This window comes from Tetrao urogallus (genome assembly GCF_951394365.1).
Source record: "Tetrao urogallus genome assembly, chromosome: 15".
In the NCBI taxonomy this organism is placed as follows: domain Eukaryota; kingdom Metazoa; phylum Chordata; class Aves; order Galliformes; family Phasianidae; genus Tetrao; species Tetrao urogallus.
This window is the reverse complement of record NC_136828.1, coordinates 5,971,211-6,115,389: the sequence shown is the minus strand read 5'-3', so window position 1 is coordinate 6,115,389 and position 144,179 is coordinate 5,971,211. Positions and strand designations below refer to the sequence as shown.

Below are 144,179 nucleotides of genomic sequence, written 5' to 3'. Positions count from 1 at the left end.
AAAAACCCTCTGTTTTATTGATTCAATATGATAAAAAGCCGCCAAAGATAGTATTGCTCTTCTCTGGGCTCTGCTCTGCTCTTCTCTGCTTTAGGCAGGCTGGTCTAGTGGTTGGTGACCCTGCCCATGGCAGGAGGGTTGAAACTAGATGATCGCTGTGGTCCTTTTCAACCCAGGCCATTTCATGATTCGTGTCATTTCCTGACAGGATACTTTGATGTTGCAATATGTTCCAAATGACAGGAATTGGCAATGGCTACAGACACAATCCACACCTTTGGAACACGTAACAAGGTCCAAAGGTGGCTAACATGATTATGAGTTAGTTGCAAATAGGAAGAAGGAAATATTTTGTTCATCATTAAAGGACAGAGAATTTCCTCCAAGATCTATTACCAGAAATACGCAGAAATTACTGTTGTCATGCTGTAGTGCTGAGCCCAGCACTTCTCACCTATTTTCGTTCCCTGCCTTGGACTATAGCTCACACACATCCATTCTGTCTGCCATGCAAGTTCTTCAGCCAGGTGGATATGCCCAGCAGCCATTCAGCTAAACCAGCAAGTGCATTGGCAAGATGTAGTGGGGATGCTGTGGGGTGTTATTCCTGTCTGATTGCTCATTCAGACTGGCCTTCACAAGCTTTGGGTTGCAGCTCCTGTTGACTACTGTTCTCCCAGTCAAACTCTCAATTCTTCCCAAGTCTTCCCCAGTATTACAACTATAAATAGCAAACCATGACCAGGACAGTGACGAGGTGGAGATTAAATAGAAGAGCAATAAAAAGAGAATTCAAAATCACCAAAGTTAAAAATAAAAATTAAGAACAACCAATCCAACCAACTGTGGTGCTGAGCTTAACTAGCTTGAGAAGACATCCCAGAGGAATGACACTTTGCTGGCAGTTAAAATTATTGAGGAAAAAAAGACAATCAAAGAAGCAAGTAGGAAACATTGCTGGAGGGAAGGGGAAATCCTGCTGCAATGCCATGGAGATGTTGAACATTGTGTCTCTTCACTCTAGGACAAAGGAAGCCAATGTGGTACTTGTGCCACTCGCTCCCATTGACTCTTATCTCCAGCTGCTATCAAGATTGTGTTCAGCAGAACACCTGCACAAAGTGTAACTCTGGTAAATCACCAACTGAAGTCACCTCTTCAGTAAATGGACCTATTCACAGCTTCCTGGGCATGTTTAATATAGATGGATATTTATACTCACATCTGATAGATCTGAATTTCTTAGCTTGTTTATACTTCCTTTGGAAAAAGCTATATTTATAGCAGCTTTTTATAGAACGTAGTCAATGAAAATAATATACAGTACTTTTATTAACTTATATCTAAAAGGACACAGCTTTAATATTTTAAGAGCAGAGGAAATGCACATAGGTCCAGAGAAGCAGAAAAGGGAGTGTTTGAAGAGACAATACAGAAAATGGAAGATCTGAGTTTGGAGTGTCTGCAGCGAACCGTGGAGCAAAAGGCTTGAGGGGACCAAAAGAGAACGTCATCCAGATGTGATCAAATAGGGATGAGAAGGAAATAAGAAAGAAGGTATGAAAAAAATTTAAAGTGCACAGATAAGGAAGAAGTGGCCTTGAGAATATAGCCATTAGAAAGCTATTATCCCTATTTTACTTTTTACTAAATATGATCTGCAGATGAAGAAAAAGCTGGAATTAATGTGAAAGTACTCAGCAAGATCTGCTGTCTGAGTCATAGGAGGACTCCCATTCTTCTGCATTTATTTTAGTATAATCGTTTTCTTGTTTTATTTTACTTTTTAATACCCACTCCTAAAACTGGGCTGAGTATTATGTAAGAAGCATTTAAAAGATGTTGGTGGGGAAAATATTACCGAATATCAGAATGTAAATACATTGATTTCTGGAATGCTGACACGTCCTATTAACACATGTTTCTAATTACCAGGGTTTGCAAAGGAGATATTCTGAGTGGTGAAGAAACTGTTGAAAGCCATATAGCGTGTCAGTTAACATAAGTGCTTATATGTATTTACGTAAGTAATACCCATGGAAGAGGAACAAGTTGGCTAAACCTTTACACTCCTGGTAAACCCCCTGGGAGCTGCACACTTGCTGCATGAGTTGATCTTTTAGGCAGACCTTTATTTTTGTCACTGTTGTAATGTGTTCAGTCTGAGCGGGACAAGATCAGAAGCTTAGATCTGAGCGAAGTGAGAAAACAGATTTGTTCCCTTCTTGGAATATGTTGTCTTGCTGTGAACTGTATCACAAGACAAAGTGCACAGAGCTAGCAGGTCTCAAGGCACTATTTTGTGCAGCAGCCTGCTGAGGTTATCTCAGGGACATCTGCTGAACATGATCTGCTGTTAAACAAGCAAAGAGTATGGAGTCAGCTCTCCTCTACGGGTGGAATTAACTGTTCTAGCCTAGGACACAGCCAGCTCTGTGCACTTCTCACCACCTGATGCTGCTGGATTCCTTTTGTTACAGCTCTGAATGTGTGAACAAGGACTTCTCCATTCAGGCAGACATCAGGCTTTTCTCTGGGACCAGATGTAAACACCAGAAAGTAACAGCTTCATGCTTGTCATGAAGACTTTCTCACACATAAGAATGTCTTCTGCTTGAAAACAGCTTTTTCCTTTTAAATTCTTGGTTCTCATTTATTGAAAGTAACAAAGGGAAGGCTTTATACATGCAGAATTAAAGTAGAGATATGATTTTTGGGAAAAAAAAAAAAAAATCCACTCATATTTTCCCTTATCCTAGGCAGCTGTAAGTCCTTAACACATTCACTCATTTTCTGCGCACTTCACATTCAGACTCAGTCATTCAGGAAAAGAACATCCTTCTCTTAATTAGCATGCATCAATGTGCACCCCATCTCAATGCCTTACTCATGTCCTATCTCTGACAGAGACTGCTGACATTTTCTAAACAGCCTACCAGGCTGCTTATCTGCATCAGATGAAACCAGGCTTTGTCTTAAAGGCTTTTGAACTGATTCAAAGAAGTTTGCATATCTACTTAAGACAACGTCCCGTGCATCCTTGCTCAGAGTGATCTGGAATATCCCAGAAAGTACAAAGTACCAGGCAGGCACCAGCTGTCCTAAGAGTCAGACATTCCGGTACGCGAGCACCTCTGTGGCACACGCAGCAGTCTGACCGACGGGAAGCACAGATTGTTCACAAATTACGGAGTGCTCAGCTGGCACTAACGAGAACTTCAGCCAGGACAGTACACTGCGTGCAATCAACAGCAGCTTACCAGATGTTACAGTACTCTATGTAAGAGATAAGGTTAAAGATAACACATGTGCTGCATGCTAAATGACTTAGTCAAACCCTTGCAGGAAACTGTTAATGCATCCTCTTCCAGGAATGTTTCCTGGGAAAAACAGCCAGCAATTCAGAGCAGAACCCTTCAATGCTGCCTCCATTTGCCAGCTGCAGCTTTGCTAGTGGCATGGAGAGTGGGAGTTAGTTTCCACTTAGTGTGTTTCCATGTTACAAAGGAATTCTATAGAAGAAAGGCATCTGCGAGTGGGAGCACGCTAAATTCTCCAAGCAGGGCTTATGGTTAGGAGTTAAAACTGAACTCACAAGCTCGAAAGGAATTTGAGAAAGCTCTGTAGCAGACATGGCCTGTCCTGATGCCCACTGCCAAGAGATATGAGGTTCTGAGGAAAGCTGTCCTCTCATAGCCCCAAAACAAGGCACAGAATGGCCAGGGTTGGAAGGGACCTCAAGGATCATGAATCTCCAACCTCCCTGCCACATGCAGGGCCACCAGCCTCCCCATTTAATACCAGACCAGGCTGCCCAGGGCCCCATCCAACCTGGCCTTGAACACCTCCAGGGATGGACGGGGCATCCACAATCTCTCTGGGCAGCTGTTCCAGCACCTCATCGCTCTCTGTAAAGAATTTCCCCTTGACATCCAACCTAAATCTCCTCTCCCGCAACTTAAACCATTTCCCTTTGTCCTGCTGTCATCTCCCCTTTCAAAGAGTCGATTCCCCTCCTGCCTGTAGGCTCCCTTTAGGTACTGAAAGGCTGCAATGAAGTCACCCTGCAGCCTTCTTTTCTCCAGGCTGAACAAGCCCAGCTCCCTCAGCCTGTCTTCATAGTGGAGGTGCTCCAGTGCCCTGATCATCTTTGTGGCTCTCCTCTGCACCCTCTCCAACAGCTCCCCGTCTTTCTTGTACTGGGGGCTCCAAACCTGGACACAGTACTCCAGATGGGGCCTCACAGGACTGCATGGCAAGATCACAATTTGATAGAGCTGCAAGATGGAGACATGAAGAATATAAATGTTGTTGAATACAAGTCAGCATGGATAAAAACAGCAGAACGGTTTCAATCTGCAGCTCATTAACTGCAAAAACAAGCATGGCTGTATATAATGACCTCAGGCTTGAGATGCAATTCGCAAATGGGATAAAGCCAGGGATAAGAGAAAAAACCACAGGGTGTCTTAGCACTTAAGAAAAACTGAGGAGACCATGCAGTGCTCCACATCTCTGAATCAGACCCTAGAAATTGATAGGATTTAATAAAATTTAGAAACTTTACAAATTTAGATCCTGCTGGCAAACAAATCTTTTGTACCAGAGTCTCATATGTAGGGGTTTGTATTTCTCCCCTTGATAATGTTTTTGCTTGGGGGCATTGCTTTGTTTGTTTTTAAGAGCAGACTGAGAATTTTCTGTCACCAAACATCATGAATCCATAGCGAATCTGAGCAACTCAGCAGCACTGCCAAGGTCACTGCATTAGGCAGGGTTTCTGCTGAGCATCCTGCTCAGCCCTTCACCCATGCCTTGTGGGTTGTCTAAGCACAGGTACTTGGGTCCAGCTGCAATGCTGGGTGCCACACGACCTGCTGGAGCCTCCGCATGGCCTGCCCTTGCCTTCCTTTGAGAGCAAAGCAGTAAAACCCAGCCAGCTCACTGCCTGTCACCTCTCCTACCTGCTGCATTGATGTGGCTGCTAGCAAGGAGAGGAAACTGCTGAGCAAGGAGGAAAGCACTCAATGTGGCCTGTAAAGAGAAGGGCCTCACACCCCCATTCTGATCACTGTGGCTGCAGATGTTGGGGTGACCGACCCTTGCTAATTAAAGAAATGATACAACTTCCTATTGCAAAAGTGTCAAAATGTTAAAAAAGGAGGCAAAACAACGTAGGAAGAGTGCAGCAGACTGTCAAATCTTGCAGCAGCCAAAGTAAAACTTAACTAAGTTCCAATTGCTAGCAAAATGACTACATTCTTCCACTTAGCAGGTTGGTAAACAACTTGCCCATGTCATCAGGTAGGTCAGTAGCAGACCAAAAGTGGGAGGTGTCAATTAAATAGTCGGGCCCTTGTGCACCAGGACACCAAACAATTTAGGCACATTTCATCTCACATGAAATCAATCAAAAACCCTTTGCAAAATTTGTGCCCTCAGGGTGCTCATTCCTTCCAATGGCCTACACAGGGAAGTTAAGGTGCATGGTGTTGGCAGCTGATGGCCAGGGACTGGAATCCCACCCCAGCTCTCCTGCATCCAAAAGCAGGCACTGTGTGAAGGTGCCAGCTGCTTTCAGCTGCACGTCTTGAGGAGGAAAGGAGAGAGGGGAAGAAGAAACACAGGAATAGGATGAGGGAGGCACTTTCTGAGAAGAACACAAAGAGTCTATTCAATCAAAGGAAAAAGCAAAGAAAAAGTAGCCCGAGGAAAAGTTAGCCTTTGAAAAACAATGGATCAAGCCAAAGAAGGAAAACACGAGTAGCAGAGGCATATGGTTCATTTCAGTCTTTGTGTTAGTACACGTAATTTATAGGATTTTGAATTTCCTTTCAAGGAAATCTGCTATTCCTATCAATGCCTTCTCTTCTGAGAAGATTTCCAAGCTTAGAGCAAAGAAGTGCCAGCATCCTGCTCCTTAGCTAGCCTCTCCAGATGTCATCGATCCCTTGTTTTCCTCAGAAAGCCACTCACAGGCACACACTGCCTGCTCTGTGCCAAGCACACATCCCTTCAGGTGATCTGATCAACTAGGCTCCTGGCTTTGAGTATTGACCCTCACCAACCAGCCCCTGCATTGAGGGGAGGAGGGGAGAATGCTTTGTTTCTGCAGGGATTAAAACTGAAGTTTGGAATAAGAAATTCAGTTCCTTTTTTTTTTTTTTTTTTTTTTTTTTTTTTTTTTTTCCAGCCTTGAGGTTTTAGTTGCGCATTAGTTATAATGACATTGGGTCCCAAGAGAAGGCTTAGCAATAAGCCACAAATGAGCAGGGAGCAGCATGACCAGTACGCCAGCAGAGCTTTCAGTGCTCTGCAAGGAAATCTTCCCTGGGTGCTGATGGAATGCACTCAGTAAAATATGGCATGAGCAACAGGGACCTCCCACCACTGGCATGCACTCAGCAAAGGACACCATTTTGGTAATTAGCTGAAAGCAATTTTATTAGTGTCCTGTAGCTTACTGCTGTGGGTGTCTGCATGGAGTCACAAGTTACCTTCACTGATCACGTGTACAGGCAGGGTTAAGTAAGACTGAGAGGATGTTGTAAATCTCCTATTTCTTGACGCCCTTCCAAGCTTGTTTGCTCTGACTGTCATATACTTCTGTGCTTCCCCAAGACACCTTCCTTCTGTCACCTGTATTGCTAAATTCTTGTTTGCAACATCCATTATCTCTTCATTTTTATTTCCTTTATCACTAAAAACAAATGAAAGGAGTGCAACACATGCAGACCTTGCAGCTGCTGTGCAGGAATTCAGCTTGTGAAGCTCTGTAGCTGTTCCAGCTCAGATGACCAGGATGCAAAAATTGTACCATGATGTGTCACACATCTCCATCTCACGCACACTCAAACCCTGTCTTAGCCTCTTCCTCTCCAGAAAAGGGCGAAGCCTTCGCAACTTCCAACACAACTAGTATGACATATGTACATGATTTTACAAACTTTATTTATAAAAGACTCAGAATCTCTCCATCCTTAAATTATGATTTAAGGGTGGGGATGTTATTTCACTAGAAAACAAATCACATGCCATAACTTGACAGCAGGCTTTAAAAAGAAACCACCCTGCAGCAGCTGGAGCAGCTGACTAGATGTTTTCCTCCTGAGCTTACAGGTTGGCCCCAGAAATGAAGCTGATGAACAGAGCTGGGCCGGTGCCAAGTCATTGTTACACCAGAACCGAGTCCTGCTCCTGACATAACACAGCCCTCCCACACAAGATAAAATCCAACAGCAGTTGGGATCTCTGTCACCACCAAGTCTATTTCATTCACGTGTCCAGAGATTTATGCCTGTGTTTTGGGGGGGAGGGGGAGAGAAAGAATGCTGTAGTCCCATTTTTTCTCTCAAGAAAGACTGATGTAGCTGATATGGTAAAGCATACTAAAAGATCCAAGCAGGCTGACAAGAATAAGGAAGAGGCTACAGTCTGCTGAGACCAAGTGCGGCAGAAGACCACCAGGGCAATGCTCCTATTGTTATTTGTGGTCAGTGGGTAAAATCATCATCTCAGCCTGAGTTCTTCATCTCCTGGGCTCAGATTCAGGAAAAATGGAGCTGGATTTATAATCTGAGAGGAAAAGGAAAGTTTTTGCTCTTCTCTGCATCTGCCATAAACGACTGGTTCCCCACGAAGTGCAGCCAGAGAGTGCTGAAGGCAGGATGGTTGCATGCAGGGCCACGTGCCTGGCAGCCAAGGCCAGGCCAGCTCTTTCCTTGGAAGAGATGCCAGCAGGGCCACAGCTTTGGGCCAGTGAGATAAGAACACCAGCAGCCATAGGGGAGATTGCTAAGTGCCTTAGGGTCAGGAGGAGGAGAAGCTGTGACTCACAACTGATCCTAGCAGTCCTTGACTCACTGGGCCTGGGAAGATCTGCCCAGTAAGATGGAGGAAAGATTCCATTGCGATCTTCCCTCCCCTTTTCCCCACACTTCCCTGCCCCCAGCCTCAAACCTGGTGCTCAGCTCCGACATTCATCCTCAAATAACTCCATAATGCTGTTCCTCAAATAACTCCAGTGAACTCATGCCGCTCGGAGCAGGCATAAACCCAATGCCCTGGAATAACAACGCAGCTCCAGGAGGTGTGCACAGATGAGGCCTGCAGACAGGAGCAGCATCTCCTCACAGACTGCCTCAGCTCCCAGGAGAGGGCTGAGCAGCGCTGGGCCCCGACATGCAGCCTCCAATAGCAAGTCAGATTTTGCTTGGAGCTTTGTTCTCAGCTCAGTTTTGGGAGAAGTGGCACAAAAGACAGCACTCCCACTGCCTGACTTCTGTTCAGCCTGGAGCTCATGCTCTGCAGCTTCCCTGAGATGCGACTGGTGCCGGGTTTCCTCTGCTGAGGCGCAGGCAACAGGGAGGTATCACTGTGCTGTTCCACAGTGCCCCAAGTTACCACTATGCAGCCACTCAGAGACACTTTGGGCCTGTCACTAACTTGGCCTGCGTTCCTCCAGACCCTTCATTCCAGCAAGCACAGAGGAAGCTCACAGTCAATGCCCTGGATTTGCCCTTGGTTCAGCATTCAGAGCCTCTGCTTGCCAATCCCAGGATTTCACCTCTACCAGTGTGTTTTGTTCCTTAATTAAGCTGTTAAATACCCCCAGCTTCTGGGGGCTGAAGGCTCAAAGGCCATCAGTAACACCAGACACAGACATCACAGCTCATCCTACACATACTGCAGTAAACCACTGGTCTCTGTGCAGACGCATCTGTGTGTCTCCAAGAAGTGTTGTATAAACACCAGCAAAAGCCAGATAAGTACTTTATGTTTTGAACTAGCATACCACTTTCCACCTGATGATAGGAAAGGATTTGGTAGCATTTCAGAAATGGGATTCTGGATTCCAGCCCCTGGAAAGGTCCCCACTGCCTACAACACCCAGCCTCACTCACTCCTGCTGTTGGCCTTGTCCTTCCCAGTATCAGCCACACACCCAGCACAGCATCTCCAAGATCAAGAGAATGTAAAGCAGATGTCCTTTCTCTGCCCACTGCCAGCATTGCTGCTCCCTCCAGAAGCCAGGGGAGGTCCTTCTTTTGCCGTTGTGCATGGAGGTGCACATGATAGCTTAATTTTGCTGTTTCACCAGTCCACTGCTTCAGATAACTGCTCGGTTTATACCTGAGCAGACTCTTCTAAAGATCAGCATTTCTGGCCAGATATGCAAGACACGAAATACAGAACAAAGGGATCCTTTGAAGAGCCAGCAGTGGTGATAGAGCTATAATAGGAACTTAAGTGTCCTGATATCCAGCCCCTTTAACTGGTTTTCTTCTGTTATCATTAGTACATGTTTGATCCCCAGACTTCTCTTAATTTGACCTCCCTCCAGTTTGCTTTCCCCAGGTCTTTGAAACCATGCTACTCCAATTTTCCAGTCTCAGCTGTAAGGCATGTACTTCTCAGGTGAAACCTTGCATGGAAGTATGGCATTATGGATATAGGATGGTTTTCACTGTACCATCAACTGCTGTGCTGAGATCCTGCTTCTCAGGTTGCTTTCAGTCAGAACTATTTATCTTGGGATAGCATTGCATCATCATACCTCTTTTTTTTTCTTAACATCTCTGCATTTTATCACACAGCCCTCTACCTCCCAAAAATTTCTTTACTACAGAAAGTTTAATTGATACAAGAAAAAAAATAAATCAGTGAGACATTTGGACTGCCATAAGGGAAACAATAGTACAGGCCTCTGTAAATGTGAGCAATTGTTTCATGTTATGCTGCTCAATCCATCAAGGTGCTCCAAGAGCTGTCCAGGGCCCTTCCATCCCTTCTACTCCTGCACATCTGTAACCCAAGGCATTTCTGTAACCCATTCTCATTTCCAAGAAGTGACCTGAATTTTCTATGTCTCCTTCAAGTACTTCATGAAAACCAACTATGTGCGTTATTACTAACACATGGTTAAGGCAGAAGATCTCTGACACGGTGAGGATGAGGCAGAGGGGAAAGAGGAAGCGGTAGATGAAGACACCAGAGTGAAGGAACTCACTGCGGCCATGCAGGTGGCACAGTGACAAGCACTCAGCTTGCCAGTGATTGCTAATCTAAAATAGCTAATGATTCAAAATAACTCTCTTATTAATCACTGGGAGCAGAAAAATGCTGCCTCCTGCAGGAAAGTAGATCAAGGGCTCCCTAATATAGGTGTGTAACTTTAAGAGTTTGTTTCCTCAGTCTAAGGATAGAGTCTTAAAATCTCTTTATCTCCTAGAGACTAGGTCCTTTCTGTCACTCAGTGCCAGCACAGGAAGCTGCAGAAGGCATGGTTTCAGAGGCTAGCTTGTGTTTAGTACAGAAAAGGTTACCATAGACATGACATAAATCGTGTGTAGAACCTATTTTACTCATGTATATAGATCAAGCCTTACACAAACACCTGAAAAATCCCTTTCAATAAATACAGCCTATCCAAAAATGCTTGCTTCCTGTAGGGTCCTGTCAGTCGGGATTAGAGTTCAAATTCCCTGGCAGAAAATGATCTGTTCCTGCTCTCCTTCTTCCAGCAGTAACATTGCAATAAATCTCACCAAGCCTTAAGAGCTGTTCAAAGAAATGCAGCGTGTAAAAATCCCTTTGGATTCGCAAAGGGTAATAATGCTTGACCAACTTTAAAAACTTCTACCATGAAATGGCTGGCCTGGTAGATGAGGGGAGAGCAATTGGATATTGTCTATCTGGCCTTCAGTAAGGCTTCTGGCACAGTCTCCTGTGAGGCCCATCCACATAGCTAAGCTGCTAATGTATGGGCTGGCTGGGTAGACTGGAAAGTGGCTCCATAGTCAAGGCCAGAGGCACAAAGCTTAGTTGGAGGCCAGTAACTAGCAGCATAATCCAGGGGTCAGTACTCTGACCAGTCCTCTTTAACATCACTAATGATCTGAATGATCATTAATGGCAGTGGTATTATATAAAGAATACTGTTTTGTTAGCTAGGAATCTTCTGACACTTGTTCTCAAACTAACATTGCTAGGCATCCTGAGAGCGGTTCCACGGTATCACCATTTTTCAGCAATGGTTATCATCCATTTTACATGCAAAAAGCTCACGTGTTCGCCTTCCTGTGCAGATTTTAGCTTTGAAAACTGCATCACACCCACTCTTCTTCACTGCTCTACTCAATAGCATTCATACAGGCAGACTGCTTGGTAGTATAACGCGCTCTGTAACGTACCAGGACAAATATGACATAACATTGCTAATTCCAAGAAAAAGCACCTTTACACATCCTTATCTGAGCTGTATTTAAACAGGACGACAACACCTACACGATGTAATCCCAGCAGATGTATGTAACTGTTGACACACATCATAATTACCAGACCACAAACTATTCTATATCCTGATTGTACAGTGCTGCCAAACTTTCTATCAAGCTTCTTAGGAAACTACTACTCCCAACAGTGGCTTAAAGAGCCAAGAAGTATAATCACTTAAAATACTTATGGGAGCTGCTCAGTCTGGGAAACCAAATTCTGTAAATAGAGATATCTGAAATACCTAGAAATGTTTGGGCAACAAGACTGCAACAGCTTCCAGGGGAATTTAAATCAACTATTAGTATTCTTACCACAAAAGCGTTCTTCGCAGCAAAAATAGTTCTTTAGGAAAGTAAAGGAAGGGAAACTTCACAGAGTGCTGGGTGGCCCAGGAAGCTGCGGAGTGGCAGCTGGCTGAGGATGCAACATTTTGTCTTATCAGGACACCTCATCCTGATCTTCATTAAAAGAGGCATTTTGCAGTTGTCTGAGCAGTATCCCAGGTTTTTTTAATCAAAAACTCAATAAAGGACTAAATGCAGAGGGATGGCCAGATACTGACTGGTTTTGAGGTGAGTAATAAGAATTAACAGACTAGTCATACTTTATGAGACAGCAGTCAGAGGACCACCAAGAGATTGCACAAGAGAAAAACATCCTCAGGAGCTGTATTAGCTCATGTTAACTTACTGTGCAACATGATGAACCCAAGAATCAACCTGGGCTCTACAGCCCAGTCTGCAGTCTGCACGGTGATGCGTTCAGGTGAGCACAGCTCACCCCAAGCAATACAAGCCTAAACTTTCAGTGACCCACACACAATTTGCACTGATTTCCTGACCAACATGCCAAAGCTCCCGCTCAGTCAGGAGGAAATAACTCCTTGAGATTTTGCAGGACTTCCCTCAGATATTATCATAGCATTCAGCATAACTGAGACTAAGCCCAGAAGGGGAATTTTCTGTGGACTTCTACAGAAGCATCAAGGTCTCTCCTTCACTCTGAAAGGCTGCCTTCCAACCAGGGGTCCAAGAAGGTAAAGGACACCAAGTTTACATCAAGACAGACTGTTCAGGAAGCCACCCACTGACTTTGGTTGGTGGTTTACATGTAACAATTTTATTCAAAAAGATTACCAAGATTAATTTTCCTTTTTCCCCCCCGAATAAATCCCCTGGAGAAATAAAAAGGTGAAACTCAGATAACTTTTGTCAGTTTGAGCTGTTTAAAAAAAAATTTAAAAAAAAATTAAAAAAAAAAAAAAAAAAAAAAAAAAAAAAAAAAAAAAAAAAGAGGAAAATGCACAAAATGCTCTTTTCTTTTGCTTCACTGCTTTTCTTTTCCCCAAAGACTCTCCACTCAGGAATACCCAACAGGCTGCACACACATTCACAAGTAAATGCTATTACACCTTTCATGGACTCTGGTTTTAGTGAGTATTTATCCCCCAAATACCAACCTGAGGGCATTCTTAGAGTTAAAATTCATTGAGACAGTATTTGGTCACTGTTTGCTCATCAGTGTTTCACTCCACAGCGCAGAGTTCAAGCCAGGCTGTGGTATGCTGGATGACATTATTTGAAAAGTTATGAGAAATCCCATTAAAGCTTTTCTCAGTAACTTTCTGAACTTCTTTTTTCCTGGTCATTTGCCACATCGTACTGCCCTCCAAACTCTTGCTGCCTTCTTTCAGAAATTTCCCTCTAATCTAGTGGAAACTAAAGTGCTTTTAAAGAGAAGTGACATAGATATACATACACGTGTGCGTATATCAAATTTATATAGGCTGAATTGGCTCATGCTTTCCACTCTCCAGCAGCTTTTCTGGCACAGTTTCTCTCTCTCTCTCTCTCTCTCTCTCTCTCTCCTATAAAGGTATCTGGGAAACATGGTTTGCCCTACTGCCTGTGATTTCTGTTGGCTTATTTCCAATATCAAAATAAAAGCAGAAATGGGAAAGAAAAATAGTTCACGTCCCAACATTCATTCCTCCTTTTGCCCTCACCTCCTCACCTGACCTACAACTAATGCACACGCTCAGAAGTGAAATTACACCTGGTGAATGGTTGTATCCCTTCTACAGAGCAGTCAGTACCCAGCCCTTTTTGTTCCCTTCCTTATCATAATCAAGTGCTGGCTTGAGCACTCAGGGCTCTATATTTCTGAAGCATAATTATGTCTCAGCATTGTTTTTGCAGCCTCACGCTTTGTTACAAAACCCTGAGCCATACCAGCTTTACCAAAGAAATCCATTTCCTTGTGACTCCAGGAAAAGATTGTCTAAAGCTCTAACTGTTCCCTGGCTTTGCGTTATTTTGCTTATCAGTGAGCAGGGACTTGGTCATAAAGGGTGCGCAGTCACATTTTATTGCCCAACACCAATTAAGAAAAGCAGATTTCACCACCTGATGAATCAGATACCGCTCCAATGTTACCACAGATGACCAAGAAATTGTGCACTCATTTAACAGAATGAAAACAATTAGCAGAAACAGACAGTGGATAGTCCCTCTTTTGGAAACAGTTCTTAGGGAATTTTGGTGATGATGTTAATCAGAAAGGAGGAAGCAGCAGCAATTTCAAAATAACTTTAAAAAAATCACGTTAGTGAAGTCTCTGCTGATCATAATCCTTACTGTCAAGGCCAATCCACACAACTCCATCTACATCAATGCCGTAAGTCTATTTAAATGACACTAGCAGTGTAAGTCTATAATCCAAACTACAGATGGTGGGCCAAGCCACTCCCTGCACAATTGTTTACCCTCTGTACTTCAGGATGAGCCAACTTTTTTTCACTCTCCTCTTATCTCCCCTGACTGTTATTCCCATCTTCTGGCTTCCCTAAATTCTGTTCCCCCTCCCATCCCAGGGCAACCAGAAGTGTATTGGGAAAACACAGGAACGAACATAGAATGGCTTGATTTCTTGATTTGGGAAGAACCTTAACAATCACCTGATTCCAACCCCCTGCCCTGGGCTGGCTGCACCAGCTTAGGCTGCCTAGGGCCCCATCGAGCCTTGAACACTCCCAGGATGGGACACCCACATCTCTCTGGATAGCACTGCCAGGGCCTCACCACCCTGAAGTCCGTTATGTAGAACTCACTGCTGCATTCAGGACATAGGCAGTGCTGGACAAATGGTGTTGGTACAGTACTGGTGAAAGAAAAGAATAGCAGCTCATACAGCACTGACTGGTCAGGATCCCATTCTAGACAACTGTAAATACAGCCATGCTGGACTCAGGTCTTTTGGTTATATGGGTCATATGGTCCTCTTGCTCCCCAGCAGCAGCTTTCATGTGCTGATTCTAATTACATGAGATCAGAAACCTGCTGCAATCAGAAAGCCTCCACAGCATGCTGGCCTTTGGCTGCATGGATCTGCAGCTGCCTTCATAATAAGGGCAAGAATACAGAGGAGGATTTAAACTCATTAAACGTTTGAACGTGCTGGGCCATAAATCATATTATAGACGCACTGATTTGATTTTAATATTAGCATTTACTGTCACCTAACCTGTGCTTCAGAGTCCTGAGTTCTAATACAAAGCACTAAATGAGGAGTTTGGGTTCAAACAGGGATTACTATCTGCCTATGTCCAAATCCAATTACAGCCTAATGACCCACTGCGTTTTGTGCTTGATTCTAAATCTGTTTCTTTTTTCAGTTTTCTCTTCTTTCTTGGAACATAGAAGTGATTATTTAAGCCTAAAGTGGGCTACATCCAAACTACAAAATTTAAGTTATTTCCAGGATGGGATTCAGCCTAAACGCTCTGTAGGTTTGTGCTATTTGCTCACGTCACATCTTCAAAGTAGTTAAAACACTAATAAACATATAGATATCTTAGTGTATCTATGGTATCACCTAATCTAAACTCAACTTATGTTAAGCATGCATATAACAGTGAGAAACCAAAGAAGGTATCAGACTCATTAACTTACACCTAGTCATGTTTATCTTATCTTACAGTCACATTTATCTCAGTTTAATCTTCTGTCCCGAGTAGCAGGTTGCCCAAGGAGGTTGTGGATGCCCCATCCCTGGAGGCATTCAAGGCCAGGCTGGATGTGGCTCTGGGCAGCCTGGTCTGGCGGTTGGCAACTCTGCACATAGCAGGGGGTTGAAACTTGATGATCACTGTGGCCCTTTTCAACCCAGGCCATTCTATGAGTCTACATATATACAAGCTATGGGTGCCTGAGTGCTAGTATCATTGCATTATACATGGGCAGAAAAAAAAAAAAAACAACCAGCAGAAATAATTAACTTCGGTACTCTAACAGTGAGAGAAGGCGGCTTTCACAAAGCCACTGTGATCATTACCCTCTCATTAAGAGTTTCTGAAGTTAAGAACCTTTAAAAATACTAGTGCTATGATTTAAAGTGTGCCAAAGTAACACTAAACAGATCAAACTCTTTCAGAGAGACAGCAAGAGTACAACCAGGGGAAAAAATGGGTCTACGTGTGGGAGAAGTAATCCTTAGCTGCCTCACTAGACAGAGCAGACAGCTTCAGTACCTATGTATGGGCAAGAGAAAGTAACTAGAAGCAGTGAGCAGAGTTTCCAGCTGTTAAATCAAAACTCACTTGTATTTTCTAGTCTACACATAGGCACATAAGAATTCTTCTGTATTGTTTTTTGAGCTCAAAGGCATTTACGATAGTATAAAAAAAATACATCCTATAGATAAACACCACAAAAAGCTCAGGCTTACCAGGCTGCTCACTTTCACTGCAGGCACAGCTCCAGCACACAGATCAAGGAAACCAGCAGATGCAGAAGAATCTCAGCACCCAGAGCTCTGCACACACACTTCTACAGCTTCTCTGATCACCCAGGTGCTGCTCTGCTCAGCTGTAGCCTATCTGCCAGCTGGTACCCATCCACAGCTTTTCCTAACCTCCAGTAATTAAAGCCAGAGAAAAGTGCTTTCAGCTGCAGCATTACAGCCTGCTTGTGCCTACTTACCCACAAGTTAAAACAGTCATTGTTCCTGGTCCTTTAAGTACTAAACACAAGACAGTGAGATTTTTTTTTTAATTATTATTATTATTATTACTATTTTTTTAAACTGATGTTAGCCTTTGCTTTTTTCTCAGGGAAGCTCAGGGCTGACTTACAGCCAATGGGCTGCACTGGGCAGCTGCCAGATGGCCATATCACCTCTCAGAAGAGGCTTCCCTTTCTAGCTGTCCTTGTTATTTATAGACAATAAGCAGTGCCTCAAAAAATAAAACAAAACAAAAACCAAACTGAAGGGAGTGAAGGGGAGGGGCAGCTTCAAGTTATTTGGGACTTCATTTAGCTGCTGCCTGATAAGTGTTTGCCAAGGTCTCTTTGAACAGCTTTTTAAAAAACTTCCTAGTATCTGTGTGTGTGTGTGTGTGGGGGGGGGGGGGGGGGAGGGGGGGGGGTGGAGAAGGGGGAAGATAATCAATTATTCATAGCTCAGGAAGTCTGGAGATAAGGGAGAGGCTTTAATTTCAAAATAAAAGAACACTTGGTCTGAGAACAGCCTGCAAAATAGCCAGCTTAGGAAACTGGAGAGGGAGCTGTTTTATTTGCTTGAGATGTTAACTTACTTTGGAATCCAGAGCATTTAGGGTGGAAAAGCAGCTGGAGGAGAAAACCAGTGCAGGCTTCTGCCTGTGTTTCCAAGCAATTCCACGGAATGTCAGGAGACGGTGGTGAAACTGATCCCTTGCTTTAAACTAGACAGCTGCTTGTGTACATTACGGAGCACTGCCAAAGCACATCATTTCCTTGTTTTGATTTTCTGATAATAAACTTCATTTTATTGTGCTGCTTTCCCCTCCTGCTGCTGCTGCCATGAAAGTTTCAGGTTAGCCCATGCCAACCTAGTTTGCTGCTGCCTCCTGTCCTTGGAAGGCAGCGGTTGTGAGGAGTGGGGAACTGCTCTGTTCTTCTCTACTCAGCCCATCTCAGAGAAATAAATCACAAACAGATGAATTTAGCTGTGTTTGAGCTGAGCCACCCAGCAGCCAGCATCTGATCAGCTGCTATCCAGCTGCAGGACGCGCTGCCAGCAGCTCAGAAGGGTAGGAGGTTGGTGTGGAGAGCTGAGGGTGTGTTTTGGGGTGAATTTTTCAGCATACGTGTGTATGCGTGGTGAGAGTAGCGGTTGGGCTGCTGAGACAAGAAGATACAGATGTGTCTGTAGGGTTCACAGAAGGCTGGAGGAGAAGCTGGGAAGTATAGGGCAAATCCATGGAAAATGAAATTTTGTATGGTGTGGTGTAAGCAGCACAGCTGCTCTCCCAGTACATTCATCAGCCACAAATAACAGAGCCACGTCTCTTTCTTAATTAGTCCTGAAAAAAATAATGATCTATCACTTGCTGTTATAATTTCTACTACTAAACAAAAGATTGACTACTCAGGGATTGGCAGCAGTAGCGATGACTTGCTTCAGTACTCAGAAAAAGATAAAAAATCCCAACAAAGACCCCCAGGCTGCAACTGAAAGTGAGAATCACCTGAACGTGCCCAGTGAAGGTGCCCAAGTGTTTCTCATTTGCCACCACAGACAGTCTCAAGCAGCAGAAAAATTTACTGCTCTTGTAGAAAGCTTAGGTCTGCTGACTTCTCTATAAGGATGGATTTATATTCCTGTGCTTTTATGACATTGTAAGACAGAAATGAAAAGCAAACTTTAGGAAGAAAGCTATGGAATAATCAGTGGCATTCCTAATAAAGACATACAAGTCCAACAAAAGTAAAATTTCAACATTCTGTCATTTGAATATATTCCATTTTGAGTTAGCCAGTTATCTGGTGAACAATTAGAAGTATTCCTTGTCATAAAAAATGGCCTTTTCACAGCAACCTGTAGCTCAGTTATCTTGTTTTGCAAGTATAGAGGAAAAATGGTGAGGCAATTAACGTCGGGTTTGCAGGTTAAAAACCCCCCAACTGCAGTAAACAAAGCCTGAAATTAGTTTTAATTCGAATGCTAAAGCCCTTTAAACTGCATTTATGCTAAGTAAACCACTGTAATATTAACTCTGGGGTTAAGCTAGGCAGCTTCTGAGTTCAGACAAGTCTGGAGTTCTTTGAATTGCAGACAGAAACAAAATCACCAGAACTCATCACACAGCTGCTTTACACCACCTGGAGCAAGCAGGAAGGAGCAGTGCTGTGCCCACCCCACATCACTCCCATTCCAGTGACTACCAGTTGTTCAGTGGGTGCTTTCCATAGAGACAAAATGGCCTCTACACAGGCTGCAATGGACAAGAGGCCAATTTTTGCTGCCAGATGAACAGAATAACACCATTTCCCAGCCAGCTCTTTGGCCAGTCGCATCCAGAGTCCTGATGACATCTTAAGTGTATTGAATTTAGATCTCGCTGAGAATTTTGTATATTATTTATGAGAATGGATTGATTTTTCTCTTCTGCGAGGGAATAATATAGTGTACAACTATGGGTTCCTCCCTTCTCTTCTGTGCTGCTGGTAAAATAATCCCTACACAAACACCAATGCATCGCTGTCAGGTTGAACAGACTGCCTCATTCTGTAGCTCCTGTCTACTGGTGATTCACTAGGAACTCAGAGAGAGAAAAAAGGAAATTTGCGCCTACCTCTCCTGTGAACACTGCATTACAAACGTATTTATTTTGTCTCATTCCAAAGCACATCAAAATCGAGAAGAAATGAAGCATGGGGAAACAGGAGTAAGTTTCTTCCTTCCTCTCACCATGTATTATGCATGTTTGCTTTTTGTTAGCTTACACCTGACATCCAAAAGACTGTTACACAATTTATGTTCGTGCTTTTTTCTGATGCAGTGAGGCTTCCCTTGTCCCTTTGTTTTTTAACAAATCATGGCGTATCATAAGACAGACAGACTTGCAAAGTGAGACTATGGCAGAATTTGTGTCCCTGCTTTCCAAATTGTGATGCAGATTACCTGTCCCAGCTGAATAACTACTTGGCTCAGGAGGTGCTCCAGCTCCAGCTGTCCCTTTTGGCTTTAATTCTACATTTTAAAGACAGTGTGATGGGTTCAGCATCCCTCCAGGCACCACTGGATCTGGATCTGAGTTAAAGGGGGGGATTATAGTGGATCCACTCCCCTGGAGCATCTGGTTCCTTACCATCTGTTGTTCATCAACCACTTCCCAAGAAGGAAGTTGATCTTCATTCAAAGAAGCCACTGTCCTTTAACCTACCTGACCCCTTCCACTTCATTATTTTACTGAAATTTTACTTATCTAGACTTTCTTTTAACGAGATGCTCTCTGCTTCTGTTTCGTCCCCACTTTCAGTGATGAAGACATGAGCATCACCCTTCTCTCCCTCCAGGAGAATGGCTCAGGCTATAGCAATAAGCCATAAGCAGTAAGGGAAAGAGAACAAAGAGGTGGGCTGAGGACAAAGCGAGGTTTGCCCTGAGCCTTCTGGGGAAATAAAAGCTGCAGAAGCTAGTTTGAATTGGGAGCCAAGTACAGAATGTCACAGAAATAATTTTTTCTAATTATTTTTTAAAGTACATTTTGAAATCAGAAGAGGCCCATTTTTTAAAATTCCATATTAATGTTTTTACTTATTTAAACCATTTGGAAAGATTGAATATCTTCCTTTCTGCTTCAGAACTCGAGAAGAGATAGTTATATTTAAACCAGTGCCCCACTGCTCCCAGCCTCAGGGAAATGCAGTGAGTCCAAGAACCTGAAAGTGAAACTCACTGCCCTGCAATAAGTTAAACTGTAGCTTTCAAGGAAGAGAAGCATTTACTAGAACAGCACAATTCTGGTTTTGAACAGCCAAGCATGTACAAAACAGCTGCAAAGAGCTCACATGCTTTTCCACTCCAAGGCTGCTCGGTGGCAACACAAAACAACACCTTGAATCAATCAGAGAAGGAGACAGTGGAAAAAACAACTCTCCGCTTTGGAAGAAGTTTCTGCATGGACACAGCATTACCTAGCGAAGGGAGAAGTGTGTTGGGATCTGAAAGGATGTAACTCCAGTGCTGAGATCAATTCAGCTGCACAAAAGCAGAATCCTGCTCGCATGCAGCAGTGTGCCAAGCAGCAGGCTGCATGGGAGGAGGTTGTTGGTGGCTGTTTTGCAGCCCCCCAGCATAGCTGCTGTTTACATCAGTTACAGCAGTGTAGATATGAGCTTGGCACGTACGATTGTGGCTGGTTTTCTGCTGGCTTAATCAGATGCAGGCTACAGCCCTGAATCCACAGTGCTGAAAATCTTCCCCTTCCCACATTCCAGGCATTTAGAAGAAACGATTTGTGTGAGCTGAGTCTTTGTTTTGAACAGGAAGGATACTGTCATCACGCTGGCAAGGAGTGCCTGTGAATGTGGTTGTGATTCCCTCCCCAGTGCAAATCCCTCAGATCTTCTCAGCCCCTTGCACAAGACTTCAGACTAAGAACAGAAGCCAAAGGGGCCTACAGCCCACAGTTGTGCTGCACATACCAAATGGTGAAGAGGACACAGGAGTAATATAACTGATGAAAAGAAGAGGAAGGGCTGGACAGAAGAGGCTGCCAGGACCCACAGCAGACGAGCTGCAGTTGGCCTGGCATGGTGCTGCTGGCATTTCATTCTGCTTTGTTCACAAAATGAAGCTGTTAAATTCTGTTGTCAATAAGAAAGTTCACAAAGTCCTTTCCCCAGTTCTTAGCTCTCTCCCGGAGAAAAATAATAATTAATAAAAAAATTAAATCAAGGATGTTACCAATCCCACATGGCTCACGGGGGGTGGTATTGCCCTTTATTGCCTCTGTCTTCAGACTTAGCAGGATGAGGGCAGAACAGTCTTTCTGCTGTTCTGTTGTCATCACAGCTGTATGGGTACCAAATGGATGGTGATGTGAGGGGAGGAGAATTTCTTCTATGGGAAGATGACATCTAGCCAGAGAATGACAAAAGCTTGGAAGCCAGTTCATAGGAAAAGGGCAGTGAGGCATGTAAGATGCCAAAGCAAGTTTGTCAAATGCATGCCAAGAAAGCAAAAAATATAACTTGGTTAACGGAAAAAGTCTGTCTTTATCTCTGAAGCCTGAAAGCAGAAAGTGTCTGCTGGCTGCTCTGCCACATCCTAGATCATCAGCCAAAACAAATGAAAAAAAGCTGAGGCTGGGTGGAAGTTTGCACAGCCACACCTGAAGGAAGCAAGATTCAGCCCTCTGTTTGCATGCACTGCCAAAAAGCAGGTCCTCCATGACAACAAACATCAAGATTATGACGTGTTCCCTGCTAAGTACATCTGCTATCAAACCAAGAAACTAACAAAAAAATCTACAACTGTTTGAAGAACAACAAATAACACACACAGGCACAGTGATGCCTGTAAAAGAGCTAAAGTAGGAGGAAAAAACAGCCTTCTCTAAAAGTCTTCAGGTACTGAGCATCAGACTCTGGCAAGAGCCAGGGCTGCTGTGAGATACCCTGCAGTAAAACAAAACCCCTCATGCTGACTCCTTCAATTTGGTAATCTTCATTCTCGTCTACATGGCATTATCAGCTGGAAACTGACATGCTCAATGGTTTCAGAGACCTCAGATTCCATTATTCTGCACTTACTAATTATAAACGCCTTGCCAAATATCTGATGTTTTCACTGGCTGAAAGCCCATGTTTAATGGGCTGATAAAGAACAATACTGTCAGAGAATGGCATGTGATTGGTTACATGGGGCAACTGAATCCGTGCCCTCAGGAGGTGCCTGCCCTGCCTGCGTGAACGCATAAATGAACATTCCTGGCTGAGAAACTGAATGGAAGAGAATTTCATATTTAACTATTCCAAGTGCTACTGAGCCTTCTCCTGCCATGCTGAAAGCTGAACATCAATGTGTGTTACTCCTCTGACCTGCAGTCAGTGGCTGGAAGGCAAAGTATCTAGCAGTCCAATCAGGTTGGGCCCCAAGGCAATCTAGTGTATGGCAAAGGTACTTCTTCCTTCCCTTAAAAAAAGGGAAGACAAACAGATCAACCTCAATGTGATGGCGTCCATGTGCTCTAAGTACTTTTTGGTTTTAGAACTAAATCCTTTCTGTGAAAGCATGTCAAAGTACGTTAACTAAACAAGGGATTGGAGTGAGAGAACAGAAGACCAAACACCTCCAACAAGATGGCGATCAGCAAGATAGCCTCAGAAAGCAGCTCAAGGATCTCAGAGGTATCGAGAGGCTCTTCTCCAAAACATTCCAGCAGCTGCACTGGCTTCAGATAGCTCTTGGCTTACTTCACTCTGTTTCATTTTTCAAAATGCCTTATGCTGGTGGAAAGGGGAAAATACCAAATGAGTGTTAGTACTTCTGGCTCCACGATGCCCTGGGCCTTTGTCCTCTGAACTCTTTTAACTGCTACAATGACTTTTTCTCAGCCTCTGGAGGTTGCACTGATGTAATGGTTTTAGTTTGACCTACAAGCTGAGTGGATGCTCATTCTGATGGCAGTCATATGCAGTAACATTTCCAGAAGAACTTTGTAATCCTTTTCCTTGAAGTCAAACACTCAGTCTAGTATGGAACAAAAAAAAAAAAGAAATCACTTATTTCTCAAACATTCTTCCATGAAGTCTTCAAGATGTTAATGCTGCAGAGATGGGGCAAGGGAAGAAGGCAAAAAACCTACACCTCTGAACTTAAGCATACCAGAGGCTTCTGGTAACCATGCGAGGAAACAGAAATGCAGCAGAAGCAATGGGTATGCAGAAAGCTCTGGAAATGAATAAATCCCAGAGCTGGTTTTCTAGCCACAGTCAGATCCTGACTTCTCCTGTTGCTGATTGTGTTCCTCACACCTTCCCAGTTATTTACCATTTATCTTACTTGTCACCTCACTCATCTTTTTTACACAGTGATGTCTTCTCAGAAATAAATGTCAGGGGTAAGAAAGGGAACAGAAGCTACCATCTCCCAGAGGCTCGTGATTACTCTCTTTAAGTCAGATTACAGATCTGGAGATTGGAGACATCTTTATAGGTCTTTGTATTAGATGAAATATCACGAGCCCAATTCTGTTCATAATACTTATTCCCTTAGTCTATGTTGCGAGAGTGTTTCATTGAGTATCACTACATCAGCATCAGCACATCAGGTGGAAGCACCATTAATATAACCTTTTCAGGCTAGCTAACCAAAAAAAAGGCATCCATTCAGTTTGTTTGGAATTCAAATACCACTTTAAAAAGGAACTAACACAAGTTTTAATACACATTTTCATGAATGCTTTAACAAAAAGAGCAACCACGAACTGAAATAACCTCTCACTGATGTACCTGTTGAAGTGGTGGGCATGTTACACCACTAGATGAGCAGTCTATTCATCTACTCATCATGGACCATTAGATGCAGATGAGCTTTTCCCAACCTGCTGCACCTGTGTTTTGAGCCATTAGCATTAGCAGAAAGATGAAGGGTGGATGAGCAGAATAACAAGCTGTAGTTGAGTCAGCTCTGGTTTCAAGCTCAGGCAATGCTTCAAAGTGCTCACTGCCAATGATCTCACTTGAATCACTGAAATGCCTTAGTTTCACTTTTCATTCTCCTGGTTCAGCTGCCGTGCTCATCACCTGGGGAGGAGCTCAGTTTCTATTTCTCAGTAGAGCCTCTGCACAGTTAGGTTTCCTGCACTCCTGCAAGGATTGTTTACAAAATAAAGGATTCTTACATTTCCACAAGCATTCCCAATCATTTCCAGAAAAGTAAGGACAGGACATAAAACTGTTAGAGAACATCCAAAGGAAGGCTGCAAAGATGGGGAAGGATCTAGAGAGTAGTAGCAGCCAAGTAGCAGCAGAGAGGAGCAGCCAAAGTCCATTGGTTTGTTCATCTCAGAGCAGAGGAGGCTGAAGGGAGGCTCCATGGCCCCACATGGCCAGAATTCAAGGTTTGGACAAGGATTTGAATATTGAGTTGTTCTGTATGGGGTTCTAGGTGAAGACAGGAGATGAGGTGAAGATCTTTGTGGGTCCCTTCTAATGATTCACTATCTTTGCCAACAATGTTGTTGAATGCAATGGATGAGTGGCTGCAAGGACATTCCTTCACAGCAGTTGTTCAGATCAGTGATTCAGTTTTAAATGCCTAAGCACACATTCTGCACTTTGCTAAAACAGCTCAAAACGTACACTTTGTGATGGGAAAACTGCAGTCTTCCGTGACATAAGCATTGTGTCCAAAGGTCAATGGCAGAGAATGCATAAAACAACTTTATTCTTTCCCGTCAAATGTATCCAGGCTACTTTAGATTGCAGAAATTTGGGTATTTTAGTTCTCAACACAGTTCCATCTATTTAAGATAAATTTGCATCTGGTGTTTCGTTTTTTCCTCAGTGAGGGACTGAGCATGACGAGAATGTCCGACCAACAACTGCAAAAATGACTTCTGCTTTTTTCTTTTCTCCTCTTCTGACCAGCTAGTTTCACTTTTCCACCCTTTCAAATCCATCTCATGTAATCAGAACTGGTTGCAACACTTCCTCACAAGGAGTTGCATCAGTATATAGAAGGATGTGAAAACTTGCAAGTTAAGGGCAGAAGCAAATGACTTCTTGAACATTTTTACAAAGAAAAACACATGAAACTAAGTACTCTTGAATGTAATTTAAATTTAAGCTTCTGCCTATCTTGCCATTAAAATCCATCTCTGGAACATGAACACTGAGAGTCACCCATAGAAGGAACATGCAATTGGTTGCACTGATAGACAGATGAAAAAGGATGGTTAGATACTTTTTCCATTAAAAGAAAATAAGGGCTGGGGTTTTCTTAACTAATTTATCTTGTCAGAACAAGAAGTCTGTAGTGGGCATTACTGTCTTTGCTTTAAACAGTACTGTTTTTCTCCCTGATTTCCACAGAAAATCATTTGAAAGATAAAAAAAAAAACCCTTTTCCTTTTTATATAACAAATGGATATGGCCTAAACCAATAAGCGAGCATAAAATGAGTGCATCTAATGTGACCACTGAGGCATTTCAGACTTAATTACATCTGAAGCAGACTTAACCACCCGTTTCTATCTCGTTTCACGCAAACAATAATTGCCTCGGTAGCCACACTGCAACACTATACAATTAACCACATCCTAGAGGAGCTGGAAAAGAAAAAAAGGGAAAGAAAACAGCCTCCAGAGCCATCTGCCTGTGCCCCTGGATTACTCCAGCAGCTCTCCCTGCTGCAGGAAGAACCAGGACCGTTCCTCTGGGCTCAGTGTTTCCCCATGCCAGTTGCCTGAAGCAGGTAGCACTCCATTGCCCTGCTTCCCACTTCAGCTCTTCTTGACTTACGCTAACAGAGGTCAGAGATGCAACAAGGACATTCCTCAGGCTGTGTGTACTGTGCACAGACAATCCTTATTAATCTTCTATTGAAATTGTATTTTCACGTTAAAATGCTGTGGGTTTCACTGCAAGCACCCAAATGACACTGCCCCAAGGGAAAAAAGGTGTTGTTAAAGTCAGTGCACTGTTATAAACACAAACAAATGGCACCAATGAATGAGAAGTATAAATGTTGAAGTTAACGTCCCCACATAAATCTTACCCTGCATCTTCTGTCAGAGACCATCCACATGTGGTTTTACAGCTCCAACGGTGCTCCATTGGGCCAGGGAACAAATCTGTTCTGAACACCATCAATTTCATCCTTTTTTGATCTTGGGGAATGGAAGAGACAAAAAACCTTTTGCTACATGCTAAGGTCCTGTCACCGGCAGGGTTATCTGCAGGCTTACCTGCAGTCACATAGCTGAGGTGCTCTGCAGACTCAAAGCCTGAGTGGTAGGAGAGGAGTTCGGGGTTCTCTTAGCCAGTGGGTAATGCATGTCAGGCTAGTACCTTGGTACAGTGCTACTCAGCACTCAGATGCTCTCACCTATGGACACCATTCCCTCTCATTTTACAAACCACTTCCACTGCATACCGTTCAAAAGACACAGCTCCCAGCCACCTTCACACCAGCACATCTCCCATGTGCTGCATGCCACTCTGTTTGCTCCAGGACTGTAGGAAGCCCATCAAGGGCCACACATTCACTTTATGCCTTGCAGATAGTGGTTTTTTTTTTTGTTTTGTTTTTTTTTTTGTTTTGTTTAAATCAAGCAGGTTGAATTACATATTTCCAGTTTGATCTGTTTCTTCTGTTGACTTTGGTACAAAGAACAGGATTTCATGCTGCATGCTGAGCTAAGGATCCATCCTACCTAGTCTCCTGACATGGAGGAGGGAAGCCAGCAAAGCATGGCGCAGCTGTTCCTTCTAGAGGAAAAGAGTTTCTAGGGATTCTCCTGGTTCACTGCACAAAAGTGATTATTGGATTTAACACCTAAAAATAACACTCAAATATTCTGCAGCAACACACTGCTGCAGATTTGAAATTGCTCCAAAACAAGCCCTCCACAGCCCGAACAGAGCATCAGATAGAATGGGTGCAGGTGTACTGACAGAGTGAATCCCAGTGCAAGTTACCTGCACAAGGGCCCAGCTCAGAGCTTGTGGGAACATGTCCCAGCCTTCCAGTATCAGGCTATTAATTTAACACTGAAATCAGAAAAAAATTAATAAAAGTACAACAGCCAGCTAATAACTGACCCCAACATGAGCATGAGTTACAGCTCCAACACAGATGGAGGCATGTTTTCTTGTTTGCACTGCAATGTCTGCAAATTGCCCATTTGAGGAACCAACCCTCCTTTAATTCTCAGAGTTGAGAAATACAGTGGTTTTTGTTCCTATTGTTTCCTTAATCTAGGAATCATTCTGAAATGACAGCTCTGTGTATAGACAACAATGTCAACACTGACGTGCCCTTAAGCCAGAAACAATCTGTCTCTATGTCTGGTTCTCATTTTTGAGCCACTTACAAGGCTCTTTAAAGAGTCATAGCAAACACCAAGTTGGAAGGACCACACAAAGATCGTCCCATCCAACTCCCAGCTCCACCCAGGACCACACAAAACCCAAACCCTATCTCTGAGAGCAGCGCCCCAATGCTCTGTGAGCTCTGGCAGCATGGAGCTGTGTTCACTGCCCTGGGTAGCCTGATCCACATCCACCGCCCTCTGGCACAGCACCTTTCTCTGACACAGCTCCATGCCGTTCCCTGAGGCTCTGTTGCTGTCCCCAGAGACCAGAGCTCAGCGCTGCCCTCTGCTCACTGTGCAGAGCTGCACAAGGCCTCCCCCCTCCTTGACCTCTGCTGCTCTGGGCCAAACAAACCCAGGAGCCCCAGCTGCTCCTCGCACCTGTCCTTCCAGACTCCTCACTGTCCTCACAGCACTCCTTGGAGCACTCTCTAACATCTCTCAGGTGCATACTTCCTTCAGTCAGGATAACATTTAAATAGTTGTTCGAAGAAGTAAAAAGCAAGTCCTGGTTGAGTCTCATCACCAGCAATGCCTTGCAGGGCCCAGGCTGCTGGCTGATTCTGATTCCTCCATTTTGAAGTATCTGAAAACAACTTCACAATAAATTCTCCTTACTTCTTTCTGAGGCTGGACTCTTCCCATTCCAGTTGTACCCAGTGGTTTACTAGGAAAGCTTCTTTCTAAAAGACAAAGCTGCACCAGCAAACTGCCCAGCAACCCAGCTTTCCATAGGCTTTGACAGATTTCAGTGCAGACCAACCTAAGGATTGTTCAGTCTTTCTATGGACACTTTGATACTGCATTTAAACTGTCTTATGGGTTTCTTAGGCTCAAGTTCAGAGGATGCATGGGCATTGTATTTTCAGCAGTCCCACTGATCAACCTCTGGCAGTTAAAGATTTTTTCATGTTTTCCTCCTTTGTCCCATTCGATCCCACCTCAGAGACAGGAAAATGTGAATACCTGGGAGTGACTCCCCAACCTTACATCTGCTCCATTAGCTGAAAATTCTGGGCAGACCTTTTTCCTCAATGTTTGGATTCAGAGCTGTGGCACAAATGAAGAAACAAAAGTTTTACAGTTAAGGCACTCACCAGGAACAGAATTACCTGCTACTGCACCAAGACCAGAATGATAATTTAGTTAATGTCCCTTTGTAGCAAACAAGCTAAAGCAATTCACATCAATGCACTCTGCAAATGTGAACTTCATAACCAGACCATTGACTATTAAGTTCGTCATCAGTATAGTTGTAAAAGGTGAGATAAGGATCAGACAGGCAAAGTAACCTGTCCAAAGCCTAGTCAAGCTGAAGGAAAGGTGAAGACTGCTGGTGCCAGAAAAACACACACATGTTGCATTATGTGAGAGCTCATCTAAATGCAGCTACAGAAAGTTAGCTCTGATTGTACAAATAACAGGTGTGATTTTCTTCTATGATACAGTGAAAAAACAGAGGAAGCCAAACTCCAGGCTCAAAGATACCTGTGGTTTTCAGGAATGCATCAAGTTCCCTTCCCCTACCATACATCTAATGCTATGATTTATTCAGAAAGTTGCAAAGAAGCTTGAAAGACCTATTTTTACTAAAATTTAGGCAGGCAAGACTACTTCCCCCCAAATCAGTTTGGCAACTACGTAAGAATTACAAGTTATCTAGCAGACAGCGGTTGCAAAGAACACTTTCGCAGGAAGAGCCTTGAAGCTGATAACTGTGATAAGCAAATTCAAGTGAACTGCACCATGAAGAAGCAGCGATGCAGAGCTGCTCACATCTTGTTCCCAAGAACTCTGGAATTAAGTCACACCTTCTCACATCAACAAATGAGTTCGCATAGGACAATATGCACACAGTATAGTAAGGCTTAGAGGTGTGGGTAAACCCAGTGCCCTCACAGATGACTTTTTATAGTACCAGTGAAATAACTGACATGCTGTGTAGAGAACAAGTATATTGAAGTATATGCAATTCGCAACACACACCATACTGTATTCCTGTAGATTAGCAGAGAAACAGCTGTCTCACCAGATCTGAAACATTCTGGTGGTAGATCAGCACAATTTGGAACCTACTTTGTAGTTTTACTCATTGATGTTTTCATTCTTACTCACTCCCAATTTCCCCTCAGCACAAGTGCAGTAACAACCATTTGTCCATCTCCCGGCCCACAAGGGAAATGCAGACAGACAAAGTTAACCTGCACCCACCAGCATGCACCTGAACAAGAGTTGCCTACATTTGTGTTGCTGCTCCTGCGGTGCCCAGAAGAAGAGGAGAAAGACCTTAAATAGAAGACAGTATCAGAAGAAAAAAAAAAAAATAGCCAGACCGTTTCTTCCTCTGAATCAACAGTGAGTCACAACTCTGACAAACAGACTGGAGTCTGAAGCAGCACTGCACAGAAAAATTCCTCCCTTCAGTCTAGCCAATAAGAACCACTAAGCTAAGAAATAACCATGGGCAATAGCAGCTTTTCTGCCCAAAGATCAATTGCATTGCTAATTTCTTTCTTATTGTCATTGCTTTTTCACCCTTGAGAAAAAGCACTCAAGTGCTACATAGAAATAAAGGATAAATATTCTCTTTATCAGATATTACCCAAACCTGTTTGAGTTCTCATCTTGACCACAATGTCCCAAATTAATATTTGTTAGTAAGGGGCCTCTACTACCGAGATAGGTACTAGACTCCAAACAAGGATACATTCCTTCCCACCTCCAGCTTATGGCAGAGCTATTAGAGTGACTTTTGGCCAACCAAAATGGCATGCCCACCTTCAGGATATAATCCTAAACAAGGCCAAACCACACAAATCCTGTCTGTTTAGTACGGCCCTGAAATCAGTGGGAAAATTTACGAAGTCACTTCTAGATACTAAAAACAAGACAAAAAACCCTTACTCCTGCAGAATGAAGAGTGTTGGCACACAGAAAGCAGCTCTTCCTGAATAGGAGGACTTAAAATTATGACAGAAAGTCCCTGCTACAGCTTATGTGTGAAATGTTTTAAATATCAGAGAATCAAGATGATTCTCTTCCTTTATGCGCCTACATGAAAGGATTCCCCTCTTCTGAGTTTCCTAAAGCCTTAACTCAAAAACATCCTTAAAAAAAAGTTAGGCAAAAGCAAAGAAGATGAAGGCAAGAGGAAATATAACCAACTCCCTCTAAGAAACAATGTAAAATCTGATAAAAGGTGCCGATTCAGAATGCTTCATTATTTCTATTTGGACCATGCTTCAGAGAATGCTGTCTCTTCTGCCAGGGAGCCATTATGGGAATGTCAGTTGTTGAATGAATGTACACAGCATCACCCAAGTCTAAAAGCAAGCCCAGACTCCAAAATGCACCATTTCTACCTGCTGCTTGGACATCTTGTCCAAGGCATGCCATCTCCCTGCTGCAGAATTCACCTCCAAAGCTGATTGTTTGCTACAAGCTACTGAACAGAATTTCCCATGCGGGTTATTACTCACCTCACCCTGACGTGTGACAAAACTCGCAAGAGGAACTGAGCTTTCCTGACTGTGTAAAATCTGTCGTAATGAAAGTCATATATGGTTGCATTCTTCCTACACCTAACCTACACCACGATGCAAAATAGTCAAAGAAGCAGGATATGCAGTCTTGTCAGTTCTTGGGACTTTATTACAAGCCTTTTAATTATGGAAAAGATCTCAAAATCTGGTGATAATGCATACTCACTTACAAGCAACTGGTCTCTGAACTATCAGAATTGTACTGAAGTACCTGTCATAATACACTGAGATAACTTTGGCATTTCTCTTCCCCTCCTATGCAATACATAATTACAAAGATCTTATCTAATAGTCTTAATAGTGTATTAGCAATATTATAGCATTATTTAATTAGTAGTCTAGCAGGATATGTCTGCAGTAAAGCCCACGGGATAAGTACTAGGACAGTTATTCCAATATGCAAGCAACAGCTGTGAGCAAGTTGCCCCATTACTGCTTGGTCTGCCTGCTTCTCTGCTTTGTTTGAGAGGACACAGGCAAGCAGTTACCCTCAGTGCTGGAGGCTGGGCAGTTGTGTTATTCAGGGCAGGAGAGTTGTGGGCACATTTTCATTACAGCCAGGATTTCTTAGGAAAAGAAAGTCTACTCGTGTACTTTGTAGGCCTTACCTCCCTTCTACAGCCCTGAGGTTCTTTTCTCTAGGACACAGAGTTCTGCCTATCTCCTTCAGAAACTCCTCCTGTTTCTGAGAGCACTGGTGGTTGGGGCAGAGCAAGCTCCGCAGTCTGACTGTGCCTCCTTAACTCACTCATCATTCACCATGCAGTTCCACGTAGCATCTGGAAACAAAGAGCATGTTATCTAGCGTAGCTGTGTAATCAGCCATTCCATAACCCTCAGTTTGGTGGCTTCCACCAGATCACCGTGCCACTTCCCAGCCCTTCACTAATAGGTCAAAGCTGATGTATTTGAAGCATTACTGCAACAATTTCAGCTTTCCGAGAAGATCCTGGGGAGGCTGATGCTGGTACATGCCCTAAGGGAGCTCCGGTTTCACTCAACTTCTTGCTTTTGTGCAGGCTGCTATTCTATTATTCCACCTTCACACAGAGGTCTCCCGAAGGCACTCATGTTGGCAGTCCACGTAAACCACTGACAACAGCAATACTGTTGAAGCAAAGAGCCAAATGCTTCCTGGGAATAAGTGACCCATTTTGGAAAAGCACATTTCATAGCAGCGGAGATAGGAAGCCTGGGGAAACACTCTGCTATTAACAACTGTACTAAAATAAGCCTCCTCTCTCAATTTTGTAACAATTGTTTTAATAAGTTTTTTGGCAAGAGGCTGGAATAAATGATCATCCCTTTGCTCTCGTGCCAATTGCATTAACTCCTACGCCCAGCGTCACTCAGACAATTGGGTCACAACAGCTGTTCTCACTTCACACACCCAAGTTTGAGCTGCAGTTGGAAATTTTAGACATTTTTCTAAGACAGCTTCTCAGCAGCCTGAAGTTGCTTCAAATAAATGATCCAGAAATGAGGACAAATTTATGCTAAGATGTCTTCCCCCAATTAACCTGAAGTCAAAATTTATTTCTGCAGTAAAATAACAGCTTGTTTTCCCATCCTGTATCACAATGTTTACTGCATACTAAGGCTGAGGAAAAACTGATGTATAACTGGGAAACAGCCTGAGGATTCATCTGTCCCAATTGGTCATCCAGACAGGGCAAATAAAAATAAACTGTGGCCCATGTGAAATATAAACCTTTATTTAGGGGCAAGAGAGTGAGGACAGAATGATGAGATCAGTTTTTTCCATCCCACAAGTACAACATTTTCCAGCTTGGGAGAATGAGCCTGAGGACAGGCAAGAGCTTTCAGCATATATATTTTGAAAATCCCAATCTTCAGTCTGATTAATAATGCACTTGCACTTGGCAGCCTGAAAATTTCACCTCTAAAAATCAGCTTTAGAGAACTGGCAGCCAAAAGCACTCACAATTTCAGCATCTAGCGATATTTGCAGATAAGCCTTTGGGAAAACACTCAAGCCAAACCCAGACACAACTGCACACTGTCCAGGCTGCCTTAGCTACTCCCTTTCAGTTCAGCTGCCTCAACTCCACGTGAACACTTGCCTGAATAAATTCTTCTCATTTTGCCAACAGTGAGTGATGATTTTGCCAGTTAACTCCCACCACCGCCACTTCCACCATCTCTTGTTATTTGAGAAAATAAAACTGCAGCAGCTCTTCGAAGACTTTTCAGGAAACACTCAGATAAACCAGACAGTGTTCCCAGTTTATACTCAAAGAGATCATTGGGAGCTGTCAGTCCAGTTCCTGCCTACACACCATCCCTACAGCTCTACTACAGCAGCACAAACACACAGTTAGGAAAGTGACTGCTCATAGCTAAAGAGCTAAGAAGTCCAGACCATCCCAGTGAACCTGTTTTTGATATGGAAACATTAACCAGCAGTTAAACTGACAAAGAATAAAGGCATCAGCCTCCAAATGCAGAATTTTAACTTGTTATTTGGATAAGGATGGAGTTACTATGATAAAGGCACGGATCATGCTTTGACACACTTTCACTTTCTTATTTATAACCGTTAGACTGAATTATGAAGACCTCATCAGAAACAGAGGAAATGCTACAAGACGAAAGGCTGCAGATGTCCTGAGCTATAAGAAGGTTACAGGAAGCCCCAAGCTGTTCCAGATGAAAGGGAGGCCATGAATTAGGAAGTACTATTGGCACATCAGAAGTCCAAATGCCAGTAGCAGATTTAAGCTCTTTTTTACCCCCCTACACCACATTTTAATATTTGCATCTTACAGTAAATCATAGTATTATCTCCTCTCTTATATCTAGCTTGCTTGTTTCATGGTACAATGGGATTTAATTTCTACTCAAGAAAGCTTCTGGAGCAATGCCTAGTTTGCAAAATAACATTTCACAAGGAACATATATTGACTGTAATTAATTCCCATAGATGGAGAGTCTAATTAACAAGATTTCAAGTAATAACTCAGTTGGATTTAATCCATGAAGTGAACTGGCAACACGCACCAGGAAAGAGGCAGAGGGTGCGAGGATATATGTGGGGAAGAAATCACGCACGACAGGCAAAAGGACACATTCAAAGTGGTTCCCAGCCACTCTCAGCCCTGGATCTTGTCTGTTTTCCATCACCCCGGTGGGTTTCATTTCTGCTCCCTTGTGCACGCTATTTCCTGCATACACAACACAAAATTACCTTGGCTATTTCAGTTTTCAGCTCGAAGATTAATATGCCCAACTCTCATGCACCATTCTTCTTAACAGGAGCACACTTCTGCAAGTTGTGCATTTCACTGCCATTGGACGTCCTTGCGCATCTAATCTAGCAACAGAACATGAAAGGGAAGAAGGTTCTCAGTAACACCATCTTTATTGCCAAGTTCCATTTACAAAGAAAGGTGTTTTGTTCACTCTTGTCCAGGTTTTCAATAGCCAGGACATGATTCAGTGCCAGCAAATACAGACTCAGCTTAGAAATCTGGATTTCAAAGATATACAGCAATACTTTCTAAGTTCAGTCCCCTCCCTCTTATATACATTTTTATTTAAATTAACATAAAATATCATCACACTTACTCCAAATGTATAACATAACTTACATTAAATAATTAATACTTATTGCCTGTAGAAAAGACATTTTGGAATCCCATTCACCTTGTGTTTAGACTTCTTTCCATTTAAATGTAGAAGTGCACATTCAGGACGTTTTTTTTAGTGAAGCACATTTCAGACATTTTTGAAATATATTTCATAGGAGGACAGACTTTCATGTTCATTAAATGCTTTAGTATACAAAGCCCAGATACAATCATTCTTCTAGAAAAATACATTTCCCTTTGCACCTGTAACAATCCAACTTGCAAAACAGCTCAAAAGGAAGCAAAGAGTTTGCAACAAAACATCAACACACATTCACAAGTGGAGATGCCTAAAGCCAGTCCCTAAAGCCGAAAATGCTCCCAGCAGGTCCCCTAGAGATGTAACCATCTGTTCTTCAGCGCTACCACAGGTAAAACAAAGCTCCTAGAAATCCTAACAGTCCATAAATGTAGAAGCTTGAAGCTATTCTCACTCCTCTTCAAAAACTATCCTTACGTTCACTGTAAGAACTGTGGCAGAAGTATTTAAATACATTCCCGCACACTCAGACTCTCATCTCATAGAGACCTGAGCATCAGATTGCTGTTACCACGTCTTAAGCCTATTTTACACCAGGTATGAGTGTCCATGGCCAAAAGATGACAAAAAAAAATCTTGATTATTTTAAGATCACAACATTAAAAAAATCCTGAGAACACCATATACTAAGCTGAGCTTTAACTCTAACCTTTGTCATCAACAAGTATTCCTTGTCATTACTTAGTTAAGCCCTTTTTAAATAAACACGCTCCACACATTCATTTATGCTCAAGAGACAGTCACAACAATGACTCAAGTTTCCTTCCATATTCATTAAGAAGCACTGACTTCAAGTTAGCCAAACAAAACACATACTGCCACAGTGCATGTTTATTAGACATGCAAAACTTAGCTTTACATTTGCAATACATTAGCAAACATAACACACAATTTAAAACATCCCGCAAAAGAAATCAAGTTTGAGCAATGTGCATATCCTTAAAAATTCTGGGAGACCAAAATAGGGAAAATTTTGTACAAATGTGATATAAAAATATTTTTCCATATGAAATAACCTTCTGTTTGAGACTCAGTCCAGAACTTCATGTCCCACATTTCTATTGCTGCTCAAAAATTCCAGAACAGCAGAAAAAAACCACAAGTATTCCCCCCCTCCCCACCTCCTTAGACAGCTCTACCCCAGCAGGCTCTGCTTAGATCACCATCTGCTTTGCTGGAGCTGAGAGGAGACAGACAGAGTTGTTACGTATGTTTGTAATTCATGATGCAGACGTGTAGGAAAGATCAGAGCACCAGAGCACAAACCACAGGAAATCACTCCAAAAACTCAGAGATAATGGAAGAGCAGTGCCCAGGAGAACGATGCCCTGCAGTCAGCAAAGAGCGACAGCAACAGTTCAGAACTTCCCAAATATATCAGGTGCCTATGGCCAGGATGCCTGAAAATGGGTAGGAACCTTCTTAAGGAGAGTTACCGCTTTTTAGGGAAAATGCCCAGATCTCTATGATGCCTTGATTTCATGCCTCTTCCTGAATCTCTCGCTCAACCCTAAGACTATAAGGTGAAGTTTTCCAGGTGACACCTGTCAGCACAGTGTTCTTTTACGAGCAAATCTCCATATAGCTCTACCTCTTAGTTGAGCTGGAGAGCAAGGACAGCGCCTGAATTCTTAACATGACTTTTTTTTTTTCTTTTGCAAGAGTGCTCATTAGGCTATTTTGTGTTTACCTCTAACACCTGTGCAGCAAAAGAGTGACCAATAACACCAGAGCACCAACAGCACCATGCGATTCAAGTCCTGTGTTCACTTTCACAAAGTGACTTCACATTTACACAAAGCTCAACCTGTTTGTCTTACAGCTTCCCCATGGCTTCAAGCAGAGAATTTTATGTTTCATTTACTTCAGGAGAAAAAGAAACCCATTTCCTGCTAGCAAAACGACCCTCAGCTGCATGGCAATTATTGAGCTCTGTAATCAGTAAGCATCTGAGGCTCCTTGCTGTAAGCGTGAAAATTACAGCTACTCATGTCTTACTGCTTAATAAGAAAAAAGTCACAGTAACTTCAAGCCTAACGATTGCTGATGCTGCCATAGACTATTTTAAGCATTGATTTTTAAAATTTTACACAGAAGAATCCTTCAAATCCACAGAAAAACATTATTTCCCCCTGTATTCTGTCAACATGGGACAAAGGGTTTCTATGAATAACTGGACATTGACTCAAACTCTGATTACCAACGAACGTGGAGTCCTAAATTCTAGAGAAGGAAGACGGGTTTTAAAGCGCTGTATGTCCATATTTCAGAAGAGTAAATCAATTCTGGAAGATATTACTGATTTTTTTTCTCAACAAATGACTTTACAGCACAGCTGCAAGTTTCTCTGCAGTAAAGAGCATTATGGAGTTTCTTTAACAGGTGTAATTTTATAAGGTCAGATTAATTTAAGGAACAGAAGTCAGAATTATAGTTCATCATGAATTCACAGAATCACTTTATGAGTGAGCTGTGAAGGATGAGCTCACTCTTTGCTGCATAATTCATGACTACGCACAAAATACAGCCTCCAGTATTAATACGTATGACTGTACTTCTAGTAAATTTGTTTTAACCCACATAGCTTGTGAAAAACAGGGCAGAAAGCTAAATGTTAGGTTTCTTCCTATATCCAAGAATTTCAGCAAGAAAGAAATTATTGTACACAGGTTTATACTACAACCATCACCCACTAGTAAAGGCAGACATTGGAACTGAGCACTCCTTCACCACACACATGCTGCCACTGTTCTGTTCACAAAGGAAATGCTGGAGCCCTGTCCATTGCTGCCCACCGTGCTACAGAACAGCAAAAGGACCTGCAAGAGGCTGTGACACTAAGCAACTGCTATCCTGGTAAAACTCAATACAGTGAGACACAGATCACAACACAGCAACATGCAGCAGGCCTTGGTGTTTTTGGTGTCTCTTCTCAAAAGGAAAGGACTATTAGAGATGTTTTATGGTATCAGAATATGGCTCAAGATAGGCACAGCCTCTACAAAACACACTGAGCATTTACCACCTCACAACATATCAGCATTTTTCTCATTTCTCCCCTTTGGCCTGCAGTATTGCACTGAAAGAGCAAGAACGGACAGTAGTTCAGCTGCTGCTCTCATTTGCAACTTGGTGTTTGGATTTGGTTAAACAGAGTGATGCTACACTGACTCACATCAACTTCTGTTTTAGAAGAAGGTGTATTTGTGGCTGATGTGCTAATGCTTTCTTGGTCGAGTTTCCTTTTTACAGTGAAACGAGGATAAGGAAATAGCCTTTGAGTTTTTCTGATAAGAGACAGATATGATACTCTTCAAGGAATTGTAGATTAGTAACAACACAGCTCACAGAGATAAGATTGCCACATGACGTACTGCAGCATCTCCAGAGCCTGTAATGCAGCATGAAGTGCAGTCAAACTGTACACACATAACAGTACCTCAGTTGCCTACTGAGAGCTGCACAGGAAACACCTGGTCGTGGGATTGAACCACCACTCCAAGGCAATGAAAAGCACAAAGTCACCTTTCTTTCATCACCATTTCTTGTACAGTGTGGCTCAAGGGTGAGATTATGCATGCCTGTTAAAAGTCCCTCTGTGAATGGCCCTAATCTTGCTAGACCTAAGTTTTAAATTAGATAAATAAAGATCAAGGTTTTCCTGTCTAGAATTAATACTATTTAGGGGAACTCAGCCCGCACAGTGGCATTTTCTGTAATCCAGGTCGAGAGTTAAGGTTAACAGCTAACATAAAATGCTTTCCAATTAAGGCATCATTTTTTATAATGATCTTTAGAGTATTACTGGGGCCACAGTGTAATGCTGCAACATGGTGGAGGAAGTCTAGACTGCAGGAAATTCAGCTAATAAAAATTTATTTATGTGGTCCTTCTGCCCAAATTGCTACTTGTTCAGATACATGTACATTAGCCACAACAGTGACTGCAGTATAAACTTACCCTAAGCACACGGAAAAAAGCTAAACCCAAAATCATGGCCTCTTACTCCAGCAGCAAGGCCAAATTCTCACCACCATACACCCATAACAGTGTTAAGAGCACCTAATTCTCTCATTTCATTTTAGATTTTGTGCCATTCTGGAATGGTCGGAATATTTGGTAACTCAATTTGAGACAAAATAGAAGCCACAGAAAATTAGAAATCAATAAAACTGCGTGCAAAAGCTAATAAGGGAGTTAAAAAGATGCTGTTTTTCAATAGCAGGCACCTTATATACATGTTTTACATGAAGGAAAAGATTGAAAAGCAAGTCAAGATACACTCGTGGATTATTAGATCTCATAAATGTAACACATAAATCAAGTGTTCTACCTGACAGCAAGGAAGAGATAAATTAAGATGGGAAAGTAGGCAAGAACTTTTCAGATTCACCTATTTGATAAGAAATCAATGTTAGTAGAGGCAGAACCAGGAAACTGATTGCACTGATGATGGAAATCACAACAGCAAGTTTACAGTAGACTTCAATGTTTGACAGCACTCAGTGTAATACACAGACCAACATGGACACTCTGCTCTTTTTTTTCTACCAGCTTAGTTTACTATGTATGGAAATTGATCAGAAAGCTTAAATTTACCATTCACAGTAAATTATGTATAAAAATCAGCAAAGAGCATTCCAAACTTTAATTCACATTTCTTCACTGCTTACTGTCAAATCAGATTAAAGATCTATGAGGCAAAGTAAGGCAAACAAACTCGATTGCTTTTGTGCTGTAATTTCTTTTGGTGATACTTTAAAACGGGAAAAAAAACAGCACCAACAATAGCTTTCTCTTTCATTTTCAGACTTGAAAAGAAATTACTAGAACTATTCCCATGGGAAGATGAGAAACAAACAGACAAATAATTAAAAAAAAAAACACAAAAAACCAACAAAACCCAAAGACACTAACAAAAAAGATCTCCAATAACAAAACCCCCCAAACCTTTTAAGAATAAAAGTGCCTCTGTCTGCTTCTAGCTGTTCTTCAGTAGAAGGGGTATCATCATACCATCATTCCTCAGAGGTGTAGCAATTTGACTGTCAGAAGTGAGCAAACAAGCAGTAGATATTAAAATATTTCTTATCTTTGTAGCTAGTTAAGCAAAGACTAAAAATGTTTCAAAAATGTCTTGCAATCATATGACTAAGCAATTCTCATATTAAGTTTCAGAGTTTTACCTTATGAAAAAAATATTTTTAGATGCATCTTGCTTTGAATCAGACTTTGAAATAAATATTACACATGGGAAACAAAGCACTGAACCTTGGAGTCCTGTGAACACAACACAGAAAGGGGACGAGCCTGCTGGTATCATAGAGGCCTCCAAAAGCTGAATGAGATCAGAATAAAAAACAATGAAACAAATGGAAATGGAATCTTTGTACTATAAAGTAAAGTACTTTATACTATTGTTCCTGGTGAACAATATGCCTCCAGTTTCAAAGAAGTAGCAATTCAACATCTTGAAGCCAGGTATCCAAAAATGTCTTCGCTTTGCCTTAGCACTGTAGGTCTTTGACTATAAGGCTACTGCAGCTGGATCTTTATCTGATAATAGGAAGAAAGTAGGTGCTCTTGTACAACAGAAATGGCTAGGGAAATGTCCAATCCAGTTTCTTTTCTTCCCCTGGTTTAAATATGCCAAACATCTGATGCTTATTCTAAAAGCTGCCCACACTCTTTCATCGCTGGGCCTCTTCTTGCAGACCAGATGTCTCTGATGCTGCAGGAAGTATCTTGTGCTCCCGAAGAAACAAAAATACAATGAAGAATTTGGTTAATTTGCATCACTGCTTATCACAGTCTGTGGGTAAACTTAGTCAGAACACTCATCTTCTATCTCTTTCACCTTGCAAACTTCAAGCTCAGACTGCAAAGGTGGCTGAGGAATGCAGCTGAACGTACGAATACTGTGCGAATCGACCGGTGGGACCAGTGTAAGTGACTCTACACTTAGTGCATCTGTATTGTCATCTGATATTAATGATATTGTGGGCTGCTGTGCAGGAATCAGGCTAGGGGACAGGTTTGCTGTTTCTATGTCACTGTTTTTTACAGCACTCTTGCTAGACTTTGAGACAGCTGAAAGAGTTTCATCAGTCAACGTCATCTGACCAGAAACAGTTGTGCGGGGCTGCTCGGGAGCTGGAGAGTCATCTATTAAAGAAAACATCAAGAAAGAATCAATATTAGATTCAACTTGCATGTACATCATTCATTAAGCCAAAGAGTGTACTGTACTTCATGAATATTTAAGAATACCTGGGTGGAAAATGTAGTGCTATGAAGCACTGTGCTTAAAATTTTGCTTTTTAGTAATTAGAAACAACATGTAAAATATGGCACAATATCAAATGCCAGCACTAAACTGTTCACATCAGAAACTAGAACATTCACACATCTTATACTATACAGCAATACTGCAAATATTCCTAAAGAGAGGAAACAGAGGGGAAGAGTAAGAAAGCCTCCCCAGACTTCAGCACAGTCTAAACAAAATTAAGTGCCCCATACCTGGAAGCTCTTCAGAATTAATAAGGAACCCCTGTATAACCAATTTGCCCAAGAGGACACCTATTTATTGCTTTAAAAACAAAGATTTGGAAGTTGTTAACTCATTCCATTCTCTAGATTCAGTTTAAAATGACATTTCAGTCATAGAAACTACAACTATGAAAGGACAAAAAGGAGAATTATGTGCTTATGGTAACGAAGGTGCCACAAAATAAGCCTGTTTTTATGTAGGCTTTTAAATGAAATTTTGTGCTCATAGCTGGAGCATGCAACAGGGATAAAACTGGGAATGAGCCATTACATACTACAGAAAACAGATATGCTGCTGGCACTTCCTTCACAATGAAATAAAACATTTACTTGTCTCATCCTGTTTCTTTTTTTTTTTTTTCCCCTTAAAATCCTGCTAACCAACAAGTAAGCTGCTCATTTGGCACAGGTGGACAGGGAATGTACCAGATCAGGGGGTACAGCCTTGTATGAGCAAGTATGCCCACAAATTTATCTTCTTTTCAGACTAGTAATAGATGCCATTAAAGTAACAGGTATCCAGCTTCAAGACAGACCATTTAGAGCTCGTGTTAAAAAACAGCATGTGTTCAAGTGTACAAGCATCTGCAGAAAAGGCTACAAGGCAGTGTAGTGTGAATACAGAGACCAGGAATTGAACTCTGGTTTTAATACACAGTAACCTTAAAATATTTCACTTTCAATATAATTCCAATTATTTCTGTAGAAATAAAACAGAAAATGTGAACATAAGAGAGAAAAAAATACAAACAAAAAACCACATCAACAAAGAAAAACAAAGCTTAGAATGGAATGAGCATCAGTAAGACATCAGTGAGACAGCAGTAAAAGACAGTTTTGTTGGTTGTTATTATTATTATGTTTATTATTTTACCTTTCCCCAAACAAAGGTGCACTCTCACTTCGAAAATCATTCAATTTTACTTTTTCCTGAATCTGTAGCTAAAGCTTCTTGCTTTAAGGAAAACAAAATTTAGATTTAAAAGGACAGTCTTTGAAACAAAAAGGCCATTACTACTTATTTTTAAAAGTAAGGAGAAATTCAAGTAACTCTGCAGATTATTCTTCTTAGGTGTCACGAAGCTTTAGACAAAACTTGGCAGCTGATAACAAGTGATGCAAGGCTTGCATGGAAAATGAATTGCTAAGAACTTTAAAATCAGGCAACAATTCATTCCTCTGAATTCAAAAATAAATGCTAACACTTCAATATTTAAAAAAATACAGTCTCTTTGCAGTGGTTTTATCTCCTAAGCTCACAAAACCTTAAAAAAAAATATTAAACACTTTGCCAAGACTTTTTTTTAATAGTAAGAATTCACCAAGATTCAAGCAGCAGCCTGAGAAATTCTGGTAAATAAAAATCGGGTACTGTCAGCCAGTGGTGTTCTGCTCAGGAATGGCATAATGTGTCAGGTCTCTACTGCTGCTATTTCACTCCTGGTTCTGGAGTTTCACTTCTTATAAATTCAGGCCCCCTCTCCCAGCAAAATATCAGTGCATTTCTGTATAACTTTAATTCACTGAAAAGCTGACATTTCATTACACTACACTGTCCCTAATCCTTTCACACAGGATCTAAATGACTGAAGTGAATCCCTTCTATATTTTTTTCTATAAGAAAAAAACATTTAGAAAAAACTTCATTAGAAAATAATCTGGAGTCAAAATCCACCATATTTTCTATTTGAAGGTCCTACAGTGCATTCAGAAAAAAGACAAAGAGATGGCATCAAGAAATGTAAGCAGAACAAACTCAGTGTCTAGCATCTCATAAGCAGAAAAGACAAAAGCAGAGCTCTTCCGTGCTTTCTGGGGAGGGTTTTATTTATTATTGATAGCAGTAAGTCTCTCCCCTCTACTTTCCATCTTCCATTAGTCGCTGTCAGAATGTCGCTCCTGTCACTGCACTGAAGGGCAGCAGTGAGAGCATCCCTGCCAGAATGCCCAGAGAGCAGCCAGCCACCACTTAGTCCTCACAGGCGCAGGGAGTAAATATCAGTGCAGAACGAGAGGGGGGAAAAAAAAAGAAAAAGAAAAAGAAGTTTTAACCTTCCGGAGAAGGCCAACAGCTCTGGGTGCTATTTTGCAACACATTATCTCTTCTGGAATGATTGGTATCTGAAAACCAACCCTTCAGTCACAGCTGTAACAGCCAGAGATCACTGCCTGCCAGACTGGTACCTGCATCCTCAGGACTGAGCACTCAGATCCACTGGGGCTTCAGGTGGGCACAGAGCTTTATGTTTCATCATCATTATTACAATCTCCCAAATGTTTTGGATGCAGGAATAGAAAAAAAAAATAAAATCAGAGTGTTGATGAAGTGCTAAATGGAGTAGGAAATGCAGCATCTTGGAATGAAAATTTGGAATATAAAGAGTATTACAATTAAAAAACAAAACAAAACAGCAACAGAGTGCTGTGTTGATGTAGGAGGTTTTCAAATGTACCTCCCAGTTAACTGCATGCATCACTTCAGGTCAATAATTCCAAGTAAGAAAACCTCGGAAGCTCGTAATTTTGGAGCTGTTTTGAACTCATGTACAATTCAGCAAAGGATCCAAATAAATATCCATGCATTTACGTATGATCTGAACTGTCTCTGAAATAGGGATAATTAATCAATTGGAAAAAAATATATCCTCCAACTGGAAAAAAATTATGAACAGATTATTATAAGAATGACTGTCTTTAAAAACTAGATAGTTAGCAAGCTATTGATTCAGGGGTATCAAGGCACCCAGTCTGCTATATGTATATATATCTGCTATATATCCCTACTCACTATCTGTAACTTACATCTTCACTGCATACAGTAATACTGAGTAGCTTTCAAAAAGACCCAACTTCTCAAATTTGGTTCCAGTTTACTTTTGACTTTCGGATAGAAAGAGCAAAAATAATGACAGTTGTCATTTTTACCTGAATAAAATCTGGTGTCTGAAACATACTCTTCAACGTGACAAAGTTACCACCCAATATGGGAAAAATGCCTATTTACCTCTCCCCAGCTCACGTGTTCAAACAGAAGTGTTCTGACAAAAAAATGTCAGATTGGAATTCAAGTACCAAACAAGATTCAAAACCATGGTGTAACTTTGCAAAGCATTGGGTAACACCAGCTGTCCACAGCTGTGAAGGATTCAGCACCCTCACCCTCAGATTTTGTGCAGCACTCTATAGTACTACCAAGGTTATCATTACAGAAACAAAACACTTTTGTTATATCATCTTATGCTATAATGGTTATTAGGGAAAAAAGATAGAAGAGAATAGAAAAAAGGTAAGAATGAATATAATCTACAGAAAAGCACCTTAAACTGTACAGCTATATACAATAAAAGGATAAACAAAAATAACAGTACATTAAGTAAAAAGACACAAAGCAAGTTTAATAAATGAAAAATGGTATTTCTATAATATTAACAGAGTAAAATATTTTCATGCCACGGTGGTGAAAAAAGAAATTAATTAGACTCAACACAGGTTACAGAACTGAGAACCAGTCTGAAGCCTACTTCCATCCTTTCCGTTTATGCTTCCCCTCCCCAATCCTTCAGGCAGACAAGCAGTCCATAAATCCATTTGCCTGAGTCTGATGATAAAAAGAAGCAAGTTTGTACCATCACAGTCTGAGGACAATCTTATTCTGAGTGTTGTCTCTGTTTTACCTGAGTTATAAATTTCTTGCTGCTAGCAAACCTGCGTTACTGTCCATTCTGGACCCTGTGCTAAATTCCACTACAGCCATGGCTGCCCCTGTGCAAATGAAGACATGGCTGCTTTGAAGCTGGAAGTTTGATAGATCATTTTGTGGTATGCAGAATTGCAGTTTCTGGGGAGAGAGCCATGAAATACAGGAGAAACTGTAGGTAAGACTTTCAGAAACAGCTGAAATCCAGAAATTGCGGCACAATTCTCCCCCAAATCAGTACAGTCAAATATTAATGATGCTTTCTTCAATTTCCTACCTCACTGCCACTACTGCAAGCATGGAAACCAAGCATGCTCTATTAACTTTATGGGCTTTTGAAATCTTATGGAGGAACCTGCCTGAATGGATATTGCGTGAGTTTCGGTTGCAGCTGCTGCTCGAAGACCTAAACCCAGTGTCCACCGTGACTGTCAGCCTCCGACAGACTAAACACCCGCCGTCGTCCTTTCCTGCCAGACCTTACTAGAGGAAAACACAGCGATATATCATACCAAGGCTGTAACAGTGAAACAAGAAAGGAAACTGGAATGAAGACAAAGGATAAATGTTAGAGCAGCAACAAGATTAAAAGTGACGAGGACGCATCCGTAACTGCTGGTATCTCCAACACAACTTGAGACCTCAACGAGTCTTTTTAAGTTTGGGAAACACTTCTGCAGCTAGAAGTAGTCATTCTTTAGAAATAATGAGTGAAGTTACTGTTTCCTTACCTATCTGGAAACATACATAATGCAGTTTGGACTACCTGAGGTCTGACAGCATTACACGGAGGCAATACCTGTAGGCTTTTTCATCACAAACTACATACGTGCTACAAAACCTTGAGAAAAGCTATCTATTACAAATTCTAGTAATATAGCATTATTTGGATTCCCACTGGCAATAAATTACATGAGGTGCCCTACAGCACAGATGATAATACTTCAGCCCACTCAGTGCTACTGTTCTAAGAAGTGACACTGAAGTATTATACTTGGATTAAAACAAAGGCAAATACAGCACTTTAAAAGATAGCAGCAGTTAAGATGATGGTGCTTGGTGCATAGAAAGCTTCTGAGTAAGAAACTTTCTAGAAACAAAAAACTAGTTACTTGCCTAATTAGAAAATTACTAGCATTGGAGAACAGATCATACCACGTTTACATTACTGATCATAAAAGAAATAGACAGGGATGGTTTCAGTAAGACAGCAGGCATTGCTCTCACAGGCTCTCCATCCTTGATCAAGCATCCTCTACTTGGAATACGTAAGTTTTATTTTACAGATGGTATCCAACATTCTCTGCAACAGGGGACATGATTTTCATACTTATTTTAGACCATTTACCATTAATATCTGCCAGAAGCATGAAATAAGACTTCAGTGGCATAGAAGATCATTGCCTCCTGGAGTCCTCAATAACCACTGCTCCAATGTAAACATTTTCTTAAGTGTTGAAGCCAAATGAATTTTAAAGCTTTAAGCAACTCAAAAAGTGATAAAATACAACACTCATGGCATTACATACCTATAACTCTAGAAGACTGCTAACTTACAGTAACAGCTTCTTTATCTTAATCCTTGGCTTGTATAAAAATAAGCACTTCAGAGAAGTTCACGGTTCCAGCAAATGCAGCCAAGAAGAGACTGTATTCTAAGTTCAGAAATTTAATGATAAAAATCTGCCTAGCAAGAGCATTTTTACTGTAGGCAGAGCAGCACTTCAGATAGACATGCTCATTTTAAAAAGACTGTAAATATGAAGAAAAACACCTAACAGAGCATTTGCAGAATCTGCTGTACTTTTTCTATCTTGCCATGGGCTACTCTTTCTTTAAGGGATGGACTCTGCTTTTTCAGTTTTAAGGAACAGGGCTAAGCTTAATGCCCAGATACTGTAAATGCAGGAGCTGCTGGACTTTAAGAAAAAAAAATCTATGCCACGGAGTACTGTGACAATGGTTGGTAAACTCAGGAATTATACAAGCTTCTTTTGCATCCGATAAAGTAGTTAATGCAACCGTTGTTCTCTTCCATTAAGTGAAATGTACTCAATCAAATGATTCTGCGTAAGTTCAGTTAATCTTCCTTCTCACAGTATGATACTGTTTGATGCATGATGGAGCAAGGAAAACATTTTTTTACAAAACAAAAGACCCATGATTTTCTGTGATACATTTTCAAAGGCTTTTTTTTTTTAATTGCTTACCTGTTAATACATAATCTTGTAACATTTGTATTTGTCAACTAACAAATGCACAACTTGTCTTTATTTTGTTCTCATCTATCAATATTCTATGTAAAATTCAGTGTATTATGCTCGATATCTTAATATCTGTGTAGATTACAAGTACCAAATTTTGAACACCTTAAATCTGTCACTAAACGATCTTGGGATGGCATGATCTCAAATTTACAGCAGAAACAGCTGATGTTGTTCTTAAGATTGTTGAGGTGATTTTCTTGAAATGCACATATTCATCTCTTTTTTTTGGTTAGTTGACCTTCTTGTCTGAAGCTCCTGAGCAACCTTGTGTGTTCTCCATGGTCAACAACCCAATCAGCTGGTACAAAAAACTTGAGAGCAGAGAAAGAACACGTGTTTGTGTGCATTTTGAATGGAATGGGAAACGAGAAGGACTCTAATGTGACAGACTGCAGCAGCATTCAAGTGCTACCTTGGAGCATAAAGCAGATCTTAGCAACTTCTTGCTGCTAATTAGCTACTTGCTACTTCCTGTTTGAAGGCCTGAAGCAAAAAGTCCCTTAAGTCCCATGCAGAATTGATATGTGAGCCTCAGCACCAACTGTTCATCAACCCATTGCTCTGAATTAACTGCCTGTGTACATACAGTAACTGTCTTCTTTGTTACTGCCCTCTGAGTTAGCAGAACAAAATCCATGCGCTTTGTTCAGAGTTCATCCCTGCAGCACATCATTGCAAGTTGATGACTTGGTGCTGAAGCAGCTGAAGCAAATTCTCACATTTATTTTCACAGACCTTACTGAGGGTTACAATCCCAAAATAGTGATGTGACACAGAACAGTATCATTACAACTAGGCTTCCTAAAGCACCTATCAGAATCCCTAGATCCTATGGAGAAAAAAAAAAAGCAAAAAATAACAACAAAAAAACCCCCACAACACAAAGCATCCTACACCAAAACCAACACCACCATCCAACACCCAAACACTGTTCTCCTGTATGATGTGGCATTCTGAACATGCTACAATGAAGCCACAATGTAGAGGTCATACTAAGTGCTGGCAGCTGAACTGGTGAAGTGCAGATAGAAATCAGGCTTTTCCAAACTTTGATTAGTAATACTATTTAGTTCAGAACAGCATCCTGTTCTCACACTTTTCAAAATGCAGCACAAATAACTTTGATACACAAACAACAGCATATTATGTAGATTTTCCTTTTGGAACTATAATATATTCTATTCTCCAATGAGGTACTCTCTTTCTAGATGAGGAATTACATCCTCCAAATCTATTCAGCTTTTCATAGAAGTCTTGAAAGCACTTGAAAGACCTCTGTCTGACCTCCATGGGATAGACTTACTTGATCCTTTTCTGAACTAACATGTTGCTTACTGCAACAGCAAGAATTTAGATTTTAATTTTCATTTCTTTTACAGTTATCTCCTAGTCACTAAAAATCATAGATGCCTTTTCAATTCTGGATCACAAAAAATTCAAATACAGTAAAGGAAATAATAGCTGAAACTTCTCACACAGCTAGGGAGAATCGCGTAGTGAAACATGTTCTGTCTGTAATGCTAATCCATATTGAGACTTTTGTCAAATCAGTGTTTCACTGTGTGATCTTTGCTTACTTATCCTAGGCCTTCAAAGACCAGATAACAGCAAGTAACTGTTAGCCATGAAAATAAAATAAGATCCTTCCAATGTTTTAGAAAAACAACTCCAATTTTATTCTGGAGTTGCACATATTGTAGGAATATTGCAACTGTGTGTTAGTTTATTGAAGTAAGAAGTGTTTTTTAATATAGTGTCTGGATGCTAGAATGCTTTATAATCTATTCATAAACTTGATAAGCAGTTTTTGCTTACCCTTCTCCAGTGGCACTTCTTGCAAGGATAGTCACTTTGGATGTATAATTTACACTGATCTCCTGACAGCGTTCAGTAAGCAAAGTTATTTCGTGACGTATAAAACACTAAATGCCTAATACAGATTGTATCACTTCCTACTAGACTGCAAAAAAGTTCACTTTTATCTTCACATGACTTAAATGAAAGCAAAAAGGTGTGTCTTAATTGAGGGAACCATAACAACCATTTCAGAGTGATGAACGTCAAAAGAGACTGTCAAGAAGGGGCTGTTAGAAAATGCCTTGCGAATCCAAGTCACTTCTGCTTTGTTGCTTTTTTTTTTTTCTTAATATCCTGAAAGAACTAGAGTAGGGTCAACTCTAAAGTAAAAGCATTTCAATATGCACCCTTCAGAATTTACTTCTTGCTTAGCCTTTAGCTGGAGGTTCTCTACCTCACATTCATTTTGTTTCCAAAACAAACATCATTGCTGGATTTCTGGTAAACACTACACACAAAAAGGAGAAGAATTAAGTCATTGTAAGGCAACAAGAGATCCCAGTATAAACTATCTCACTGAACTTACTGACCAACTCAAACACGTGCCAGCTACATTCGTGCAAGTTATATTATCAGTCAATTTAAATGGCTGCTTCAGCTCCAATGAAATAGCCTCCTCAGATGTGGTGTTCAGCCAAGAGTGTTATTTAGTTATTTGAAAGTGTTTCATACTTGGCCTCTCGTTAAAAATTAACAGAAGAATCAGATAAATATACAAAAGCCCAGTTGGAAAAAAAAAAAAAAAAAGCTTCATGTGGACATAGACTTACCCACTAGGGCAAACAAATGTCACTCTGAATTTATGCAGAACCAAAGTTCTGTTTAAACGACGACACAAAAACCAAAACATTTCAAATTGTACATGCTAGGAGACAAATCAGACAAACAGGATATCATTTAACCAGTATTTAAGATTGTCACTGAAAGATGCCAAGTATGTAACTCCTTATCCAATAGAAAAATCTGAATACATCATTAAAATTTGCACCACAATCTACTTTAACTAGTTTAGGTAAATGATCAAGTGATCTGATACCATAAAGCCATACCCTGTGTTTAACTCAATAACATCAGAAGTCCATTTGACAGAAACATCTACAGTTCTCCACAACTCTTGGTGCCTAAGCTGAAAATAGTGATTTAATACCTGAGGGACTCTGTGCAACAGAAGGAGCGGAAGCTGAGCTTGCAGCCACTGAATCACAGCGCCCTGTACTCCCACTGCCACTGGACGGCGATGGTGACGAGAGTGGTGATGGATGGTGCTGATTTATACACTGGGCTACAGCAAAGCCTGCAAGAAAGGACAAGAAAGTTTACCCATAAGTAATTAGCTTGTCAAAGTTCACCTACAGGAACAAATCAAGAAACACTAACAGAGAATACTGCATCAGAGTGATGTTAATTCCATCAGGTGACTCAGAGGATGTACTCTCTCTCATCCTCATCTCAGGTGCCTGAAAATCTGAATGCATCTTACTCAGAACATTGATGCTACATATGAGTGCAGATCAGTGAACAAGGATATAGAGGTTAGATGATGCAAAATATTGTAAAACAGAGCTTGTACAAACAGTCTAAATGTGTCAGTTTGGGGTATATACAATGGCTGTACTCCTTAACATAATGAAAATGATCAGTTAAAAGTGAACAAAAACAGCCCATGCAACCTTTCTTACTGCAATAAGAAGAAATTCACAAAAGATGTGAAGGTCAAGGTCTCAGAAATCCAACATGAGAGCCAAGACGAGAAGAATACATGGAATCTATACTGCACACTCACTGCACAATACTATACTGAACCAAAAGTAAACAAGTTATTCAATGCATGCTGTGTAAAAGAATTTGCACAGAACTATGCAATGAACCAAAAGATGACAGAAATTTACACTTTCAGTTATCAGAGAACATTCTATGACAGTCAGACATATTCTACTAGAAAATGCCCCCAAAGACGTCTCCTGTAAATCCTATAGCACTGCAAACATCTGCTGAACACTTGGTAGCAGTAAGGAACTATAAGATCTTCCTTTTAAAGGTGAGAAGTATTATATCATAACTTCATAGAAAACAAGCTATATTAAAAACTGTTGACATTAACAAATTATAATCCTTATTTTTAATAGCTGTGACTCCAGATACATCAACAACGCTTATCGGACTTCGGCACTCACAATTAAGGAAGATCTAAAGACAAATGATGCTTCTTGCATAAAAATTCAATTTGATCCCTTGCAAGAAACCAGCTCTCAGCATCCCACCCAATTACAGCCCTCTGTGGAGCACACTGCAACATCTCCCTCCATAAATGAACACTCATGCTTTCTGTCTGGAAATGAACTGATCAGAGTAATCAGAGGGCAATGAAAACAGCATTCTCCCCTCATTCTCAGGTATTAAACACTTCCTTTTTTCTCTTATAGTGAAAATTCACAGAAAATTCTATTTTAAAGGTTCCTAATGCAAAAAGATCTACGTTGTATGCCTACACATCACATTATGACGCCCATTATAATCTTGCCACCAAACAGCAGCTAAAGACAAAGCTATAAAGATATAGCAGATACAGCAGAATGATCTTCTTAGGCTCTCATATTACTTTATTTTAAAAAAAGAATACATTTAAGTGTCTTCTTAAAACTGTAACTCAGATTCCCATCAAGTCATGTATGGTGCTTTCCAACATTCATGCTGTACAATCTAACAATTTCTGTCCTGCTCTGCTAAGTGGGTAACAGCCAGTTTTCAGGAATGTTTGTAATTCTAAAAACAACAGCTAAAGAAATCCCCACAATACTGTTAGTTTCTGAGAAATCCAGAGCAGGAAGCGATCTGCAGAGTACGGGCTGCAGTGTTCAACTGTGAAGAAAACAGGAAAACTTCATGCAAGAAGTCTTTGCATCAAGGCTACAAAGCAGAACATGGAATTTAATACAGATCATCACCTAATCTTGCTTCTCTGCAGAATATGAGCCGTCAGATCAGCATAAATAACACACAGTTGTTAACAAACATTGAGAACCTGCAGCGCTTTCACAGCAGGCTACAGAAATTTGTCCTTCAAGGCATGTTACAATCAATAGTCATTTTCTAGTTCTTATTTTTTTCAAAAGGAACCTGCCTAGGATTCAGCATTCCTTCTGCAGCATTCTGTATTTGTGAAAACAAACAAAATACATTTTAAATCATTATCAGTAGTCACTGTAGCTTCATAAATTAGGAGAGTGTGTGCCACCAGACTTGCATAGCCTGATAATCTTATTTGCCTTTAAGGTGCTCCTACAGTAACAGGCCAAAAGAAGTCTCTAATTTATTCCAAAGGCTTCTCCACCCAGACCGCAGCTCCCCCAACTACCTAGAAATTGCTTAGAGCACCCAGATAGATGATATTAGTCAAAGAACAGTAACTGATCTAATTACTGATTTGATAGTTGCCAGTTTGGGTAGAAATTGCAGAATGTAATTTTAATGTTCTTCACTATTTTTAGTGTGTCTTCGAAAATTGATGTCCAAAACCTCTACCCCATAGCACAACCTGCTTCCATTGGGAGAGCCTCAAAGACAACCAGAGGCAACATACAGCTACAGACAGTAACACGAAGAGAGCTGACTGGAATCCACCACTGCTTGAACTGTGCTTTGGCTATTCCACAGAGAAACAAAATATCAGCCTTACAGACAAATTATTCATATTTTCAGGCAAGTTTTATAAGACACTGATCAAGATTTTCCACTTTGTTTCAGTACAAGAGGTTCTTTAGGAATGATTTCCTCATCTGTCACTAACTGTTCCAACAGAAACAGTCCTGAGAACAACAGTTCCTTCCCCACTGTAACACAGCGATAACTATTTCCTATGCAAAAGCCAAATTGCATCTCAGGCACAGGTAACAACACTGGCTGGAGGCCCCAAAGCCTCAGCAAGCAGGGTTTTTTTTTTTTTTTTTTTTTTTTTTTTGTTTTGTTTTGTTTTTTTTTTTTTGTTTGTTTTTTGTTTTTTTTTGTTTTTTTTTTTTCTTCTTCTTGGCTACCAAATAGAACAAGCAGAGATGGGCTCACAGCTGGTTCACAAGACTTGAGACACCCATCCTCCCCCAGACAGGCCGGACGAATGACACAGAACTCAGCTTCATGGCACCCTTCTGTAGGGTAAAGCATAACTTGGACACAAATATCAGCAAAAAGCTTTCTTTCCCATTTCATTTCCTGCGGAATTAAAATCATTTATATTGTATGGAAGAACAGTAGTGCATTAGCAATGTGTCTGGTCAACGTGGTTTACTTGTGACAATTTCAAATTATCACTACATTTTAGGTATTCAAAGTTTATACCTGTGGAAGGCTTTGTTTATGCTGAGCTGAAATCTGTCAAAGACAAGAGAGTCTTTGGAAGAGTTCAGACACTCTACAATACCATCTTTTAAGAACACACTGTATTTGAGGAGAGAAGCTTGCAGCTGGGGACTGCAAGCAAAGAAAAACCCAAAAAGTTAATCCCACTTGTTTCCAAAGCACGGAACTTCAAAGTTACTTTACTTCCTTAAGACATCATGTTCAGTTACATATGACAGATGTTTCTGTTTGCCATTTGAAGTTATTGCATTTTCCAGTGCTTATTAAAACCACCTTGAAGCTTATGTTCCTATTTACAACACAATGAGCTTGTTTCTGCAGGGACAGAATTAAGTAAGTGTGCTCTGGCTTATAGCAGACTTTGAAGAAAGAGCATTCAGTTCTTGTATCAACCTCTTGCAACAATTTATCAGAAAAATACTGCTTTACAAAATGACAGAAGGTCGAGGATTGATAAAAAGATTTGCTTTCACAGTGAGAATACTCCAGTTCTGACAAACTTCAAGCACTTCATGCACTTGGTTGATCTCTATATGTTAAAGACTCAAGGTTTGCAACAGCCTCCAAACTGTGATCAGATGTCTAAACAAGTCTGGATATCTACCATGAGAGAAAAACCAGTGAGTTGCCCTTTACTGTGTCTCTCAATTAGCATTTTTTCCCCTTCAATCTGATTTTTCAGCTGAATTTTTAAGTTACGAGTTTTCATGGCTTTGCTATTACAGTAGTAAATTATTTCATCTCAAATGGCACCTGTATCATAAAAATCTAGACGAACCAAGATGTTTATTATCTGCTTAGAATACCATGAAATTACCTCCTAGAATTTTAATACACTCTTAGAGCACAGTTCATGAATTGCCTGTCCTGCACAGTTCCAGTGATGACAAATACCACTGTACTGCTCACACTTTCCACATTTCATATTTTCCTTAGAAGATCATAGTCTTGTTGTGGTTCCTTAAGCAACATTCTGCTGTAACAACAACGTGCCCATAGGGATCCCTCGATGTTCTCACTGAGACTTTCCTTAGGCTGAGTCCTCCTAGAAGACAGAAGCTTTTACTCATTGCTTCAGACTTTGATAACAGCTCTTCAGCAGCACATCTTGCCTTCAGTATGAGTTGCATCCACAACTGTTAGTTGCTTCCAATGCTTTCCTCACTCTCCCATGGAAAGTATGAATGGCAAATTTTCCCTTTCATTGGCAGTTTGCTGAATTATTTACTGTTGCCATCACACGAATGCCATGAATTACCTAACAACGTACTACTACTTGCTGTCTTTGCTGTGTAGCAAGCACTGAAAATGCAAATGCACCAAGTAATACTTTATTCTTCTTTGAAATGGGCAATCTGCCATGGCACTGGATGGATGATTCACTCTTTATAGAGAATCGTCTGTACGGGGAATTTGCCGACGCCTTGCAGCAGACAATCAATCTCCATGTTAAATCCCATTTAAATATAAAAAAAAAGATTACAAGAAGCATATGAAAGCTATAAAGTACAGATATGAGAAGTTCGGAAAATGCTTTTAACAGCAACACATACTGTCAGTCTGCAATACAAGGAAAAAAGCCAAAATAGATGAAGAAAGGAAGGCACACAGACAAAAGCTGATAAACCATAGTTGTGCCAATAACTGAGCTTCACGTGTGGTCCTACCTCTTACCCTGTACTGCCCATGCTTACAGTCAGGACCCAGACTCAAAACCCCCTGCAGAAACACAGTGCTATCTGAACGGCTGTAGTACTTGCATCATAATTTTAGATGGGTGAATGACACTTCACCAAGCTTTTGTCCCACTTTAACTTACTACTCATCATATCCAAGATAAACACTACTTGTAAGAATTACATAACAGCTGTGCCAGGAGGCACCTGCTTTAGTTAAGATAGTTAAGATAATTTGGTAAGGATCTCTTCATTCCATTAATATACATAATTTTCTTTATTTTCAGAAACCAAATTGATCGATGCTCTACAATCTTTTAGCTAAGTTATACTGAGGTTACACACAGTAACACCAGATGGTCTGCCAAAAGCTAACCAAAAACTAAAGTACTCAAGTACAGTTTCACTCAGACAATTCTCTAAAGCAACAAGCAGTCAATAAACACAAAGGAGAATTTTGAAGACTGAACTGCTCAAAATATTTAAAAGCAATCTCTTCCCTCCTTGATTATTCCTCTACTCCAAAGCAATAGGCTTCATACAAGCACTACCATGTTTAAGACAACTTTTCTATCAACTGCCCTAGCATGTTTGCATGAGAATGTTTCCTGAATGGAAATATTTAAGCACTCACCCTGTCTGAAAATCCAACAATTTTCTAAATCTACAGCTAACGTGGAAAGAACAATAAATCCGTACTTAGGACAGCCCTTCATAAAACAACATCCAGATGGGATTTTTTGCACTTCCATTAAAAACAAAAACTTTTAAAGCTGTGGGTCAAGATGCAACAGCAGACAGTTCTGGGAAGCTAAATAACAAGCTCATGAAGGCTCCATGTATTCCTCTGATGGTAAACAAAACAGATATTAATTTCAAATTGCAGTAAATACATGCAGCAAAACAGTAAACAAAACTGTATCCTACAGCATTAGATCCAGAACTTCCCTAAGCTCTATTCAGACAATATCTTGCGTAAGCTTCCATACACGCCTCTGTTTGAGTATTTGACTACTTGAAATAAATGGCTGTTTTTTTCCAGAGACATTGTCTTCATACACTACCATAGGCTGACCAGAACTCAGAATGGATTAACATCCAAAAAACTCAGCTGCCTCAATGCCTGGCCCTAGTTCTTGCAGTGGCCCATACCACTGTCTGTTCTGCTTGCCACAAGATTACCAAGCTTCTTTCTGAAAGACCATACTGAGACTCAGCGGTTTTTCAAAGTGCCTTTTATGGGAAACAACTGAACAATCCAGCAGACACAGGTACAGCTAAATAGTACGCTTTCTTCAGCAGTCTATCCATCTTCGGAATTTTCCATCTCTTTTCTCTCCTGTCCTCATATAACACTCCTAGTTGAATCTGCTCAACCACCTATGGTTCAGTTGTTTTGGTAAATGGATCACCATGAAGACTACAGCAAGAAAAGACCTTTCTTTGAAGACAGCACTGAAATTCAACCCACAACCACTTGTGCTAAAGGAACCGGTGGGTCGGTGGACAACAGTTGAATGAGTGGCTGCTGTGGAAGGCAGCTGAGCAGAAAACTGCAATTTAAATCTAATCTCCTGCTGAAGATGGGGAATCCCAAAACAACACATTTAGCACGCCCTTGGGCATGCACTGCATGAATATTCATTTTTCATTACTGCAAGCACAATGAAGTCTTGAAGTTTTTAATTTTAGTCCTACACCTATGTCATTGCAAAATAGTTCAGCATGTTTTATCACTTTGAAGGTGAGAGAAAGATGCTAAACCCAGAGCAGCCTAATTCTGGGGATCAGCTTAAGACAAGTACAGCAAGATACTTTTTCTGCATTTTCAGAGAAAATTTTCCCCGATTTCACTCGCAGATGACTGAACTCAATCCTTGCAAAGGCCATTCTCAAGCTCCACATGACTACCTACAAATTGGCAGGATTTTCTGACCTCCATACAACTATTTAGAGTTCTTTGTTAAGAGCCTAAAAACCCAGTGAACTTTTAACACTAAATCAAACTATATAACAAACTACACAATCAATATATCCAGGAGAGGCTGCAAAGAGATCCTTGTTTGTTGCAATTGTTTTTAGTAATGCAGAAAATTATTTTAAGCAAGTACACTAATGTCCATGTTGGTGATTTTTGAAGGAAAAAAAAAAACACACGTGCTTGTGAAAGCAGCTAATTCTGCTTGGTTTTCAAAAGAAAAATTCTTCTTGCCAAGTTTTGTGAATGTCAAATGCACGGTTAACTTTCTATTTTCCAAGTTACATAATTCACTTCCTAAAAGCTGTAATTGGGAGGGCAGACCAGAAACAAAGTAATAGTTTCTGGAAGGTACAATGTAACAGCTTCCTGCATAAGGTTAAACGGAACAAGCAAGGCGATGCTTCACCAAGTGCAGAAGAACAAAACTAACAATCTGAGAAACATTTAACAGTTGCACAAACAGAAGTTATTATACCTAAATGCATTGATCCCAAGGCATTCATCACGGCTTTAGATGCAGAGTTTGTGCTAGCAAAAATGTTGCATAATGCTAGGGAACAGAATGGGGAAAAAAAGCAACAATGCAACAACTGCCTGCAGTTATTTCTGAAAATCTGTTCAGACTGGATAGATTTTCCAACAATATCATTATCCTTGTCACCCTGTTCCTGTTCAATCATTTCCCATAAAAAGCACTGTGAAAAACTACTGAGTTTTACTGTGGTCTTTCAGGAAGAAGCTTAATAATAAATTTGTGGCAACAAAAATGAGAAGCAAAACAAGTTAGTTCAACAGATTTTGGTATTTTAGTATTATTTTGGGAATGTTGCTTTGTTTCTTCAAATCATTTTAGGGGAGTTTTGCTGATAACTTCCATATAACAGGCAGATTTGCAGCACCCCTTACTCAGAAGTCTTCCTTACCTATAACATCATGCTCAATGGGAAAAATGAAAAATAAACCATAAGTTTGGGCTTTATAATAGTTAATGTTCATGACTTCTTTAACCCTCAAGGTAAGTGGACACTGCCATTTCAGAGAACATAAGTTTAATTACACTTTTCAGTACAAAATATATATATATGCCACATAAAAGGACATACCTTGTCCTTATTTGTATGCTTATTAAAATAACTAAAATCAGTAATAAAAATGTGAACATAACATATACAAAATCTATTTTTAAAGCTATCATCAAAGAGTAGTTTCTGCAACCACAAAAGCACAGTAGTTTTCTACCTTGTGTTCTTTATCATCCTTCTAAAAACCAGCTTCCCTCACATGAAATACCCAGCAGGATATCATGTTAGACTTCCCTACAAATCAGCACTTTGAACTCTCCGCACTGAACTGCAGGGAACTTCCAGGCTTCAGTTTGCTTTACGTGAATATAAGCAGGAGAGTAATTCCACCTCAGCTGGCACACAGCACTACAATGAGGCTTCCTAAAAATTCCATAGTGGGTGATCACATATTTATTCAGGTGAATGTTTTATGCAGTTTAAACATGAAAAGCCCACAATTACCTGACACAGTACATCTTAAATAAAGTTGTGCACCAGTCAGTGAGCAAGGGGAGAGGGGTGAATAACCGAAGGGTGAAGCATATGCTCAAACAGTTCTGCCAACACCCTGTGAAGGCATTTAGGACATTCTGACCAAGGCTGCCTAAATTTGTCAAACTTTTTTTGTTTTTCCAAGCTACATTTTTTTCTTGCAACTCTTTGCACTAAAGTATTAAGTTCCACAAAGAGCATTTCATGAGAGTGGCAAAAAAACCCTCCTTCCTTTGTTTATTATATGGAAGGAAAGCACTGGTGTCTAATATGAGTACCTCAGTACAGGACAACAGAAAGAAAATACAGTAAAACCAAACACTCACAAAAAAAAAAGATGAAATACACCAAGACACAACAAAATACTGAGTGTGGCAATGGCAAAACATTCACACCACGCAGTACAACTGCAGATAAAGGTGTATAAGTGTGCTAGAGTAAGGTTATTTAGTTGGGAGAGGAAGGTAAGTCTTTCATTCAAGTCTTTCATTCATCATTCAAAATACTGTAAATGAGCACAACTGAACAAGAACAAATATTCTAACCAGGAAAGTCATTCAGGAAAAACCTGCAGAGAAAACACAAACAGAATTAATCATAACTCCAGGAAACAGAATGGTGCTCAAAAGCTTCTGGAGGTGCCTTTGTCACTCCTTCACAGCTCTCAAGTTATGACAAAGATTAGTTACAAACATAATTGCTTCCTTTCCAATAGTCATGTTTTCAATTCAACAGAACACACTGTTTATGACTAAGGTATTACTGAGAAGAGGCCCCATCCCATTTCAGGGCCAGCAGTTCTCTTTAGTATTTTTATAAAAGATCTAGATGCAGGACTTGAGTGCATCTCAAACAAGCCTGTGGACACTACTAATTCGGTATGGGCCATTAACTCCCTCATTGTCTCTTCCTGACAAATTGGACAGCTGGAAAACCACCAACCTCATGAAGCTTAACGAGACCAAGTGTCAATTCTAAACCCAATATGGAAAAATCCTGGCTACACGTACAGACTGGGGGACGAGAAGTTGGAGGAGCAGCCCCACAGAAAGCTATTTGGGAGTTCTGGTAAGTTGGAACTGAGTCAGCAGTGTGCCCTGGCAGCCAGAAGGTGCAGCCATACCCTGGGGCACCCCAGGCCCTGCACTGCCAGCTGGGCAAGGGAAGGGCTTGTTCTGCTCTGCTCTGTGCTGGTACTGCCTCACCTTGAGCACTGGGTGCAGGTTTGGTTGCCATAACATGCAGAGGGCACTCATCACAGCTACACATACACTGCTCTACAAGAAGGCTGATTCTGAAGCAGTACTGCTGGCACCTTTCCCACCACACATTTTGCATGGAAGCATCATGTCCAATAAGGAAATACATTCCTGTCACACAACATCCCTATGTCTTGAAAAATCTGAACAACAACTGGAAAACTTTCATGATTTCTCTCCTCCATGCTCAGGATTCAGGTAAGCTGAGCTCTGAGTAAGTCGTAAGGCAACAGAACACCTTTCCTCCTTTCTAGGAGGAAATACCTACACCATACCTCCTTTCTAGGTAGAGCACTTTTTTTTTTTTTTTTTTTTTTAATCTGTGAATCATGCTTCAACAGAAATGCTGTAGCTAGTTTAGACTTTTTTTTTCCCAGCTCTAATGCAGATGAAGCAGTGCAGATGAAGTATGCCAGTTGCTTCCACAAACCAGTGAGAAAATAACTTATAGACAGCCTTATGCACAACTGAGAGAAGTGTTGCATAAGTACAGAGTACAGAGAACATGATGATTTAAACTATTTGCAAAGGATGACAATGCAATCAGATGCTTCCAGTGTATTAAAAGAAAGTGCCATGGACATGTAACTTTTTCCATCAGCCTCATCCTGGAATTGTATGTTCAGAAATACAACACAAAACTTTTCATTGTTTATACAAACTACAGTTTAGCCTCTGCAGATCAATTCAGTTATTAGAAAAAGTAACTTTAGTGTCTTCCTGAATTCTCAATATCTAAATGAAGTTGAATACCTTGGAAATTTGTCAGTTATCTGCTTTGTTTATATTCACTAACTGCTCTATCAGCTATTGTTAATGGTCTGGATCCGATACATGTACTTTAAAACCTCAAAGTTCAAGGTTTCAAACAGCTGAATGAAACAGGAAGAACCACTGAATATACATGCAATAGATCTGTATTTATTAATTACTTTTATTCAAGTCACAATTTGGATACTTACCTGGAACTAAAAGTTGATTACAAGTGTTACAGACAATCTTCCTCCATCTACACGCCCCCTGTAACACCTAAACCCAACTCTACAGATCTCAATATTTATGTGCCTTTGGATATCAACTTTTGTGGAAGTGCCTTTCATAATTCCTGTGGAATCATCTTTTTTCTTTCAAAATACGGACAGTGTCTTTATATTTTTGGTAAATATTTAATACCACAGCTGCAGAAAATATTGTATTTATCAACCATTACTATAGAATCTTGCTTTAAGGACTCAGGAAACTGTCAGCTAAGGGAGATTCTCTGTCAGAGAATTCAAAGGTTGGATAACACTTATCCTTTCAACAGTAAAACACATCCATCCTTGCACTCTGAACTCAAGAATTCAACTATAGCTAAATTGCTACTTCAGAAGTAAGACACAGTCAAGACTAAAACCAAAATTTTTAATACTGGACTTCAAAAAATTACATGAATTCTAAGAGAAAAAATGAAAGCATATGATAAGGCTATACCACATAGCCATGAGTCACAAACTCACATTTGCATCTGTAAGACAGAACATAAGTATCAGAATAAGCAGCCCAACTTACCACACCTATCACAGGTAACCACTATTTAATGGGTAGCTGTCGGAGCATTTCTCTATGTTCACATTGCTAGTACTAAGAATTTTTAAAAAATAAGTAGTGATACTGTAAAAAGAAAGAAACTACACCCAATCTCATTCAAAAGTAATTTGTCAAGCCTTTATGAAACATGAAAACAAGCTGTTTGCATTTTTTTTTTTATATATACAGTTTTCAGTAAGTATGAAACTTCAAAAGGAATCTAGTTAGAATTTTCAAAGTGCATTTCTTCTTTTGCCTACTTGAAACATAGCAAAAATGGCTTGATAATTAACACTAATGTTACCTGGAACTTTGTCAACAGATGCAAAAACAGAACGTTGCACTGTAGGATCACTGCTACCACGTCGTGCATGATCATAAAATCTAAATGGAAGGTGCTGGGATGCAGCTGCAGAGCTGTGTCCAAAACCCATAACTTCATTTGAAGGCTGAACAGGAAGATCCAGGAGAGCTATGATTAATGACAATTGATAACTGTTGTTACTTATAAATATAGAGAGGGATGAGTAGATGAAAATAAAATGATATTTGCTTCCTCAGAATCTTAAGACTACATCACACTGTTCAACATAGCTTGCTTGCATTTATTTCTTAATTGCAGTTGCAAATGCACTGAAAAAGGAGAAAAAAGATTTCTGACAATGTTTTTTTCATAGCTTTCATACCACACTTACACTAAGGAAGCCTCAGAATACAACAGAGTAGAAACAAGGATTACAGTAAGCTCTCAGTATGGCTTCTGTAATGCAAGGAGTTATTTAATAATAACTGAAGGTTTTTTCCTGTACAGATGAAACCATCCATAGTTACAAGTGAGCACTGCAGAAAGCCATTTAAAGAGTCAATCTGCTTTAAACTGACCAAAAATAACCCTGCATGGCATTTCGACTTAGAATTTTAGATACCAAAATGGACTTGTATTAATTTCAAAACTTGCCTTAAGATCTTTATAATGCAAGATGTAAGGTTTTGGTGTACTGGTTTCATAAAATCAGAGCATAAAACTCTTTTTAGTTAGTTTGCTAACTAAGCCATAAAACACTGAAATAATTTTAAGCCATCTATAATCAGAATAATTATCTGGTCAGCTCATTATCCTTAACAGCAGCAGTGTTTTTGTTTTCCCAACACCAATTCATTATAGATCTCGGAAAATTCAAGTAACTCTGGTAGCTGCTATCCTTTTTCATTTTCCCACCTATTTCCCATTCTGTATTTTGGAGTTTCTGTTTCCACATCATTTCAGTCAGCTGATTTAAGCTTCAGTTTATGCTTCACTCATTTAATACTCATGCAATACTTTAATCACTCTTTGATGTTTATTCAAATTATCTCTTTATCTCTTCTCAATCATTTCCTCCAATCACCAACATCTAACTGCTGACATTCTATTTAACATTTTGAAATGCTTATCATCAAAGCATGCACCACATCCAAGCATTTAGTGTATCATTAACGCCATCACACACAATTCCTTCTTTTTCATCTTTTCTTTCATTAGATATCAAAACACATTTTACTCCAATAAAATCTACTGCTTGGAAGCTAGATGCTGGTTTACAATTTTCGGCGCTCACATTAGAGCTTTCTATCCTTATATCACAGTCATTTTCTATGACACAAGTCTTGCTCTTCAAAGTCACTTCGAAATAACTGCTTACCTGCTATTCTCTGCATTTTCATACGCCGCGCTTGGATACGGCCTTTTGCAAGACGCTGCTTTGCAATAATGCAGCGAATGTGATCAGAAAAAACAAACGTGGCTTGCAGGATAGGGAAGGGCTTAGAATGAGGACTCGAGGCAGGTTTATGAATTATAATGTTCAGAGCTCTACTATCATCTTCTACTCCTGTCACCTGCATATCCTAAAAAGAAAGAGAGGGCAATTAGCTAATTCAAAAAATTAGCATTTTATAACAGTTCCAGGGTTAAGAAGAAGGGCTATGCAGGTTGGCAGCCCTGGATTCAGTTCTGAAGAAGTTTGTGCTCCTAGATATCAAGTCGGTTTAAAATGCAATTAAATTACCTGGACATTAGAGAATTTGCAGGAAATACAAGCATTAATATTGACTAAAATAAGGGACATAAGTAACAAACATTTAAAGTTTCTGAAATCAATTGAAGAAGCACAACTAACTCTGAGGTTGCAATCTGCCACCACCCCTACTCACTTATGAGGGTCAGAATTCTGGAAGGGTTCATTTGTTGTATCATTCAGGGAAAGCACCTGGCACTCAATCTTGTTCTCTATGTTTTTAGTGTTCAAACTGACATACCCCACATTATATTGGAGAAGTTATCATATTTTTAAGCGTGTCTCCAGTTATCTACAGAAACAACTTTAGAAAAACAGTTTAAAGGCAGGAACTGAAAATGACTGCTAACAAAAGGAACAGATAAGCAGGGTACACCATTTAAATATATAATTGGTATTTAGCTGTGTAAGCTGAGATTTTCAGCTGAGAAAATGGAGAATTATCCAGATTAAAACTTCTTACCTGTAAAAGGCCTGCAAACTTAACTACTCCCCAGCCAAGTCTGGCAACATCTGGCTCAACCAAACTCATCTGGTAAATATCCACAGCCAGGAATCTTTGAACTTGACCTCCATCCTTTGTTATGACTGTACAAGCAATCAGATCACTGTTATCTGAAAGAAAGCAAAAAGTTATACAGCTACTGAACTGCAGGATTCTTGGTTTTGTTTCATGTAACACAACGTTAACACAAAAATCACTGGATGGTTGAGATTGGAAGGACCTCTGGAGGTCATCTGGACTAACCCTGCTGCTCAAGCAGAGCCACCCAGAGCAGGCTGCATGGGACCACATCCGGATGGTCCTCAGTCTTGACGTTGTAATACATATAAGTGTTTGGAGCTGCTTATAAGTTATATATTACGATGCACTTTTTTTTTTTTTTTAAAATCATCTTCATCCCCTTTCCCTATAAAAGGTCATTTTACTTCAGAAGTGAATTGCACCACTGCTGATTTCATTCACTAAATGGAAATCTCAAGTCTTGTTGAGAAACCACAGAGTCCAGTGCTGCTGAATGCAGCCACACCTACACTTTCTTCTAAACTTCGGCCCCAGCCCAATGCAATTTACACTTCTAGAAGACTGAAATCTGGCTCCTCTGACTGCTTGAAGACTTCCAGCTTCAAGATTTTATGGACTGTCATTGCAAATTGTACCTTTTTGCTGTTATTTATTAAATCAGGCTACATCTTCTCCCACCCACATTATTCGGTATGAATGTATAACCAAAACTTCTTTTAGCCATCACACTAAAATCCCCTTCAAACTACAGATCTCAAAAAACAAAGTACCTCCCTTCCCTGATCCTTTCCAAACCTCATGGTATGTGTTCCAGTTCCAACCTATCATTCTTCAGTGACCAAATCACATTCTTTTCACATTCTTTACACCAGATGCAGTCTTACAAGAGCCCCATAAACATAGGCTGACACTTCCTAGCTGACCTTTGCTAATCTGGATAAGCTTTTTCTTCATTTCATCAAATTTATACTTTCATTCATATTATCCATTACACTTCAGATTTTTTTTTTTCCCCTCTTCTCTCTCACCTCTAACTACGACAATTTACAGAAAGTAAAAGATTCTATATCTTTTATACAGCCTGCCCATACCTGGATGGGCTCAGCAGCCAAGGTGCTGTATTTTAACTATTCCCTGCAGTAATATATACACTTGCACACATACACACTATTAGAATAGAGACCACTGACCACTTGACTCAAAAGCAATGAGTTCCACATCTTGCTTTTATGGCAGCCACAGGCTTCCATCCCACCCTTACCACTTCTTTAGAGCTGCCAAGGCAGTGCTACATAGAGCGGTTTGGACTTGGTCACTCAGCCTTTCCTAAAATGAGGGCTTAATGCTACAGGCATCAATTTACTGTTCAGATGTACAAGACCACTTTTCTTCTATTCCACATACACTGTTCTTAAGAATAGTATGTGTATTTTAGTGTCAGATACACTGAAGTCATTTTGATAAATGGTATTATTTGCAGCAAGATAAGCAGCTTTCAGAAAGGCTGTCTTCTTTTTCAGATTATTTATATCTAGTGAGCTTCCTGACACGTAGAATTCAGCATTTCTTATGGCAGTATCTCCACACTTGCTCTTGCACTTGAAAGCTAGTTATTGTACCAATCATCTGAATGAAACATACATTAAATGGATCAAAAGCACTCACATTTTTTGATCCAAAGATGTATTTGTATGTCAACACATTTTACATATACATATCAAGGAAGCAATAGTAGAAATAGAGCTCTCACATGCTCCTTCAGAAATTACTTTGTAATACCTGTGTTATTCCACTCTTTCATTTATGACTAGAAAGCTTGGAGTTACCATCAACATTCCTAAATTATAGGAAAATGGGATAATGGAAAGTCATTTACGTTGACCCAGCCTACGAATTTAAACAAAAGCAAAAAAACCACATTTCACTGTTTTGAAACATAAAATATCAGAGAATGAAAAAGAAAAAGCCAAGTAGGGTGTAATACAGCCAGTACTTAAGTTCTCTGAAGCAGACTTGCAGTGATTGTGGATCCCAGAGTTTTTCCACAACAAAATGACAAACATGACCTCAGAATGTACACAACCAGATAGGAACCCTGCTTTATTCTCATTCATTACTGTGAAACTGTGTTAGTTTGAGTACACACAATTTCAAAGCAGGCTGAAAGAAACTTGAAAGACAACCACAGCAACCCATTAAAATTAAATACTTTTTTTCTAGCTAAACGCTTAACAATTCCATGCAATTAGAAGAGTACTTGGGGAAAATTTTAATTCATACACAAATGGTAAAAGAGAACGGAGCCAAGAAAACAAAGGGAGTCAGGTTGATAACACGTAAAAGCCAAGGGAACTTGGTGACCTAGAACCCCCCGGTGCTCTGTCACTAACCAGAAATGCAGACTGTTTTCAGAGGAAGAGCAAATACCTTTCTTTAGAAAATAGAATTTCACACGAAAAAAGGATTGGGGTGGGGAAGTTTCAGACGGACTGCAGGTGACAGACACATCCTTTCAGAAGCCAAATGCATTTGCTGTAAATGCTATGGACGTGCCTTATTCTTTGGAATTGAAGAGTTAGCATGACAAAACCAAAACTGGTAACAGATTATTTAAGCTTTAATGAGCAAGGAATTTAATGTAAGGTTTTGCTTTGAAACTAAGGCCAGTTGCATAGAAGAGCTTAGAAGATTCTGTACTTTTATTAAGCTATAATAACAACACAAAGCAAGCCCTTCTAAAAGTTATTTTGTTATATTTTTGCAAAGAAAGTCTAATGAATAATTCTTTGTCAAATGAAGAATGCATTGAGCTTTTAGGAGCACCCTCGTGACGCTGAAGTTATTGTACTGACCTACTGCACACCCAGCTCTTATGGGCTACATCAGCTGATACCTGCACTGTCATTTGGCTACAGTTTTCCCAAAACAGGAACTTACATGGTAACTAACAGGAAACGCACAGTTTGGAACAGTGTGTAGTACAAAGATGTGCTTACTATACGGTTTATCTTATACAGTGTTTGAGTTCTTATATCTAGTACCCTCTCTGAAACTGTTTTATCAACAAGCACAAAGGGTTATCAGTGTTAAGAAGCCCTTAAGCCCATTAAGGCTTTCAGCATTTACAAATGTTTCAGAACAGGACTCTGGAATACTCTGAACCCAAGCCTTCTCAGTTTGAGACCTTTTATCGCCTCTTTCATTTTTTAATCCAACGAGTCCATCAATTTGTTTATTACTATCAATGGATAGTAATTCCAGCCACATTTTCAAGAACTGAAGTAACGTGAAGTGGAATTTAGGGTTGCTGAATGTTGTGGCAGAAATGAGCTTATCGACACATGAGCCATAACACCACACAGAACAGTAAAGTTGTCAAATATATGGTTTTCTCCAGTATTAATACTGCTTTAGTGCAACAGTAAAGAGACTAAAGAACACAGGTGAAAAGATATGGAAATAGTGCCTAAGCTGCCTGACTACAGAAATGCAATAGCTACTAAGATAAAGAAATCAAAAGATTGATTTTTCAGAGCAACTTCTCATTTCAGATCTGAAAAGAAAATAAAGGCAAAGCATTACTGTCAAAGCTTATTAAATATCAGAAAAGAACATTCATAATTCATTAGGCAACTAATGAACTATGAGAACCTTTTGGTTTTACACTAGTCAAAACACACCTCATTTACACTCCTATTTCCACTTTAAGGCTGCTGAAGGACCATATGCTACAGTTATAAAAAATGACTGAAACAGGAAGTGAGATTAAATACAATTCCAGTGATCTGATCTGAGAACATAGCACCATTTCTGAGATTATGAACAGAAATGCTGCAAAATGAGGCTTACAACCAGCCTGGATGCTACACCTCCAAGATTCTGGATTTACAAACACAGCTCTCTGGGTTTCATCCAAGGAAATTACAAGTTTTTGGGAAACTGCCTTGGAAGGAAAGTTCAAAGACTTCAGCTGCTTGCAGCAAAGAAAACGTTCATGCAGTATTTTCACTTAGTGTACACAACCAACCATTTTCCTGGCAAGATGTTACCCAGAGTTTTCAAGAGCATAACAGCTACTTTTAAGAGATGGTCTAAATAAATCTGGCTTCCTTCATAGCATAAAATAAAGTGATTTCATGATTCACTCAGCACAACTCCACAAATCTTCTACAGTGACTGGACGAATCCTACAGAAGATATTTAGCATGCTGGATGTATTTAGCTGGCAGTCCAACAAGAGCTTGAGCTCCAGCAGGCAGGCTGGAGACAGTTAATGCACAGCCTCCCTGCCAGACAAAAAAAACCAAAAACATTTTCAAAGAGCACACAGCCTTTTTGGTAAGATATGCCATTTCCCTAATTGCTGTGCCAGACCCACTGCAGTGAACTTTGGAGTTAAAAGTTCTGCAATTGAACCAAATGGTTTTATGGATGAGTACATCAGCCTTGACAGAGCTACAGCACTCTCCCAGGGAATTCTAGAAGCAATTTTAAACTTTAAGTCCCTCAACTGATCTGCACATAATCTCTACCCAATTTATTTATACAATCTGTTTTGACTCAAAATTGTCTCCAGACCAGTAGAATGCATGTCTCAGGTAGGGCAATGGAACCAATTTTTCTTCTTGATTTCAAATGCATGTGTATGCATATGCAAGTGAGTTTATATATACATGTATATAAATAGCATCTCTTATTCTGCAAAAACTGCTTCCAGTTAATTTAAGAACACATTTTTTTTCAGTAGAAGCTGATTCATTATTTCACTCTATCCTCTGCAAAAGAGCCAACGTTACAACAAGCTCATCTGAAACAGGAAACTGAGTTAATTCTATACTAGTAATCCATCAGCAATTCAACACTAATGTACATTTGGACAACTTTTTTTTTAACCTAACAGCTGAAAAGTGTTATAAGCAGTATAACGTACTGTTCTTTTTTTTTCAGATAAGTTTTTTTGGGGAATTCGTGTTCCTTTCAAAATAAGCAGTCATGGAAGTTTCAAAACTAGAACTAAAACCTTCAGATAGGAAAAAGACTTCAAGGTTTGTGTAAGGGTAAAGTCTGAGTCAAAAGCTGACATTTAAAAAGCAAGAATTTGTACCATTTGAACATTATTTTCTTAAGGACAGATTAAAAAAATGCTTCTGACAACATGGTTTGCTGTAACGGCAGCAAATTACACAAGCACTTTATACATTGCTCTACCATTTTGTTACTAAGTACGTGAACAAATTCCCATCTATTGTGACAAAGCTGGATATACTATAAAAAGAAAGACCAAAAGGGATCAATTCGGGAAACGGAGAGACTACTTACTCAAGTCGAGAACATCATCTGTCTTTATCAGATCTTCCTCCCTTGTCAGTGGTAACTGAGTCTCTGGCTCGCCTTGCAAGTGCAACGACAACGAACGAAGCATAAAGAAAACTCTGATTGCCTTGAGAAATTAAAAAGACAATTAAAATATTGCTGCACTCAGAATCTTGCAAACATAGACACTTTCACAACCCTGAGTTTGCTGCCATGCAGTATGTTTACTTTTTAAATTAACAAAACTTAGTGTGATTTAAAAGTCAACTTAAAACGTGTATAGAAGAAGTCAATGCATGTTTTTTGTTTTTAGAAGCAACAAAGCTTTTACTCACTGGCACAGGCCAGGGACAGTGACAGGCAAATCATCACGAATGCTGCGTAAGCAAAGACTAAAAAGTTTTGTGATTTTAAAAAAATCATTTGAAAACTGATTTCATTTACAAAATCTGCTCCAGACAAGCAATCACTCTCACATTGTGAATTTAAAACAGCAGAGTAATTACAGTCAGTCAAGTTACAATGTCCAACAAGTTTGAGAGAACACAGTGGGGATTCCCGAGTGCTAATCTGCAGTGCTCACATACACCAACCTCCTGTAAGAGCATTCTCAGAAAACTTTTATATTCCCAGAAGGCTTACATCAGGGCAAAGCACTCAAAGCCACACTAGCCTTCAACATCTACTCTGTGAAATTTATATTCTTGTTTTGATTTATAAATTAATGACACATGGTATGCAAAGACTGGACAAAGCAGCAAAGAACAATCATGATTTTATTAAGACTTTCTGAAAGGCACCTCTTCTACTACAAGAACTGTTCTTTCAGTACAACAAATGCAAATCATTGTTTAATGCTACTGTTGCTTGGTGCTGTTTTTCCTCTTTGCTTTAAAAAAGAACTTCCAACATAGGAATCCCATGGCACACAGTAAAGTGGCTGCTGCTTTACTGTAAAAGCACTGAATTCACAAACTGCTGCAGCGCCTGAGCCTTCCCAGCTAGCAGCAAGCATTACAAAAACCTGCTTAAACTGCTTTGAGGCAGTTTGAGAACTCTTTACCCCTTTGTATTTTTAATGACAACATAGCTGTGGATCCTGTGAGCCAGAAGCAAGCTTGGCCAGCTGTCATACTGGCAGTGCTTTCAGAAACTTCTGGCACAACAAAACGAAGAGAAGGATCTCATGTATCTGACATATACGATGTGACAACAGATGAATTTGATATGCTGTTGAAATCTAGTAGGGGAAGAACGTGATTATTTTGGAGCAAAAACTAAAAACTGTGAGCATTATCCTACGAGTAAGAGCAGAGTCAGTTGATCATAGGAGATAATCTCTCCCATCTGGGGAGATTGCATTCAAGGGTAGTGTGAATTTGCTGAAATTAAATAAGATTAATATAACAGTTTTACTACCAGGTGCTTCAACAACAGTTAATGGTACTGAGATTACTAGTTTCCATATTCAGTCAAAACAGCATTATTGCATTTTTATTAACCCTAATGTAATAGTCACCAGGGCTTTTTATCTTCCAAAACAATTTAATTCAAAGGGCAGCCATCACTAAGCCTTTCACTTACATCCCCACAACCCTCTTTCCTTCCTACATAGTGTAAATTGTCCTCACATGCATTCCCCATAGATCTACTGTCACTCATCTCCAACATGTAATTGAATAATCTACAAGAGTAGAAAAGAAAATTAGGAATTAGCCTTTGCAAGAATGAAAGAATGCCAGATCAGAAAGCAACTACAATGTTAACCTTACAAGCTACGGCCCAAATCTGCTTACAGTATCAATACAAACCAGAAAGCATGAGATCTGACTTTGTAACTACTAACTTCAGTAGATCTTAGGGTGGCAGCAGAACAGTTCCAAGGCCAGTAATTTATTTTTTTTTCCCCAACTGTCTTGTTTTCAGAATCAGATAGAAACAAACATGAAGAGCTACCTACCGTAAGCTATTATACATACTAAATTTTGTGCTGATTCTTTCATTTAAATATGCAAACTATATGCAAAGGAATACCAATACACAGAGAGACATATCAAAATCTCACTATACTCCCATGATATGCATCCTCAGAGGTAGTTCAAAACCTTCTCTCAAAAGTCTCTGCTTACTGTGTCAAGATGCAGAGTTCAGCACATACTGTTCATTAGTTCCCCAAGCAGGCATTAAATGTGTTTGCATTAGTGTAGGTAAGCAATACTGTCTTCAGGACCATAGAAGTCAGAAGCAAGAAATGCAGCTCCTCCTAAAGCTGTTAAAAGGAAAATAACTGCCATTTACAGGGACTTTCTACAGAAAAAAAAAAAAGAAGTGAAAATATAAAAAGATCTGATTTCCAAGCTAAGAGCTCATGATATGATCTAAGTATGGGACTTCTTCACTTGCTAACAAAACAAAGCTTGACAAATTTTTTGGAATCATGCCACAGGATGCTCAGAATTGAATCAGTATCCATTTAAAACTGTCAGCAAAAAGAACTCTAGTAGGTTAAGCACCAGCAGCTTGTCACAAGATGCTCCAGAAATTCAGCTTACTGGCACTGCAGTTCAGCAGCAGTAGGAGATAAAGCAAAGCTTAACAAGAAGTAGCTGGAATAGGAATTCTGAGAAATTCTGGGAAGGCGTAACGACAAGAAAGGACAATTCTGGGAATTTCTGCTGATAAAAAAAGGCTCTTCCACTGCAGATAATTTACAGGAATATTCATGTTTTGGATTTCCACTAATTTATTACATTAAAAATATGCAGTAGTTTCCACCAGAAAGAATTTCTAGGTACCATTCCTGCTTAATACCTCACAAAAAGTATTCTAAGAAAACATCCCGGCTTTCTAAGAATACTTTCCAAGATAATTTACTGTACTTTATCAAAAAAGTTGTTCTGGTAACAACAGTTGTGTGGCTTATAAATAGTATTGAAAGAAAGACTATTTGAAAGATAACTGGAAATCTATATTTTTTCCTTCAGCAGCACTTGAATATACTTTTGCATACACTTACACAAATGCTAAACTCCTCATAGAACAGCACTTTCCAAACAGCAATATTGTGCAGTAATGCATTATTAAGATGTAAGCCCTGTAGTGCTGGCATAAGACACTGCTGGATGCAGGCCAAAACTGACTGTTGCAAGAAAATAGACATTGATGTGGTTACCTGTGTCAGCATCATCTCTACAAATCGTGTCAGTCAAAACATGAACTATTTTGCTATCATCCTCCTCATTCTCAACATCTCAATACTGAATTACTTTGGGCAAGATGAATGTTCTTGAATAGAATTATATGCTTTGCTATGTCAAGAAACACAACCAAAGCCTGGTTTGCTCCATACTAAACTAATATAATTGAAGACTGAGATATCAGATAGCAATGGAATAATAATAAATTAGTAAAGGTAATAAAATGTCTTTTTATGTGAATTTCTTTGCTATTGCCTGAAAATGAAAATCCCAACACAAGAACATATTGAAGGGACTACAAGAAATTAGAAAAAAGGCTTCTCCACCTTGGGAGAGGTGAGTATGCTCTACCCAGTTCTGTCATTAAACTTCTATGATGTTACAGACGAAGCTTTCAATCAAGCAGCTCTCAAGGAAAAACACCTGTATTTCCAAAATTTTTCAAAGCCTTTGACACATGTCATGAATGAAAGGAAAAAGGCCTTACTTACCCTTCGTGTTCTTTCCACATCTCCACAAGGCAATCTTTTCACAAAATCAATACCAGTCAGTGGTGTTCCTGTTGGAGGCAACAGAATTGAGGCATCCATCATCAAGTACTCCACATTCATGGGCTTAATCTGTAAAAATATTTAACATTGATTTGTTATACAGAAAGCTACAGTTTGCATTTTGACTTTCAAATACAATTCACGATCTCAGATGGAGAGGAAGGAGCTGGCACAGAGTTCTGAGAATTTTTGATACCACCCATGTTATTTTAAGCAAGCAATCTCCATTTAAAATCCTGAATTCGTTCATTGTTCCCTAACACACTGCTGAAGTTTCCACATTGAAAAACCACAGCAAAAAACCCTCAAAGATTAGAGTAGAAAAGCCATTTCAAGAGTACTAAAAAGCAAGGTCTGTCATGTCTGATTTCAAGTTTTGACTCAAATTTATAACTATTTCAATAACAAAAAGAAAAAAAAAAAAGCTTCCCATAACTTCTCTCCTGAAAAAAGATATTCTCCAGTATCTAACAATGCAATAGCTTGGAGACTACACGTTTCCTTCCATATTTTCATGGTTAAATGATGTTTGAAATGTCTATACTTCTATAATTTTGGGCAATTTCATCTGATGTCTATTACACACATACAGAAGACGTGAGGTTTTGTTTTTTCTTTTTGCTAGAAAAATACATGGAATCAATAGAAATCCCCTTGCAGAGTTTGTATGATATTTTGTGCAGAAGAAAAGTGCCCTTATGTAGGCATTCTAGAGCGGCCAATAGGACCTGGAAGCATTCCTGCTCACTTTGCCATGATCACACACTGTAACAGCAGCAGACTAAAACAAGATGCAGAAATCTCACAGCACAGACTTGAACTGCTGCCTTCCACGCATAAAAGCTCAAAAACAGTCTCTATCCAATCGTTCCTATCTCAGAAAATTCATCTTCAGTGTCTAAAGCACTGGATTAACAAATCAAATTAACGTGTAGAAAAATATAGAAATCCAAACATATGATACAAATGAGAACACAGAACTAAAATTTCTGACAAGTAAATAACTATTTGTGATGCAATAGCATAGTCATTTAAACAGTGTTTTTACTCATCAAGGTGAAGAACATGAAGAAAACTCCTCATTGAGAACTTCTTCCTTTGCCATTCAGATAGGATAAGTGTACTTCTGTCTCACTGAAGCTCCACAACATATTATTTGCACACTTCAACCAGTAGGACTACATCAGTGACACTCAGCACTTAAATTTGCTCTGCAAATTTTCTAACTAGCCAAACAAATATGCTTTAAAGAAAACAAACTTTCAGGCTGTAACTCTGTCTTTTACAGTAAATGATTAAAAAAAAAGCAGCTTCAGAAAATGAGATACTTGTATAACAGAAAAACCTACATATAAACTAATTTGTAACATGTATGTACATACATACTAATTTGTAACATGACAACAGTGCTAACTTCAGTGCCAGTTTTCAAACTACAAGCACATCAACACTAAAGTAAAGAATAAGATACTGATTAAATACTCCTATTATTTAAGCTAGTAAGATAGTGCAGGATGCTTCTCATATTAAGAGGTGCTGCAATACACCAACTGTAAATTGTCCTTTTTCAAAAAGACAAAGTGCCTGCTGATGAAATCCCTGTAACATTGCTGTGAGGATCACTTCATGTGACAACTCAATTCTTAAACACTAACCTAAGAATTTAAACAGGTAGTTGCTTTTTAAATACATTTACAGCTTCAATATTAACTGAGATTCAAGACAAAAGTTTACTAAGTAGTCCACAGCAGTGCTCCACAATTGGTAATGTGCTGCTCTTTGAGGGGACAGAGCTCCCTGTCCTCTGCTGGTAAGTAAAGTGGCTCCAGTTAAACTTGAAACCATGCAGGGCTTCAAACAGACATAGGAAGATTATGACTTTGACTTTTAACTATTCTTTTCTTCAGTTGTTAAACAATCTAATATCTTGGTCCCTAGGATGAAGAAGTTTTTGTATACCTACTTCCAGAAACTGATGGTGCTTTTTATTTAATAAAGAGCTGTGAAGTTTCACACAAATGATTTATGCAAGTGTAGAGAATTCCTCAGAGGAATTAAAACATTCTGCTCTTCTACTGCTAGATACAACAGACACATTCAATAATTCCCAATAACTACTTGTTTCTGTCTTGCATCTGGTTTGGAAGATTTTGGGAGGAACTCATACAGGTGTTACTTACTGTCATACTCCGATATTCATCTTCAAACATATCCAGAAAAATTTCTTCTCCCTTTTATTAAAAAATAAAAATGAAGACATCAAATATGAACACATTATGAATCCACAAACATTGCTAAAGAGACATGCTTGCTCTTGTTTAATTGTGCAGTGGGTGTATGTGGCAAGGGGTGAGCAGCAGGGGTGACTTCTGGAAGAAACCAAGGCTGGCCACAGCCAGTGCTCCAACAGCCCCACCACAGCCAGGCCCCACAGCAACACTGGCTGTGCCTCTGCAAAACAGATTTCAGGAAGAGCAAAATGCTGTTCAGGAGTAAGGGAGATGAAAAAAAGGTGGCGAGGTGGGCAAACAGAGAGAAACAGTCCTGCAACACCAAGGACAGAGGAGGAAAGGAGATGCTCCTGGCGTTGGAGCAGATCCCCAAAGATAGCCCATGGGGATCATGCTGCAGCAGCACAGCAGATGCCTTAGTCCTGAAAAAAACACAGTTTGTGGAGCGTCCATGCTGTGGCCAGTTTTTTTCCTGGCTAAGGGCAGTAGCCCACAGAGAAGATCCCCACTAGAGCAGGGGAAAAGGGTGAGGAAGGAGCAGAAGCAGCAGAATGGAACTGCTACAGATCAACAACAGCCCCAATGTCCCATCCTCCCTGTGCAGTGGAGGGCAAGAGTTAGAGGAGTTGGGAATGAAGGAATTAAGTTGATCTGGGAATAAACGGAGAGGTGAAGGAAAGGTGTTGTTCTCATTAGTCTTTGTTTCATGCTATCCAACTTAATTAGCAGTAAGTTAAATTTTACCCAAGCTGAATCTGTTTTGCCCACAACAGTAATTATTAAACAACCTCTCTATCTTTATATGAACCTACATGGTTTTTTTTTTTCTCATCTCATTTTCTCCCAGTCTGTTGAGGAGGGACAGTGCAAGAGCAGCTGGGTGGGTGTCTGGCAGCTGGCCAAGGTCAACACACCACAAATTATGGTTTTATTTTTTATTTTTTACTTACTGGAAATTAAAAATAACCCTGCACCTTCTTCCTCAAGAGAATTCCAACACAAATTGGAGAAGAATTTAGACACTTCCATATAAGGGAAAGTAAACTTGTAACTAATAAGTTCATGCTTAGGGCTCATTGTTTGCAACACTAAAAAAAAAAAAGCAAAAAGCTGTAGAGGTCTCAAAATAAGATTAAATAAAATTTCAGATCATCATTTTGAATGAGATACAAACAAAAAGTAATGCCAAAAAGAGGCATCTTCCATATTTGTGCCATTAGTAAAATCCAAGAAACTTTCCAATGGTATGGCAGCTCCACAACATACACAGCAGCTGCAACAAAAGCAGGGCTACTCGTTTGTCCTCTGATGCAGAGCCTATGGGACTTCTCACATCCTTTTTGTGAAGTCATCAATGGGCTATGTGAAATGTAGGAAGGAGAGAAACCATCTAAAACTTCCTTCTCTACAAGAAACACGTAGTGCTTTCTTGGGGAATTAGACTGGTTTCATTTATTTTAAATCCACGTGTAAAGACTCGTTTCTTACAACCCTCTGCATATATACCTTATAGAAACGGCGAAGGAGATGAACGCCTTCTTCTCTTGCACCCTAGAAAAGATAAAATAACCATTTCAGGGAGTAAAAATACCATTTAATCAGAAGTCACATTTAAAAAAATGCACCCAAACTACTAATATCCCCATATGCATAGCCTTCAGCTCAGAATTCGATGTAACAGTTCCAGCGCTCACAGCTCAGCTGAGCTTGTTTGTTTCAAAAGTACTTCTCTTCACATTGCTGAGATGGTTACCATACACTCTTCAGAGAGAAAAATGAAACTAACTATTCAGAGTTAATCAGCAAGCTAACAGCAGACTTGAGAATGGTATACAGAATATTGCTTCTTTCACCGTATGGAATCACCAATGGAAGATATTCTAGAGGCTCAAGTTTCACATTAAGCTTATTACAATAAGAAACAAAAACATTTGTGCTATTATACAGCAAGATGCAAATGCAAGTAATGCTGAAACTAGTAACATGAAAGAAGAACACTAACCTCAAGGCATGCAAGATGAACGTCTTTTATTATGCTGCCATTTTTAGAAAACACAAGCTGCTTCAGCAACAGACAGCCAAGTTCTAGAGTTGCCAAACGGATTTTTCCATCTACGAAAAGAGAATTTTAATATAAGAAACAGTAGCATCCATCATACACACCCAGCCTGACAAGGGTGGATGTATGGTGTGGATGGCTGTAAGAAGTGAACTAGAAGAGTTATTGGGAAAAAGCAGAACCACGTAACAAGATGGTAATAAAGATGTATTTCATTACAAAAGCCACTGAAACCAAACACCTTAGTTAACTGGAAACACAGACTGAATTATACATCAGGGGAGAATCATAGGTGGCTGGCATGGATAACGTTACAAGATGAAGTGATGCTTTGTACAGAGCATGCTAGTAAAGCACAGGTCTTCCTCACATCCAGAAGATTTAAGCAAAGCCTGGATGCAAAAATCCAGAGAGGTCAAAAGGAAAGAATGTATTTAGAGTTCAAGCGTTTATTTTCAGTAGAATTATTAAAAAATTAGAAACACAAAATTAAGAGAAAAATGTGACAAAAAATGTGCAGCCACAAAGGCCACTGAAGGACAGCAACAAGGTGCATCCCATGGAAAAGACCTTCAATGAAGCATGTTGTCCCACTGCAGCCAATGGAGAAACATGTCAGAGCAGATATCTGTACTGCAGAACATGAATGACCCTGCACCACAGCAGGAGGATAGGGGCTGAAGAAAGCTGCAGCCACTGGAGAGCCCACAAAGCAGACTAGATTTCATTCTGCAGGCAATCAGTAACGACAGTGCATCAGCTGCAGGGGAAACTGGCTCCACTCATTTAAAGTTTTAATAGGGGCAGCATAGGCGGGAGGAGCTGTGACTTGAACAAAAATTGTGTTTCCCTGGAATAGTTCATTAAGCCTTCTATCCCTTATTTTACAAAAAGTTGAAGTTAAGAAAAAAAAAATGTTTTTTGCATAACAGTTCAGAACTGAAAACACAATACATAATTAAAAGAAGTCATGGGAAAGTTTGCTATTAGCCTCCAGAAGCAAAGGACAGCTATAAACAGATTCATTTCTTGTGTGTATTTTTGAAGAACACTTCTCCACCGACAGCAGTGCTACAACTAAAGGTGCCACAAACCATATTTTCAGCATGAAATTATACATTAAGCTGAAATCGCTACCCATCTCATTATTCCTTGTTTGATGTTCGTTTATTCAAAAAAGTGGAGAGAAGGAAAGCTAAGACAACAGACCCCTCTGTAGTTCTGAGCATAAAAACAACTATTCAGCAGAAATGCAGTTACTGGTTACTCAACAACTGAGAGAAACCAGTATTTGTCTTTCACAGCCCATATTTACCTACTGTTGAACAGAGAGCATGTTAAACACACACTTTCATCTCATACACAAGAGGTTAAGTAGCTTTTCAGCTTGTGAAGAAAACAAATATTATAAATGTGATACCTGGTTGTGCAGCATAATTCATTATTCTGATGAGCCCTTCTGCAAGTACATGATTATATGAATTTCTCTCTTCAGCATGTTGAGCAGGAAGCTGAATTCTCTCCAGCTTCACTGGGTCAATGCCTTTGCAGGGAAGAAAATGAAGTAAATTAGAAAACAGGACTATGCCTAAAGGTAAGCATTTAATAGATAGCAATGGTTTTCTTGGAAGAGTGTTATTAGCAATACAAAGAAATTCAACACCAACTCGCAAAGTTACCACAAGCAAAAGGAAGAACAACAGATTAACCACCTTTGGGGATTGTTTGTACCAAAAACCACGTTTCATTTATTTTCTCTAAGAAAGTGGCTTACCTTTATTGTGTGACATTGCATACAGAAGACAGAGCACAAAGAGGGCATAGTAATCATCTTCAGCACAGTCCAGTGCATTATAGACCATATCAAGAAAAGGTCTGCGGAAAGGAAAAACTTTGAATTGGCCAAGAATAAGACAACATTTACAGGAAAATCAATAACTATCCTGCTCTACATATAGAGAGTGAAAGAAGTCTACAGTAATGCACATTTTCAGGCATTAAAGCAAAAGAACTTGTTTGAAAGTACTCAGATTACAGTATTGTCTCATACTACATTCTGACATTAATTCAAACATTTTTACAGGAATGGTTTCATAATACTTTTCCAAGAACTACCTGTTCATACACTCGCTGGGTTTGTTTGCAGCACATATAATATGTATGCAGAAGCATTGTACAGCTTCAGTGCATACGTACACAATGAAGTTCAAGAAGCTGCAATCACTGTTGCATTAAAAAAGAAAAAAATACCTACCTTAAAAATTCAAGCACTAAGCAGAGTTGAAAAGCATTTACTAGAGCAAGAAAGAAATTTTCACTAACTTTCACTACCACTTGGAGCAAGGTAGGCTATCCTACAATGAGCTGTCAAGAACTGCACACTCAACTGACTAAAGGAGAGAAAAATGAGAAAGAAAGAAACATTTGAATGGAAAAGTTAAAGCTTCAGATTGCAGAAATGTTTTGGTCTCCTAGGTTTAAGCACTAGCGATGGTTTAGAAAGTTCTGCAATGAAAATTTTTATGTTTGTTTTAACTGTGTTAATATTTTGTAACTCAACTTTACCAACTTTTGGTATCACAACTGCTACAAAAGAAAGCACCACCTTAACAAAGAAACTGGATCATATCCCAAAATGAGCAGTAAAGAAGCAGTATTCTGCTTTCCTATTGCCTCCCATCTTACTGTCCTACGAGAACACTTGTAAATTTAATTGGAGGCAGATTTGAGACATCCCATAGAAGAGATGAGAAAGTTTAAAGGAAGGCAAACACAGAAGCAACTCAGCAAGACGTTACAGTTCCCATACCTGTTCCAGTTTGTTATCTCACTTCCAGAGGCAGCAGCACTCTTTTCTTCATCCGTTGTATTCTGTTCTGTCACAGCAGAGATGGACAATTCCGAGAGCTTGCATCGCTCCATGATGACCATCTCTATTTCTATAAAACAAAAGTTGGTATTTTTAACAAAGTTTTTGCAAGCTTTTTCTTTTTCCACTTTGCATTAGAAGCCACTGATGCAACTACAAGAGGCGTAACCACAGCCTCAAAAAATGAATAACTGAATGTAGACAAATTTTTCCTCATGATAGAAAAAATGCTTGCTTACATTCCTGTATGAAAGTTAATCCTATAAGAAATTTACACATACATACATGAAAGAAAACATGCAAATTATTTTGTTCAATAAATAAATAGCAGTAAATCCCTTCTCTAAACCATGGGAATAAAACACACAGCACATTGTTTGGAAAAAATAAAATCACAAAAACATTGATGAGTGCTAACAGGGAAAATGGAGTTTCCCAGAGGGTGTGAATGGCTTTCTACTGTCAGAGCAAACAAGGTACCCAGTCCCACATGCTTCAGGCTTTTTGGTAGTACTAGCTTTTGCTTACGAGGTTGGACAAAGACTAATAAATGCACCAGTTTACCCAGCAGATGGTGTCATGCTGAAAATTATGGCAATGTACCATCAGCTATTTGATGCCATTTAAGGAAAATAAAAATCCTAGAAAGTCTTATAAAAAAAGGCAACCGTGTTTGGACAGAATTGTCCAAGAACAAAGGTGTTGTTTTTAACTCCTTTTATGCCATTCTCCACATTTTCTCAGTATATGCCTATTTTCTGATGTACCCATGTCTTCTAGTTACTATTAAAATAAACAGTTATGATGTGCTATAAAACCACTCATCTTACAGAACCAGTTCTTCTTAAGGCTCTTAAATCCTCTTAAGGCTAGTATTAGATCAAAAGTCCTGAAATTTAGCAATAAAATAATCTCCATTTAAGACGTTTCCTTCAGTTTGTAGCAATTGCATGTTTTCAAAAAAGTAGTATCAATTTTAGCATACTTGAATCACTGAAACATGCACAGAATACTCTGACCATCTTCCACATTATTTGCTTTACTGAATAAAAAAAGCTGCAAAGGTCTACTACGAGGTTTACTTATAAAGCTCTCCATAATCAAAGGCACAAAATTCAAAGGCACAAAAACAGCAGGTAGATTTTTATGGTTTTCAATCAGACTAAAAGTACACCTCCCGATAGAATGATTTAGCATGAGAAAAAAAACACAGCCAAAGAGAGTGAAATAAATTAGTACTACCACGTTACCTACGGCAACAAGAGACCAAGCCATGTAATACATCAAAATTAGATGCACACAGTAAATAAGACTACCCAAATTGTAAGCAGCATTTTGATTTGCTAATGTACACACCTTCATTTTCACTGCTTGTTCTGATGCCTTTTGAACTTGCTTCTGTACTTTTAGTTTTATCTGAGTCATCTTGGGTATCTTCAGATTGTCTCTCCTCCTCGTCTTCTTCACCAACATTCTTATAGTTGGGTCTTTTCTGCACTCTCTTCTTCCCCTTCTGTTTATTAATTTCAAGAGACCTCTCAAGTGTTTCTGTTGGTTTTATGAAACATCTGATACTTGACTTCGCCTACAAACGTTAAGATTTTACACTGAGCTATAAGTAAGGCATTTTTAACTCTATAAAAGACACTTCAGTTCAAAGTTTTGGAATTTAAAGCTTAAATTTCAGACCAGTTTCAAAATACAGGAAAGCAGACCTTGGAGAAACAGTGCCAAACCAGCAAAAGTTGTACCCAAAGCAACATAACCTAAAGACTTGCCATTAAGGAGGATGCCATTTCAAAAAAAAGAATAAAGCAAATGATCATCTTAACAATGCAGGGTTCTTAAAGCCATATTTTGCTTCTTTGAATTTTGCTTAACAGGTAAAGCAGTTAATACAAATAAAATTAAAAGACCATATGCAAATAGGATAAAGGCAGCAAAATCAGAAGTGTCTGTTGATAGCAATGTATTAATACGAAACACTCAGAGGAAAGCAAGCAGTATTCAGTCAATACCTAATTTTCCTGATAATCACTTCATATATGAAAAAAATAAATGAAGATGACAACCTCTGACTTACAGGGTTTTACAGAAACAAATGATTGCTTCAGGAGAGTCTGTGTCATCCTAACAACAGCAAACAATGCACTCTTACAGAGAGACGAAACATAACAAGAACCACTTTGACCAGCGAGATTAACAGCTTGGTTTCCCATCCTTTTGCAGACTGTTTCTGAGCTGCAATGCTTTGAGCTCCCTTCACATTTGCTAGGGCTGCCACTTGGATTATGGGCACAGAGCTCCCAGCCAGAGCTACACAAACACCCCAAAGCCAAACTTTTCTGCTACTGGGAAGTGAAACGTAGACTGGGGGCTTCCCCCAGCACAGGCTGAACCTGAACAAAGCTCTTACAGAAACTTCACTACTTTTTAGATCTTGATATTTCAATCACATTTAGCTGACACTGGCTAAACCATTCAAAACTTGAGGGCAAGCAATTGAAAATATAAGTAAGACTAAATACATATACTGGGATTCTATTCCTTGCCCCATGTGACTCAAGCACTGAAGACGAAGAGTTCAAAGATACCTCAGGAAAAATGTTGGGAAATAAACCCTCACTCCAATTAGCAAAGAATACATTGGAGGGTGGGGGGAAAAAGAAGCAAGGAGGAGAGATTAGGAATGACTGCATGAGGACGAAGCCAAGCACAAGTCAAAAGGCCAAAACATTGACCTGAATCCTCTAACTCACAGGGTTTTACAGCAATCCTGCATGTCTCCTTACACTTGTCACTGAAATAAGCTACATGGTAGGAGGAATATTTCACAACACTGAAACAAACAATTCAACCCACACTGTGCAATTTACTGCACATCTCCCCCTGTAATTTCTGATATATTTTCAGATATACCAAACTACAGTTTGGACAGATTATAAATTAATTGGAGTCACAACCAAATTGTTTTTATTGGTGGCTTCTGGTCAGAAAAGTCGTAAGAAAAGGGAAGGGCACGTTAAGTCCTATTCTTTATGGAAAAAAATTACATATGCAAATTACAAGAAGCTTTTAGATTTTCCCCTCCCTGCATTTACTTTTTACACTGTTTTCTAGAACTATTTAACTACTTCATGAAGAATGCAGGTATTTCATATCCTTGTATTACAGGCTGCTGCTTATCATAAGGGCAAAATAAGAGAAGAGACATTTGAGTGATATACCGATAAGCACTGAAGAATGGTCTGGTCCACTGCAAGAAAGAATACTGAGGAGAATACATATCCTGTGCTGCCAAACAAGGCTAAATAATTAAAACAATCTCAAAAAAAAAAAGTTAGCTTACATTATATATAATTTGCTTTTTCATTTAGAGATACTGTTTTTTTCATACTTTCAAAAAGTGTCTATCATACTTATAGTTTTTAATTTATAATTTATCTTGTGCAGTGTGTGCTAGTAAAATAATTAGTAACAACTTCTCATGGGAAGGAGAAAGTAGGTTAAACGAGAAATTGAGAAACATGAATTAGGTAGAACTGACCCACATCTGAATTACGTAGGAAAACAGACTTCACAGGAAATAATATAGAGCTGAGTGTATTTCTTCTAGTATCACTTAATGGCAGAAATAAAAGGGAAAAATATGTAAAGGAAAAAGCATCTTAATTCGGTATACTTCTCAAACTCCCCGGAGTAGCTTCACGTTCCCCTTTTCAGGGCCCATGGAACAGTAAGGCTGAATTTACTAAAAAATATGGTTCCAACCACAGAGTGGCAACAAAGCTCCAACTCTGGTACAATTTTGCTAAGCATCTACCCTAGAAAGCCAGCCACCTCCTGTTTGGTAGCTGTTCACGTGTGACAGCGTGCAGCGTGTGCACCATGAATCACAGGACAAGTAAGAAGCAGCAATCTAGAACAGCATTATAAACATGAGAACAGATGAACAGGCATTTAAAGGAAACTCCTACTATTCCTCACATTAATGTAAGCACAAAACATGTGCTACAGATATTCTGCAACTCTGCACAGTAAACAGAACAGGAAAAAACCTCCCTTCCACAACATGTGCTATCTCACCCTTTTGCCACAGATTTCCTAGTAACAAAGCCACTTCTGCTCAAGGAGCACACAACAGTCAGTATGCAACTAGTACAAGGTCAGACATTTCCTAACGCAAACAAGAGATTGCTTTATCTCATAGCACTCAGTCAGCTCCACTGGCCAAATGTCAGTAACCAGAACTGAACCTAGGCTGGATGATAAAAGTACTGGAAGACTTTGCAATCTGACCACCACAGAAGAGAGAAATGTGGACAAGTAAGAACATAATGTTGCAAGTCACACAGAGCATTTTTTGGCAGTCATATTTAACAATTTTTCCGCTCTTATCTCCTAAGCACAATCACCTTAACTTCAGTTTCAAGATGCAGGCATTTCTAGCTACTTTCTTGATATTACCGGTATTTCAAATAGAATATTTGCATCTTAAAAGAAAGAAACTATCCATATATTACTTGACCACTTACTGAGTTTTTCTGAACATCTTGCTCAGCTTTAGAAGAAAACACAGACAGGTCACCATTAAGTATAACCTCAGCCAGTGAGTTCACCAAAGGGGCATAATGTATAATAAGAAAAACCTGTTAAAACAAAGGTGGAAAGAAATATTAGACACATCACAAGACGTGGTTTCTCTACTTCAATCACTGAACAAATTTCATTTACGTCCTTGTTGAACACTGGTATCTTAAGTTTACATACACAGTAACATTAAATTATTAACACTAATAGTTCATGAAATCTGCTTCAAAACACATAACTGCTCTAGAGCATAATTCCCTCTACAGATATTCTTGTTCTTTCTATATTATTCTTTATTCTATGTACTTTTCCTACATTTTAAGCTACCTAGTTTTAATAAAGAAAAACACAAGCCATGAAACAGATCAATACTCCCTCTGTTTTCCCAAGAGAAAAATCTCACATTTAGGTAGATTCAAACTGCACTACATGTTTAGGAGAACCTCATCTGTAATTTTACAAATCCTGTCCTGAAATGTTACGTGACTCTATTGTGAGCTGTTTATGAAGTGCTGTACACAAACGGATGCTCCAAAAGCTGTCATTGTGTGCTACAAGATCCCCAGAGGAACCGTGACTGAAGCAGCTACTTAAATCTGTCTTAAGGAAAAATGAGCTATTATTTTTTTATTTTTAATAAGAAAACTGGAAAGTGTTCAACAGTGTGTTTGCCAATTTTTTAAAAATGGTTTTGTCAGAATAGATGACAATATGGTAAATAATATTACATATTATAACACTACAGCAAAACACATTCTGAAATAGGACAAAATAATTCAAATACATACTTGAGAAAGAAGATAGAGAGAAACTTGGAGACTTATTTTTGGACGCTCCCCACCCTAAGGAAAAGAAGTTGTAGAAGTAATACAAAACAATGATTCATTTCCATAAAGTTAAAGCACTGACACTGATTAAGATTTTATTTAAAACGAAGTTTTTAACCTTATATTGTTTCACATCCCATCACAAAATATCCTCTAATGGATATTAGTGGATATTAGCACTAACGATGATGCTCTTTAAAATTTACTTTTTGGTAAACAATTTCAAACGAAGACTCTCCAGTTAAGAACACCTCACAGTCTACAAGCTTAAAAATGGCTTCTGGTTGTTCTCAGTCACAGCCCCTTTAATAACAGCGCAACAGATAAATACCCCAGAATTAAGTTGGTATTTCCTACTCAACCATTCCTTCACAAGTTTTTACTGATAGCATTCATTAAGGAATTGGCTGTCACATAAACAATTATATAAACAATGAAGTATTACGTATAAATAAAACAAATAATATTGACATTTTAATAGATCAAACAAATAACAATGAACAAAAGCGTTCAAACTATAACCTACCTCCTCCCCCTACAGTCCCTATTTGTTTCAACATACAAACATAGGCATCAACAGTATTAACCAGGTGTATTCCTTAGTAGGGTTAACAAATTGCTATGCATACTGAAGGCAAATAACTCCTTCACAACTTACAGATTTGCATGTATTCACTTACCTTATCTTGATTTACTAATGAATACACATAGAGGGGAAGAAAGAGCCTATTAAGTAGGTGGTCTGTCAGCACATCATTTAAAAATTCACAATTAATGATAAGTATATCATTAAGGTAATGCAAATGATCAAGATGTTCTGCTACCAGGTCACTCAGCTTGCCCCTATTCCTGTGCCTGAAAAACAGAACAGATAAAGTCTCAGGTAAGTAAATTTTTTTTTAAAAACTTAATGACTTTAATCATTCAAGTCCTATCAATTGCCTTGTGCAGACTGATAGCCTAAAACAGATGTTTTCACATCCCATGCACTAATGCAGCTACCAAACAGCATTCAGTCATATGTTTTCTTTAAGAAGCACATATGAAGTCTTTCCTCCAGATTTCACAAGTAGTACTTTTAACAAGTTTGCTTCCCACTGCCAGAATCTTCTCAGAAACCAATCATAAAAAAGGTTTTCTTTCTAAAAAGAAAACACCTGTTTTATTACACTTCTGCCTTTTCACTTTAAGGAAGTATGAAACAATCACCCACTGTGAGTGGGAAGTAAAGCAAGCAACCTTGGTTTACCTCCGGTTATTTAACCTGAAGCAACAGAATATTTCCACAGCTGATAGTAGTACACGACGTGGGAATTTCATTGCTTACAGTTCCCATATTAAAAAAAGTTCATCTTTCCAACTATTTTCTTTTTTTTTCTCCTACAGTATCTTTTTCTGAGAGCTGTTCTGCTGGGATAGTACTTAGAAGAGAAACACACAAAAGAGTTACTAAAACTAAGAAGCACAAAATCCCATCCGTGTTCTGAATTCCTACTAAATTCAGCAAAATTAAAACAAAGATGAAGAAAAGGCACGTTGTCCAAGAATGATTTACTTGTACTGACATGAGTACAGATAGAGGACATCACTGACCACTTAATCCAGAGCACTGATAGCATAAATCTGTGAAAAGAAAAAGCTTCAACTGTCTGCAAACTGTGTCAGACACCTACTGTCTGAGGTGGACCACTGCAGACAAAGTGAGGCGAGCATCAATGTCTGGGAAAAGCATTTCCATTCAATAAATGACATTTTAAAAAGCTTACTCTTCATCAGTCTGCACACAGTTATCCAGTTCAATCACATGGCTTCCAATAAACCAGACAAGGTTAGAGAAATAAGGGACTGCAGTTTTATCTCTAATGTAATGCAGCATAGGTTGGTTGTCCACTGCAGAGAAATTGTAAGAGAAAAAAAATCAGTTTCCACTCCTTTTATATTTAAGGATTTTAAAAATAAATATAAACAAAGAACCTTCTGAATTTTGGTTACATGCCAGCTTTTCAAATGAGTATATACCTGAGATGGTCTTATGCATGAAATGGACATCTACAAAAGCATCACATCAATTCTTAATTGGCTTGAAAGAGCCTAATATTGATATATTTACACGTCTGAAGACAAATCTAGTGGAATTCAGAAAGAGTTTTTAGCACATTCCTTAATAAAAAGAAAACAATGCAGAAGAATAAAGCGGTAATGCTGAAAGTCAAGCTAGTTAAGACTTACATGACACTGCATTAAGGAACACGGGAATCATCAGTGAAGGAAGGGCAAAAGAAACAGACAACAGTTAACAGGATTAGGAACTGGGATAGTGACATCCTCCAAAAGGGTTTAAGAAGCTAAAGCACAAAGCATCTAAACTAAAAGATACAGGGTAGGAGTTAGATCAGAACATAAGCAAATGGATCATCAGAAAGTTATGAACCCTGAATATCTGAGCTGTTTTCCTACTCTAACCTTCATATTGCTACAAAATTCTAGACGTATATTTTTTACCATAAAAGCATTCAGTCATGTAAACACACACTAACAGGATATGAAATCTGCACTTAGCTCTGTGAGCACACATTTGGTTTTAAAGCTGATGAGCAAAAAACGAGTACCAAGTAGCTCTTCCTCAACGTCCAAAACAAAACCTGTCCCAAGCAGTCAATGCTACAAAGAACCAGCCTGCTATTGATGCTACCTGTAGTGTGAGTTGTCATAATGCTAAAAAAAAAGATCTTACGCTCTGATGAAAACCATCACCAAATCTTTACTTGATGGAAAGTTGTTTAAATTCAAAATGCAGTTTTATTAAAAACCTATTAAAAAGAAATACACACTGCACAAACATATTTCATAATTCATACTACTATCTACAAAGCATGTTGCTTCCAGGAGTGGAGAGTATGCATATACACTATTTTTTCCACAGAAGTCACTGATATTTTCAGTCTCTCACATGGTTTATAGATTCAGGGAAAAATTCAGTGATAGGAGACTTTTGGAGGATGGGTAGTGCAAACCCATTCTCAAAGCAGGGCTAACTTCTCATTTGAACCAGGCTGCTAAGGGCCTCGTTGAGTTTTTAGGATCTCAAGTAACACAGATCCATCACCTTTTCAGGAAAACTTGTGGCAGTGTTTACCTATTCTCACAGTGCAATTATTTTCCTTATGCCCAACTGGAATGCCCAGTACAGCAATTAGCTACTGCTTTCATTGGGCACCTCTAGAAATGATCTAGGTCTGTTTCTTCACACTGGAGTGGCTGCAGTACCTAGGAATGCTACAGTCATATTCTATTGCACTTTGAAATGAAGTGATACCACCAGTAAACTCACTGCTTTATATACTATAAAACTCAAGTTCATAAGTAAGTTAAAAAAACCTGACATACTTTATGTTCTCAAATTTCTTTTGCTTTTAAATTCATCCACACCACAATCTCTACTGGAAGATAAACTGAAGTTCCTCATGTAAGCTTGGTACTCTTTCAGTGCATTTTTTAAATCAGTCTCACACATGAGATAGTACTATTTACAAGTACACCTACAGGCTTACATTCTGTTTCATAAAAATCAAAATGTGTACCTGCAGCACATCAAGATGCTTTAGTTTCAAATCCCACAAAATAAACAAAACCCCTCACACGTGCCATTTCTTTAGATATAGAAAGCATACCTTTGTAGACATTTAAAGTTATAGTCCTAACAGCAATCCTGACCATGCTTTCTGGGTGGTTAAAAAATTTAATGGCTTCCGTGTACAAAGCGAAGTCATTCGTGTGCTGCAGCAAGAGAAAAGAAAGCACAATGAATTAACCACGACGTGGACAATATACCTGCTGGAATTCTGTATGAAGAACGCTTTCCGTGCACTGCTGAAATACTTCTACTCTCAACTTAAGTAACTGAAATTATTTCACAATGCACAGTCAATTGGCTCCGTAGCTCTGAATTACAATCAACTGCTTCGAGCATCAAGAGGTTTCCATGTTAGCTCTGCACACTTTCAGAGCTTTCACGCCCTCTTCTGGCAAAAACTGGCACGGAGCAAGGATAAGCTTATTTCACCTTCAGCCTTTGATCAGCTCTTATCAGACTTCAACTAAGCCTCCTAAAGTCAAGTGGAGAAACAGAAAACAAGGCACAAACAAACTGAATTCTCAATGAAGCAGACTGCAGAATTGCTCAAGCAGTCCAGTTTAACACTATCTTAGGAACCTTCTTTACTATGCTTCTGCAGAGATCCCCACAACTTCATTCTCAATCGTTGAGACTGAAATAAATTCAGGACAAATAATTCATTAGACAAGTTTAGACTTCTGACACAAGATGTTCAAGAAAACAAATGCATTCTTCTCCAAGAAAATGCTAAAACAAAGAGGTGTCAAAGTCACTTCTATATTTAATGAGAATACAATTTTTCTATGATCAGAGATGATTCTAAGCAAGTTGGACAAGTTTAGACAGAAGACTAAACAAAAAATGTGCCAAACTGTCTTCAGGATTTTTTTTTTTTTTTTAATTAAAGTCCTCTCATCATTATACAGCAACTTCTTTTCTTACTTACCTCGTTGTAAAAGAAATGCACAGTATGATTGTTGAGTTTCAGGGAAAGAGTTTTCAAAAATGATATGTAATATGCCATGATCTCCTCATCAGAAAAGTCAAACTTATGGACAATAATAGAATTCACATAGTTATTAGATAGCAAGTAGTCTGAAAAATAAGAGACATTACAGAAATTAATCAAAACAAATCAGTATGTAAGTAACTGCATTTAACACACCAGCTAGCAACAAGCTACCCAGTGCTTCAAGGTAACAACTAAACAACCCAAGTGATGGCTGCATGCAGAAACAGTGATTTACTGTTCCCCTGCAGGTGTCTTCACTGCCAAGAACATCTGTTAATTGAGAAGATACCATCCCTCCTTAGTTCAGTACTAAATAACACTTGTAACACACACATGCAGAATTCTTCCCCCCCCACCCCCAAAATTATATACTTCCAAAGGCCTTCACATGCTAGGCATGCACTTCCTCCTCTTGCTAGTCACAGAACACTTTTAACCAATAATTAATTCTCTCTCCTCTTTGCTTCTGAAAACACCGAAGTAAACACAGTGGGCTGAATGCCAGTAGGGAGAACAGTTCCAGTACAAATTAGATGACAGAGTTCTGCTGCATAACCTGCAGCATCAATGCAAACATTTCAGACCATGACCAATCTGCTGACCTAAAGAACACCTTTAAACATATAAAATGCTTCAGAAGTACCAAACCACTGCATTAATGAAAATTCAGATTAAAAGGCAAGCTAGAGTCAAATTACAACATTTTCAACAGTGTTTAACTAGAAGGAATATTAGGAATTCATAGAGACTGTTCTGAAGGGGCACTAGAACTAAATTGTATGAAAGTGTATTAAATCAGATTTTGATCATTTAATCCTGAGCAGTTCCAAAAGGTGCCCTTACACAGCGATGTTTCATGACTGATGTTCTCAAAAAGGATGTTCAGAGTCTGCAGCAGCTGCACACACACGTAACGGCCGGACTTCTGGCGCAAGATGTTCAAGAAGAAAACAAACATATTCTTCTCCAAGAAGAAGCTAAAATAAAGAGGTGCCATCAAGTCACTTGCTGTATTTAACAAGAACATGATTTTACTAACATCAAAGATAATTCAAAGCACATTGGACAAACAGCAGGATCTACATTTATGCAAAAATATCGTGCAAAGCTTTATCTTCAAAACCCTCAAAACCTAGAACATTTAAACAGTCAAATTATACAGTAAAACAACATCAAAACATCAGAGTTATGTTATTTATGTATAACCAACCTATCAGATAACTTCCCTAACTTGCACTCACAGTTTTGAAGGGAAAAGCTTCTAAACAAAGCCTGTTTTGTTTAATACTCATGTACCCCTATTAAGCTAATCCACCTCGTCTTCAACACTGTGGATCTGACTTCTGATCACAAGTTTTTTGGTGTTTTGTTTTTTGTTTTCCTGCCCGTGGTCTTCCATCTGCATTCATTAAACCACAGTTTCTGCTATCAGCCTCAAATCACTATTTTCAACTGCCTATCTTTAATACCACATTAAGTGTGCAACCAAACAGGAAGCAAGAATTGTAAGCTATAAACAAATACCCAGCAGACAAGGAGCAAAAAGATAATTTAACAGGAAAATTATGGTCTCTTTCCTAGCAGGTGATCACAAATATGTACCTACAGCTTTTATTTTTCTGTTGGTTTGTTTCTTGTTATACTTTTACTTGCATTAAAAGAAGGAGAAAACTGCTAAAATTCCCTCCAGTACAGAAGGTCAGGAAAAATTTCATGAAGCTACAATACAGATAGGAAGAATCAATACCCCTTTTCAAGTTATTTTTACTACCACACTATTTTACAAGGATTAAAATAATATCTAATATATGTTACGTATCATAGCTAGAACAAGATATCCATTAGGAGTATCACAGAAACTACGATGAACAAATGAGCATCATTTCATTTTAACAGAGGCAGTGAATAAATCTGAGCACTACTAGGTTTGATTTTTGTACCTATGTGAAAAGATGCGAGTCAGAAACAGTGTATAGAAGGAGCTCTGAAGTTGGAGCTCCCATTAACAGAAGCAAATTCTGTTTCATGACACAAGAATGTGATCCTGCTTAGCTCTCTACTACAGGACAGGGTATTTTCACGACCATCAGTAGGAAACTGTCTTGGAAAAATTTATCTCTGAAAACCAGGAATCTGTGTAACTCATCATTCCCCACAGCCAGAGCTGAACTGCCTGCAGGTACTTACTCAAACACTGAGCTGTCATTCTGGTCCCCCCATATAAGGATCTCTGTTATAGAACGGATAGTTTCCACCAGGAGATTGCGGTTGTGATCTGTCACTGTTGTGTTTTTAGTCAAGACATGATACATGTACCTAAAAGAAGAACAGCACAATTAACACACTGCCCACCACTACTACAGGCACCTCGGTACAGGCACCTAATCAGCCAAGTGAATTGGGAATGCTTGTGCACATGCTAACACAGGAAGGAGAACTATGCAGTATTTGTCCCTCAGTGCTTCTCACAGCAACTCAGGGAATTTCTTAGAAAGCACCTTAAAGTCGAGGGTGCAAGGAGCAAAAACCAGCAAACAGAAGCAGCAGGTAAGTGTGCAGCAGCAGGTGCTGGGAAGTAATTTTGGAAAGAGACTCATTAGAAAGCAGCCCTTCTATTGGCAGCAGTGACACTTTACAGACTGCAGCTAGTTTGACTGCACTGTCACACACCATTCATTCATCCAGGCCATATTTAATCAACCCTCTGCCTGCTCAAGCACGGAAATACTGGTCAGAAAGGTGGCAAATTACAGCTTTATTATCTTACAAGTCAAGGTTTGAAGGCTGTCTAATGAAGTCTACAAAAAAAAGTACAGATTACAACAGGTGGCAGAAAACTACATGAAGTTTGAAAAGCTTGTGTTATGTTTCTGAATTTTACGTGGTCAAGCAAGTCTGTCTGTCTTCTTCAAAATAACACATACCAAAGATCACTTCTCTTTTTCATACAAAGGAGGGTACACAAAAGCACAAGAAATACTCCCTTCCTTCCTCTGTTGTTTTTAAAATGCATTTATACAATAATAATAATGAAAAAAGAAGAACATAAGAGTTTGACACACACACATCGTATAAGAAAAATGTAAACTAATTAGAGAAATTTCACATCACCTTAAAGCTGCAAGGGCTTCAATTACTACGTACGGATCACAGGCTTATCTTTCCTCTCATAAATCAATATTTGTTTTCTGAATGCAGGGGTGCAAACTGCTCAGGTTGAAACCATTCAAGGTTGAGTTGACTCAAACATCTCCTGCAGCAATAACTCTGGGTTGTGTGCTGCTCCAGAACAGAACAGCAATGAATGCCTACAAATCCTCTGCAGCTAATGTATGGATCACAGTTTAAGGTTCCTGCTGTGGATACCGACAGTGGGACGGGACACAGTGAAAATGGGAGAGTTTAAGCCTGACAGTGTAATTCTGAAAGTAATGACACTACAGCTACTTCAGCCTGCCTACTTGAAGCCAAATGCTCATAACTGTGATGATATTTCGCAGCAATAAGTCACATTATTGCAAATTTGGGAATGAAGTTCCATCCAGCAGCAGAGCTGTGGTCAGCATAAACGACGTTAAGATTTATGTACCATTACTGAACCTCCTGTGGGGATGGAACGCAGAGCATTCTGAAAAAGCCAGACTGGTTTGATAGCCAGGAATACACTATGCCAAATTAATTTACTTGCTATAATGTCACCACAGACCCTTTGGTTTGCTGACACACTGGCACACAGAGATACAACACAGCCCTCACTTCCAAACTACTCTGTTATCCATTTCTTGGAATGAAAGAGCTAAAGTGCAAACAAGCTTGTTCCTCCTACTGGACGTGCAATTTCCCACACCATGACAATAAAGATACTGCACAGAAGCAGATTTTCTTTCTCAGAAATACTTAAAGTCAATCTTTACACATTGATTTTAGATAAGCCAAGTCTGTGCTCTGAAATGCTAAACCCTCAGCGGAACCGTGACAGATCTGTTGCTCTGCTGGGGACTGGAGATGAAGCAAAAACCCACCAGGAATTGTCACAGCACTGCTGATGATGGCATCAGAGGAATGAAGTGTTTTGCCAGCAGCTTAGCGAAACAGATAAGATTCTGAATGCTCTTCTGTTTAGAGACCACATTCAGGGCAATAGCACACCACATAACTCACAGATACAGAAAGTTTCAATGGCTTTTCTATTTATTACTTTAAAAATACATTAACACATGAGAGTTTAAGAAGTCAAGTGTTCAGAAATTGAAAAAAACACCAACAGATTTAACTATATTTGCTTCTTCATGCTGCCTGGAGCTATGGGATGATTTATTGTTCACACAGAGGAAACAACGTATAGCATGGACACTGCTTCAGGAAATGAATCAGCTGTGAAGGAAGCCTCCAGGCACAGGGCTACGGGCAGGGCATGTGACCAAGCCAGGAGAAATGCTCAGCATGCAGCTCTAATGGCAAAAAAATCTTTGTGTTATCAGGGAACAATGAAAATACCAAGCACAGCAGCAACAAGCAGAAATACACTGGAGGTAACAAAAGGCAACAGGTAGGAAACGTTCTTTGCATTTAGAAACAATGATATCATGTTTAAGTTCTGAGGCCTTCCACCAAAGCTGGAAAGCACAGGATACGTTCAATCAAACTCTTCAAAAACACAGCCCTAACGAGCAGATTCCAGCCCAATTTCAGAGCTCAGGGCAAGCGAAGCAATGGCCTTTTCAGACCACTGTCACAAGCAGCCAATACCAGCGTGCAGCGTGCGAAGGCCTCCTCCTCTGACACCCTTAACAGCCCAGCCATTGCTAACCAAAGGGTACGAAAGTGCCAAGGGCCCCAAAAAATCCACCAGAAGCGGTGACAGTGAGAGAGGCTGTGAGATTGTGCTGTGCAATCTTGTTTCACCACTGGAAAAGCAGATTAAACTACAACTATTGCCACTTAGCAAGGAAACTGACATGCAAACAACCACAATGTGGCTTTAGCCAATCTGCTCAAGCAAATCTCAAACTGTATGCAAACAAATAGAAACAGAACTTTCAGATCCAACACCTGCTGATGAAAAGCAGTAACTCTCCCACTAAACAGGCATATTGTTTACAACTTTGGTAGAACTCTAACTTTATGAACATTAAAAAAAAAAAAAAAGTATTCCCTAAGGGACAGCCCTGGTTAATTCTGCTCTCATAACTTACCATAATATACTTCCTATACACTGAACTAATTTTTAACAGCAAGGTCAGTGAGTTCTGCACAGCTCACTGACGAGGAACACAAGATGGGATTCTGCCAGAGTTGAAAAGGCAGGAACACAGACAGCTCACAGTGAGCTCACCAGGGCTGACTGCTAAGTCCCTTACACACACAACAAACCCAACCCAATCTGGAGCTTTCACAGGGAAACATGTACTTCAGCTCTCAGGTAAGAAGTCAAAGATAACCAGCACAGCCCAATTCTTCTTTGCTGCAAACCCAGCAGGATATCACTTGCTCTACGCTCTTTGGCTACAAGGAAACAAGAGAATTACGTTTTTCTTGCCTCAAACATTCCTCTCACCTTTTCCTTCTAAACTTGAACTCAGTTTCTCTGAATTTTGACTTGCATCAACATCCTTGCTTTGTCTGCAAGCATAATACCAAACCCAGGCAGACCTACCACTCCTCAAGCACTGAGTAGCACCCAAGGACCAGCCTTCATAATGAGAACACTGCTGTGTCTGTATCTGAGCATGGCTCTTGCCTGCAATGCTGCACACTATGTGCTCAGCCTGACCCTCCTGGATCACTTCCTGCAGTACTGCTGCCTCACTCACTGCGCTCAGGTTTGTTTTATGCACTTGATTTTCCTGTCACACACTGCAGTTCAGTCTTGCTGCTTTGAAACGTTTCTCTAGTTTCAGTAAGGACCAGAAGCCATAGACCACTGTGATACTGCAACTGCATGATCCAAATCTTGTGTGAGTGCACCCTGATCAGCGCTGTCAGACCCCTTTCAAGCTCTTACAATCAGACCAACCACCAAAAACCACCAGCTTTATGTTTCTCAGTGAGATGCGTATTGGCAGCAACTTCATTTAGAAAACGCTTCTCTCCACGCTCATCCTTTGCTGCTCAGCAGAAAGAGAAGCAGTCACAGGGACCTCATTGACCCACCTCCACCAGCGGAGCGCTCGGAGGAGATGCTGCGACGTGCAGCCGCGTTACCAGCTGTGCGCCCAGCAGCACGGAGGGCAGCGCAGCGCTGCGTTCCCCCCGCAGCCCCGGCCCGAAGGAACGCGACATTTCTTGTTCTTATCGCCTCTCATGCTCTATTTCCTAGGACGAACCCGCGACGTTGTTACAAATTAAAAGCCACGGCCACGAGCGCGGCACCACCTCACGGAAGCGCGTCTGTCCCGGGGGTGTTTCGGGGCGAGCAGATACGGCCCAACGCGGAGCCGAACTGCGGGACAAAACACCGCGGTACCGCGTGGAACCCAGCCGGGGGAAGCCGCCATGAAGGGCACGGGCGGGAAAGCGCCGGGAGCGCAGCCCCTCGGCACAGAATGGCATAGTATGGCATGGCAGGACACGGCACAGCCTGGCACAGCAAACTATGGCACAGCACAACCCGGCACGGCTCTGACCCGCCCCGCGCCGCCCCCACAGCTGCAGCGCCGCTCCCGCCCGCCGCCCCCCTCACGGCTCCCGCTCACTTGAGGTGGTCCAAGGAGTGAATGCTGCGGGCGGCCTTCCCGTGCCCGCCGCCCACCCAGCTCCGGGAGCGGCCGAACATACTGGCGGAGCACGGCGGGGTCTTATCGCCTCATGGCCCCGCGGGGACGGCCGGCGCAGGCCGCGGACGGAGCTCAACGTCGCTGACGGCCGCCGGCGCGCACCCGCAGCCGTGCGCATGCGCGGCCGGGGCACGCCGGGAATCGCTCCTCGGAGCGGACTGCAGCTCCCGGCGGCCACCGCGCCGCTCTGTCTGCCGCTTAGACCGCGGGCAGCGCGCGCCTTCGTGCCGGGCTGCGGGGAAGCTGCGCAGCGCAGCGCCGGCTGCTTGCCGGGCACGACGAGGAGTGCTGCGGGCCAGCCCTCAGAGCTCCGTAGGTGGGAAGAATGTAAACAAGCAAAGGCAGCACCGGCCGGCACGGCGCTGAGGTGCGGCTGCTTCCTTCCATAACGGGGCGCTGCGTGCGGGCTCCGACACCGCGCGTCGCCTCAGGCGGGCGGCTGCGGAGCGGGGAGAGGGCAGACCTCGAGTGGAGAGCAGCTTCGGGCAGCTGGAGCTGGAGCCGAGATCAAACCGGTGTAAAAAAAAAAAGAAAAGAAAAAGAAAAAGAAAAAAAGAAAAGTTTACAGTCGCACTTTCGCTTCCGCGCGCGGTGAGAGAATGCCGCAGAGAGCCCCGCAGCCCCACGGGACAGCCTATGGAACAGCCCTATGGGACAGCCCTATGGAACAGCCCTATGGGACAGCCCCGCACGGCCAAGCCCCGCTGCGGAGGCGCTGACGGACGCCCCCCCCAACCCGGCCCGATCCGCGCTGACCGCCCCCAGGCGCGGCCACCAGCAGCGGCGCGGGGGGAACGCGGAGGTGAACGGCGCGGCGGGGCGGAGCGGAGCGCGCGGGGCAGGTGCTCGGCCCCGATGCGGCAACGCGCCCGCGGGGGTCGTTCCGCCGAGTTCGCGGGCGGGAGGAGGCCGGGAGGCGGCGGCGCTGCGGCGGCCGGTGCTCCGCGGAGCGCCTTCTGCCGGCGGCGGGGCTGCGGCAGCCGGAGTCGCGCGGTCCGCCCAGCTCGGCGGCGCCGCCTTTCCCCGCAGGTCCGCTCCGGCTCCGTCCCCGCTCTGCGCCCCGGGGGCCGCGGCCCGCCGCCCCGGCTGCATGCCCGCCGCGGTATCGGCACGGCTGGATTCGTTGGAGTCCTGGGCCTTTCACGCGCTGCTGGTGCTGCCCTATATGTTCTACGTGGGCTTGTTCTTCGTCAACGTGCTGATCTTGTACTACGCCTTCCTGATGGAGTACATCGTCCTCAACGTGGGCATCGTCTTCCTGCCCGAGGACATGGACCAGGCGCTGGTGGACCTGGGGGTGCTCTCCGACCCCGGCTCGGCGCTGTACGAGACCGACGGCGAGCTGGACGTATTTGACACCTACTTGGAGTGACGCCGTACCGGCGCGGCGCCGGGATGCCCGCGCCGCCTCTCCCCTCGCGGCGCCCCCGGAACGCGTCGCCGCCGCCGGGCCGGGCCGCGGAGGGGCCGCAGAAGTAAGTGAGAGCCGGCGGCTCCCGGGGACTCGCAGCCTTCGGAGCGGCGGGGAGGGACCGGCGGGGCGAGGGGAGGGCCGAGCTGCTCTCCGGGCGGCTGCGGCTGTCAGCGCGGCGTCGGGGCTGCGGCGGTCAGCAGCCGCGCTTCCCGAGGCTCGGAGGTGCTGCGAGCCTTTGCCCGGGATCGTCGCGGCGATCGGAGTGCGAGGGTCTGTTTGATCAAACGTTTTGTTACCGCTGTAGCTGTCGGTGACGCTACCGCGTTGGAAATGTAAGGATCCGGCGTTTTGTAACGCTAAACTGCAGTTGGGGAGAGAACCACTATTTCCAGCGAGGATGTTCTGTGCCAAATGGATGTTAACAAAAATGTTCACAGTTTAAGTGTTTCCAGATCTGCCAACAGAATGTTTAAGCAAAATATCGCCTGTGAGTTTGAAAATCCAGTTAGGATGCCTTTCAAGTTACACTTGAAAACATGCAGGTAGGAGTTTCTGCTGTAAGGTCACAGAGATGACCTTGGTGAACACATCGCACAAGTGCTGCCTGTCACGGTACTATTTTAGTGTCTTCCACATGAAAAAAAACCACCATAAAAGCAAAACCACATCTCTACAATGCAGTCCTTCATACTGAAACTCTAAATATTTCCATTAAGGTTCCGTATAAAGCAATAGTGTCAGGTTTTGGTCAATAGCCTAGAAAATATGAAATGGGAATTGGTGTTGGATGAATATGGATAGCACCAACACAGGTGAGCAAGGCTTGGACAACACCACGTGGGAGCACAGAAGTGTGTGTGTGGCATTGGAGACACACATATCTCTTGCTTCTGGAGAAATCCCACTGCAGTTACAACAGATAAAAGCATACATGCATTTTGTGTATGCTGGCATGTCTGTTTGGTGCATCCCAAGCGACTGGGTTAGAATCCCTTCTGCTGGCACAGATCTGTAGCAGAGCTGAACTGCCCACACTGTGCTGCTTCTGTGGCTGTCCTCGGCCCTTTTCAGTTGGGCAAACAACACATGAGGTTTGAATACGGGGATAGGAATCAAAAGCCTTTGTAAGTATCCTTCAGACCGGTATCTCCTGCCTTCCAGGGAAGAAATTCTTAATAATTAATGGAAATTTAAGCAAAATCTTGGTGCAGAAAGTTCTAATCCTTTGCTCCTCAGAAACACCTTCCCCCAAACTCCTGATCTTATTACTCCAACATCGTCTAGTACAAGGATTCAGAAAATAAACATTTTTTAATGCTTGTATTATGTGATGGTAGAGGACTTTTCTGCTGGCCAGGATTTGTTACAGTGAATTCATCTGGTTTTCAGGGAGACCCAAGGAGAATAACAGCCACAGTTCACGCAGGGGATTCTTCCTACTACACGAGCACATCATTTCATAGAGCACAGGACATGAGCACCATTCTATTCAATGTCAGTAAATGGGCTTCTTAACATTTTCCTTTATGTTAGTAGGTTAAGAAGCTCTTCAAAGTACTTGCTACTCTCACTGTAAGACAACATCAGCTCCATGTGTAGAAATGGCAGTGATGTCACCATGCTCAGAGGTAAGCACCAGCCTGCTCAGCCCTGTCGTTTGGCAGCTGTTGTCTTACATTGTTGTTTCTACTGAGAACCAAATTACAAATCTCCAATTACCGGAGAGCAAAGCATACACCATTACTGTGCTTCATCTATTTATATATTTAATTATACGTTCAGCAACCGGGCTACAAATTGCCTGGTTATTCAGCTAGCAGGCCAAGGCTCAGCACGTCACCACGAGGAGGGATTTGTGCTCAGATCCTGCTTATGGAGTTCTTCACAGTGCTGTGGTATTTGTCACCACCGGCTCCCCGTGTGAAGCCATGGGCACAGGAATGCTCACTTTGAGCTGGCATGCTGAGGATTCAGCACATGATGCAGAAAGAGCGGTCTCAGCTTTAGCAGCAGGGATGAAATGGTAGGAGTATCGCTCTTTGCACTAAGAATAAAAGGAGTGCTCTTCATGTGACTCACCAGTGATTACTGAGAACAACTAAAAAGCAGTGATTAGCCTCAGGTAAAGCCTTGCAGGTGTGCTCCTTGCATTTAAAAAGTGTTGCCTGCCACGCAGGAGATGAGTGGCATGCATGAACAGGGAGGAAATCCCAAGAGGCCGTTCTACGCAATGTGGAAAGGCTTATTTCAAAGGAAAGGAGCGTGTGGATCAGAAGAGCTGTGTTCTCTCTTGCTCTGAAAACCTCAGCTGAATAAACTCACTAGGAGCAGAATTACATTCAGGTTTCTAACCATAATTGGTGGCAGAGGCTGAAGATAGACAACTAAGAAGACTCCTGTCCTTCTCAAATGGAGAAAACCATCTGTGTGAGCTGAGTGGGATTGAGCTGACTCACGGCACCTACCCTTTTCCCTTGGGTATGCCAGATTCTTCATCATATTTCAAGTCCCCTGAAATAAGGTGATGTGAATGTTGTCTTTGCACTGCCTTAAAATCAGATGTGACTCATCACAAAGTACTTTAATCAAAGGGATAACGAGCAATTGATAATGAAACCAAATTGGAAATATTCAATTTACATAACTTTTCTGTACAAGTGTTACCTATGGTTTTGTTTTGCTTTTTTTTCTTTTACAAAATGAATTACAGCGTATGTCTTTGATGAGCAGAATCCAGCACCCAAAAGCTTATGACTCAGCACTTCTGCTCTTTGCCAGCATGTAAATCCTGAATCAGTCAAAGAAATAGCTGTACTCATCAGCTTATCAAAGTAGTGCCAATTAGAGCTGAGGGCTCAGCGTCTGCAGAAGGCAGTGTGGTCCAGTGGGGAAGGAAATAAGCATGCTGGGCTCCTGCCTGGGTCTGCCACTGGCAGCTTCTGTGAGCTTACCTCAGCTGTGCTTCTCTTCCATCTCAGAAACTGCGATGCCTCATAAAGGAGCAGATCAGAAGAATGTTACCACCAGCCATGCCAGGATGCACATAAATGCATTAGAACTTTCCCTGACTTGCAATCATACAAATAATGAGCAGAGTGATCTGTTACTTTTTTTAACCTTCTCATTTTTCACTCTGCTCTTCCCTTATTTGTAGGAATCTCCGTGCCAAAGAAAAAGGTGAATTATTGACTCCATGAGATGGATAATTTGTCTATTTTGTTATCAGTTATAATAATGACAGCATTAAGAGCAACAGCTGGAATTTTCACAGCTGTGAACTCTTAGGTGTTACTAAAATTACTAGAAGCTGAATGCTTAAACTCACCTGGCAGCTCTGCTGTAAGCAGACTCGTATTCCAGCAGTTCTTTGCAGGAGTTCTGTCCTAGATGGAAAGAAGAAAGAATTGTGGCTGAATAATGAACTGTCTGTTCAGTGCTGCTAACCACAGCCTGGCAGGTTGAATTCAGTTTGATTCTTTTTGTTTGTTTTCTCTTGAGAATGGGCAAAACAACACTTTGTTTCAGATGACACTTGCAATCCTAAAATAGAAGAATAATTTGTTTAGAGAAATTTAGGATGCATATTTGACCCGTCCAACTCTTTGTCTTTCTTCCCTCGTAATGATGCTCATTTATATACTGATATATAAGTGGTACGCAGAAATGGCTGAGGCTTTCCATTTCTTCAGGGAAGTTTTCAGATGGTCTTTCTCTTCCCAGTTATAGAGCCCGGGTGTTTTGTCTGGCCACAAAGTTGGGAAAAAACAGGTGAAAAGTTTGAGGGATGTTCTCTGAGAACAAGAAGTGTTTCTAATATATATCCTGTCTACTTTTCAAGCCTGGTATGAGATCAGAGTTCATTAAAAAGAGCTAGCAGGTGTTGAAATCATCACAGAATCAAACAGGAAACTTCTGGCAAAGTTGTGCAGCTGAGACCTGAATACAGGAGGATCAGTGTCTCTTTCAGGCACTTGAAACTACTGAGGGAAATCTGACACAAATTTACTCATTCAATTTACAAACTACATTCTCTTCATGTAGAATAGTATGCATTTCTTCTAAGATTTTTTTTTTTTTTTAAAGAAGTTGAGCATTCTGTCAAGAATTCCATAAGCATCTGTAGAAACTCCACCATCTACTGGCATTAAGGGGTTTAAAAATCTTTCTTTTCAAGGCCTCGTGGGGGGTTGGTGTGGAATGGGATCAGTGGAAATGGAAAGCCACGGTAGGGTTCCCACTGCTCAGGGTTTTCTTTTGCCATGAATAACCAACTCCATCTTGCTCTGGAGATGGGTGCTGAGAAGCATCAGTTTTGTGACCTGCTATGGGGAATGCACTGCTGAACTTCCCTTCATCCTGTCAAGGGTGTTGTTTCCCAACTGCTAAACAGCAATTTTCCCCTTTGTCGCAGTGCATGTAAAAGTGGGTTGTGGCTCCTCATGCTCTGTTCTGTATTCCTCTGTGAGAATTGTATGGTCCATCTACCCATAATAAAAAAAGCAAGGGCTAACGGAAGCCATATATGACAAGGATACAATGGATAATAATGACATGCACCAGATGATGCATTGCTGTGTAAAGCTCTAGTTCAGGTGAGTGACTTAAGGCTTCTCTTTGAAGGGCCAGGAACAAGGACCCGAGGCTCGCTCAGGCAGCGTGGCCCAAATAGGCCGCAGTATCTGAAATACTTTTAGAAAGCTGGAAACAAGGCAGACAATGCCTGGATGCAGAGCAGGGTCACTGCATTTCCTTTGGTCCAGCCCATCATGAGCAATGACTTCACCCATAGAATTAACAGAAATGCCGTGGCTGCTTCTACTGTTTCTTCTTCTAATGCTGAAGTTGTGCTCTACCAGCTGTGCTATTGAATGCTGGCAGGTATGTTCAGGCTGTTGGATGACTGCTTCTGAGATCTGAAAAACATCTGTTATCTTTTGATTTTTAGGGGCTTTTTTTTTTTGTTTGCTTTCTGTTAAGGATTAGGTTCACATAAAATTTGAAGGACAGAATAGAAATACAAGATTGAGTATCCTGGTCAACTGTATCATATCTGCCTCCACAAATTACTGTCCTGGTCTAGCAGCCCTGCAGACACGTTTGAAACACAAGTTGGACAGCTTTATGTTTTGCTTTGGAAGCCCAGCACATTTTGCTGTGCTTATTTTTAAGTCAGCTGAGGATTTGATCTGCAACGCAGAACAACCATCTCTCAGAACTACCACTGTGTTTGTTCAGATAACATCACATTTGTAACCTTTTAGAACTGCTGTTCCCCTTGCTTTGAGAGTCACGATACTGAGCATATGATTGCTGTTAGCAGGGTACTGTAGTGTTAAGCATTTGAGAAAAGAACCTCACTGACCACAGAAGAGCTTCTCACTCCCAGCTTTGCATCTACTAAGTGGCACAGAGTAACATGGGGACAAGTCATACCAGGACCACCCTGCCTGCATTCTGGCTCCAGCTGTGGCAGGTGATGCCATTTGGGAGCACACATAAACTTGGCCAAAATCTGCAGTGCTCCCTTTGTGCTTTCCGCATCCCCAGTGGAAGAACTAGAGATGTTAGAGGGCATGGTGCTGCCTGGCCCTGTAGCAGCTGCTTTCCAGTTCCTTCTCCCAGCCCCTTAAACCTGAAACGAGCTGGTCCTTCCCCTGGATCTCTGCAGTTTAGTCTTTCTTGTCTAACCCTCTTTGCTACACCTTGGTCTTCCTGAGATATGGAAACCAGAAGGGCACATAGTACTCATGATGCAGGCACACAGTGGCTTTTATGGTACTCACCATCTTCTCAGTGCCCTTCTTGATGATGTCCAAAGTTTTCTTGGCTTCTTTGTGTGCCACGGCTGAGATACTGAGCTCAGGGAGTTGGTGGTGGTGATGCCTAGCTATAGTTGTCAGCTCCAACCTATGTCACATAGTCAGGTCTTGATTTTTTCTCTCTAATTGTATTATACTACATCATCAAAGGTCACCTGCCCTTTTTTGCCCACTCAGTGTTATGAGGTCCTCCTGGAGTTCTTTGCTGTCAGTGCAGCACCTGAGCACCTCAAACAGTTGATTGATTGATTGATTTACTTTTGAAAGAAACAGATGGTATGGTGCTGTATCTAACATACAGGGACTTCTCTGTTCAGTGTGGGTCTGGAGGGTTACTATGTATTTGTTATGTGTTCTTTTTTAAACAGATTCATTGAACACCTGAAATGGATTATGACCAGGTTAATGGATCAAGTTATGGAAAGAAACTGTACTCTGAAGTGTAGAGGTGAAAAGAAGGACAAGGGGACAATGAGAAGAGTTGTTATCAGACCTTGTCAGCTGTGACTTTTTCCTCATGACCATTGCCTCTTGAGTGTGCACTACCTGCTGTGATTCATGTACAGTACTGGGCTTCCATAGGTAATTCGGGGATGGACTCTGTGAACAAATAATATAAGCTATGTTCTCTTACAAAGAAAATCAACATATTACTCAGATTTGATAAACTTTTCAATAAATACCATTTCACCTGAATGGACACACTGTACATGCTGCTTAAGCAAGTTTTGCATTCACACATTGAAAACTCTACCAGCCAATAGCTCCACATCTGTGCTTTCTCAGGGGAACACATCAGGAGTGCCGCAGGGTTCTGTTCAGGGCAGTATTATGACAAGAAGTGCACTAGTAAGAGACTTTATTTAAATTGCAAGCTTTGAAACAGATCAGAGACTGACTTTTGTTAGGTGGATTCATTATCTAACACAAGATAATTTGCAGATTAAGTTCATGTTCCTATGTACAGATCTGAAAGCAATACAATAAAGATTGACCTTTTCCATGAAAGAGTAAGGAGTCATTTGTTGGAGTGGTTCTTTTTCCATTTGAACAGAAAATAACATGAAAATGCTTATCATGCTAAAAGCAGTTCCTGATTACTGAGATGGCCAGCATACAGAAAGTCCTTCTGCAAGGAAAATGTATAGGGGAAAAAAAAAGAAGCTATTATGCTGGTTTTGTCCTACTACATATCTTCCAAGGTTGAGTTTTCATAACAGTGCAGTTGCTAAACCAAGTTGATGTATCAAGAATGTTTCTGAATTTTCATGTAGGCACCTGTGTAAAGAACAGACAAGTCTAAAGACTTGTTAAGTTTGTGTTTGTGTGCCCATTTGGGACTAACACGAGGAATACTGGATTTTGCTACCAAAGGCAGCATGTCTGCTGGTCGTATAGTTGTGACTTTAATACTGTTCAGAAATAGCTTACACCAATTATTCAGGGTCACACGTATGCCATTTTAAGGACATGGTTTAGTTTGCCATTATGGTTTCTACAGCATCTGCTGCTTGGTAATCGTTCTCTGCAGTGGGTTTATGCTATGTGACTCACAGATTAAGGAATACAGTTTCCACCAAGTAATTCACCTTGGAGATTCTAAATTGAAGATCAAGATTTCTGACTTTTCAGAGCAGTTCAACTTTAGTTTTTAATGATGGGGAAAGTGATCAGATTACAAGTACATCCGATCGCCATCATAAAACAAGCCCTAGCTTTTTAGCAAGGTTTCAGGTCTAACAAAAAGAATTTGGGCACAAAGAGACAAGATAAGCATTCTTCTCATCCTCAAAGGATATTTTGGAATGCAGATTTGATTTTTTTCAGGGTAGCCAGTGAATTCTGTCCTCTGCACATAAGGCACGCAACCGATGGAAGTCTTTTCCGTGAGCTCTGTTACACAAGAGCGTCCAGCCTTTGATTAATTTAAAAACTTGTAAATGCAAAAAGCCCCAAATGGGTTGGAACTTGATGATTGGATGATGGACTTGGGGTCCCTTCCAACCCAAGCCATTCTATGATTCTATGATTTTTTTCTGTTATCAGCAGGCAGCTTCAGACAGCACTTTTATAACTTCTACCTGTGGATGCACAGTTTACCAGTTGGCTTTGCAAGATCCCACAGCCTGTTCAGAAAGCATTATTTCTCCGTTTCCAGACCACTGTACTGCTGACTGCCAGCAGGACTGCGCTGTCTCCCTTGCACACTGCTTGCCATTACCATGGAATAGGAGAACCCTCAGCTTGTCATCATGTTCAGCAGCGGTTTCCCAGTTTCCCAGAGAGAAAAACACAAATGATTTTCAATGAGTACTGCAAGCTACTGTAAAAAGGAATACTCACTTTTATTAATACTTTCAAAAAAGATGTATAAAGATGACCAAAATACTGCATCACAATTTACAATCTACATTAAAGCCTACATCTCCCACTAAGAGAACAGTAGAATACCCAACACTGTTTTAGCAGTGCAGAGTGCTGTAACATTCAGCTGCCTCCATTATAGTTAGCATATTCTTAGATTCAGTCACAGTGAAGCCTGGTTGCAGAATTTATCCCTACAGGGGCATTTGTCATCCTAAGTGTGGTCCAAGGAAGCCGAGAGGATTGCTCACTGTAGCTCTGCGTGGCTGGAGTGCTGTAGGCTGATGGGAATGTCACACTGAATTTAGCTCAAGCTGCTTCCCATTCAAGCAGTTTAAAGAGGGGAACATAAATGAGGTTTTTCCACACCTCTGGCTAGAACTTGAAGACTGAAGCAGATAATGAAGGCAAATATAATTTTCTAGTTAAAATCGCATTCTCCATAGTGTTTTTTACCTTGCCCTCCTGCACTACTACCTCCACGTGCTAGGTCTGGTTCCTGACTTTTTTGAACAGAAACAATAAATTAGATGACCTTCCTTCCTTCTTTCTTTAAATTGTCAAGATTCTGCAGGTGCAGAAATGTAAGTGGAAACATAGAAATTGCTGGAAAGAACAAAGATTGAGGTTTTGAACTGTTTAAATTGGGGATGTTTTCAAACCAAGTAACAGAATATTTGGAAGGTGAGTTGAGAGATGCTCATTTGCAAAGATCTTTGATCAGTGTTGTCAGTGCCTCCTAGCAAAAGAGACTTAAAGGAGGCTGCTGATCAAGTTAGCAAAATGAGGTACACAGCCCTCCCTTCTCAATCTGTAGCATACTGGATGCTAGCTTCTACCATCCAACTTTGTTTTCCTGTCGCCAGCTTGTATCTAGACATGCAGAGAGCTAGTCCAGACAATTGCCTCTGTACAATTATTATTTTTTCCTGTGTTTAGAGGGCTGAAGTGCAAGAAGAGGAGACTGTTTTGCTATTGCTTTCAGCAGGAGCAGGATTTGGCTCAAATAGCACTGAGGGCAGCAGCACAGATCCATGTTAATTCTTTGAAATACGCGATTTCCCGTCATTGCCTAATTCTTCTTAACTCTGCAGAAGCAGACCGCATCAAGAATACAAAGTAGTGATTTCATTTTCAAGTATAGAATAGATGCTCATGCATTTAGTCTCACACTTGCAGGTGACAATTAAATCTCAATTCAGATATATAAATGAGAAGAAAAATTGGTTTCTGAAGTCCAGTTTTGTTTTCAGTTTAGTGAAATTCTTTCACGAAAAAACAGAAAAAACCTCACACTTGTAAATTTTCCATTTGTGACAGAGTAAAAACCTTTAAGCAATGTCACTCTGAAGATTTCTGTGCACTAGGCTGGAGCTGTTTGTATATAATTCGATTTCTGTCACATTATCAGAAAAAATCCCTGATAGTTTTTCAGTTTAATTCATCTCTCTTCTCCCTCCAATCTTTTTGAAGGAATCTGTAACAAGACAATTATTTGATAAAAAGTACTTTTCTTAAGGCAGCACTGATAATGAGCATGAAGAAAAGAGCCACTTCTAGATTCCCAAGGACAACATTACAATTTCAGACTGTTTTCCAGTCTGGTCGTTCTTGTGCTTCTGATCCAGACACTTCCATTTAATCCAGACTTACAGGTGAAAACTTCAACTTTGATAGTCCAAAATCAAAACAGACTTAATTGTGTTTATCAATGGCACCACGAAACAATTAGTTTTCATCTCTCATGACTTCAGACGTTGAGGGTGCAGCAGCTTGTAGCGTACACTTCGATGAATCGATAGAATTTTCTACTGTCAATAAGCTGGTGACTCCTGTTCACTTTTAATACTGAAAATTATCCAGTTGTTCTTCTGTGAAACGTGTTACTTAACTGTTCATCAATTCAATGGAGACGCAACTGAGTTTTTAAAAAGCACTTTAAATGACCTCTTAAAACTGTGAACTCCATCGTTCACCCACTTCAAGCATCACCCAGAAGGCTCAATGTGACTTTTTTCATGTTGCCACTATCACAAAAGTTGGCATTTAGTTCCTGCTTCGTAATGGTAAGATAGTTCGAAGTGGTAAGACAGGAGAACACAGAAGAGACCTTCCCCTCTTCTTTATGTTACCTGTGAAACAATGGAAACAGGATATTAGATGAAAGCACGTCAGCTTAATCGCCATCAACATTGCCAACACTGCAGATACGAGCTCCAAAGAAACACAGCAGTGGGTCAGTAGGTGCTGGATGTTTCCAGATGGGAGACAGGATCCAGACTTCCTGATGCTGCCAATCCTCAGTGCTAATGAAGGTAAGTGCTCCCTCACATGCTCAGATACTGCACTAATGTGGTAACCTGTGCCACAAAAATGCACTGCAAACACAAGAGAACAGTTGTGGAGAGAGATGCAAGGAGTTAGAGAAAACTTTGCCCTTATGAGGCTTCCCAGCAGTGTTGTGATCCTTAATGACTTCTCTCCGAAGTAGGTATGACTTTTCAACATGACAAAGCATTGGTATTTTGTTGTGCTGTCAGCTTAATTATTTAAAATATTAATAATCACTACAGCTTTTCTGTTCTGCTAGTCTGTGAAGCTGGCATGGCATCTGAATCTTCCAAAACCTGTAGCCTGAGGAGAGCTATAAAAATAGATAAATCTGCATGTGGTGATGAGTGCACCGAGAGCAAGAGTCATACGAAACTTCGGTGCTCCTGCATGGCTTCGGGGCCAAAGGCAACTGCAGGACTATTCAGAACAGCTGCTTAAGCAGCCTGGCAACCACTCTGCAGCGTGATGTTAGTCATTTGAAAGAAAGCTGGAGAGTCTCTGTTGTCTGACTTGACTCTGACTTCTTGATCCTCGCAGAGATCATTTCACTGATTCATTCTATATTATTATTATTTTTTTTTTCCACAAAAGCAGGAGGAAGCACATAGTGGAGAACAAGGAGTAGAAATCCTAAATGAAATCATAACTTCCCATAACTGCCTGCTGCAGCTCCATCAAACCAGTGATGTCAAGTCCAATCCTGGAAATGATCAGCAAGCTGTTCTTTGCTAAGGATGTAATTATTTCAAGGATCCTTGAGGCTGTGCAGGCAGAGTCAATGAAGTGAAAGCAGCAGCCAGTGGAGTGGGCAAACTGCACAAAACATACTGACAAAGAGGAATGTAGGAATGAATGGTTTGCTCTGAGTACAGTACAGGCTCATAGGAAAAAAAAAACAGCTGTGGTGGATTTGTACTAAACAAAGGAGAAGTGAAGTGACTTACTTCACTAAAAAACAGCACAAAACCATCTCTAATGAGTACAGAAGTCATGAGAAGAACTCAGATCTATTTAGTTTTGTGCAACTGAAGATAGGAGGGTTGCAGGCCTGTAGCCAGGCACTGAACTGGGCTGAACCAGGAGCCCCTGATGGAGTTCATTCTTACAGCTCTTGCAGTCTGCTAGTGCTGGCGTTAGGGAAGAGAGGGGATCAAGATGACTGGGCAAAAGGGGATCTGTTGTGATATTGATCTGTGCCAGCATGTCTTTATGTAGCCACATACACACAGATGCTGCTACTGTGCCTGCTGCCACTGAGACCTGTGAGAATCTGCCACAAAACCAAATCTGTCTCCTGTCTCAAGGAGCCAGGATTTACATTACCTTCATAGGATCATCTGAAGCTACACACTGATCCTGGAGTCCAGCTGCTGAAGGTGTTCAAGAACTCCATATGGAATTGTAGGATTCCACATCCTGTAAGAGCAAGTTCAGAAAAAAAAAAAAAAAAAATTTAAAACATAATTAATTCCACTGTTTTTTAGGGTTTTATTTCCATCATATATATATATATATATATATATATACACATATATACATACATATATATATATATATACATATATATACACATATATATTGTTGTTGTTTTTTGAGGTAATAGAATTCTGCTTTGGCTTGTCTTCAGCCCCCCGGAATCATTCTGTAGCATTACTTAAGCTAAGGAACAAAGGAAAATACATTTTCATTTCAAAGTAAGCAGTCCACTCCCCCATTCCACAGCTGACTGTGATTATAGGACACACCACAGTCCTGTCTCCCTAATTGGTAGTTTCCTATCAAACTTCCTTTGAACGTGCACTGGCAGTGTCAGTCTATTTAACCTCTAATGATGGCTATTCACTGTTTCTCCTTCAAATACAAGTCCTGCAGCACAGTTATCAGGTGCACTGGAAGGGTAGGAGATAAACAGTGAAGTGCCAACTGTGCTTAAAGCAGGACAAGCTTGCTTGCCTGTGGCAATGGGGACTTAAAGCCACTGAAACCAGCGATTCATTTTTAGCATTTGTGTGACTGTTTCTGTATTTCAGTGATTTCTCTTAATGCCTCTTACAAATCTGACAAATACCTTAGATAGCATTAGCATGAATTCTCACCCGATTTACAAACTGAAGACACAGCAAACAATATAGCAGGAGACTTACACCAAATTTTTAATATGGGGACATTTTCTTAGGCTGTCAGTCAGCTGTTGGGCTCCTACACCAGTTATTTTGTTGTACTGAATGCTGAGGGAGAAAAAAAAACCAACAAACCTCTTGTTAATTCAGTTCAGATCATGTAGCAGTACCATCAAACATTTCATTCAAAAGCAAAAATACTACAGGAGTGTGTCTGTGGATGAGGGGAAAAAAAAGAAATCCATAATTCAAAAAACAAACTAAAATCATTTATTACCAAGTATTTAGAGAATTAGAAAGTTACATCTCTTGTGGTTCCACAGCATCTGTGGTGAACTGCTTGTTAAGCCCTGACTATCTGTACTCCAATTATGTGCTTTTCCCCTTCAGATGAGGCTGGGAGTGATGCACTGCTGTTCTATAAGGATAGGCAGCAACAAGGCAAGTCTTCATCATTTCCTAGAACCACATCAGCCCTCTCAAGAATTTCCTTCTGCGCTCCACATTTTCAGGCAAATTCTACAATTTTCTGTCTCAACAAACGTCAGACTGTAAGGATAGCACAACCACACTAAAAAAAGATTTTTCCCCTCAAATTTTGTCTCTTTTGCCTATAGCTTGAAGATGTGAGTTTTCAGTATCCACACAAATCAGCTCTCCTGGGCCGTTTCAATAGATTCCATACTCACTCTAGCACTCTTAAAGAAGCCATTGCAGGAAGGACTTTTGCAAGGTTTTCTGCTCCAAAATCACAAATGCTATTGTTGTATAAGCTGCAGACAACAAAACCGATGCAGTCACAATTGAATAATGGTCAACGCAAACAGACTCTGTGTTAGATCAAAGAATTCTAGGTATGACTGGTATGCCCAAGTTATCCTTATCTAATTGCAGGTAATCTTTAAAACATTTCCACGTTTTCTATATCAAGGCACATGATCATATATATCCTCCAGCTTACACAGCTATGGCAAAAACAGATCTAGGATTTTTAATGAATAAGGAGAAATTCCTGACACACTGGAGGAAATTAAAAATCTGCAAGAAAATGAGGATCAAAGCTATGGCACACTGCATTCAGAAGATTTCCACGTGAGCAAACTATTCCAGAATTGCAGACCAGTTTCCTACATTCCAGTGACACTTCATTCAGGCCCATGCCAGATATTTTAACCAAGTGGGATGGACCATTAGTCCCCTATCTGCAAACACACACTAGCCTGTTGCTGGCCTAGCAAGCTCTGCATAAGTTTGCAGTAGACCATGATTATAGGTGTGTATTTGTATGAGGCATTATTGGTTACCAGGTATTATGAATTGGCTTTACAAACCAGCATAGTTCTTGTTACATTCCTGAGATACGCTTCTGTATATTTACACAGTCAAACATTCACCTTCTCCCTACATACTTTGTGCAAGAACGAAATCAAAAGTCTGTCTATTGAAAATTTATTCTCTTTACAGTAATTTCTGATGGATACAGTGAGGAATGTTGTATAAAACAACCCAACAGGACACAACCACTTACCTTAGTGTTGTTAATGAAGACAAGGAGGGAAGAGCTGTAGCTAGTTTCTCTGCACCCACATCTGTTATCTTATTCTGTGACAAGCTACAGTAAATGAAATTGCTTTGTTAGCTGCACACATTTATTCTAATTGATTACAACGTGTAATAAATTGATTTTAGATGTCCTGAAAAACCAATGTGATGCTACAAAGCCTCAAGTTACCATTAACCTGAGAGCTTTGCTCAGAAATTGAAATCAAACTGAATTTCAAGAATCTTTTCTTACAAACATGATTATCCTCTTGGTTAAATTTGGCAGCTTTCTGAAAAATGAAGAGCAGTAACTTGTGTTTTCAATTAAAAAAAATAATAATAAAATTAAAAAAAAAAAACCAACAACAAAAAACCCCACACATTCACACTGGGAAGCCTAATGACATCATACGACTGTGAAATTGGATGGTTTCAAGAGCAAAGAGTTGAAAAGGAGGCAAACATATCAGCAGATTGCATTTTCCCACTGAGAAATTCAGTCCTCTGAAGCATCAGCAGAGGGGAGTCTTGATTGTGTGAGGTGGTGATTGGGACTGGCAACTTGTTTCTCTCTCACTCCCTCGTTAAAGTCAGAAGCAGCAAGGTGAACTCCCCTTGAGTCTCAGCTTCACTCTGCTGCCTTTCCTCCTGCCCTTCAATGTTTGTGGCCCTAAGAATATGTCTGCCCTGGTCTGGCCCTCGTTCTTCCCTGCATTGCTTTAATTTTTGAGGCAGCTCTGGCAGAAACATCTCAATAATTCATATGCACCTTATCTTTTATTTTTAATGCAATTTACACGTTGTGTTCGAACCAAAGGCAGGAAAAGGCAAACTATAAACCCTGGGAGGAAATAGGGAATTGCAATAGGATTAAGCTATTTCTCTAATGAATATGCAGATTAAATATGTCCATAGATTAATTGCTCTATTGTGCCCATGAGTTAGTCTTGCCTGTAATTGTTACCACACAGTCTCTTTAGACCCTTGGTTTAATCTACTTCTAAAAAAATTCCAAGTTGTTAACCTTGAAACTTACTTTAATGTTTCCAGTGATGTCAGTGTTGGAAAGACTTCACACAGACTCTTTGCTCCTTCATCTCCTATGCCATTTTCACTCAGAGCATCAAGGCTGGATGAGGACAGGAAAGAGAGAATTAGCTTTCCCTTTAATATACATTTTTTTGGTTTATTCACCTTAGAGACCATTCTGCATGTCTTGAGAACCTGCATCTCAGCAGTGGCCTCAATCAGCAACAACCATCACACAGCTTCTCTAATAAGTTGCTTTCTGCTTTTCAAATATACAGCCTAGTTGAAGGCTTGACCCATTTCCTTTGATATGCAAATGGCAGCACTTAGTGCCTTACTTCCACCATATGCTGAGGATTATTAAAATGGTTTGAAATGGCTGTGTTCCAGCTGTGTTGGAATGAGATTTCCTGTGCACATAGAAACACAAAACTGATCAAATGCAGCAGAAGCCACAAATCCCTACCTAAACAGCAATTCTGCCAGGTAAGGAGCTTTAGAAGTTATTCCTCATTCAAGTATCCAGGTGGAAGAATTTTAGATAATCATAATTTCAGGTATTGGATCCCCTTCCAATCTGACAGACAACACTAGGATACACTGGGATTGTTTCAATTTCGGAGCCCTGTTGTTTTCCTAGATATCATAAAAAGATACAGAGAAATGGCTTATGGGCTGAACCATTGACTAAAGGTGCTCTCAAAACCCAGTAATCTACCCACAGTCAGCGTACTGAATATTGGCTACTGCTGCTACCACTGTTTCTAAGTAAAGCAGCTTAAAATTCAGAGATAGCTTGTCATAAAAGAGAATTAGTAGCAACAGGAATTCTTAAAACTTTATTTCTAAAGTTGCCCCTGGTAAAGAAAAGGACAAAGACAGCGTGAAGATGCCTGGGCAGAATGAAACCAGATACTAGCTGAGTATGTCTTTTTAATGTCTTTTGCAAAACCTGTAAGGAGAAATAAAAAACACATGGGCAAGCAGCAGGGCACTGTAAGTAACCTCATCAGCTTTTACTCACTGGGAAATACCCAGAGAGGTGACAGTAGGGCTATTGAATGAGCCACTACTGAGTGCCCTAATGTTGCTGAAGGGCCTTAATTCACATGTTGTAGTTATATTCACTGAATGTTTTTGTTAGTCAGTTTGTTCATCAAAGTGAGTAGTCCTGTTGAAAATAAAGGGTTTCTTGGATGAACAACCTCCCTCCTCATCATGGGCTGCCGAGGTGTAGCATTAGCAAGGTTAATCTTTAGCTTTACTCACTCTAAATGCTGCAGTGATGGAAATGCTGCCAGAATTTCCACGAGTTTTAGGAATCCCTGAAGGCCACACGCTGGACCCAAACTGGAGGAAAATAAACAGATGTAGACAGGCAGCAGTTGATTCACAGTCAGAAAAGAAACAGCAGAAGTTATTAATTTGTTAAGTAAGCTCTTTCTCTACAGCCCCAGACACCAGACAGTTCACCTTCCTCAGAAGCAACCATTCCCTACAGTCTGCAGGGAGTATTTCTGCTCCAAAGCCTCCAGATGAGGACCAACAAAGTCAAAGTCAGACGGAGCAGAGCTGTTTGTACAGAGGAAGTTTCATTAGAAGCAATATCTGCATTTCCATTTTTTACATTCTTTTTAAGACTCTCAATTGGTTTGGATTCATATATTTCTTTTCTTTTTCTGTTTCTGCAGATTTCTCATTTTAATTATTGTAATCTTGAAAGCAGAGATGTAAAAAACATTCTTAATCTTTTTTTCCAGTTATTGGCAATTCAAACTAACTTAAGATCAACATTCTAATGCAGCTTAAGGCATAAACAGAACTACAGTATTCCAGCTCCAGGCATCTGCTCATCAAATTTGTCCCTCAGATGCTAATCTCATTTGGAATTCCTTTTGTATCAGAACAAGATCAGCCTAATTAAAAGACATGGAATTTTAACCAGAGTTTTAAAATTAAAAGAAAGTAGGAAAGGAGCTGAGTAGAGGAAGAAACATAAAATCAGAAGCAAAGCATTATAGTTCTGAGTTTGGTCAGATATCAGAGCAAGAAACGAAGACCTGGTGAGAGTTCTCCACTGCATCGGTGCAAGTTCTTCCCAAATACCCTGACACGGGATGCTTTTAAGCAGTAGAAGAGAGAAATGTCTACCTTTGTAAGCTGTTTTACAGTCTGAAAAATGTAAGGATTAAAAAACCTCATTTTTCAAGACAATGTTTCCAAGTGAATCTTCCCCCTTCCAGGAAAACTGTACTACATACTTAACTTGGAAGAAATTCTCTGACCTTTTCCTCTCACAGCTTAAGCTTAGATGGGGCAGAATATTCAGATAGAACAGCTGAATATTTCTGGCAAAAAATTGTTTCACGGGCATTTAGATCACTATTTTGCATTTTGCACACTGACATGACGTCTGCACCTGATTATAAAGAGCTAAATTTTGGTAAAGTCAAACAAAATTGATAGAACCGCATTGACCTGAATCACTGCAGGATTCAGAAATTACTTTTTTTTTTTTTTTTTTTTTTTTTTTTTGGGTGTAAATTACTAAATATAGTTCATATGAGCAAAATGTAAATAATAAATGGGTTTTACTTAATGCTTTACCATAAACTGAGTACACACTGTAGACAATCCCTATGACAGTCCTAAGTGCAATCAGATATCAATCATCAGGGAAGCATTTCACTTACGCAAATTCTAGTTTTCTCAGGTTTTTTACAGCAGGAATTTCATAGCTGCTGCAACTGGAGGCATCTTGAACACTAAATAAATCACATTAGAATAAGAGCATGAGAAACATTTTGTAACCAAAATAGTGCTTTAAAAAGAATTTTAGAGGGATCTTGATCATAAACAAGCTTACCAATTGATTATTATCTCCTGCATTTCTACGAGGTCAGAAAGGTCACTGATGTCTTTCATTGTCTTTGCCTTAAAGGGATCAAGAACAAATTTTTCTGTTGACACTCTCAGCAGTTCATAGTCTTTTGTCTGTTCTAAATATTTCCATAGCTTGATTGTATCACTGAGGGAGGCCCTGTGAAGTGATAAAACATGTGAAATCAATAGCTATAACTGCTGTTTCATTTATGCACAGCTTTATGAATGACACTTGCTATCTACACAGAATGACCAACCTGAATGATGTCACATTCTTCAGGCCAACCAAGTCTTTTAGCCCATGCGTGTCAATACTGCTGTTCTGCAAATCCAAGGAAAACTCTTTTCTTGACCTTTTTAAAGTAGAGCACAGTACATGCACATCTGGTGGTGTAAGAACAGTGCCCAGAAAGGACAGGTCTGGCTTGAGCCTTAAGGCCACGTGCTGCAAGAGATAATTGTTTTGTGTTTCATAAATACAGTGCAAAAGCTCAAGTAACCTCTCTGGACAGAGGTTGTTTATTTGCAACCTTTTAATATATTTCAGGAGCATTTTCTGCTTCTTGGTTGATTTTTTTACACCCTTGTTTGAAGAGCAGAAGTAGGTGTCATCCTGGAGGAATAACAATCCAGCCAAAAATCGAGGCACTAAATGTAACCAGTTATAAGGTTTCTTCTTTTTGGATGGAAAAGACAGATACTTTATTAAACTTTTGTCCTTGATGCCTTCTGCTAATATAAGGTGAAGTGCACCCAAGAAATTCTGAATGACAAAATCGGAGAACATGGTCCCATACTCCTCTTCTCCTGTACCTGAATGTTTGGGGAATGCAAATGGCAGGAAAAATCCATTTTTCAGAGCAAACTCTTTAACTTTCTTAGAAGGAAGAAGGTCACTTTTCATGGCACTTTGGTGCTTTTCTCCAAGATACCAGGCTATACAGGCTAGCGTAGCAAGATTCTCTTGGTTTTGTGCAAGTGTAACATCTGTAACATCTGTTTGCGTAGGCATTATTTTTTGCTGAACAAATTTCAGGAAGAGTGTAGTAAGAGTTGAAGGAAGGCCTTGGTCTCCCGTTTCAAGTATTGCCTCACAGAGAAAACAAACAAATCTACACATAACAGGGCTGTAACAATGACTGAAGAGGTACTCACACTCTTTGATTAAATTCAGTGCATTGTCGCACGAGGGGAATCCTTCAAAGTATTTGGTTATGTACAGTTCTCTCTGCCGAGGGGAGAATCCTACTATTTCAATAGTCTTATCCACTTTGGACACATACTGGCACACCTTTTCTTTTGTTCTTGCTGTAAGTAATAAAGTACAGCCATTGAGTATCTTCTTTTGGATGAGTCCCGAAAGCAGCTCCTTCATGCGGCACAAGTCTTTGTTAGGCTGGCTGGCTGAACAATGGGGAAAATTCTCATGGCCGTGCAACCCTTCCAAACCATCAAAAACCAGAAGGACTTTAGTAGAATTCTGAAGTAAATACTCGAAGATCTCTTTGCTTCCCTCCTGAGGTTTCACAAAAAAGTCAAGAAGTAGATCCTTCAAGCTGTACCACTTCTCAGGCAAGCTTATTTGTTTGCAGTCAAACCAAAAGACAAATTCAAACTGAGGAAACTCTCCATTGGACCAGTCCTGGCAGATCTTCTGAACAAGAATGCTTTTGCCCATTCCTGCTTTTCCCAGCACCACAATCACTTTAGTCTCTAACTCTTTACCTTCTGGGATTTGAAATATTTGGTTTCTTTCAAGGACTGCCTTTTCCTTCCCTTGCTGACTGTTAGTTACCGAATCCTTTTCCACTGATTTTACACTGTTCTTCCCAGGCTTGGTTTCAATTTGGCTTTGCCTAAGTGTACCATCAATATACATGTGATCAAGAGACATTTCACGCTCCACAGACACAGATTTGCATACGTCTCGGAAGTAATCCATAAGTGATGTACAGAAAGCTTCCACTGACCCTAGAGAAAAAAACACATATGCAAACTGAAGGAACCAGTCCAAAAACGACAGCAATGCTTCAGGGTGCTTTAAGCACATGACTGTAATATGGTCAAAATATATCAGTTCCCATAAAGCACGCAGGCCTGAATTTATCTAGCTCCAGTTACTTCACACTTCAGTAATGACAAACACCTTTACACTAAGAACTCAATCACTCTGAAGATATCTATGGACGTGATAAAACAGCTAAGGACATTAATCTCCCGGGTAGGTTATATAGCTGGATGTCCAGAAATGTACAAGTCTAAGATCTTAAAAGCAGGAATTTAGCTCAAGAGAGTCGGAACAACTTAAATTGTTGAGAATGACAATTCCTAAAACAAGGCTCTATTCTGCAAAGGGAAAACAGCAAATTGTGGAAGTTTCAACTCACTTGGTCTTCTTGAAGTTTCTTCAGAAAGAATTACTGGAACTTGGACTTCTTTGTACATTTCTAAGCCTGAAACATGACAATATACTTGAGAAAGATATCCAATAGTTGCTGATTCAGCTTTACTAATTTTAGCAGGCAAACGAATCCAAATGCTCAAGTTCACTGCAACATAAAACATGTACTGTCAGGAAAATATTACCACTGATCTTACACAAGAAAGGGGAGAGAAAAGCTCACAGTATTACACGTGAGCTGATGTGAACCAAGGCAGCACGACACTCAAAAAGATGACAGCTGTTCCAACAGTGTGAGGTCATAGCATAACAAGGTGGCATCCACTGTTTTTTTATTTTTTTCAAATGGTGGTGTGCAGAAATTCACATTCACATGTAGGAAAGGTTTATCTCATCAAAAGTAAAAGCAGTATACAACATTTACAAGTATTTTCTCAAAACTTGGAGTATTTGCCTATTAATTCCCAGTTCAGTTGTGCATCTGTGGGCTGGATTAGCCACCAGAGGGCAACAAAACACTTGTAGTAACCCGCGAGGAGCTGAAATTGCCAGATCACGCAGATCTCCCTGCACTCCGAGAGTTGGAAGAAAAGTGCAGAGGAAAGTCTGCTATCCCAGCTGGGACTGTTACAGCCTGAAAAAGACTCTGATCTATTTTTTAAGCCCTTCTGCATACTATGCATCTGCATTGTTTCGTTAAATAAGACTTCAGTTTTATAGCTCCTATGGAAGCTGACTGCAGCATATGGCTTCCAGCACAGAGCACTTCAAATGCTCAGGCAAAGACAGCAATGGGACAGCCTCATGCTCTGATAGCAATCAAACACAAGGGGCTTTTGTAAGGCTTTTAACTAGATAAGATTTTCCTTTGTGGCAAACTGTATTTTTTTTTATAATTGAGCCAGTAGTTCTACAAGCCCTTACCTGCCTCGTTCTTTGGACTAGACTAAGCAGCAAGTCAGCAGTATAAAGCATGAAATGCCACTGTTTTTTTTTTTTCCTTTTCTTGAATGAGGTCAACTTCAGTAAAACCAGCAGGGGGGAACTGGCTTTGAATAGAAGGGAGTGTTCCCTCCCCGATCCAAAGTAATGTACATATTCAAATTGATGCTATACTTACCATTTAAATTAACTTGAAAACCTGGGGATACCATTAATTCAGTGGAGGAAGTCAGTGCTGGCAAGAAACAAATGAGAGTTTTCACTGTATCGCAGCTATTAGTGACTGAAATGAGGGAGTCTTGTACTCTGTTAACAGCATTGATTTTCCAGTACTTTCTGACTATTTATGTGGATAAAAGATTATAGTTCTTACCTGGATATTTTATAGCATTAGATTGACCATTTCCAAGAAAATAATTAATTTTCTGCTGAGCAGGATCCACAGAGTCTATGTTCTCTCTGTTGTCTTTCATGCCAAGTGGCAGACTCTCTGGAATCAAAGGTACTGAAGACCCTGAAACAGCAGAATCATTACTCTCCTGTTTTCAAATCTTCCTATCTCAAAAAGTTCCTAAAAACAAAAACTAAATAGCCTTCTGAGAGATAATTATCTTTTCTTGTACTTTCTGGGCAAATACTTCCAGCAGAGACCTTATGATACAGAACTGTATGACTTATGTTTTTTCTAAAGTTCATGGGATCACATGAGGGACACAGAACCCATCAGAATAAACTTTTAAAAGGTATGATTATTGGAAAACACAGGGGATTACCCAGTGTTTAGTGACTCTTGTGTCTTGACATTCAAAAGACAAAGTCTATTACTATGAAGGCAATATACTCAGGGCAAAGTCCATAGATGTGCAGACCAGAGATCAAGAAGAGAGAAAATGTACCGATACCACATATCTGAATGAATGCTTTCCCTCCTTTGCACAGAACTGCATAACACAGCTGTACAAGCAGCTAGTGAGCATTTTCCCTCTGACCATAAACCAGGGAATTGTTTGTTGATGGAGTGTTTGTAACTCAGTCATACATAGCCCCGAGTTTCTGTGGTGTGACAGAATTTCTTCCACTACTTTGTGCTGTTTCACCTAGCTTCACAGAGGCACTCCCACACTTCCAACTTACACAAAGCTTTTGGATTCATTTCCAGCATAGGTTTAACAGCAGGAGGTATTAGATTGTGAGTCTTTGTCATTAGCACTTGCCAGTGGAGCCTGCACACCTTCTGTTATATACAACATGACCAAATCAAGGTGACTACTCAGCCCATCACTTGGATAAGTATTCACTTTTTGTGAAAAAATTCCACACTAGATTTTGGTCTGCTATTGCAAAGACACAAATAGCATGTATAACTTCAAACACAGTTATCTAGCAGCCCTTTACAAACACCTGGATGAGAAAGAAATTGGAACTAAACAAAAGTTTATTCTAGAAAATTTTGTTATTTCCTATTCTTTTAGGACCAATAGTTAATTGTTTATATTAAATAACTCTCATCTCTTCTTTATTAACCTGCACTTCACCAATTAAACCGAAGATTCATTCTATTCAGGTAGGGGGAAAGTACTTTCAATTTATCTTGAACATTTTCATTCTGTTAGTAAGTGTCCCAGTTTTAAGTCTCAGACTGAAGTGGCTGTTAAGTTGTTTTCCCCACTACTGTTCATGGTCAATGACCAAACTTACAAGATGCAATAAAACAACCAACATAAGAGTTCACAGCTACAGCTGTGTGGTACATACCAGGAATTACAAAATTTCCCAGTGCATTGATAGTGGGAACAGAAAAGGACATGTGCTGGTGAGTTAGTGGGGTGCAGTCAGATGAATGGCTGTTGAGAGACGTCGTAAGGAAACATCCATTCCCTGTTGATACTGCAGGGGCATCCACTTAAAAATAAAAATGAGACAAAAACAAAAGAGAAATTTACTTCACTGCTAGAAGCCGAGGGACCCATAGAAGAGGTATCAACAGATATCATAAAAACCCAATTCTTATCAGTTGAGTTGTGAAAAAAAAAATTAATAACTTTCCAAAATTTACTCTGCAAAATCTAAAGAATAAATGAAATTCTTCATCTTTCCTGGCCTGTCTTCTTTCTAGATGTGTTTAGACTGACAGATAAGACTCAACAAGGTCTTAAATTGGCTTCAAGGGCACAGTCTGTCCCTTAATACTGCTTGAGATGGGAGAGGTTGAGGTACAACAAACCGTATTTACTTATGCCTGTGACACACATTTATCCTACAGCCAGGCAAGAACTTGAGCACTGCTTTGTCCTTGGAAACAAGTTATAGCCTGCTTGCTGGATGCTGATATTACCTTGTAGATGGTCTGACAGCTTAGAAATGTTTTATATTTGTTTTACTTTGGTGCAAAGGACTGTAGAATATGGGCTGGGCCAAGAAGCAGTCTCTTCACTGTTATTTTTACTAGGATGTTTCCCTGGATTTCTGTGAAGCATCACACTTAGCCACTGTTTGGCGTTTCCTGGTATTGATCCTCTTTTTTTCAGAGTCATGTAACGCATCATAAATAAAAGGTGTACATGAAAAAGGTTACAAAATTTGTCACTGTTCCAGTTCTCCACTGGCCTTCTTTATGCCCTCAAGCGGGTTTAGAAAAGTTCAACTGTGCCTCTCTAGACACAAAGTCATTTTTCTATCATGAATTGGACAGCTGCATGGTAAGAAGCATGTGATTCTACAGCAGTTTCTACTCTACTGGAAGCACTGAAGTATGAAAATGCACCACTATGCTAATCATCAAATCTATGACAGCAGATCTTCTTTGCAAGGCAGAGTTACATCTAACCAGGAAAGCAGTATGGAACATGAGGCAGTGTAATACAGTCAATAATCTTTTCGTATTCAGCCAGTATCTTACCAATTTTCTTGTATTTAGGTTCTGAAGTATCAGAACAAGTCTCTGCAGAGCCTAAAAAGGCTGAAAGAAAGAAAGGTGACAGTAAATGACAGAAAGAGGATTCAGTTTGTTGATTTTATGTTTCCATTGTAGAAGCTTATTTTACACTTTAAAGTAAAAGAGGATGCTAACAATTTCAATTCAGCTACTTCAGAACTGCATGAGTCCAAAACATTAAACACGAATGTGAGTAGTCTCATATTAGTTTACTGTGATCCTGAAATTTGAATTCGGCTATAGATTATTTTTTTTTCCATAAATAATGTAGCTTTGCTGTTTTTCTTGCTGTTAAAGAGTGAACAGTTGAACTAATGCTTGCTAAGCTGTAGATACACTGCAAACAAAGTTAACATTCTCACAGAGATTAAAAAAAAAAAAAAAGGAAAGAAAAATTAGGGGGAAAGAAATACAACATGCTTAATGTCATGTTACAGGAAACCAAATTCTGCAAATTGTGAAGAATGTGCTGGGGGGAGTTTTTGCTTAGTGTCCATCCAGGATAGGAAAAGTCAGGGGAAGCACATCTGCTTGTGTCACTGAAGAACTACATGAGAAATGCACTGAGGCTGCATATAAAACCAAAGAACTCTAATCCAAATTTTGCATGCAAACTTTAGAGCCTTTCAGACTCTCATTGTTTTTACTTACTTCTTTTGTGACATTTCTGCTTCTTTACGTCAGTGAATTTCTCAGTGTTTTCAAGAGCCATTTCATCCAAAATAAGGTTCCCTGCTAAAAAGATGAAATATTGCAAATCTCAACTTTTGTTCTCCTAGAAATGTTGCAGGAGAAGATAAAAGTGAGAGAATGACACGAGAAGACAGCAATGATGAAACATGCTCCAAATAAAAGATGAACAACAAAAACCATTCTGCAAAACATACCCAAATCTATAGAATTTAGAAAGCTCACAGAACTCCAACCATAGATTCTGTCACCCTGTGTTAGTTTTGAGAGTGAAGAAATTGATGTACTGTGACAAATTCAATGGCTACTAAAACACTGCTAATTATGAGCAAAGAATTAAACATCATAGCTGGATCACAGCTATATTAGAGAGTTTGTGTGATCTCTGTACCAGAAAAGGACCTTAGTCATTATATAGATGAAAAAGATTAATTATTTTAGAGGAAGAGTAAAGGGTTCCAAACTGTTTATATATTTTTTGTTATAAAACAGTGAAGCTATCTGTATCATTCTTCTACAGGAAAATACATAAATATTAAAATTGGATCTCATTTCCCCTAAGATCAGCACCAATTTTGCCATTACGTTCAACCTCTTCACTCTGAATTCTAAAAACACCAGGGAGAGGTAAAAAAAAAACATTTTAAAAGCCACATGGGCCTCTTGTAGCCAGAATTAATTGCCCTGGATATGCTCTGACCTTTAGCAAGCAATTCCAAATTACTTTCTCCAAGCATAAAAGAGGATGTGCAGATATTCTGTGAACCTTTCTGAATCTACATATTTCTCAGCAGCCACACGATAATACCGATTCTCTAAAATGGTGAACTGCTGCTTTTGTGCCACAACCAAAACACTGATTTTGATCAAGATGTCAAGCAAATATCTCCAATCAATTACTGATATGAAGAAATCATTTACTACATGTATTTTATACCATTCCTGTGTTAATCTGGGAGAAGTAAAATCTGACATGGCTTCTCAGGCGACTTAGTGCATCCTCCACAGAAATAAGGGTGCAGAACTGAATTTATACACATGATAAAACCTATTGGTGTGTTGGGCTTAATGAATACATGGACATCATTTGTGTCAAATGCTGATAAGTCTATGCTTCTTGTAGGCATTTACTGCACTAGACAGTCAAGCAATGCCTACAATACTGCTATGGTGAAGTGATCAGCAGTTTGGCCACAGATACAACTGCTATCACATGGAAAATCATGCAAAAAGAAAATATCCTCAGAACTTGTCAGGACAGTTTCCAGGTGAAAGAAAGCTGAAGGTGGAAGAGGATACCTGATGACAGAAATCTTACTGGTGTTCTAATTGAAGTACAGTGCAAGGTGTTATCCAGAACTCTGTCATGAAGAAAATTAAACTTGTCCACATAAATCTTACCAAAAGCATCTTCCACCTGCTTCTCATGCTGATCCTTGAGCACATATTCTGCTAATTCAGCTAAAAGAAGAAAAGAGACAGGAAAACAGTAATGCCACAGTAAATTTCACAGTAAAAATTGTTTACTACTGTTCACAGAATTCTGCAATATAACTGAAATAACAGTTAAATTAAGATTTTCTTGTAAATTGTTGCTCAGGAAACAAAGAACATGAGAAAGGAGAAGTGGAGACAGGAAGTATTAAGCAGAAGGAGCCATTAATAGAGAGATTTTCCCCTAACAACCACAGACTGTTGTTCATCTGTTTCCCCACAATGCATGGTTTTAGGTACCAAGGTTAGGCTTATTGTGCATGAGGAGCCTTGAATACCTGCCATATCATGGTTAGACTTACTGTGCATGAGGACCCTTGAATATGTGCCACTCTTTAGAGTGAAAATAGAATTTGTAGGAAAGAGCTATATCAAATGGGTAGAAAAGAATGAGCACATTAAGATACCAAGAGCTGGTAAAAAAAAAAAAAAAAAAAAAAAAAAAAAAAAAAAAAAAGAAGCTTTCATACCTATTCTAGCATAAGCATCTCTGGCACTGGAAGAGAGATACAATTCATCCTCACTTTCATCATTTTCCACTGTACACAGGAAATCCATATTATTGAATTGTTCATAGTTGCAGGTATCAATTTCAGGATCTAGAATGAAAAAGGAGTTAGCACTGGTTTAACAAATACCACAGCTAAGGAAAAGTAACAGAAAGCAGGACATGAAGAAAAAGGAGATGTATTATTTCAGTGTAAGGCTTTTGGTTTTTGGTGCATGTTGGCTAACTAGGAACAGAATTGAATTCTCAGTAACTTACAGTTAACCCAGAAATCCACGTTCTTTTGTTAAACTCTGAAAATTCACCTCTCCTAGTATATAAAGCGGTTCCAGAATCCATTTCATGGCACTACAGCCTAGAGACACGGCGTGGAATCATCACAGAATCATACAATTGCTCAGGTTGGAAAAGACCTTCAAGATCATTAAGTCCAATGACAAGCTAACCGTACTACCCTAACTCTAACAACCCACTGTAAAATCATGTCCCTGAGCACCACATCCAGATGGTTTTTAAACATATTCAGGGCTGGTGACTCAACCACCTCCCTGGGGAGCTTGTTCCAGTGCTCAAGAGCCCTTTCTGTAAAGAAGTTCTTCATGATATCCAACCTAAACCTCCTGGGGCAACTTCATAGAATCACAGAATGGGTTGGAAGAGACCTCACGGATTACCAAGCTCCAGCCCCTCTGCTGCAGGCAGGGCTGCCAACCTCCATACCTAATACTAGACCAGGCTGCCTAGGGCCCCATCCAACCTGGCCTTGAACACCTCCAGGGACTTGAGGCATTTCCTGTTGTCCTGTCATCTGTCACATGGCAGACAAGACTAACCCCAAATAGTCCATGTTATTAAACCTTTTTACACTTCAGGATGTGGTAACACCATCCAAATTCCCTCTTGGGAATGTTGCAGAGTCCATGCTAACCTCTGATCTGCAGCAGTAAATTGGCTAGGAAAGTGCCAGTCAGACAAGGCCAAAAGCATGTCAGGGACTGTGTTAACAACTTAACAATGAAGATGTCCTACTTCCAATAAATGGGGCCATATTTTGACACTGTTTAACTTATCCATGTCTTCTCAGACACTAGGAAGGCTAAGAATTCAAACCAGCAAAACATCTCTGCTGTTGTGAAAGTCAAGTCCTTTATCCCTAATTCATCCTACTTTCAGTCCTGTGCAAGTGAGGTCATGGCAGTGCAGAAAAACTCCTGCAACAAGATGCAGAAAGCAATGTGAATTTGAAATGGTATCACTCCAGTATGGTAACTTCTTAACGTCTATCTGGCACAGAGCTCTAGGACTTCAACATATGTTCTCCTTTCATTGCCATTCTCAACATGTTGAGCTCCTTTGCTTAAAACAACCTCAGCTACTGTTTCATAACACAGCAGCACAGGTACACTTTCATACTTTCACTCTAGCAAGCCCAGGCAAAGCAGTGTGCTCTGCAATGTCCACATTAATTTAGGAGCAGAATTTGAGGGCGAGGGCCAACCTTCTAATCTGCTTAGCTGTAGAAACCTGTATGAAAGGAAACATCCCCTCGGCACCCTAGTCTTTCTGCTTTCTCCTCCATCACAGAATAATGAAATCATTAGTCCGTGCTCTGAAAAGATGTAGAACAGCACCTGCTAATGCAAGTCTGTTGTGTTGGTGCCTTAGGAAATGATAGCTTGCTTGCAGTTGTCTAGCTTCATAGAATCACAGAATGGTTTGAATTGGAAGACACCTATAAAGATCATGACTTAATTTTTAGGTAGTCCTATGTAGTGCTGAGTTGGATGTGATCCGTGTGGGTCCTTTCCAATCTGAGATGTTCTATGATCATCCAGTTCCAACCTCCCTGCCATGGATACCTCCCACCAGATCAGGTTGCCCGAAGCCCCATCCAACCTGGCCTTGAATTGTTAAGCCTTGTCCCATCACTACACACCCTTGTAAAGAGTCTCTCCCCATCTTTCTTTTAAGCCTTCTTTAATACTGCAAGGCCCCAGTAAGATTGTCCTAGAGCCTTCTCTTTTTCAGGCTAAACAACTGCAGCTCTCTCAGTCTGCCTCCGTAGGAGAGGTGCTCTAACCTTCTGAGCATATTTATGCCTTCCTCTGGACCTGATCCAACTGCTCCATGTCCAACACAAACATGTGAGCTTGTGCAGGGGGCACAGCTCAGAGAGGCTCTCCATCCATTCACTCTAATTGACACTGATATTTGGGATTGTTCTGGACCAGGTTCAGCACCCTGCACGTCTTTAAATACGTGGTAGTTTCCGGAAGCAGTCATTGTTTTATATACTTATACAGAAAAAATTATCATATTGCAAAACAAAGCACCTGGTGAATTCAGTCCAGCTACCACGATGAACTGTCATTGGATGGCCACTTAATCTTGAAGAGATGGCAATGCCTTATATCTAAATTATTCAAGTGCTTTTTAGTGCTTTACTAACCTGCAAAGAATTCACCTTCATTTCCAGATGACTTAGGGTCTGAGAATGTAAATAGATGCACTGGATCAATATCACAAAGCAGCAAATCAAGGTAGCCATTTTCAGACACAGATGCTGAATCCATGATTTATCTCTTGTCTGAAATCAGATCACAGAACAATTAGCTATGACAGAGACAACTTCTGTAAATGAAAAGTAAAAGTCTAGCACTGTGGTTTTCTGTTGATCATAAGCCATTGAAATCTGATAGGATTGGAACTGGTCTCACTGGTCTCATGCGTGAGACTCATTGCAATCTGCATCTAGGTCTGTAATTTTAAGTCATTGTTGTCATGCAGATAAGTCTCAAGTGAAGTTATTGCAATGAGATTCACCCATTTTTCACACCAACCACGTGGGATACTGCAGTCTGACCATACAGCCCAAAACAACCTGGCAAGTACTAAATAAACTGCAGCTTCTGTAACTTCATCAGAATATAAGTGGTACAAGCACAGATCCAGCAGTTATTGAGGGAACAAGGAGACTGCAGTGAAGAGGATGGAAGAACTCCATCCTGTACTGCTATGACAATGTCTGTTCAGGGTCAGCAGCTTCTGGCTGGGCTGCTACATCCCAGCCCGTGAGACCTGCAGACAGCTCTAGGAGATGTCCCCTCAGTACAGGAAAGAACAGTAAAAGATCACACAGCTGTTTTGTAGAGCTCTTCCCCAAACTTTATGGTTTACTGTGTATGGTCACATTGGGAATTCATTTCTGGTAACAGGGCACTTGCTGGCACTGTAAAATTTACCACAGTAATTTAAAAAATAGATTTAGCAATATCTGCTAGACAAAAAAAGCACTAGACAGAAAAGCATGAGCTAATAAGAATTGCTAAGCATTTTAGAGTGCCATACAAAATCCAGACAACTCTCTGCGTACTCACGTGCTCCCTGCTGCACTCCCACATTTCTGTACGGTTTGGGAACTGCTTCGTTTCTGCATTTCTTTAGATAAAGTTTATCTGTCCTCCACCTCATTTTAAATCCCTTCTGTATGCTTCCAGTTAGAGCAGCAAGCACCAGCATAAGCTCAAACATTCCACAGATAGTGGAATAACTGTACATGTTGGTTATTCATCATCTTTATCAAATGATTTCCAAAACAAATATTGGCTTCTCAGTGCTTACAGATCTCTGATATGAATGGTATCCGTGTTGATGATCCAAGTCATTCAATCCACCGTAATTCTCAGATACCAACATGAAATGGACAACCAGCAAATTTTCCAGTCTGCATCCTGTTAAAATAGCTGGTCACACACTGCAACTATGGAAAGTTTCAGACAGGCACTAAGAATTGTATTTTGAGGTGAAGGCAGTAAGCAGAACCAGTCACACTACCACAAGCTACTTTCTTGTGAACTAATCCTCATTTCCCTCCCAGCCCTGGGTGGAGTTGTCCCTTTGTGCAGCTTGGAAATGGACCTCTCTGTGTTCTTCTGCAGAAGACACCTGAATCTAGAGCCAAATCTTAGGAGAGCAGGTGGACATAGCAACACGCCATGTGTAGGGGTGACCTACACTCCGGTACTTCTCCTTTTTCATACTGTGTGGCCTCATTACATTACCAACATTACAAAAAGTTGTGGTTATTGCCTGCCCTACTATAAATGGAAAGCAGAAGTTGACAAACCTTCATGAGAACCAAGAAGGAGGTTATAAACATATCACATTAATTTCTCAAGTTGTTGCTGCATGCTCTTTGTTGTATTACTGTAAAATCTAAACACAGTTGGGCCTTGCAGAATATTGGTTTTCCACACTGTGAACAATGCTGTTGAAACATTAACCCCAAAATAATATTGGATCAGAAGTAGAGACAGAGAAGTGATGAGCAGAAGTTCTGCTGTCCCATAGCCCTGGGCAATGTGCTTTGGGTAGCCCTGCCTGAGCAGCAGCATTGGAGCAGCTGAGCTCCAGAAATCTTTCCAGTCTCAGCCATCCCATGGTCCTGTGCAGTTCTAAAGGGAATGCAAAACAGACAGGTGAATCACTCCTTCCAAGTTCGGCAATTATTAAACTGCTTGATTACAGCAGATGAAGAAAAGGGCAAATCCTATGGAAAGGGAGTAAGTAGGCCTTCTTAGTCTTTGTGGAAATATAATCCTAAGAGCTTTTGTTATTCTAAAGATCTCTTCCAATTGCATTTCCCTGTGGTTAAATACAGACATAATGCAAAATGTTTTGCATTACAAGGTCAAGGTGTCAGGAAGGAGCTGAGAAAGGAGCCTTGCCAGTGCCAAGTCCCACTAGAGAGCTGAAAATTAAGAATTAAGAAGAGCTACAGCTCAGGAGTACAGGAGTAAGAGAAATGTAGCCTTCTACCTTGGGAAGAATGAAGACTTTCAAAAATGAAGAACTTGCTCTGTTTACCCTCTTTTTTTCTTCACTGCATTGGGCTGACATACATCTACACAAATCTGCCTTTCTATTATCTACACTGGATTTCAGGTGGTGTAGTTTCTTTTGCTGAACCAAAAAAAATCTTAATAACAGCTGTGCTGCGGCATTAAAATGATGGTGGGATTTGTGGAAAGTGCTCTGTCCAAAGTTTCAGGGAAAAAGAAGTGAGTTTTGGAAAGAGGAAGGTTGCTACATGAAGGGTGTGCCAGAGGGAAGCAGGATTACACCTCTGGATAGTGAATGCTTGGCTGTGTGTTTTAACTGAATCACAGAAAATGAAACCCAGCATTACTAAGTGTGTTTACAACAGCAATTGCTTTCCAGGACTTTCCCTTTTTTTTCCACACAGCATCCCACTGAATCCAGCACCCTCTGTCTGAGGCTATAGTTGATGTGTTCTATACTGCTCAGTCACTTTCTTGGTTGTTTCACACGTGACTTTACCTTAGTTTACTGATAATACAGTCCCCTGGCATCCTGTAGTGTTGCCAAAATGGGCATTTTGCATATTTTCACATCACAGGATTAAAGTTTCATCCAAACCTGTGTGTTAGGGCATTGAATGCTGTTACCAGCTCTCTGGGGAAGGTAACAGGGGACCAAAGTCCCATGGGACATCAGCACTGACATTTGCTTTTGGCCTCTGCACAAGCAAAAGTTCTAGGTGAGAAAGACAGGTTGTGCTTCCCAATGTATCTCCAGGCCTTTCAGAGGGTGCTGTCTTTTGCTATTTGGGTGCTTGTTAAGACTAATTTTTTTTCTTTAAATAATGAACTAACACCTCCTTTCCCAAGCAGCCTGTTAACTCCAGCTCCATCCCTATATTCCCCATTCTCCCTTTGCATTAACTCTATGATGACTCAGTGCATACCTCTGCTGCAGTAAGGTTTCTACTCAGGATGCATCCATGTTAGTGCTGTTTTCTACATATACAGCACAGCAATTTGATTCACTTGCAAGACTCTGGGTGGGTTTTGTTCAGCACTCTTTTACAGTGCTAGCAAAACAATAAGAATTACAAATGCTGGTAAAGTAGTAAAAGAAATAGTGAGCATCACAATACCAGGACAAAGAATACAGCTCATGAAGCAGTAGGTGTTCCCTTAAATCACATACAAGTCCTAAGAGTTAGATGGCACATTTTAGTTTCCTATAGATAAAGGGAGTAAGTTGTGACTTATCATTTGACACCAGGTAATGAAGTCTGCTAGCAGTTAAAACCAAGCGGTAGTTAAGAGGAAGAAGATTTACAGAAAGGCAATAATGTGGAGTTTTCTTCCAATGTGAGAAAGATGCTTCTGAGGAGATCTGTCAGGGGGTTTTCTTTCCCAAACTCTTTTGACTGACAGGGAATAAAGCAATTTCCCACAAGTACAGAGGATAAGAAAATTTTAAAAGAAAAAGAAAGTCATCTCAGGAACGGAAGAACCCTGCCCTACAACTTAATTTTCATATCAGTTTAGGAAGCCAAAAATAATAGTGTGCAGCTTATATTTAGCATTGGAAGTTTGGGGTCCTATTTCAAATCTATGAGAAGCTTATGTCCAAAAGCCTGTTTAGCTTTTCCTGCTGTATTATGTGATTTACCAAAAGATGATACTTTTGCCTACGGAAGGCATCTTACCTATGCATTAGTCTAAAATGAAAGAACTGAGATGATGCTGGAAAAAAATCTGCTGTATGTCCTACCTTACTCTCCTTTGTCTCCTTCAGATGAGGTTAGAGAAGTTTGAAAAAGTACAGATGTCAGCCTGAGGGATTTTCTGCCTTTCTGTGAACTTCATTGTATAGTGACAAACAACAGATTAGAAAATCAAACCCCAAAACCTCACCAGCTTTGCCTGGTAGATAGGTATGTGTAGGCAGGCTGCAGGCAAGCTGTCCTGCAGGCGTCAGAGTTGAGAAAATCTTTGAGAACAGAATTTGCCTCCTGAACCCAGCAGTGCCTCTGCTGTCAGAGCTGTGCCCATCTCTCCCATCTCAGCAGGGAGGTGATACGAAGTGGCAGAGGAGACCCCTTGCCTATTTTTTAACAGACAAACTACCTTTATATTCAAAGACCTTCTCTATCACAGAAGCCCTCCTAAACCAGAACGTTTTCTTGCCAAAACAGTCAGAAGAACAGAAGCAAGCTAGTTTATTCCAATACTCCGCAGTTTCACTTTCCGTATAAACAGTATTTGTACAGAGAAGAAGCATGTTCCCCTCAAAATCTGAAACTACTCATTTTCAAGCAATTAACATGACTAAAATTTCTGCAAAATTTCATCCCTTCTAATTCAGATTTTATCCTAAGAATACTTCAAGCAATACAAGTCCAGATACTGACACACAAATCAGTTACAGTTCTTCACGGCAGGTAAGATAAAATGAATTTACCATGACAAAACCATAGCAGTTGAGAATTGAAGAAAGACTGACCTTAGGAAAGCAGGTGGTTCCTGTTTCTTTCAATCTGGATTCAGCACCAGCACAGCAGGAGAGCTGCTCTCACTACTGAGGGTTCATAGAAATAAGGAGGAAACAAGCCAGGCAAGTCACAGCTGAAACGTTAGAGGCTTAGGGGAATTCCAAAGAGGAAAACTAAGAGGAAGCTTCCCTCTAGCAGCCCTGTACAACAAACTCCAGTACCTGTCACTTGCCACAGCTAAGAAGAGCCTGCACTTGCTGCTTTGTAGGAACAGAACAATTTATCCACTTGGAAATGGAAACTACTTGAGAGTTGGCAGAACAAGGTTTGGTGTTCCCCAGGATTCCCCATTTTTTTCCTGGTTCAAATCTGTCCCAAAGTCAAACTGTTAAGCAGTCCCTTGGAAAGAATAAGCAGGCAGCATGCAAGCACTCTTACCTTGGGGCTCCATTTGCTCAAACAGAAGTGAAACTATTCTTCACATGCTTAAAAACTCCAAAACAAATAATTTGGTACCTTCTGCAAGTGGCTTTTGCCCTTGGTCCAAACTGACAAGCATGGTGCTCTACACAACATAAAACTTGTCTGGTTTACACATGACTTTCGGAGTTTGCTGGTACCAACATTTGGCAGACAGTGTTTATTCATCTTTTGAATCTCAGACTGAGTCACACCTTGCTGGTGCCTGTCTGTCATAAGACAAAGATGAAAACTAACTTACCTAATGAGTGTTCCTTCTGCAATCCTATTGTTGCTTCCATGTGGAAATGCAACCCTGTTTACCTATTTTTCAAATTTTGTATTATGCAAAGACCTACACGAGTTAGAAATTGCTGAAAAAGAACTTATCCTCTAGTGAGCAAATGCTTCTTGTAAGTGATAGCTTATAACAAAGTTCCAGAGTTTGAAGGGGGAAGGAAAGCAGTGAGATTTGATCAAGTCAGTGGTATCCAGGACTTGCAAGCTTTTGGTCAGCTGCTTGGTAACAGTTGGCTTCCTCACAGGGCAGCAGCAGGTCCTATAAGCAAAGCAGCTGCTGATCTGTGTAAGCCTTTTTCCTTTAGCTCCACTTCCACCAGGTTCTGGGGGAACATGTTAACCTAGAACAGATAATGATTGTAATACAGTCATTGCAAGGAAAACTCCTACAAACAGTCAAAAGGATTATTGTTAATCTTGCAACACGCAGAACAACCCCACAAATCTCAAGCTCCTTTATGAGTCCTGTAGGCAAACTTCATCAGTTTCTGTGGCTGTAATCCCCTGGTGTAATCAATGTACCTCAAGAATGAAAATTTGGAGAACAAAGGAGTTTGGCTGTTTACTGTAATTCCAATTCATATAACTACAGTAAAAAAAGTTGCCCACTTTGTGCACAACAGCCATAGCTGCTTAGAAACAGCAGAAAAGAATTGCTGGAACAAATCAGAGTAGTAGTTCATCTAGTGGACTAATCGCTAATGATGGTCTTAGAGACAGAGTGTAAAGAAGACAGGAGGCTGTGAGACAGCTGAGAAGTGCCTAAACTCCATAGGTGAACACCTGCTTCTGTGCTTCAGTTTTTGCTGATTCAAAATGAAGATAAGCTGCCCTACAGCAAAAGGAACAAGCAGAACGTACCAATGGATATTGGAAGCACTGCAAAATTGATGTAAATGATGCACTTTACAAGTGGAGGAAATCTGAGGCTTTCTCAACCAGATATTTTAGAGATCCTCATTCAGGACCTGCTGGTATTTGTCTGTTCCTGACCTGTATTTATTTGCTAAGTAAAAGTCATTGAACATAGATCTGAAAATGAACAGATTTGAAAAAGAAACTTAGAAAAAAAATTTGCTTCAAAGGAAGTTTAATCTAATAGTTTGAGTCATTTCCTGATAAACGTATATCTTTGAAGCTACTTCTTTAAGCTCTGCTCCTAATTACAAAATCTAGAGAATAGTGACAATAGTTGAACAAGTGATGGATGAAGACTAATGCTTATTCTGATATACTTTGGTTTCCTTCTGTCATGTCTCAAATTAATCCAAGTTTTGTGACAGACTCAGAGCCAGGCATTACAGGATCATGATCTTTGAATGCAGATTTTAGGCATGAGTATTACAAAAATGAGAAGCAATGGATGTGTTTACAAGCATTTTGGGGATTTAATTAAAAGCAGACTCTATACGGTCCCAGCTTATGTAACCCCAGGCTACGTGCCATGATATTCTATAAATATGACTTCTTGGCATTAATTTGAATGTAAGAACAGCACTAAGATCTTCCAGTTCAGTATTTTTCCACTAATGAACTATCTGTTTTTTTCATTAGCATTTCTTCTTGTATTCTCAGAAATGCCCTTAGAAGTGATGCCCAATACTGTGTTACAGGAGAGGAAAAACTTCACATACAGCCCTGTGCTGCAGCCCAACTTTCTTCCATCAGGTTTACAGGACTATCTGCATATTCTACTAATTATTCCTTCATTATCCTTTTAGAATTGTTTTCTAAAATTCATTCTGAATAATATAACTAAGCTGAAGTTCTGTTTCACATAGAATGGGCCATGTTAGGATTGTCCCAACACTACTTCTGTTTTCCATTATATACAACATTAATCTTCTGATGGATAAGACTTAAAAGTTAAGTGAGTTTACAACCTCACAATTTTGAAGACTTCATATTTTTATCTCTCCTTCTGCCCACTAAGAACCTCACAGTTCTTGAATCCAGCTTCTTAAGTCATTAAGTACTTCCTCTCATTAAATATGCAGCAGTCTGCTACAGATATTGTAATTTTTGTGCTTATAGGCAGCTGGAATTTACAACAGAAAATGTTCTTCCCACACATGCTTGAAAAAGGTGAGTGATATTTTCACCACGAGTTGTCAGAATGGGTTGTGAACAAATGCTGCTCAGATTATCAATGGTTGAGATATCAGTAGACAAAAACTGACTTTACTGTAGTCCTTGATCTACTTTACTTTTCTTGTTCTGCAGAAATATCAAAGATTAAGTTTTATTATGGACTGACTATATAAATGACTATTGGAGAGCTAACCTGAATGGGTGGATCTGTTTGTAGCTGCTCTTGGACTACATTCTGCTCTCTTCTCTTCCTTGCCTGCCCCCCACTGATGCACTTTGCACTGTTACAATGCAATAAACAAAAGTAAATCTTTAACAATACAAAAAGAAAAATCTGATTTACCAGATAAGTACTTGGTCCCTGTTGGCTTGCTATCTTTCATATTTTGAGGTTTATTGCCACAGAGTTTAAACAGTACTGGGGAAACAAAGTGTTCAAATACAGATCCCATTTTTCCATAAATGTCAGTCATATCTTCCTAGGTAGGTCCTCTCTGTCTTTTTCATGGAGCAAGGCCTGGTGGTTCTACTTGGCTATCACATCTTCCTTCAGCGTGAGGTTAAGCAATGCATGGACATCAGAAGCCGTAGCACCCAAGATAATCTTTCTTACTCCAGGTAGGATCTCCTTAAAAAGATTTATACCTGCAACTGAAGATGCTTAAAGGAGGTTTGAGCAAAATGTGAACTTTATCTAAAATAAAAGATTCACTCAGTCAGCACCAAAAAGATGAAGTGAAAAAAAAGTTGAGAGACTTTGGCCTGCAATAGCAGAGGTATTTCCTCATTTGAGTTAGCCTTTAAATAACACTTCCAAGAACAAATACAAAATGACCAAACAACACCACTCTTACAAGCATTATTAAAAGACAATTCACCAAATCAGCAACATGGTCACTTGAAAAAACATGATATCAAAAACGTTTGTCTCACTGAAGAGGATTACTATAGCAATATCTTTGTCTTCCAGTAGAGTTGGAGTGTGGCCACACCAGTGGGCCCACCAAGGTCACTGCTAAATCAGAGCAGTACCAAAAGCTCTAACACAGAACACATCCTCACGTGAGGGATAGATTAAAACTTGGAGCTTCCAATGCAGAATTAGAGATTAGGTTGTGAATAAATTCTTTCAGAAAAGCCAAACGAGAACCAGGTAGAAAGCCCAGGCTGTTTTCAGTGGCACTCAGTGCCAGGACAAGAGGCACTGGGCAAACCCTGGAGCACCCCCTCCATTCAGGTATCCATGGACACTGACAAGTCTCCAGGCTGAACAGCCCTGGCTCTCTCAGCTCCAACCCTTCATCATCTTTATGGCCTTACGTTGGGATTCTTTCAAGTATGTCCTGGCCTCTCCTGTACTGGAGGGCCCTACTGGACATAGCACTCCAGGTGCTGCCTCACCAATGCCAAGCAGAGGAGCAGGATCACCTCCCTCCACCTGCTGGCAATACTTGACTTAATGCAGCCCAGAATAGCTGCTTCTTAAATCTGATTCATTTTCCTTAACTTTATTTAGAAGTTTTTATTTACTGATCTATGTGACCTGTTGCAGCAGCTTATGTTTAGGTATTGTTTATATTTGAAAATACACATAAAAGAAGTTATAAAGATGGCAGTGGGTAAATAAACAATTACCTATTACTGACAATTCTCTTTATGCTATGTTTTTTTTTTTCTTCTATGTTTTTAAGTATCTGATTGCTATAGCAAAATGTACAGCTTTAAAATAAAAACAGGAGCAAAATTTCTAGGGCTCTTTCAAGGCTTATAGGTAGAATCTTTAACATCCAGTTTACTGTGTGACTGCTAAACAAGAATGTAGGCCAACTATGGGATAAGGATTCAAATGCCCAAATATTTTTTTCGTTATTTGCTCAGCGGTTTCACTTCCTTGAACACTGCCATCATTTCTTTTCATCAGACACGTATGAAGTTGGATCAGTAATTCAACCTAGCTAGAAACCTTGCACTGAGATGAACTTGCTAAATGATTATAAAAGTTATAAGTACATAACTGTCAATTCTGGTTAAGATCCAAAATCTTTGTAGAAGAAAAATGATTTTATGCTTCTTCAGGATGTTAATGTTTATGCTCAGTAACATGAAATAAATGGAAAAGATAGGAAAAACAAGCAAATATTATATGGCAGTACAATTTGGCTTGTAGTGCAGGTGGGTAACAAGTTCAAACTGTAGGTATATAATCTGCAATTTATTTTCCTCATGGGAAAGTAGACCCCTTAGATTTTTCAGGCACATTCATGTTTCAGTTAAAAAATGTATAAGGAATGTTTTTTTAAAAGTATTAACTATTAAAGTTGCTGCCTACATTGACCCAAAACAGAAGAGAGAACATTTGTTGAAGTACGAGCAGGAATACGGTCCTACTCACTCAGAGTAGCACAGAAAAAATCTTCTATCAACACAGACCTGTACTGAATCAGATGTCTACACTTGTACATTACCATCCTGAGGAGCAGAAGAGCATATGCTGAAGGTCTGCCCTCCAGAAAGCTGGGAACTGTTTACTCTCATCAGTGTGCGTTCTGCAGCTTGGGGAAGAGAGGCAGTCCCAGTCTCAGCTTCTTGGATATGGAGGTTTACAGAAGGTTTTTTTGGCATCATCAGTCATATTCAAGGTGTCTCTAGGCAGCACTTCTGACTAAGAAGTCTTCTTCCTGGTGGGAGATTCAAGCAACATAGTAAGCCATGTATTAAAAGAAGAAAGTGAACATAAACTGTAATTCTCTGCCCGTCTCTTCAAATCTTTGACCTGAAGCACCTTATCTTTTGCGAAAGTTAGATAAAGAAAGCCTGTATGGTAGATTCCTTTTTGTGGGCAAAAAAAGAACTCATGTCCATGGGATAGTTCCCTCCAGATGCAGACAAGCAAGTAAACAAATAGCTTGTGATACACCATTGGGATTGACACTTAAACATAAGAAAAGCAGATATTTTATGTTTCACATCTGAAGCAGTTTCTTCCTGCAAAGGAACCCAGGGAAAGCACAGCAAAAAGAAGTGATTATAGACTTTTAGAATAAAATACAATATTGTTTTTTTTTCCTTCTTATGCTGGATTTGAGACAGACCAAAAGTGGGATTACCTTTGCACAGGTATTAGACTATAGGGATTATAACTCATTCTTGTTTTACTCTTCCAACACATTTTCAGGGTTCCTGTTTTCCAAAAATATGTTCAAGACCATCATCTGGTGGGAAGCATGTTTTCTACACAGCTGTCCCCAGCTTTTGCTGGGCTGTAGGAAAAGATATCAAGCAAATAATATGCTAGAAGTACTCTCTGCCTTTGACTTTAAAATTGATTATCTTGTAGCTATGAGCAAAATGAGGGAAAGGAGACTACAGTGGCATTAGGCTTTGAAAACTTGACTCAACTTGTAGCACTGCTAATTTGCTATTTTGGCAAAATATTATTTCTATTTCTGTTTCTGTTTTTGCATTTGTAAAATCAAAACATTCTCTTACCATCTTGACACAGGTAAAATCTGCTGAGGCTCATGACACACTGCAGTGCCAGGTACCAAAGGCCAAAAGCTGGCCTACAGTGGTACATTCCATCTGCTGCAACCCCTAGGAAAAACAGTGAAATTAATTGCCAAGATTTTACTATGGCTATTTGGATTTCAAAATTAGTGTAGATTGATATTTACTTAGAAGTGATACTTCCTCTCAAGAAAGAAATCAAAAGCACAAGTTCTCCTTTCTAACTAACTTTCCTCTTTGAAACACATCATAACACAAACAATGCACATGAAAAAGGAGAACTAAGCCAGACTGTACATTTTTGCTATTCGCTGCTTCTCACGTTGTAACTATTTAGAACTTTCTGGATTTCTTTTCCTTTGGACTTTCAGAAAAGGCTACCACTGTAATCCTTAAAGAGAGATACCCTGACTATGTCACATCACTTATCTACTTTAGTTTATGTGTTATTTAAAGTGAATTCTTAGGCAGGGAAGCTGTGTTGATAAACGCATTCATGTGTGATGCAGAGTACTGACATGCTGATGCATTGTACTATACAGCTTGAATCACTACAGTCAGAAAGGAAGGAGAACTGCTAAATGGACTTTTCAGGCTATGAAAAATTGCTCAAGCAGCAGTCTGTCAGTGCTATTCAGACTGGATGAAAGGAATCCCAAACAAAAATTCTGGTATTGAATCCAATTTATGGCCAGAGAAGACAGAGTTGCTAGCTGATTGGAAAACCAGAGACAACAGCTCAGACTATGTTAAAGGAATTTCAAGTATACACAGAAATCAGTCAGGACTTTGCAGCAACCTCCACCAGCATTCGAGAATGTTCCCTCGATGAATGTCTAGTTGCTGGCATCTCCCTTAACTTTGCTACATTTTGCAATCTGGTCTGTGGAAACTTACTTTGTGTATTAGAATGGTGACTTTTGTCATCAGTGTATTTTTCATCATGCACATGCACTCAGGATTTCCTAAGTAATTCTTCCAAGGTCTACAGCTCTTAATTTAAATGTCTATTAGGAAAATTACTTCCAATAGGGAAGTACAGATGCAATATCGTGTAAGATGTTTTAAACATAATTATTCTTCCCCAGAGGTTATTTTTAAAACATATCTGATCAAATCTTTTCCCTACATCCCTAATTTCAACTCAGAAACCAACTGAACTTCTACTGATGTGCAGAAGTTCTTCAGCATCCCTCCATCCTGACAGCTCTAGCACCTACCATATTGCTTCCCAGACACTATGATGGACTGCAGTACCATACTAGACACACTGCAGATAAGATACTGTATGGAGCTGGTCATGCTGATTGCCTCCCCAGAATATAATTCTCTAAGCTGAGGTCTGAGGTTAGGAACTCAGAAGATGGGATACTTCCAGTCTAGCAAGTGCAAAGAGTAGACTGCAAATATTTGTGAAATAACAACTGAAAACTAAATTAACAAAAATTTGCTGGTGTTCAGAACAAATACTAATCCTTTATAAGCATGTTGTTATCCTACCACAAAATTCTTACTGGTAACTTTTACTGGTTACTTTTACTACCTCAATGACCTAAACGTCAGCAGATTCAGTGCCTGTTCCAAGTGATCTGTTCTGCCTGAGAGGAGCTCCAGAGCTGACTGCAGAGCGGCTCTATCACTTCTCGTGTACTTCTCCATGTCCTCAAACAAGTGACTGGGAAAGTGAAATGTGAGGATGTCCTAAAGGGATCATCAGTCTTTGATCCTTAAAAGACTGCTCACTTGTAGAGTCCCAGTAAATTGTATTGGAAGGGAATACTTCCTAGAGAAAATCATTTTAGCTACATTACACGACTTACTCTAGTTTACAGAAAAACTGCCCACCTACTCCTTAATTTGTAGTTCACCCAAGCAAAGTCTTTCATCCTTAGGTATTCTCTTTCAGAGATGCTTTGTTTTAAAAGCTGTCTGATGTTTATTCACAGCCCTATAACCTCACCTCTTGGATAACCAGTCCTGTCCACATACGGCAGCTCTAGAAGGGTAAGTGTAGCTTTTCACACTTGCATTGTAGGAACAGTTACATGTGGGTAACATTCCTAAGATAACTTGTTCTCATTCTTTGGAAGATGTTGAAGATCTATCTATCTTGTTTTCCACTGCAGCATCACCACTGCAGGTTTTATCACAATTAACAGTAGCTGTGCAAGTCCCATTGATGTTCTTACCTGAAAGAGAAGAGCTAGAGAGAAGGTAAGAAATTTCAGCAGACTTTTAAGAAAAATTTCCACAGGAGCAGCATAGCCAAGATGGCTAACAAGGAAGAAATCGTGACGCTTCTGAGGGTAGGAAAACCATCGCTGGAAATGCAGATGTGCCTTTCTTACTTGTCCTAGGAAAAGAAGATAACATCTGTCACATGCAGGAAAAGTAACACCTTAGGGACAAGGTATTTTGTCAGCATGCCATGGAGTGCAAAGCATCTTCAGTGGCAGCTGGCTGCAGCTGCATGCTCTGCAAGCTCACTGTGAGCACCAGGACCGGTGGCAGCATCCAATTGCCTCCTGGCCTGTGGACTGAGGAAGAGACAGGAAGGAGCTGTTATCCTGTTAACTGTTAGCTGTTAACTGTTTCTACCAGTTTGCAAGTGTCATGTAACTGTCATGCAAATCTCTTGCCAATAGTTTTGGGATAAGTGGCACACAACAGTACTGATCTTGTTACAGAAATGTTATCTAAATTATTATCTTATTTTGTCTTCTATAGCTGAGAGCAATTACAGAAATTGAAGAAACAGAAGAAAAAAGGAATTAATACTCTTTCTGTCACCATCACTTGCACTTCACTTAATGAGCCCCATACACTGCAGCATTGAGCAGGTGATAAAAACTGTACTTTCTCTTTACACTGAAATACAAGAGAGCAAGAATAGGAAACAGAAAACAAGTTCAAACCTACACCAACAAGGAAAAGCACAAGTTCAAAACCACAGTTCAAGTTTCACAATGATGGAGATGAGAAAACTGGGCAAAACCACTCCACTGACAGTTGGTAAAATCATGTATTTTAGGGGCTTCCCTGCAGCATTTCTGATTTTTGTCAGCTAGCAGATTTTAGACACAAAAGACACGAAAATACACATCAGTCACAGTAGCTCTATCTTTAGCCACTTGTAAAAACAAGCCCTTAATGCTACTTTCATTTCAGTAGCTGTGCTCATTTTCTTGTAACAGCAGCCAGTGAATCTGATGATCAGATGAAGTTTTCTTCTTCAGGAGCTTCAGATTCATGTTTCTACAGCTCTGCAATGTGACCTCAGGGCTGCTTGGCTGAGAGGGACATGGAGCTCTCAAACCCTTTTTTTGAATCTGTTCTATGCTGCCCAAAGGGTGAAAACAGAAGTTAATGCCTTCTGAGAAACAAGCAGGGCTGGGTATTGCCCTTCTTCCACGATGTATTTCAATACTTTTATTTGGTGATTATTTACAGATTCTGGTTTAAAAAAATAAATCTGTGGATCATGAACTGAGGCCCATCCATGAGAGAAACAGATGCTTCAGCCTCCAGCCTGGGGATCAGGCAGAAGTGCTTTCATGGGAACAGCAAAGGCATCCTCAAGCTTCCTTCTCTCCTAAGCCAGGAGGCTGAACTACAGCACCTCTGAGGCAGCAGAGGAAATTGTAGCCTCTTCCTGAGCACAGACTCCATTGAAAAGGAGTGACTCATAGGCCACTGCTAACAGACAGACATGCACCATGCTTTTGTTTTTGCCAAAGCATGTTGGGCCCCTATCACCAGGAGAGGCTGAGCTGTGTGCTGCATGTAGGGCAAGACATCTCCAGTAGCATTCAGTGTAATTCAGTGTAAAAGAATGTGCAAGTCAGTGTGCTGGACTTTGCTTCAAAGCAATATTTCTGTGGCTTATGTAAAGGATTGAACAATCCTGAATGCTTTCACCTCTGGGTGTGATGCAGGCTTATAGAAACAGCATGAATTTCTCTGACACCTTGTCAAGTTCTCTGTGATTGAGTTCAAGGATTTTTAAGGAGCTGAAGCTATCCAATGAACCAGATGAAGATTAACAAATTAAGAAAAGGTATTATTGAACAGAAACACTGCAGCACTGGTCTGCTTCACAGAAATCTGCATGTCAAACAAATTAAGAATTGTAAATAGAGGTTTCCCTCTTCACTGTGTAACCAGATTAGGAACTCTTTTTCACTTCTCTTTTTTAATGGTTTTTTTTTTTTTTCTGTATTCTTCTTTTTCCTGAGAAAGATTATTTCTCCCTTCAAAGCTACAAATTTGGAATAAATAAGAACAAAGTCAAGCAAACATAGCAAAAGCCACTTAACCACAGCGTCTACAACAAAAGATGAAGTAGACTTTGCCATTGAAAGCTGTGGCTGAAGATCTGTCCAGCAAGCACGTCAGAGATCTAAACAGAGCTATGAATAATAGAAATTTATCTGTTCAATAACTTCTGTAATTTGGCCAATCTATCTCCTCAAAATTTAAGCATTTTACCGATCCCCCATCAAACTGCATCTGTGTATTTAATACAAGTGAGGCAAAAGTCATTCTTCAACAATATCTTCAAGCATTCGGTTCCTCTGAATATTAAGCTGTAACTGAGATACTTAGGGCACAATTACTACTATAGAGTTATTCAAAATATCCTTATGCAGTTTAAAGGGCAAGTCACTATGCCAGCGTAGATTCCAGGCATGACTCCAAAGCATTACGAGAAACCAGCTGACTTCAGTTAGCCAAGTCAACAAAGCACCACCTTACCCTTAGAGCAGGTTCTATTTACTGGATGTGAACAGACCTTAAAGAACAAGAGAGATCTGTACCAGGTCCACACTGCACACCGTGGTCAGCGGTGTCGCGCAGATTTTCTGTTGCGCTCCGTTCTGTTCCCTGCCTGATGGTCAGCGGTGTCACACAGCTCAGTTAACACACTTCACTCACCACAAGTCAGGCAGTTAACTATACATTTGTTTTATACAGTGTCCTTAAGCAATTACAATCTCAGTTGGCAAATGCTCAACAGATAGCAATTCCAAACATACAACAAATACCGTGCTAAAGGAGAGGGACTGTTAGGAAGGGTAATACAGTCTGACGTTCCATGGTCAGTGCAGACGTTGGTGTGCACGGTGTGGGGGTCTCAGTGCAGCTGAGGGGGGATTCCACTCAAAAGTGGTCCCTGCACTACTTTGTATCCTGCTAGCATGTGGTCTCTGCTGATATTGTTACTTAATGGCAGGAGTGCATGCTGCTTCTGCTGTATGAGAAGGCCTCCCCGG

General features: G+C 40.3%; 3 protein-coding genes across 3 annotated transcripts; 1 reads left to right on the top strand and 2 right to left on the bottom strand.

Moving 5' to 3' along the window:
• Window positions 1-40,201: 40,201 nt before the first annotated feature.
• CLEC16A (C-type lectin domain containing 16A) lies at window positions 40,202-96,767 on the bottom strand (the record flags this gene model as incomplete). The annotated part of the gene is made up of 24 exons (XM_079543155.1): window positions 40,202-40,542; window positions 44,986-45,105; window positions 49,898-50,044; window positions 61,449-61,616; window positions 62,827-63,031; window positions 63,665-63,816; window positions 69,047-69,167; window positions 72,729-72,857; window positions 74,969-75,019; window positions 76,526-76,570; window positions 77,022-77,131; window positions 78,499-78,621; window positions 78,853-78,953; window positions 79,888-80,017; window positions 81,304-81,532; window positions 84,483-84,596; window positions 85,326-85,379; window positions 86,045-86,219; window positions 87,131-87,254; window positions 89,036-89,141; window positions 89,927-90,075; window positions 90,836-90,969; window positions 92,180-92,308; window positions 96,688-96,767. The coding sequence occupies 24 exons, from the start codon at window positions 96,765-96,767 to the stop codon at window positions 40,202-40,204; spliced, it is 3,237 nt and encodes a 1,078-aa protein (XP_079399281.1).
• A 1,091-nt stretch (window positions 96,768-97,858) lies between these two features.
• Window positions 97,859-98,140, top strand: DEXI (Dexi homolog; the record flags this gene model as incomplete). Its single annotated transcript, XM_079542909.1, has 1 exon — window positions 97,859-98,140. One exon carries the CDS (start codon window positions 97,859-97,861, stop codon window positions 98,138-98,140), a length of 282 nt encoding a protein of 93 aa, XP_079399035.1.
• Window positions 98,141-110,042: 11,902 nt separating this feature from the next.
• CIITA (class II major histocompatibility complex transactivator) lies at window positions 110,043-138,024 on the bottom strand (the record flags this gene model as incomplete). Its single annotated transcript, XM_079543125.1, is given in 20 exon segments — window positions 110,043-110,115; window positions 110,844-110,927; window positions 111,509-111,592; window positions 112,348-112,431; window positions 113,398-113,490; window positions 114,660-114,740; window positions 116,084-116,155; window positions 116,257-116,430; window positions 116,531-118,244; window positions 118,661-118,726; window positions 119,795-119,851; window positions 119,990-120,130; window positions 121,372-121,518; window positions 122,516-122,575; window positions 123,203-123,286; window positions 124,643-124,702; window positions 125,206-125,334; window positions 127,693-127,819; window positions 127,822-127,830; window positions 137,860-138,024. Coding segments are annotated over 20 exon segments (3,504 nt in total).
• Between the last annotated feature and the right edge of the window lie 6,155 nt (window positions 138,025-144,179).